Source organism: Amblyomma mixtum, chromosome 7 (assembly GCF_055824585.1).
Source record: "Amblyomma mixtum isolate Tamu chromosome 7, ASM5582458v1, whole genome shotgun sequence".
In the NCBI taxonomy this organism is placed as follows: domain Eukaryota; kingdom Metazoa; phylum Arthropoda; class Arachnida; order Ixodida; family Ixodidae; genus Amblyomma; species Amblyomma mixtum.
The window spans coordinates 25,843,258-25,984,073 of record NC_143018.1 but is presented as its reverse complement, the minus strand read 5'-3'; the positions used below and the strand labels follow the sequence as shown (position 1 = coordinate 25,984,073).

The window sequence follows — 140,816 nt, the reverse complement described above, 5'->3', positions numbered from 1 at the left end:
CATATACGCCGTATATACGTGTATACTTGTATACGCCATATAAGAAGCATCGCCACAACGTTTTGTCTCATTGGGAACAAGGCTCCCGTGTGGGAGCCGAAACGTCCTTCCATCATTATTTTTGGTCGGTGCGACTTACTAACATCAAGAAAATTTCAAGTAGGGCATCACAATGGTATAAAAGGTCCATCATTTATTGACGAAACTGCAACACTCACCGCAAAAACAATTACGGTGGCTCAGTTTCGCAGAGTCATGAGTAACTTGAAACCACCGGCGTCAGAAAAGCGCGGGCAAGAAAACTGGAATGCGAAAGCATTCCGGCGGCAGCCTCGTGTTGCGGCAGCAAGGTGCTGCGGGAAAGCACAACTGTGAGTAATAAACATACTATAGTACGGGAAAGTGGCGTGGCGAGGAAAAGATAAAGTACTGTAGATGCGAGAAAATAATGCGTGAACTGCCCCGCAGTAAGAAGTTCTCATTTGCTATGGTTAACGAATGCTCAAGGGCTTTCATTAGCTACAAGGCCGATTTCCTGCTTTATTTCATTCGGATATATACTGTCTTATTCTTGGCAAATTCGGAAATATATTCTGTTTTCTTACGTTAATAATAAGGTAATACAATAATTTGTCCACGTCATTTTTGCTCGCGATTGGGAATTAAAAAAAAAGAACTTTGACCAAGCCTTGATCTTGTAAGCCTAATCACCAGGCGTGAACATGGATGATCGCCAGGTAATTTTATATATGCAGTCACACACACCTGGCGTGGCCGTCCATTTATTCGCTGTGTCCTGGTGTTTGGAGGACCATTAAGAGACAGTACCTATTACTGGCCTTCTCAAATAACTTGAGACATCCGCGGCAGCGCTTTCTACCCCCTTCTCCCCCCCCCCCCCCCCCCCCCAACCGCTTCCCCTATCTCTGCGTTTCACCTCCACCCTTGCACTCTAATCTGCGCGAGTAGAGCGCTCCTTTTCTTGCCCATACTGCGTAGACGACGATTGGGCTAAATGGCTAAACCAAAACCATTGCAGCTATGGCTGGTTAACGTGCTACGCTCGTATGCTTAGACCTAAAATATTTTTCCTCAGCGAGAACATTTTAAGGTGCAGCGTCAAAACAGTGCTTTAAAAGTCTGTTCACAGTCCACAGTGAGTCCTGTAATGTGCGACGAGAACATGTGCTAAAATCAACTGCCTTGCTTTTGCCCAATGTTTATCTAGCCCTACATAGATTAACGCTGTCACATTCAGTTCCGCTTTGTATAGCAAATGCGACCTGTACCTTCAGTGCAGCTTGCCAACCGTTCGTACATATATTCTCTCAATTCTCTTGACAGGAGACCGAGAACAAGATACCGTTCATGAGTATGTTGTTGATACTCTACGAAAGGAAACCGGAAAGAAGACGAAAATGACCCCGGACTCCACCAGACTAGTGCTGCTAGTGCTATACAGGAGAGATTGGAGAACAATAGAGCTGTTCTCTATTTCCCGCGTGGTAGCAATGCAAACTCACGACTCCAGATATTATTCAAGGACTGAAGGTGCACAAACAACTTCCTCCCTCTGATGTCATGTGTACGAATAAGATAAAGGGGACCAAGCGAGCAGAATTTGGTCATGGTTGCCACAGCGTTTGTAAGATAGAATCGATAACGCGTGTCCTTTAGCTTTTTCCTTGTCCATATATAGCGCTGCTGCAACCATGCTAGGATAAGGAGTTGTCAAAAGCTTGAGTCCTTAGTTGTTTAGCTCAGAGCTCACTCTTCGAAAAGACCCAGTGCATCAGGAGCCTGGCGTTCGTTGGATTTTTGGAGGAAGGACAGACCTAAAAGACAACTCGAGAAAACTGCCAAGGAAACAAGCTGAAAACGTCTGGAGTGTTCTTCCCGAAGCATACCTGCGAGACTCTGCCAACTCTTCACCTGAAGTCCAGTTCTTGGTGGCATTCGTGATCATCCAAGCTCACGACAAGGGTGAGAAGTCGAAGACGCAAAAGACCAGTCTCCGTGAAGGAAAGCTAAACACACTCTGCCCCTGTAAAGAAGAGCTGCTTGCATACCGCTGTTCTTGACTAACAAGACAAACAACAGCAGGGCCAGTTACGGAAGCCTTTATTCGGCTTAGTGCACTCGTATTTTTCTTTTTCCGGTAATCATCACGAAGGCGAAAATCGAAAAAGAGTCACCGCGAGCACTGGAAGGAGCAAGCAGCTGGCAGTTCTTAAAGGTGAATAAAAGCTAACTGCCTCAACTGTTTTCCAGCCACTTATCCGAAGAATACTCCAAACACATTGCTACAGTTCAGTACAGGAATAGTCTTGAGAGAGCAGCCCTTCCTACAACATGCGGCTCGGAGGACTCTTCTTCGGATACCTTCTTCTATGCGCAGCAGATCTGTTGAACTTTGTTAGGGGAGCGCCGGTTGGAAAATCCTCTGCGGAGCACACTTGTCGACCGCCGCAGAATGCCGACGCTTTGGGGTTACGTTCCATCTGTCCCTTTACAAGTAAGGTGAATATCGTCCCCAACAGACTTCCACAAGTGATACGGAAAGTGAAGTGCCACTGCACGGAAAGCCTCTGCGGTTCTGCTGGTGACTACAGGTGTAAAGAAGTGAAAAGCACATTTGATGTATGGTATTGCAACAGAACTGACTGGTCCATTCGTTTAGACAAAGTTACTTTCACCTCGGCATGCGTGTGTGCGGCCGATACTCGAGGTAAGGGACATTGGGAGCCCGGAGTACCCGGGCCTATGAGGCCCCAGACTCGATTACCGAGCGTAAATGCAACGAGCAAAGAGCCATTGCCTCCTGTGGAATTTCTTATTACCTGCACAGAGAAAAAGAAAAAGAGCTAAGTTTTTCTCTCTACTTTGTGTTAGCCAACGAGGGAAGAAAATTTAGAGCTGAGTCCACTGCAAGCCCTGCTATGCCAGTGCGGCTAGTTTTGGAACCACAACAGCCGAATTTATTTTTATGTGCAGCCATCTTCGCTTCACGTTTTTGTAAAATGCAGCGTTTTATTCTTTTTGCTTGGTCTTCCCTTCTGTGCTTGTGTTTGTAGTGGTGGTGGTGTGACACATTTATTAAAGCAGCCTTTCTGTTAGGCGTTCAATAGGTCCTGGGCCAAGGGTGCTTGTGTTTGTATCCCATTCTTCTAGTTTCCAATGTTTTCTGAAGTTACTCTTTCGATATGTCAGAAATATATTAGGTAGTGCACCTTAAAGGGTTACTAGAGACAAACCAAGCTTGAGTTATGACTGTATAATACAGGGTTATAAAGATGAAAACGATACTGTCCCTGAAACAATGAGCTTTTGTTACTAAGGAAATGCAAAAAAAAAATAAATGTGGGTGTCGTCACCTCCGGGCCATTTGTCAGGCAAGCGGCGTTGCATCAACACATTTTTAGGGTGCAGGTCCAGCGGACTAAGCAGCGGACTGCCCAAGCCCGTTTGATCCTCTTGATTTTGACTAAAGTGCCATTAACACGCGTTTGTTCCCTCACCCAATCTCCGTTTGCATGCGCTGAACTAAATGTGCGGATGTGATACCTAATGAGACGAGTGAAAGCTTCTCCCAATGGCTCCGACGGAAGCGAGCGTGGAGAGACACTCAATATACGGCTAATCACGTGGTCAAGTCACGTGGTACGGTGGAGGCTCGGCGCAGCGGTGAGGCGGTGGTGGTAGAAACATTTATTGCCTAGCAATGCGGCTAGGCGAGCGGCGCGGCGCAGGCGGAGCTCGGCTCCAGCTGTGGACAATCATGTGGTATGACATCAGGCGTGTGAAACCTGGCTTAAGGTCAGAGTGAAACCTTCTTGACCTTGAAAGTTTCACCTCGGAGAGTGGAGCTCTCGCTCCAAAAGATGTACCCAGGGGTGACAATGTCATGCCACTCGCCTTCCGCACACGTACCCCCTTTGCCAAATGTAACCGAGCAACAGGTTCTTGCTTCTCAAACGTATAACGGAGCATTTACAGCAGCCTTAAAGACCGAACGGTGCCATAATGTAAGGACAAGGTCTCACCTTTCTTTACACAGTATCAGAGCTTAAGGGCTGCCATGAGTGCTTCGCTACGCGGCTAATTAACAAACCACCTGGGCAGGGTTACTTTTGGTTAAGGCTGTACTTATGCGACGAGCATGGTTCTCGAAACAGGAGAAAGAGCCGAGCATTGTGTGAAACATGATGTGGTCAGTACTTAGTGCCACTTGTGCTTTTCTTAGCAGCTCCCGAATACAAAATGCGAGGTGTCCATCGCCGCCTCATTCCAAGCAAGTCCCTCCGAGCCCGTGCGCCCTTGTTTGGCAACATGTTGGAAACATCGCGTTGGCATTTCCAGCATTTTATAGCCACCTTCATAAGAGTGAGCAGATCCCTCCCACTCCTTTAGTTGTTTTAGCACTCTCCTCTGGAGGTCAGTTACAAGGAGACCAGAGAGCAAAGCGCATTCTCGGCTTACAGCGTTTACAGAGAGGTTGAATGAAAATAACGCAATATTTTTGTTATCATTGCAGCAGCGAGGGCAGTTTGTGACCGAAATTACCTGAAGGTAAAACAACCCACTCCACCTTATCTCTTCAATATAAGTGAGACAAGCCGCCCGTCACTTAGGCTGTAAATCAGACCGAAGGACGAGACGTCTCGTTGTCGGACGAGAGACGAGAGAGAGAGAAAGACTTGCTTTAGCGCAAGTCATACCTTAGCTGGGGAACTTGGTGTGTCGGAGCCTGCCGATCACTCCGCCAAAGCCGAAAATCGAACACAACAGGGAATAAGGACAGGGATGGACAAGTTATTTACATTTGTCCCATATATATAAGAAGTTTGCTATATCTGAATCATCTCTGCCTGCTTCTAATACCTCAAGTTCTGGCAGTGCTAACTCGGTTCCCCACACCATGACCTTCGCTGAATTTTGCGTTCGATCCGAGAAAAATGAATGATCTCAGTCCCCGCGGGTATCCATCGATGATACAAAGGATAAAAGCTTTTTCCAGAACTGGTCCTTAGCTGCTCGTGGGTTAATAATGAGTCTTTGAGTCCACCTTATGTAAAGAAAAATAGCTTGCGGCATGGCACTATTTTAACAAAATCTATCCTTACACCATTAAAATTCAATATCACCGTCATCATGTTCATCTTGCACCTATTGTGTCCACCGAATAAGTTGAACATGGCGAAGCAATTATAGAGTTTGCCCTCCCCACATGTTTTCGATGGCCTAATTCCGACGTCCGGAACGGCCGTCTTGTGCATGCCAGCCGGTGACGGTAGGCTCCAGGAAGCGAGGAGCAAATTGGCATCGCAGCGGTACATAAGATCGAGCACTAATTGTCCAAACTGCGGCACTCACCATGAAGGCAGTCATGGTGGACCAATTTCAAACAGTCATGGATAAGTTGAAACCACCGATGTAAGAAGAGCGTGGAAAAGAAAACAGGCCGATGGCAGACCTGAGTTGAGGTAAGAAGGCGCTGCAGAGAAAGCAGAACTCTGTTCGATAAACACACAAGCATGTTATGAACTGGTGCGGCGAAGAAAGGAGAAAAGTACGCTAAATAGGAGAAAATAATGCGTTACCTGCTCTGCAGTAATGAGTAGCTTTCTCATTTATTGTAGTTCGCAAAATCGGAGGAACTTATTTAGCTGCTAGGTCAACTTTCTGGTTTGTTTTCCTGTATATACTATCATGTTTCTGATATGCTAGGAAATGTAGTTTGCTTTCTTACGTAAGCAATCAAAAATGCAATGAAATATCCACATCGTTTTGGCGCGGGATGGAAAATTCACAAAAAAAAGCTCTTCACAAGCCTTCTTCAGAGAAATTTATCACCTGAAGCTCGGAGGATCGTCTAGCCACAAAACACCTGCAGTGTCGCGCACCTGACTGAGCCGAAAATTCATTAGTTGTTTCCTTGTATTTCTTAAAGGGGCTGCGAAACACTGCCTGGGGGAATACCGGCTATACTTCAGGTGGGTTCTTTATGTCACACAGATGCTGACTTAAAAAGAATTACAGGAATCGATGCACAGGAACGGGAGTTATTCAGTGAAGAAATTTGAAAATACAAGCAAACAAAACGCTGCCCTCAACTCGATTTTGGCGGGGCTTCCCACTCCTATTTCGCTCTCCCAATGACGGCACGTGGCGCAACCAATCAAAACAGCCAGCCAGAGCACGTCGCGGAAGTTTGTACTCCATGGTTGCCTGCTCTCTGTGAGACTGGCAGCGTTGTTTTCATGCCAGAGCGACCCTGGTGGTGTATTTTTATTTTACTTGCCTTGCAGGGCTTTTATCTAAGACAAACAAATTGTCTTTGTTGATATAATATAAAACGCAGACAGGTGACAAAATGTTTCTCTATTTATTCACACAATTTGCAGTATATTTACTGTTTGTCTGGTCATCAAGCTCGCGCCAGGTGATGTCATATCCGCTGCTAAGAACCCGCGACTGTGTGACGACACCATCAGAGCCATGAAGTTGTTTTGGGGGGGACATTAAAATATTAAAAAACGGAATATACGCGGTGTTACCGACGCTAATAGCACCATTATAACTCACTGTATGCAATCAACAGGCAAAACAGTTAACTAAGATTGTGTTTCTGGGCCCCTTTAAGGGCTAAGCCTCTGGTTTTAAAACCATAAATTTTACTCGTTCCTCTTCCGAAAGAACTTGCAGCGTCCGCGGTGGTGCTTTTGTCCCCTACATCCCCAATCCCCCCTCCTCCGACCCTCTTTCAACTTTATCATTTTCACTTTCCCTTTTTTGTCCACGCTGCGTAGCGACAATTCGGCTTAATGCCTAAGCCAAAGTTATAACATCTTTCGCTAATCAATGCGTTAAGCCACTAAGCTCAGGCCCGCAATTACGCTCTAGAATGATCTTCCTGACAACATAATCTCTCTCACAGATCCTGGAGAGCTTAAGAAACATCTATGTATATATTTATCGCCCTAGTATTGTTCGAAATGCACCACAGTTTCATTTGCCCTCAACGTTGTTTTCTGATGTACGACTGCTTCTGTTGCCCCTGGTTACCTCTTTTTCGCATATTCATGTTTCGCTCTTTTTTTGTTTTCTTTTTTCCTGGTTAATGTTATTTTAACTCCCTTTTGTATCAACTTCGTGTTCCTTTCGTGTATTTACCTTGTACCGCGTCCGTTGTACCGTTATTGTCGTTTATTATTTCGGCATATTCCTTTTTTTGATGTGCTCCCCTCACCCAATGCTCTTCGGGGCCTGTGAGGTAAAATAAATAAATAAATAAATAAATAAATAAATAAATAAATAAATAAATAAATAAATAAACAACTTAAGCGTGCAATGTCAAAATATTCATTGAAAAACCTGCTCAAAGCTAGTAGTGAATCCTCTAATGTGCAACAAGAACTCGGGCTAAAATCAAGTGCCTGGGTTTTGCCCGCTGCTTATCTAGCCCTCTATCGCCGTTTTCACATGACTTTCGCGTTGCATAGCAAAACAAATGTGATCTGGCTCTTCGATGCACCTTGCGGACCGTTCATGGGTATCTTGTTTATACTCTCACGAAAGGAGACCGGGAAGAAGACAAAAAAAAAGCTGTACTCGACCAGAATACTCCGATAACGGAGAAATTGGAGAACAATGGATCTCTCCTATTTATGTAAAGACTGTAGCAATGCAAACTCACGACTCCAAACAATAATGAAGGTCCGAACAGGCAGCGGCGACTACCTCTCTCAGTTGTCCTGATTGCGAACAAGATAAGGAGTACGGAATGAGGGCATGGTTGCAACAGCCCGAAGTACAAAGGATCTGGTCCAGTCAATAATGATGTTGGCTCCACCTTTTCCCCACCCGTTTTCTGTGCTTGTTACAGCCATGCTAAGATAAAGGGGTCTACAAAAGCCTGAGTCTTTCGTTGTTTAGGTCACTGCTCACTCCGTGACGAGACCTGGTGTGTCAGGAGCCTGGTGTTGGTTGGCTTTCGGGGCAAAGGACGAACCCAGAAGTCAACGCGACAAGACTACCCTGACGAACAAGTTGCAAAAGGTTCTCTTGGTGTGAAGGACATCATCTTTTTTCCGAACTGTACCTGTTTGCCTCTGCTAAGCCAACAACCTCACGTCCACTTCTTGAAACCAGTCGTGATCTGCGAAACCCATGACGAGGGTGAGGAGTCGAAGACACTAGAGACCCGTCACCGCAAAAAAAAAAAAAAAAACACCATCGTGCAGCGCAAGAGAGAGAGCTACGTGCTTACTCTGCTATTCGCCATCAAAACAAATAACAGCAGGACCAGTTACTGTAGTCTTTTTTTAGGCCCGGTGAACTCGTGTTCGATCTGTTTCCGGCGTTCATAACCAAGGGGCAAGTCGAAGAAGAGGCGCTGCGGGAAAAGAACAACCCGCTGCGAGTTCCCAGTAGTGAAGAAAAGTCAGGTGCCTCAACAGTTGCAGCGCTGATGATTAGTCAAGAACCTACAATTTAGTTTTACTCCGCAGTACAGCAATAATACCGAGACACAATACCTTTATTGCCCTTCCTACAGCATGCTGCTCCGGGTACTCTTCTTTAGATACCTTCTATGCGTAGCAGATCCGTTTAATTTTGCTACAGGAGCGCCAGCTGGCAAATCCTCTATGCAGCAGATTTGTCGGCCGCAACGAAATGCCAAAGACATCGGACAGCGCTCGATCTGCCCGTATACAAGGAAGACGACCATCATGAGCAACAGATTTCCCCGCAAAATAGACAGACTGGAGTGCCACTGCACGGAAAGCCTCTGCGGCTCCACCGATGACTTCAGGTGTAAAGAAGTGAGAAGCACATTTCAAGTCTGGTATTGCAACAGAAGTGACTGGTCCGTTCGTTTAGACAATGTTACGGTCACCACGGCATGCGTGTGAACTATCAGCGAAGCATATAATGGATATTTTGGGGAACCACAAACGAATGTAAACGCAACAAAGAAAGCTCCTCGTAAGTCGAAATTGCCGCCTGTCGAATTTCTCGTTTCCTGTAAAGAGAAAAAGAATCGGAATTAACCGTTTGCCGGTCCGAACTGCCGGATTTATCTTTATGTGTGCTCTTCCACGATTCTCGGTTTTCTGAACTGCAATGTTTTATTATTTTTGTTTTGGTCTTCGCTTCTTTCATTATATTTGCGTTCCGTGCTTTTCGTTTACAATGTTTTGAGAAGTGTTTTCGAGATGTCGGAAATACTATATTACTCTAACTTAAGGCACACTTCGGACAAAGTGAACTTGAATTATGTCGATATAATACTGCATTAGAATCATAAAAACGCTACTGTGACTGAAAAAGGAGCTTTTATAGCGAATAAAATGCAAAAGATTCAATTCGACGTTGGACTGATTTTGCCACTAAACTGCGTTGAGTCGACAAAATTTTTCGACGAGGATCGAGCAGACAAAGCAACTCAGCAAATCACTTTAAAACGAGCATAACTGAGTCGCTCACGTTGTCGACGTCAGGAGTTTGAATCGGGCTGCATTAAAATTTTTGTATTTAATGTTCTCATGAATAAATCTCTCGTTTGGTGCCGAATAAAAAATATTGGATCAGAAAAGAGCCAAAAATAGATTGTTACGAATAAAATAAAGTCGATGCTGTGGCCCCAGCGTATGTTCGAAGATGTATACATTTAACTCTCTAGAGGCGTTTAAGATATCCTTTGGTATGCGCCAGCGAATGTGGCCTAGTTAGCTAGGTATCACTATAGAGGAGGTCTCTACACCTGAGTGAATGGCGATGTGGCTGTCTTATGGAGGCAGAGCACGTTCTTTTCAGCGATGCTCCATTCTGAACATTTCGCCTTTCTCACAGAATCTGAGGCGGAAAAATTTTGCGAAAGCGGCATTTTTACCGAGTGTAAGAGAATTTCAGAGCATAAATTGCTTCACCTTTTACAAATCGCCGGCGTTTTCAAGCTGCTGTAGGTAAAACAGGCGTGAAATAGGGATTTCCGGACCTAGTTTAGGGAATTTTCGGTTAAGGAATGGACGATCACAGGCTCCTTGTGCAAAAATATTGATGCAGTGTAACGTGCAGTATTCTTTTCTCTTGCTATCCGCATTGTAACTTCTGACCGTGGCGTTCTTTTGCATTCGGATTGATTTTTCAGCCTTTTCAGATGTATTAGTAACAGCAAGTGCACCAAATGAAAGGCTTATTTTAGAAACTGCGGGGTTTTTATGTCTTGTCCACTGCAATTGAAAAGATTATAACAACAGTCCTCACACAACGAACACCCCAGGTGGATCAAGTGTGCTCTGTCTCGGAGATTCCGGCTGCACACGAGTCAAGTAAGTTTGTCATTGTAAATGCTGCGAATTTTAAAGCTAAGGGATGTCCGGGTTGATTACACGATCATTACATTGAAGCTGTAGACTATAGGTGCTACTACAGCCTTCTGCAGTACTACCATGAACTGCTCCATCGTAGGGGCTTATGCTTAGATAACAGCCTAGGTCGATCATTACTGGAAGCATTCTTCGTCTCCTAGCAGTCATGTGCCATCACTTGCATAAGAACACAGAAAAGCCTACCGCTGAGGCCAGCCCCATGTGTATAATCTAGTTAAATGTCCTGAAGGTTGTTTAGAAGCAGCCGTAAAGCCCCCAACGGATCTAGTTTACCGGCAAGAAAGACTGTCTTGCAGAGAAATACATAGCACTCCTGCCACCCTTCTTAGTGAAGCGATCAGAAGCTCCGTTATAGGCAGTACATAAGGTAATGTGGTACATCACTGTGAACACCATATAAGGAACACAGCGCAGATTTCAATCCTGTTGTATGCCTCTGCGATGGAGTCCGAGCAGAACCCGTGCGAATGCTGTTTAGTTCTGCTAGAATGTAAGAAACGTATTTTGGAAGAATTAAACAAGAAGCTAGTCCTTCTTGGTTTGTTTCAGCTGGAAACGCATGGTCATCCATCTTGTCTTGAGCAACATTGTTATGCGGGAAAGTGCACTTGCGGAATTCTGAATATCCCCTATTCCGCCACAGTTGTAACAGTGCAACACATTTCGTTAGAATGCTCAGCTCACGCATACGAGCGAGCATCCCACAAGATCAACATGGAGACGGCAAGAAAGGGACAAATGGAAATAAGGAAAACTTTGAGGTCACTGCAGCGACCCGCATTGGAGCAATGCGAAGGCAAAACGTCCACATACTATATCGACGTCCGTGGCTGTTCTAGCGTCCATGGGCTATATCGACGTCAATGGATTTTTTTATGTCTAAGCGTATTTTTTTCGCGTCTTTCGCGTTTAATTAGCTAATCAGACCTAATCAACCAAATTGTTCGCGCGGCAACATTTTATCACAAACTATCAGTCGCAGTCACACTTTCACACGTTTGCCCCGCCGCGGTGGCTCAGTGGTTACGGCGCTCGGCTGCTGACCCGAAAGACGCGGGTTCGATCCCGGCCGTGGCGGCTGAATTTCAATGGAGGCGAAATTCTAGAGGCCCGTCTTCTGTACGATGTCAGTGCACGTTAAAGAACCCCAGGTGGTCGAAATTTCCGGAACCCTTCATTACGGCGTCTCTCATAGCCTGAGTTCCTTTGGGACGTTAAACCCCAATAAACCAAACCAAACCAAACTTTCAGACGTTTATCTTCAGAGAACGACGTAATCGTGCGCACAAAATTGCTGACATTTTTTGCTGACGTGACTTCTTCTTCTTGTCCCTGTCTTTTTATTGCGCTTTTCTAAGTTCAACATGTATTACCAACTCGCCCAACTTTCTGCATTGCTTAATATACTAACCAGAGCGCCCATTTCTCGATGAAAGTCTTCCAAAGAGTTTTTGTGACTCACCCAGTGGTAGAGATTGGCTGGGACTGAGGCAGTACTAGACTGACAGCGCATGCCAAGAAGCAAAGGGCTGATTTCTGGATTGTTGCTTTGCTGCGATTTTATTTTAAGATCTTGTTTATCTTTTGTATGATTTGTCAACACACTGCCGGCGATGGCCTCGTGTGTGGGTTGCAGTACCTGTAAAGGCTACCGCATGCCTTCAAAACTGATAGCAAGAAAGCTGATACAGTTTCAGCCGCCAGACAGTAATTAGAAAGGGTGCTCAGAGACCATGCACAATTCTTGTTGTTGTTGTTGTTAGAACTCCCACCTGCGCAGGCCAGGAACAAGCTGCTTGGGTAAAGTTTTCAACTTCCATGGCTTACGTACTTTTAAGACTCACTGTCGGAAATTATAGGGTTTGTCACAGATTTTCTTTAGTGGTCCGTTTAACTGGTTTATCATACGCAATTCTGATTATTCCATACTAACCGTGGTGACGCAGTGCTTTAAGAGTTTTACAGATGATCCTGCTAGTTTGTTAAGGCTGGGATGATTTACAGCCAGTGATGTGAAGACACAATAATCCCTAATTGTGAGTGACTATTTCAGGCCTCGATGATGCCAATGCATAGCGAAAAATTGCGAAAATGTACAGCAATATGGCACGCAGGGAGTCAAACAACACACGTCATGGAGAGCAGCACAATCTAAGTGCGTGCATTTTTTGCGCGTAATGCTGCTTGTAACACATTTATTTCTGACATTGCTTTCGCGCTGCCTTTGATAGCAATGGCGGTCTCGACCCGCCGTTTCTTTACCGACCGCTCATTTGTACTTTGTTCCGGCTTTGAGTTGTGGCGACCAGGAGCAACGCAAGGACAAAGTCGGACGCAGCTACGCATCTCTGTGATAAAGAAGAGGTCACGAAACAACAGCGACATGTTCTTGTTTCCAACGTGCGATCAGAACAAACTCACGACGTCCTATAATAGAAGGCAAAACCTGCTGCAGTTCCTTCCTCCCTCGACTGTCCTGATTACGAATAAGATAACGACGTGGCAAAAAGCGTTGCATATTGTCATCCACTTCAATAATCCTTCTGCTATGAAATGTGGTGTGCCTGTAGCCTGGTGTCGGCCTTGAGTTCGCGGCAAAAGCGGAAACCTGAAGACAACACGAGAAAAAGACCTTGAGGAACGAGATCCAGAAGCTCTTCTGCAGTGAAGATCTTCTTTGGTTTTGCAGGCAGTCTCTGTTTCTCTCTGACAAACCTTCACCCAAGGTCAACTTTTAGGTGCTATTTGGAAGTTTTTAGGCGTTGTGATTCGATATCTGTGGGTGTCCACGACAGTGCTGGGAAGGAACTATGACCTCGAAGAACAAGTTACGTTCATTCCTATTGTTCTTAGGAAAGACGAGGTGCAAACCCCCGCTATTAACCACCAAGATGTCAGCAAGCCCAGTTGCCGCAGCCTTTCCCTTGGGGCATCGCTCTGCACTGCTTGTTGCTCATCAAGAAAGGCGGCGGTGAAGAAAAGACTGAACATAGCCTGAAGGATCAAGATCCCTAATTGAGGTGAAGAAGAGCCATTCGGCTTATTGATTCTACATACGGTAATCTAAAGAAAAATCTAAATTTCATTTCCTCCCCGAGTGTAAATACTAGACCCCTCCATCAGTTCTCGACAGCCCCTACTGCAACATGCTGCACTTCCGACTGTTCTTCGCGTACCTTCTTCTCTGCCCAGCGGATACGACGATCACTGGTCGACTATATTAGTTGTGCATATTGTTTCCGGGGCCACAATGTGAAACATTGGGACAGCGTTCGACTTGCCCGTATGAAAAATTGTGAACACTGGCTCGCGCAGATTTCCGGCCCGGATAACAGGAGTGAAGTGCCTCAGCACGGAAAGTCTCTGCAGTTACACTGGTGGTGGCAGGTGCAAAGAACGTAGAACTGATTATTTAGTGTGGTATTGCAACGGAACCGAAATCCGGTCTGCTGTTTCACGCATTGTAACGATTACAACGTCGTGTGTCTGCGCTGATAGTAAATTAGCTCCGGCATATCATGGGTACATGCGGAGCGTAATCGGCCACTGGAAGCCAGAGCTTATTAAAGCTCCATCTCCCCAATGTGATACGTTGTCGTAAAGCATAGGAAGATCATGCACCCGCACACACATAAAAAAAAAGTTCTAAACGCGCTGCCGCCAAGAAATCGGATAGCGGTGTGTAGTGAAGGTATTTCTTTCTGTAGAAACGGTACCGTGAGAAAAGAAAATTATGCGATCCTGTGAAAATTACACCACCTGTACAGCTTTTACAGTGCGGTTACATTCGCTGCCGGAACGGGCTGCTCTACCACTATATGTAAGCTTCTAGGCTCATCATTGCACCTGAATGCCACGTTTGAGTTTCAGTTCGCTTGGATGTTTGTTTGATTTGTAACATGTTCATTTTTTTTTTCTCCCGTTGCACTGTACTGCAAACTGTACATGGAAGCTCAGGCCTCGTCAGGCACTACAGCCTTTTGCCTCAGCTCCCTCTTTCTTGATAAGGAAGAAATAAAGAAATCTTGAAATCTTATTCCTTTCTTTTTGGCAAGAGCTTCTCTTTCTATGCTTTATTCTGAGTACCATGCCTATGGCTCCAAAAGTATTGAAAACTAATTATTGTGTTTCTATGATAACTGCAGCATTATAGCCATGAAAGACCGGTTAATCAGGGTGCCATTGATATTGTGAAGATTATCGTGTGCGCTGCCAGGAAGGTACTACGTGTGCTGCTTCCGGTTGCCGACAAACGGACCAAGAGGGTCGGTACGAGAGGCCATTTTTATACCATGAATTACGTCGCCACAGGGCACTTAGGGCAGAGGAAAACCGGCAAAGAGAGTGGACAGTGCTCCTTAGCCGTTGTGTGAAACAATAACAGGCTTGCAAGAATACTACATATGTGTACCCCTGTTTGGCTTCCTTTTCAGCGAAGCGTAGTGTTTTTATTCAGCTTCTCTACTTACTTTGTAGTTGTGTGATTCCCTTTTATGTAATTCAAATGAAAACAACTTATTTTCAGAGGTGTAAATAAACCTCGTGTGCCCATAGAATCACTTATTCAGACTGCCATTACAGGCGAAGAAGTCACGGCTGACGATCATGGCTGACGCAGGGCGCCGAAGCTCTAGGACTAGGATGCCGATGATTACCCAGCACCTCACAACATATGTTTTACGAGGCGGCCAGCCGAAGAATGAGACGCGATGGACAATGGGCAAGAGATGATGTAATGACCGCTGGACTAGAATGAGCGCCCCGTCCCGCGCCACATGCCAGCTTCGTCTTCTTCAGTAAAATGGCAGTTTGGGCGAGTTGGTTAAGCATCTTGTAATAAAACAGCGCAAGGACACAGGACGAGAACGGAGAGAAGACACACAATATCACAATATCCTCAATATCCTCTGTGATGGCTCTGAAGTCTCGCATGCGCTCTTTTGAGACGATGACTGTTCGCGAAACAGGTGAAGAGCGACAGCCTTTTCTGAAGCACGATCAGGCGAGCACCCAGTACCACTTGTGCTCCCTTTCACTGCACCCGATTAGAAAAGGCGAGCTATTCATCGCCGCCCAACAAGCCACTGTCAGCCCGTGCGCCTTTGCTGTGCTAGAAGTAAAGAGTGAAACAATGAATTGAAAGGTCCACACCGTTTATGCGAGGGATGGGGTATTAAAAAAAGAACGTTGCATAAGCCCTGTTTTAGTAAGCCTAATCACCTGACCTAAGCTTGAAATATTGGTCACATGAAACCAACAATGACGCCCATGTGACTTAGCAGACAATTTATTTATTTCCTAGCCTGTCTTAAAAGGTGAGTTTGTGCTTTTCAGACAATACCTGCTACAAGTTCGCCAAAAGAACTTATGTGATCTGCTGTCGTACTTTTTGACACCCCCATCCGTTCCACCTTGATCCGTGTAATCTCATCTGCTTTAGTCAGGTTCCCCCTTTTATTGTACACGCTGCGTAGACGCCGATTTCGCTGAATAGCTAAGCTAGAACTATCACAGCTTTCGCTGATTAATGCCCTAAGCCCTTCAGAATAGGTCTCCGGGTATCTTCCTTTGCGACGACATCTCAAAAGGTGCAGCGTCCAAACAGTGCTCGAAAATTCTATTCAGGGCTCGCAATGGGTCCATGGCAACTGGAGGCCAAGTCAAGTGCGTGGCTATTGCCCGGTGCTTATCTAGCCCTCCATCTCGTATTGCCGTTTTTACATCACTTTCGCGTTGTGTTGCAAAGAATATGCAACCTGGCCTTTCAGTGGACCTTGCCGATCGTTCGTAGCTATCTTGTTTCACCTTTCACGATGGGAGACCAGGAAGAAGATGACCAAAAAACCACGCACTTCCCCGCATTGTTGCAAAAAGGGACAGATTGGAGAACAATGCAGTTACCCTCTTTCTGCGAGCACGGCAGCTATGCAAACTAACGAATCCAAATAATATCGAAGGACTGGACAGAGAGGGACTACTTCTTCTCTCAATAGCTCTGACAGAGATCAAGATAAGAGGAACAGAGGTTGCGGCAGTTGGTCATTGTTCCTAGAGCGTCATTGACAACGGATAAGATCCAATCGATAACGCTGTGTGCTCTGGCCATTTCCGTGCCCGTATTTAGAGCTTCTGCAGCCATGCTAAGATAAACCAAGCTACAAAAGCGTGGGTACTCCGTTATTTAATTCAGTGCTCACTCTACGGCGAGACCTGGTGCTTCAGGAGCCTGGTGTTTGTTGGCTTTCGAGACAGAGGACCACCTAGAAGACAACACGTGAAGACTACCCTGTGGAACAAGCTGCAAAAGTGTCTCTGGTGTGAAGAACGCCATCCCTTTTAAGAACTATACCTGCACGGCACTGACAAGACTTCACGTGACGTAGTTTTTGGAGCCATTCGTGATCATCGAAGCTTACTACAAGGGTGAGAACTTGGATTCTAGACACCAGTTGCTCAAAAAAAAATTGCGCCCAGTCGCACCGTGTAAAGAAGAGTTTCGTGTATACATCTGCTTCTGACCAAAAAGACGACAGCGGTGCCAGTTACGGCAGTCTTTTTCGGCCTTGTGCACTCGTATTTCTCTGTGTCCGTAACGAAGGCTCAAGTCGGAGCGAAGAGACTGCAAGCACTGAAAGGAGGAGCCTACAGGCGTTTCTTAAAAGTTAAGAAAAGCCAAGTTCCTCAACAGTTCTACCCCTGCTAATTGGTCGAGGTCCTACAACGTTTCAGGTGCCTTCGTTGGACTGTTAACTGCAACAGCAACAACGCCGAGATACAAGCCCTTTAGACACCTTCCTACAACATGCTGCTCAGGGGACTATTCCTCGCATACTTCCTTCTATGCGTAGCAGATCCGTTGAATTTTGTTAGGGGAGTGCCAGCCAGGCAATTCTCCATGGAGAGCAGCTGTCGGCCGCAACAAAATGCCGATGACATGGGGATGCGCTCGACCTGCCCCTATATAAGGAAGTTTACCTTCATCCGGAACAGATTCCCGCGTGTGATACCGAGAGTGAAGTGCCTCTGCACGGAGAGCCTCTGCGCTTCCACCGGTGACTTCAGGTGTAAAGAAGTGAAGAGCAAATTTGATGTGTGGCTTTGCGAGGGAAAAGATTTGTCCGTTCGTTTAGACACAGTTGAGGTTACCACGGCATGCGTGTGCGCTAGCAACAAACTAAGTATTGCAAATGAATATACGAAACGACCGAACGTAAATATAACGGAAAAAGCTACTGTTAAGCCGTCATCGCCGCCTGTCGAATTCCTCGTTTCGTGCAAAGAGAAAAATGACCCAAGAAACGTGTTACCATCTAGGTTAGCCCCCAAGGGAGGAAAAGTTAAACGTAAGGCCACCGCAAAGCCACCAGTGCCGAAGTGGCTGGGTTAGGAACCAGCACTACTGGATTTATTTTTATGCGTGTCCTTACTTGCTACTCCTTTTGCTGAAATGCACTGCGCTATTCTTTTTGTTCTGGTCTTCTTTTGTTATATTTGTAACCCATGATTCTCGTGTCTATTGTTTCGAGAAGTTTCTCTCTTGAGTTAATATATTACTTCACCTTAAACGGACAAAGCCGGCAAACTGGACTTGAATTATATCTATTTAATATGGCATTAACGTGATAAAAACTGTAGTGTCTCTGAAAAAGGAGCTTTTGTAATGAATAAGTTACCATCTCAGCAACGTTAACATCTGGGATGTAATTACATTTTCCTCCGGATATGCCACCAGGCAAAGGCATCAACTAACTGTGACACCATTCCATGTGAAAAAATAACAGTTGTAAATATTCTTTTTTTTTTCCAGGATTCTAACTGACTGGAATAACTTAAATAATACCACAGTGACTCAACCTTTACTTTCTTTGTTTGCCGCCATTCTGTGCTGACAGCGCAAAAGCTCAGATGTGCCTACTGTGCTTTTTTTTTCAGGGCATTAATTGTTTTGCCTATTTTGCAGTGCATTGTTTTGAAAAAGGGTGCTTGTTGTGTATAGTATCATGACAGTGTGTTTTGTCTTCACTTTGTTCTGCGGCCTACAGTTATTTTTGTGCTGTTACACTCCCACCCTGCTAAAATACCTTGTGGATTGAAGTATCTGTAAATAAATAAATAAATAGAAAATTCCAAAAAATGAAATGCCATCATTGGCCGATTTCGCAAGCAAGTGACCTTGCATTGAGGCAGTTCTTTTTTTTTTTTTTTTTGCGCGCGGATCCAGCAGATGATGCAACATCGCCATTCACTTGAAAACAGGCATTACGGAGTCGGTTTCGTTGTCGACGTCTCGAGTTTGAATCATGTGGCATAAAAATTTTTGTAATCAATGTTCTCAAGGATAAATCTGTCTTTTGCTGCCGGAAAAAAGATTAATATATCCAAAAGAACCAGAAACTCAACTTTTATAAAGAATATAAAGTCGATTCAGTGGGCCCGGGTGTCATTATGATGGTGGATACATTTACGTAACTCTGTAGAGGCGTTTAAGATGTAATTTGGTATGTGCCGGCGAGTGCGGCCTAGCGTATACCTGCCGGCGAGTGCTAAGCGTATACCTAGTCGGGTATCACTAAAGGAGGCCTCTGCACCTGGGTGAATGGCGATGTGGCTGTATTTTGCAGGCAGAGCATTTTCCTTGCAGCGATGCTCCCTTCAGAAAATTTTGCCTTTCTCACAGAATCTGAGCCGGTAAGTTTTGCGAAAACGGAATTTTTGTGGAGTTCTAGACAATTTAAGTGCAGAAATTGCCTAAGGTTTTTTTTTTTTTTCATATCGCCGGCGTTTTCAAGCGGCTGTAGGCAAAACAGGCGTGAAATAGGGTTTCCGGACCCAGTTTAGGGAATTTTTGGTTACCTAATGGAAGATCACAGGCTCCCTGCGCATAAATACTGATGCAGTGTAGCGTGTAGTATTCCTCTTTCTCACTCTCCGCATTTCTATATGTCACTTATGACTGTAGCGTTCTGTTGCATTCGGGTTGATTTTTGCGCCTTTTGAGATGTATTAGTGAAAGCAAGTGCACAAACTAAAAGGCTACTGTTAGAAACTGCGGGGGGTTTTTATGTGTCGTCTATTTAAATTAATAAAAAAATTGGCCTTGGCTTCGCTCTGCTATGCCAGGATATACGTAGCGTGAGGTGAGGGCGAGGTGTCCACATCTCGGCGACGCCGCTTTGCTAGGCGTTCCTCTCGTTGCTATGGCGTCTCCGCTGCGCGCCTGGCCTTAGCCTGTTCGTTCTGCCTGTGGTTAACCGCTAAATGGCAGGCAACCATTTCGGGATATGGAAAATTAAACTTTTCCGCTCAGCAGCGGCTTTGCTTTCCTTCTACATGGCTGTAGGCTGGCTGTCGTTCCTCACCATCCTCCTCTTCTTGTCGGCTCCGGCCGCACCAGCTGCGCGTAGTGACGTCACTTGCTCCTCGCGCATGCGCAGTATGGTCGTGCAAGAGAGCACGCGAAACTGCTCAACCTCGGCCAGTGCAGCTCAGGCTACAAAAATCACCAAAACGCTGAAGCACCGTACGAGTATCGAGCGTTAGCAATATCGACTGAATGTTGAGTCATTAGCCATTTTCACTTTATCCGGTACAAATTTTTCGTTACATTCGGATATCTACTGTTTTGATGCCAGCGTATACAGCGCAAGAAGGCAACCAGTTTGACACCACTTCGGATGTCCTGCGTGGATTAGTTTGGTCGTAAGGACATTTTCCCACAGCCAAATTTTATCACACACTATCTGTCGCGGTCACACTTCAAACATTTATCTTCAGGGAACGACGTAATCATGCGTAAACATTTGCGGTCTCTTTACTGTCGCGACAGAGCCATTAATGCTTTGCAATAGTAAACAAACCTGAGCGCTCCATTTTTGTCGAAAGTCTTGCAAAGAGTTTTTGTGACTCAGGCAGTGGTAGGCTGACAGCGCACACCAAGAAGCAAAGGGCTGATTCCTGGATTATTGTCGATTTTATTTTAAGATCTTGTTTATCTCTTGTACGCTTCGTCCATGCACTGCCGCCTAAGAGCTTGCGTGTGGGTGGCCATACCTACAAAAAAGATAGCGAGCGCGAAAGCTACCGCATGCCGTCAAAACTGATGGCGAAAAAACTGATAGCTGCAGCCGCCAGACAGCAATTAGATAAAGGGTGTTCCGGCACCATGCCCTATTTTTGGTTGCTGTTGTTGTTAGAACACGCACCTGCTCAGACCAGGAACAAGACGAGGAAGTGGGACTCATTCCCGTGTTGCTGTTATAATAAACCCATTGCACAAAAGCAGCGGACTCGGGAGCCAGCAGGACAATGCTCAGCGCAAAATCACGAAAGCAATTATTTGCGTGATAGCCAGGAGACCACTGTTGTGTGCAAACTTACGAAAACAACGTGAAGCGTTCATAACACCACGACTGCGGAACTGCCCATTTCTCCGTCGCATGTGTTCAGTGCAAAGGAGATAAGACCCCCAATAAGCAGGGCAAGGGTCACGCCTAGGCTGCCTGGCATCGTGAGTCAGTTTTCGCCTCAGAAACTTGGTTCACAGAAAAAAGTTTACAGGAAAGAGTAAACAGTTAGCTTAAAAATGTGAGCCCTGAAAAACTATAAACATTCGAAATTCATCCCGTAAACTTCGGTCAGCGCGGCGCTAAAATTCATTGTCCTCTGTGCGCACATTATTATCACTTGTTCAAAGAGATCTCACAAATGATTCAGAGTATGAGCTTAAATGAATGTCTTGGCCTGAAGGATAGCAACATCTATAGGCAGCCTATATATGGATCAAGGAAGGTTTTGTTCATCATTGAGCGGATGTGCTCCGATGTGCTCTCGGTCCCATCACAGACAAGAACGTCAAGTGTGCGGAGGGTAGGTGGCGTTCGCAGTGCTGCAGTTATGGTTTTCACCGCAGGCGAGAACGTGGGAGCGAAATCCCTTGAGCAGGTAGAGGAGCACCACGAGGAACAGCGAGCCTGTTCCAACGGCGGCGGTGAACCCGATGACGTCGCAGCCCCTGTCCAGAGGTACAGGCCTCGCGGCCGGCGGTCCAAAAGCTCGGACCTCTCGCTTCGCCACTGGAGGCACTAGCGGCGCTGGTGGCACCGCTGAAACAAAAAAACAGAATAAGTGCCCCTACCTGCTTTTCACTTGATGAAAACGGTGCCTATTGCCTTCTGCGGACGGCAAATTCTAAAGTTTTATGGGGAGCATACAGTGGGGAGCATCTCGGTTCACAGCCAGACTTGAAGACCCATACAATGAGCTCACCAAAGCTTGCTTTCGGGCGGCTCAGGAAGAAATAAAAAGAAATGAAAACGATGCGCGATCACAGGTTTCATAACGGGTACAACAACTATTTCTCGGTGTAACCACATTAAGCAAAACTAGTTTGGGCGAGTTGGTTCATGCTGAAAGAAAAAACTGGTAATGGCGCAAGAAACGGGGACACAGAAGGCACACAAAAGGCAGGACTGACGCCAACTCGAGACTGGCACGTTGAGACGGCAATCAGGTTGAGACACGTAATGGCAGGTTCGGTGCGGAAGCTTCGAAAGAGGAAAGGGCCCATTGTAGGAGAAATATGGTCAAGTAAAACTAGTTTGGGCGAGTTGGTTCATGTTGTTTCATGTTGTTTCCTCTTTCGAAGCTTCCGCACCGAACCTGCCATTACGTGTCTCAACCTGATTGCCGTCTCAATGTGCCAGTCTCGAGTTGGCGTCAGTCCTGTCTTTTGTGTGCCTTCTGTGTCCCCGTTTCTTGCGTCATTACCAGTTTTTTCTTGTAACCACATTGTCGTTCACGGGGCGTAAGCGAGCAACCAGATCAGGAAAGTTTGGGACATAACAAGTCGTTTGACAGCTAAGCGATCGCCCCTCTGCCTTATGCGTGACAAGGATTTCGATAGTAACCATTTGAGATAGGGTGAACTAAGGCAGCGACAATAGGAATACACATAAGGAGCGCCGTTGTGTGTATTCTTTTTTTCCCTATCTAAGCTCATGGTGTTTATCTTAAATGGCATAGCAACTCGTCCAAGCTTCTGCTATACTCTAATAGTAAGCATCCGTGGCAAAGTCCATTCCAGGCCAACACTTCCCCATTCACCTCCAGTTGGCCCTGTCCCACCTCAGCTGCGGCCACCGTATCCCTGCATTGATAATGTGATCTCCCCACCCTACTCTAACCTCTACCTACTTTTTTCATATCTTCAAATCTACTGTGCTACACGACCGTTCCATTGATTACCTGTGTCCCCTGCATTTCATTGCATTCAGTACAGTAGCATGCTGCAACATACTGTTCTAATACGGTGTAAAATCTTCCGCACAGGACGTAAACTGGCCGCCCTTACCACTTCTGGCGGAGGAGCTGAAGGGCAGCCTCACGACGGCGCTGTCTTCGACCGAAGAGCCTGCGCCCCCTCCCTTGCTCTGGTCAGAGGTTATGTCTCGCATACTCCCCACCAGGACGTCCAGGAGACGCGAGGCATCCACGTCGGAACCCTTCCGAGGCCCCAGCTTTGGGGTCCTAGAGCAGGAAGGTACGCTGGACTTTCTGCGCGACCCTTCGGAGGATGTCCCCGCGGGAGTCTTGAACGACTTCGTCGTCGATCGGGTGACTTCAGCTGAAGACAGACCCGACTGCCTCGCGTCCTGCTTATCCCGTGGGACGGTGGAAGAGCTCCACGTTTGCTCCGGTGATGGCGGCGCGGTGTCCTGCTTGCTTTTGCTGGCCGAGTTCGTCGGCTGATCGAGGGCGCTGGGACGTTTCGACGAGCCGGAGAGCAGGCCGCGCTTCTTGTTCAAAGGCGACAGCGGCTCGTCGGTGCTCCCGGTGTCCCTGGAGATCGTCACCAGGGACTCACTCGTCGCGCCCGGTGACACTGGGTGCGCTGCCTGATCCTGTGTACATTTAACAACGGCAAGCAGAGATTAGTGCACCCAATGAACGCTTGTACCTGTATAGCACGGTTCTTTTCTTTTTCTTCATTCTCTCTCATTTTAATTCTCTCTCATTATCTCATTCCTTTTCTCTCTCTCGTCATTGCCCACCACTCCTATTCGCATTTGGTGATGATTGTTACAATGATGTACAAAAATTTTCCGACAGGCTGACCGACTGATTTATTGTACTGTATTGTATTGTATTCTATTGTGTTGTATTATATTGTATTGTGCTGCATTGTATTGTATTGTATTGCATTGTATTGTATTGTATTGTATTGTATTGTATTGTATTCTATTGTGTTGTATTATATTGTATTGTGCTGCATTGTATTGTATTGTATTGCATTGTATTGCATTGTATTGTATTGTATTGTATTGTATTGTATTGTATTGTATTGTATTGTATTGTATTGTATTGTATTGTATTGTATTGTATTGTATTGGGTTTTATGGCGCATAAGCAACTCAGACCATCATGCGCCAAACACATGATATGATTTCTTTCAAAAATTGGTCGTCCTCAGTCACAGTCCTTGTCCGGACAAGGACTCCGAAGAGCCCAACAAATCAAGTAATGACCTCAGCCTTCTTCTATGGCCTCAGAAAAGGATGAGGACCATCACGAAATGTGTCAAAGCCCAAGGTAAGAACTTTTAGAGTTCATAGTTTTTGCGATAATATAGTTTGCTTTCATGAAACTACAAACAGATGGAATATCTACAAGAGAATTATCTCCTAAAAGTAAATTGTCATGGAAGGGAAGGTGTTCACTGTAATATACAGTAAAATATTTTTTCCTTAGTTGTTCGAGTTCTCTGAACGAAAATAAATGTGATTTACTGTGAGCTCACCTCCACATTTATCACGTAGAGGTTGGTCTTGTTTTTTCAGGGGAAAGTTAGGTGTTAGGTGTGCGTTTCCGATGCGTATGCGGCATAAAATTACCTTATAGCACGTTCCTGATGCCTGCATGATCTCCATTCTCCTAGAATGGGTTTTACTAAATGTAGTTTGTTATTTTCTTCACTATTCCACGTAGACTGCCATTTTTCTTCTAGTTTATCTTTTACTAACTTTATGCAATCTGCATACTTTGGTTGATTCAGTTTTACGTGAGAATTTCGCGGAACCGAGATTCGAACCCCGGTCGTCTTGCACGCGACGCGCATATTACACCTCTACGCCACCGCCAAGAGAAGGCAAGTGTATCAGGAGGCGGCAGGAGGTTCAGTGGGCGGATGAGATAAACAAATTTGCGAGGACAGGGTGGCCGCAGCTGGCGAAGGACAGGGTCAATTGGAGAGACATGGGAGAGGCCTTGCCCTGCAGTGGGCGCAGTCAGGCTGCTGCTCATGATGATGATGATGATGACGACAGCTCTTTTACTGTCCCCAGCCTCAACTCATATCAGAAAGAACAAAAGAGCCTAAGCCATAGATGTGCGTCTGTTGCTGTATCAAAGCTGCGGGACCGGTGGCAGATTTGGATGAGCGTATAGTCATATTAGAACAAAATAAGAAAGCGACCGTGTGCTTCAGTTTTTAGTGTGTGTTAAACAGATCTAGGCAACAAATTATTTTGTACCGAGACAACACAGCAGCTATCGGAAGGAGGAATTCACTAATGCAAAGGGGAATGTCAGAAAAGAAAACGAAGTTCTTGCTGTTAATTTCCACACCTACACTGTGACTGCGGCAGCAGTACATCGCCTATCGGACATAGATTCCCAGAGTATGTATATCTTAGCAAATGATGCTGGTCTGCAGATCCAGCATAAACAGTTTCATATAGTTTTCAGCAAGGTTGAAACACGGCCTGTATTGTCTAAAAGCCTCAACCTGAAGCTACGGACGGAGTCAAAAGATTCGAATTCTGAACACTGCGTTAAAGGCTCAATATTGGCGACCTCTGCGTATCGAGCGCCGAGCTATCTCGACTGTTTAAAATACAGGCGCAAGCCAGAGGAACCATTTTTGTAGAGGAAATGCGTCACGTGTATTGCCTGGTCCATGATCTTCTCGAGGCGGTTGTTCTACTTGATTGTGGAGAAATGCGAAATTCCTGCAAATAAAACAGATCATTCCACCACGTGCAGAGTGACTGATAAGGGTCTGCATGTTGTTTCGAAGATTTTGCCCAGTCTCAGAGCGAGGACCCAAGGATGTCAAAGACCGCGATGCTGGCCTGGTGCGCCCCGCCCGGGTGCATCGATAGCTTTGACGTTAAGCTACTCAGCCTAAAGTCGCGGTGATCCCGAAAGCGGTGATCACACTTCGATGTAGGCGAAATCCAAAGACGAGTGTGTACTCCGCAATTTAAACGCCGGTTGGAGGAACCCTGTAGTAAGCATAACACAATGAGTCAGCCTATGTTTACAGCCTTCCTGGTTTTATATCTTGTACGTGGGCTTCGCGGAGTGTTTTTAGCAAACTCTCGAGGACAAATTATTTCCGTGTGGGTACTTTCTTTCACTAGGCTGATTAACTGGTTACCCGTGGGCAGGGATTGGCTCTCGCGCTTTTAGGAGAGGTTACACGAAGTTAAGAATTAAGAGAATTGCGCGGTAGCTAACACTGAATCTACACCTTGGCTGGTATAATTTAACACTCATTTTCATTCCACCCTATTCCTTATTTTACGCTCTTCGTAAGTGGCTCAAGCAGGCTGATGACCCTACCATTGCAGGGAGTAATCCGATCATTCACAGGAAAATGCACAATGACACGGAGTTCATATTAAGAAGCCACTGGGTGTCCTGCCCGAAAGCGAATGGGGGAAAACTGGGGAATGGAAAGGCAAAAAAATTGGAGACGACACTTAAGCTTCGCCTTATGGGTATGAAGCGATAGCGTAGTGGGTTAGGCTTTCAATTGTGAGCAGTTTGACACCTTTTAACGCATTTCACTTTTTAAATTGTTTCAATTATGTATTGATGAATTAAACACTACATTTTCGTAATTAGTATCATCAAGCATTGGCTTCTCGTTCTGAATATTTTGACACCTCTGAAACCCCTTTTTCCAGTATTTTTCATTTATTTAATTAGAACGACTTCATTAACTCGTCATTGCCTATCGCACACAATCATCAATAACTAGAACCAAAAAATACCAAGGTGCGATTTGTTTTTTACGCAGCCCCCGATTATTTTCGTCACGCGGTGCCGACTACGCCGACGGCTTCTCGACCGAACGAGCTGTATACGCTTTCGCATAAAACATACTGCGCACTGTCTACGGAGCGTGTGTTCGCAGGTCCAACCTCCGTGACCTCGAGACCATTCTGTCACACCCAACAACGCAATTTTCAGAAGCCGCAACAGGCACCGCGCTGAGGCCGTGGGAGCGGCTAATAGGATGCAACAAATCAGCCACGGGGTCAAATTTTTGGATGTTTCGTTTTGTTGGTTCATTGGTTTATAGGAGTTTAACGTCCCAAAGCGACTCAGACTATAGGGACGTCGTAGTGAATGGTTCTGGAAATATCGACCACCTGACACGTGTACTGACATCGCACAGTACACGTGCCTCTATTATTTCGCCTCCATCGACATTCGACCGCCGCGGCCGGGATCGAACCCGCGTCTTTCGGGTCAGCAGCCGAGCGCCATAACCACAGAGCCACCGCGGCGGCGTTTCGTTTTGTGTTCACTTTCCACCCTTATAATTGGCATCAACAGCCACTGCCTTAATCGCCTTGAAGCCACCACCTCGGACAAAACTAAAGGAAAATGGAAACAAAAGGCACACAACTCAGCCCATGGCTGCCCTCTTCAAATTACCTGTTCCACTCTCCAAGGCTCGGTGGAAGAAGCCTCTAGAAGGAATGCAGAAGGCTTGTCCTTCTTCTTAGCGTCGACGCTTCTGGAGCCGCTGACCTTGGATACGCTGCTCCGCCTGCTCCTCTTGACCTTGGACTCGCTGCTCCTCCGCTGCTCCTTCGAGGTCGGCTTCTTTTTCTTGCTTGCCTTGCTGTCCTTGGGCGCGGAGGAGGAGGAGGGACGTGAGCGCAGGGGCGGCGTGCGGCCCGCCGTGGCCTGCACCGTTCCCGGGCTGCCAGCCGGGTTGCAGTCGCTGGACTGATGCGTGTCTTCGTGCGCGCTGCCGACTGTCCCCGTGACCGTGTCGGTCATCGCGGTCTCCGTGTTCTGAGGCTTGGACGTCATGGCTGCGGCTGCTTCGACTTGTGGTCAGAGTTGGTTGTTTGACCGAGGAGCTCTTCGACCGTCCTCTCGACTCGGATGCCTTGTTCTTCTTCTTCTTGTCTTCTGCGCGTGCTTCCTCGTGCCCCCACGAATTTTTTTTTTGTTTCTGTTTCACACCCTCCGCATTGGTGGCTATCATGTGTGCATAATTATTGTACTTTACACGGAGTTCGCATCAAATATGGGCCTCAAACGCTCTTGTCTGTAATGGCCTCCTCCTTGCGCTTCTAGTCAAGAACCCATTCTTCTGTCTTCTGCTCTAGCTGGTTTCAAGCCACCACCCGGCGAAGTTCCTTTGCTTCATCGCCTTCATTACCATAACTATTATCGGGACCGGAGACTCCCCCGGTGTTGCTCTCCCGTGTGCTTTTCTTTTGGCTTTAGTATTGTAGGGTCTGCTCGCGGGCAAGTCAAATCTCGCGCCGCTCACCGTGGGTAGTCTCGGACCCTTCTTCCCGAGTGGTGGGGCGGGGGGAGAGAGGCAGAGAGGCGGGGAGAAAGCCTTTATAAGGCGAGACCGGAGAGGCTCGCGGTCTCTTGCTCTCGGACCAGCCCTGCGGACGGACCACCTGACCCAGCTGCCACGACGACGACCGGCCCCCTCATGTGAGAATAAACCGTTTGTACGAAGTCCTGCCTCGAGTGACTGCCTGTGCGTCCCCGCGCAGAGGAATTGCCCACAAATAATGGCGCCCAGCGTGTGGCTTTAATTAACACCTTGTGGACGATTTCTCTGCCGATTTTGGGACGTGCAGCCAGACTCGCGGCAGGCCCTCTTTGTTCAGGGCCACGCCGGACCGATAGGGTTAAGGAGCGGGTCAGGCGGAATGTTCGCGGGGTAGCGACTTGTGTAGTGTTGTAAATTTGTTAGGGGTTTTGTGTTATTTATGTAGTTTTCGGGCGTTTTGTGTTGTGTATTTCCGCGTGTTTGTAGATAGATTGTTGTGTAGGTGAATGTTCTTGTTGCCATGAGCAGTTAGCCGGTGCGGCCGGACAGTTAGCGCGAACTATGCCTCCCAGAAAGGATGTTTCAGCCACGGCTTTGGATGGCGGGGCAGCCGGTAGTGAGATGGCCGACGCGGCGGCCGTAATAGGGGAGGTGACTGAGATGTTTGCCGCATTAGCCCGTCAGCTCGGTTCGGTGGCTGGCGCCAACCAGGCCGCAGCATCGGTAGCATCGGCGACAGCTTCGCGCCCGAGGATAAATATGGAGGTCCCCTCCTTTTCCGGGTACACGGACGCGAAATCAGTCCACGAGTTTTTGCAGCAACTCGAGGACTACCAGACGGCTCTGGGCGCCCCAGATGACGTAATGCTAGGGCAGGTCCTGCCTGTAGCACTCGTCGAGAGCGCGGCGCGATGGAGGCGCTGCCAGCCGACTTTCCAGTCGCTGGCGGACTTCAAAGACCGTTTCCGCGCCGAGTTCTTGCCGCCTGATTATGAGCGCCGGATGCTGGATGAGCTCGCGTTGCGCACCCAACACCCAGAGGAAAGCCTCCTCGAGTACGTACGCGCAATGCAGGAGCTGTACAAGAGGGCAGATCCGATGGCAACCGACCGAGATCAGGTTGCGCGTGTGATCAGGCAGTGCCATCCACGCTTCAAGCCGTATCTGCGGGGCCGCAGTTTTACAAACCTCGAGGCCCTAGCGCAGGAGGCCAAGACCGTGCAGGCGGATTTACTCGCCGAACTGCGCTACCGGCCGCCCCCCAGGCCGGCCGAATCACTAGAACCGGGATGCGCATGGGATGGAGGCCGAGAATGCGAGTTGAGGGCTCGGCGCGCCGAGGTAATGGCCGTGGAAAATCAGGCGGAACCCCCTGTTGTCCCTCGCGCGCTTGACCCGTACGCATTCGAGCAGCGGCGTCGTGCCGGTCTCACAGGCCACGCGCGGAGCGAGCGTCAGGAATGCGCGGAGAAAGGGGAGAGTCGTCCCCAACCGCTTCGTGGAACGAGGGGTCCTCCGTCCACGCGGCGGGTCAACGACCGGCTTTGCTGGAATTGCAACCAGCCCGGCCACGTGGCACGCGAATGCCAAGCTAGGCGTATGCAGGGAAACGCCAGGCGCTGGCGGTGATGTCTGGTGGCAGCGGCCTTTCACCGTCAGCGGGAGAATTTCATGGTTGTCAAGGCGCTAGTCAGGAAAAGAACTCCCGCGCCGGCGACGGGGAGGCCTTTGTCCCGCTCGCCTGTAGAACTCAGGGAGTCGTTCCGCGCTCAAGCCCTTTTATGCTAGTGCAGTTAGCGGGTCGATGCTACTCCGCACTCGTAGACACGGGCTCAACGCTGTCACTGGTCGGTGACGAGGTGTACGAGGCCTGCCGGATAGGTAACATCCGTGTCAGACCGGCCGAAACCCCGTTAAGCTTAGCAGCTGGGGCGGCAAGGGCAAAGGGAGCAGTGCGTCTTACGATGCGTTTTGACGGCAGAAAGCGGAGACATCGCTTCGTCTATCTGCCTGGCTTGTCGATACCAGTAATTCTGGGAAGGGATTTTCTCTCGAGCGAAGGCATTGTGCTCGACATGGGGGAGAATGGCTATCGTTACAGCCAGCTCGCCCCCCTCATTCCCTTCGAAAGCGCATCCTTGCCCGGCTGTCCTGCACAAAAGGTGGTTGTCCACACCTGTGCGACAGAAAGGCAGGTGAGCTCCCTCGAGACGCTGAGAGACGGTGGCCCGTTAGAAGCGATTATTGCGTCTTTCTCAGGACCCAGTAGTCAGCGCCGAAGGCTCGCGGAAACTTTACTCCCGTTTTCGGATTGCTTCACGGAGAAACCGGGCAGAACCGACCTGCTTCAGCACGAGATTCAGACGGGTGATACGCGCCCTTTCAGGTGTAACCCGAGGCCGTTAAGTGCGCATAAGAGGCAGCTTCTCGACTGTGCCCTTGACGAGATGATTAATACCGGTGCGGTGAGACCCTCACAAAGTCCCTGGGCGTCACCAGTGGTTCTAGCACCGAAGAAAGATGGATCGGTCAGGCTGTGTGTTGATTATCGTAAGCTCAACTCACTGACGCCTACGGTTGCGTACCCTTTTCAGTCGATCGAGGCTGTGATGTACGCGTTAGGGAACGCGAGGTTCTTCACAGTCCTAGATGCAAGCAGAGGGTACCTGCAGATTGAGGTGGCCGAAGGTGACATTGAGAAAACCGCATTCACCTGCCACCGCGGGCTCTTCGAATTTACTCGACTCCCGTTTGGTTTGTCTAACGCCCCGAGCACGTTCATGCGACTGATGGACATCGTGCTGGGCGATGCAAGGTTCAACTACGCCATGGCGTACCTCGACGACGTTGTGATATTCTCACAGTCGTTCGAGGAGCACCTCATTCACCTGAATTCCATTCTCGATAGAATGAGACGTGCCGGTCTAACCATAAATCCAAAGAAAGTGCAGTTGGCATCGAAGAGAGTGAACCTCTTGGGCTTTGTCGTGGATGATGGCACACTGAGACCGAATGATGACAAACTGCAGGCAATTCTGAACCACCCCTGCCCCATGGATGTGAAAAGCTTGCAGAGGTTTTTGGGGATGGTTGCGTTCTACAGGCAATTCATCCCGCGCTGTTCGGAGCTTGCAAGGCCGCTGAACCTGCTGTTGCGTAAAGGCTCGAAGTGGGTCTGGGGCAGGGAACAGAGTGACGCATTTGTTGCCTTGGCTCGCGCGATAGCGAATACCGCTAGTCTGCGCCTTCCCGACCTGAACAAGCAGTTTGTCTTGCAGACAGACGCTAGTGACTACGGTGTTGGAGCTGTTTTGTTACAGGAACACGAGGGCAAACTGCGCCCTGTCGCGTTCGCTAGTCGCACGCTCACATCGGCGGAGCGGAATTACTCCGTGACCGAAAAAGAATGCCTGGCGATCATGTTCGCATTGTCGAAGTTCGACATGTACCTAGACGGAGCGGTCTTCACCGTGCAGACAGATCATCAGGCATTGTCTTGGTTAAAGAGGCTAAAGAACCCCGCAGGCAGACTCGCGAGATGGGCGCTAACGTTACAACGTTACGCGTACGCCATCGAGTACCGCCGGGGCAGCTTGAACAAGGTGGCCGATGCTTTATCGCGCGCACCATGGAATGCTGGCGGAAGCGCTTCAGAGGCGCAGCCCAGCTTTGTAAAAAGCGGCGTCACCGCTGTTGGAGAGGAAGAGAGGGCGGACAGGAGTGTCGCGCCCTGTTTGGAGAGAGAGGAGACGGACAAAGGTCCCGCACGGTGCTGTGACGGAAGGGAAACACAGCAGCTCGTGGCGGCGACCGCTCGCCTGCCTAGGAGCGAGGCAGAAAGAAATCTGTCTTGGGGAGTAGCGGTCAGTAGAGAAGAGCTGATCGAGGCCCAGAAAGCAGACGGTCTTTGCCAGCGGGTGCTGAAGGAGCTTGCGAGCAGCGCAGCTTGCACCGGGAACGCTGAGGGCAAGTACGACGCGTATCTGCTGGGCGATGATGGCTTGCTGCTCCGCTACATCCCCCAACTTGACGAGGAAGCGGCGATAGCATCCCCTTTCCGAGTCGTGGTCCCGAGAAGGTTGCGGAAGCGGTTCCTGCAGTACTTCCATGACTCAGCGCTGGCAGGCCATGGCAGCGGCAGTAAGACTTACGACAAGTTATGCCGTGTCGCGACCTGGCCAGGCATGAGAAAGGATGTGCTGGGATACGCCCGTACCTGCCCGGTATGCCAGGTAGCCAAGCCTCGGGCGGGCAAGCCCGCTGGCATGATGAAGGCGGTAGTTAGCAACTACCCTTGGCAAGTGGTCGCGTGCGATATCATGGGACCCCTCCCTCGGTCCGCACGCGGAAACCAATTCATCCTGGTAATAACGGACCACTATTCCAAGTGGGTTGAGGTTTTCCCCCTTAGGAAGCTTGTGTCGGAACGAATTTGGGAAAAACTGTTGGAGACTTTCACTCGTTTCGGTTTCCCTTCCGACCTGATTACAGACAATGCTTCGTATTTCACAAGCAAAGTCTTTGTGGACTCCTGTCGGGCGCTTCAAATCCGCCACAGGAGAACGAGTCCCTACCACGCTCAGAGCAACATAACCGAGCGGGTGAATCGAAATCTGAAGAGCATGCTGGTCGCGACGACCGAGCAGCACAGAGATTGGGACGCGCGGCTGTCCGAACTGGCGTTCGCTACAAGGATAACCGTGAACAGGTCAGTGGGTATTACACCCGCTTACTTGAATTTTGGGAGAGAGATCGCTTTTCCGCTAGAGAATGCCCTACTCGACGCGGCGGGGCCTGCGCCCCCTCCGCTTTCGCAGTACGCGGCAAGGCTCCGGGAGCGCCTGGAGGCAGCGCAGCGAGCAGCCCGCGAAAACCTCGATGTGGCGCGCATGGAGCAGGCGGATCAGTACAACAAAGGTCGCCGTCACGTCGTTTTCAACACGGGCGACCTAGTACTCAAGAGAACGCACCCACTTAGTAACGCAGCGCGCGGTTTCGCCGCGTCGCTAGCGCACAAGTGGGCTGGGCCGTACGAAGTTACGGCACGGACTACGCCGCTCACCTACCAGTTGCGGTTGTTGACAAACGGCGAAACCGCCGGTCCGGTGCATGTCGCTGATTTGAAGGCTTTCCACCTTCGCAAGGACGATGGCTGCGAAGCGGTGGAAAATCAGCGCGATGCGGCGATCTCACCCCCGGGAGGACGAGCAGGTAGCGGTGCGGTTTGCAACCGACGCTACAACCTGAGGACCAGGTAGCACCCGTGTCTCTCGATCAATTATCACTCGCAGTGCTCTCGCCCTCTCAGTATGTCTTCTAGGAAGCTCCAGCGGACCGACGCCCGTGGCTCGGACTCCAGAAGGCAAGGCAGACCACCGTCGAACGGTGGCCGCCATCAAGGCGCGCCACCCGGCTGGCGGCAGGAGCCGCGCGAGTGGCGCAGGTTCCACGGCCGCGGTGGCCCCCACCGCCCGCCAAACCACATGCCTAACCACTGGAGAGCACCTCCCAGTGGTGCAGGCCAACGCAAGAGGGCCAGTGACGACCAGGCGCAGGGCCCCCCTCAGCACCCAGCCGGCGCTTCGGCCGCCGAGCAGCCGCAACCCAAGCGGCCCAGGGTCCTGCGGCACGTGGCCACCTGGACCACGGTCGCCAACGGAGCGGCCATCTCGTACTGCGCGCGGTCCAGGTGGCGGGACCGGGCGCAGCCCCTTCGCGGCGGAAAGGCGCTTGGCGGCTGCAGCGCCTTCCCCCGTTGCGCCACTGCAGAGGGGCAGCCCGGAGGAGGCGGCCCTCCGCATCCTCCAGTCCAGCCGCCCAGACCTGCTGTCCACGGCGGCCGAGGAGCTTTGGAGGGCGCTGCCGGCAGGGCCCCCAGCGGAGCCAGGCGCCTCGCTCCCCCAGGCGGCTCGTGAGGAGCCCGTCCAGCCAGCGGTGAGCGGCCCCCCGGCGAGCACCCCTCCCCCCTGCGACGACTCTATGGACCCGGACCCGGAGGTCGTCGAACGCCTACTGGCGGACCCCGGGACGGACGTTTGAGGGGGGGGGGAGATGTAGGGTCTGCTCGCGGGCAAGTCAAATCTCGCGCCGCTCACCGTGGGTAGTCTCGGACCCTTCTTCCCGAGTGGTGGGGCGGGGGGAGAGAGGCAGAGAGGCGGGGAGAAAGCCTTTATAAGGCGAGACCGGAGAGGCTCGCGGTCTCTTGCTCTCGGACCAGCCCTGCGGACGGACCACCTGACCCAGCTGCCACGACGACGACCGGCCCCCTCATGTGAGAATAAACCGTTTGTACGAAGTCCTGCCTCGAGTGACTGCCTGTGCGTCCCCGCGCAGAGGAATTGCCCACAGTATGTACAGGTGAATAGCAACCTTCGCCTTCCGATTCTTGGCCGATCCCCCAGTGTGGGTATGTGCCATGTTTTCAAAGGCTAACAACAACAACGACCGGAGGAGTCTCGGTTTCCGTGTACGCAGGATGTTCTCCCAGCGACCTTTCAGTAATGTACAACCGCCCCGATTAGCATGCGGCTGAGAGATCTATGCGCAACCATGGCAGCCATGGTTTTATTTGTGCCAGCATATAAACGTTGGCTCGACCACTGGATGGTCCGCAGCACAGCTTTCGGACATGATCGCCGCTATAGGGTTGGTAAACACGACTGCAGAATGAAGGCCTCTCTCGCTGACTTTATGGGCTCCTTTCTAGACTAGACTAGAATCTAGACTGCACAGAATCTAGAATCTAAACTACACACTCTCATTATCTTCGGTGATAGATGACCGAAACCGACGCAGGACTGGGAGAATTTGAGTGGTCTGTAGCGTGATGCCACAATGACGGTACAGCACTAGAGCAGCCGCACTGTGTCGCGGTGTAGTAGTAGCTCCGAGCCCAAGTACAACGAGAAATTCACCGCCCTTTCAAAGCATCTCAGCAGCTGCTATTCGACTACCCGGGAAACTAAACGCTTCAAGACTGCCTGCCTTCTGGCCTAGGCAATAACGCTAAACCACTGTCATCTTTAAACTTGTCGCAGGACTTAAGCACAAGCACATGTTGCACAACCATGATCAAACGCCCTTGAAAGAAACGCAAACGTTGCAATTGGAAATCCAATTTTTATTCTCTGCCTAAACATGTGACCGGACGTTCATCATGTCCGTGGCGAAAAAAATAGCTATACATACCAGGTAGTATGTATGGTACCACCTTGCATGTGGTACATACCACATGCCTGAGTAACATACCACCTGGCTTCTACTCCCCGTTCTTTGCTGCACCAAAAAGAAGCATATGACTAGGATCGCGTCTCTTGCGGCAATACCTAGTGGGTTATCTAGGCACTAGATGTCGCAACCAGTGTCTCAGGTATACATGGTAAATGTTGTAACACTATGACATCACGACTGTGGCGTGTTTGTTCAAAGAACCCGCCACCACATTGCACCATCCTGTTTACGCATCAGGACTTCCTTGTCAGCGCTGCTATGTACACCCATACGGCAAGGACGCTGGACGGGTACGGGTGGATGTGGACAGCGAGGGCAAACTCGACGTTCTTGGACTCCGTCAGGTGGACACCTGTGGATAGGACTGTCTCTATGACCGTTCCCACATCTGTGAAGCTCATAGACAGCGGGAAGCCACTCATCTGCAAGTAAACAAAAAGATAAACATTTCTTAAGGCACAGGGACTCCACTTAACACTGACCGTTAATTACTGACTTTCTTTTGCTCCTGAGACTGCTTGTTACACAGAGCTATACGCGGATTTCTTCCAATGACGAAGCAGGATTAACACTTAATGCGCTTTCTATAGCACTTACAAAAATTAGGCGACTGGAAAAAAAATCTAAGAAAGAACAACTTTAAAGTAATATAAACACCCTGTCTCCGAAGAAAACCGTGCAGACGACCGCCATTACCTTCCGCACTGCAACAAGTCCAGGTAGCTTTCTACAGTACGAACGCAAGAGACACGTTTCTCCAAAGCTGACCGTTGATTTCAGAGTTTAAAAAGACTTCGAAAGTAAGCATGCAAAATGATAATAAAGAACCTCGATGCGCTAGCTGCGATCAGATCTTTGGTGGCAGAATACAGCTACGCGTCAGCGACAATTATCCTTCAGAAGTGCATAAATTGAGGAGGCTTTGAATAACAGAGACTGTGACACGAATGCTAATTAGTCGAAATAGGAACGAACCGTCTCATCAGCATGGCACCCGTTACAGCGGGTTGCTCAAACTTTGTACCGCGCAAATGGTAATGCAAACCAAGTTCCTTGGAAAAAAAGAAAAGGCTGCAGACCGTAATGCTTAAGTGAGGCTTGAAGCTGGAGTAACTCGGAAAGGGTAGCGGGAATTCTAAGATAAGCCATTTGCCTGACTATCATGTTCCTTCTACCAAAGAACACGATATGCAATATCTGCTTCTCCGCAGAGCTTGAATAGGTGTTATAGAAATCCTTCCTGTGAAAAAGTACGAAGAAAATAAAAATAAAAAATGTGCTTCTCGCTCACATTTCGGGAGTAATCGTAAGTTGTATGCTCCCAATCTTATTTGCCCTTCTCACCTGCTCATCTTTTGTGGGTATTATCATTCTCTGTCACGCAATAAAGTATAGGCAGCGCTGAGATTGATCGGCCTGTGACTGCAACGTTGCGATGAAGAAAAGCCAGAAAAAAAAATACGGGCTGCCACTACTATTCAGCACAGTTTGAATAACCGGCAGGCATAAGGGCAAAGAAGGACTACATTCTAAGGGCATGTTGTCACCTTGTAAGAAGTGAGTATTTCGGAGAGCTCCTGGATATCGTCCGTGTTGGAAGATGTCGATGCCATGGACTCGAGCCTGGAAGGGAGCGAAAATTGGAAAGCAATCGCTTGATCAGCGCGAGCTCACTCATGGTGATGTCATTTTGTGACAGCGATATATGTGCAAATGAAGATTAAACCACGTGTTACCCGTTCCACAAAGCCCATCAGTTGATGCGCCTCCGCAGCTCATGATGGGCATCATCACATTTTATTTTCGTCGTGAGATACATGTTCGAGCATAGAATTATCAGTATTGCATGAGGGGGTCCCGAAGTATACACTATTTGATGGACGTCTCATGAAGGACAATAAATTTGATGGTTAATTTACAAGGCAGCTAAATAACAGAGCAGCATACAGGAGTGGAAAACTTGAAACTTAAATTACAAAACGCTAACGAGGAAAAATAAAACAGATTAAAAATTCTAAATATACAAACAACGCCAAAACAAAAAACCTATTGAAGAAATTTATGCTTGCAAATTACTGAAAAACCAATGGATTAATACACACAAGGAAAGTAAGAGGCGAAAAAAATGCGCTAGTCGTTGGCTCGAAACATAGCGGAAAATGAAGTCTTTAATGACTCCTTAATTGAGTGCGGATTATAAAGCAGTTTGATATGTGATGACAATCAATTCCATACAGATGCGTGGCAACTGCGCTGTTTGCTTTCTGTTCCGTAATTTGTTTCCGTAATCTCACATCACCACTGTATGATGTGACGCACTGTCACTCGTGACGTCAGTGTGCATGGACTGTGTTGCATGTTGCCATGGCACAATATTCATTGAGTTATGCGTGACGTCACTGCATACTGACCAATCATCGCGGTGCGTTGTAGTGACGTCGTTCGTGACGTCGCCGCGTGCTGACCAGTAAGCGTGGTGAGGTGTTATGCTAAGTACACCGATGCCGCAGGAAAATCGACCGTGCTCTTAACAACTATCTTAACAAAACAAAAATATTCGTCAACAAGCCCACTTACCTCGGAAGTATCTTCCGGAGCACTTGGCTAGCATATCGGTTCCAAGAGGTGCGGAACCGCTTCCGCCACTTCATGACGCTGTCCTTGAGGGCGTACTCTATCTTCTGCTGGAGCTTGGTGACGTAGGTGGGGTCCGTCGGCTCGTACGACAGCTCGCTTGGCTGGGCATGATAAAGAGAATACACCGCTGAAAACGGATTACGTGATGCCTACGGCCAGTCGAAGAGTTACAGTTGCTGACAGCACACACCCATGTTCAATAAAGAACACTGCCTCTATATCTCAAGTGAAGTGGCTCCACTAGCTCTGAGGCATGCATCATTAGTAGCGGGTCAGCCATCGGCGCCTGCATGCTAAGGGAGTTGCTCTGTCCTTATGCCTTTTAAGTTAAAGAAACATTCCTTGGAATCTTTAAATTATTTCTGGTATTAAAGCACCGCAGCTGGAACCAAAGCGTCTTCCTCGTACCGTCATTGCCAAAACTAACAAAGTAACGGGGTTTGCCTCTCAGGCGTGCATTTAGTGACATCCCAGTCGAAATCAAGAGGAAGAAATGGCCTCGGACAGGGCATGTAATGCGAATTCAAGATAGCCGCTGGTCCTTAAGGGTAACGGAGTGGATTCGAAGCGCATACAAGCGTAGCAGGGTGCGGCAGAAAGTTAGGTGGGCGGATGAGATTAAGAAGCTTGCTAGGATACAGTGGCCGCAGCTGGCAAAGGACAGAGTTAATTGGAGGGACATGGGCGAGACCTTTGCCCTACAGTGGGCATAGTCAGGCTGATGATGATGATGACGACGACGACAACGACGATGATGATGATGGAGGTCTTACGGTATCCCTTATGCTCTAAATGTGTGCAAGGTAAAAAAATTCTTGTCCTGTTCTTCCTAAGTTGTGGTTTACAGCGGTGCTGTAAATACTTCGCTGTACGGCTGAGAAGCAAGCCGTTGCTTGGTTGCTTTCGGCAAATACGGTACATACGTTCGCGCCAACGCACCTGGACGGAGTCTAGAGTCGGCGGCACTTTGCCCTTGGCGAAGAACGGCTTCCATTGGCTCGTCTTGCTCAGGTTGTAGGACAGCCTCGATGGGTGCTCGTGCTTCTGGATGTTGGCCCAAATCTTGAAGGACGAAAGATAATGCTCAATGAGGGTTGGAACTGTTTGTTTCTGGCCAGCCTCCGCGGCGAGCGAACACTGCGACATAGAAGGACTGGAGCTGTCTTGCATTCAAGTGACGAAAGTGCTAAAGGCTTCTGTTTATTCGATAGGCAGCCGTAACTGGCACTCAATTGCGCTCATTCAAATACATGCGGTGCTGAAATACCTTATAGCTAGCAGCATGGAATGAATTTAGATGGCATTGGTTGCACTATGAAGAAGGTAAGAAAGCAATTACTTTTAATGAAATTTCATTTCCTCAAGGCTGTGTGGAAAATATTCAGAGGTTATTCATTTCTGACTACCTTATTTGAAAGTTTTTTTTTCGACTGTCTTTAGCAAGAAAATATAATTTTTTTTAATCCTACTAGTTGTTTCTTAATCTTTTGCTTGGATTGGTCCTTTCACTGAGAGTTGTTTCTGAAACCGAACTTTGCTCTACTCACCTCTGCCCTCTCCTTCCATCATTGCAGTTTATCTGTTAATAAATGTTGGATGTAAAAAAATGAGTAAATTTTGGACCGTTAAAATTTTGCTTTTACAGCCATACACGTTGAGAGAAATAAGGTATATAACCTCTCGGCACTATATGAACGCAGCTCCAAGCAAACGACCGACATCGTAAATTACACTGTATGTAATCTCGTTATTGTAAGAGAATTATTTTTTAATAACGCCGCTACGTTAAGCCGAAACAGATGTAAAATAACCACTATTTCGACTTTAGACGCTCTAGGAGGTGTTTCCTACGGAATTTAAATGCCTATTCTCATTAGAGAGGAAATTCATTCTTTCTATATAAAGCCTCAGGGCCCTCTTAAGAGCGGTAGCGGCGAAGCCGTTACTTCGCCCCTGCTAAGCCTAAAGCCGCTGCTAAGCCTAAAAGCGGCTAAGCCTATCACTCACGTTGTCGGTGCCCACAAGGCATCCGACGGTCTGCAGCGGCCCGTAGCTGTCGGTGGCGCTGTACGACCGCCCGGTGACTGCGTTCCAGATGCGTACGTCGTCGCGGTCACCCGCACGGTGCTCCCGGGTGAGAACATACGCCGTCTGACCCTCGGGAATCCCCGTTCCCAGCAGCAAGTAGGCCTCGCGACCCAGGTGCAGGAAGTAGTTGCACAACAGCAGAGCATGTTCCTCCTCGTCACCCGTAAGCACGCGGAGGAATTGCTGCGGGTGAGAGGAGGAAACGTGTGCAACGAGAGCATCGAGCACGTCTCGTAGCCGCCAGGGGCGGTCGCCGCATCCGCCAGATGGCAGATGCGTCTACCGCAACCTCCAATCACTTAACCGAAAGTTAGAGTGACCGGAGCAGTTTTCTACTGACTACACTGTTAGTCCCATAAGGAGCCTAGATTCAATAGGCGTGCAGTTCAGGAGAGCAAGCTGCCGGGATAGTTGGCGATGCGTGCTGTGAAGAAGTCAAAAGATGGGCTGGCTTTCTACAGAGGAAACAGCGCACTCCCTAGATGTTTTAAGCTCGAAAGTTCCTTAATGCAGGCTTGAAAGGAATTCCTTCCCTGCAGCCATGCATGTTTTCATGGAGCTTTTTAAAAAAGCACGTCTCTTCGACTGCTTGACGAGTACAGCATCCAGTAGAGGAGAACTGGGATGGCAATGTTGAGAATGTCCGTAAATACCTGCATTCTGTTTGCTCCTCCTAAACATTTATCAGAACACCCATGGAAGAGAGCCTTTTCGGTTCTAGGCGCAGAGGCCACAGAATGCCTGTTCCCAGGTATCGAAGCCTCGTTAAACGTAAAGTTCAGAAACGTATGTCCCTAGTCAGCATTTAAGACTTCTTGGGCATCAAGGCACCCTGCAACAAGTGATGTCCCCGTAGTAGCTCTGCTCACATCGCAGGTGCTCCAGATGTCGCACAAGCCGGGAAACAGCACGCTGTCCGACATCGTAGGTATCAGGGAAACAAAGCGAGCGGCCAGGGCCTGCAAGGACAGAGCAGCCGTGTGAGCATATATCCGATAGACAGATGACAAACTGCATGTGCACCGAGCAAAGTTCAGGCCAAAACTATAGTGCATAGCGTATGCCTCTCCCAGAATTAGCATGGCTAGGTGTCCGCGACGTTGTCGAGCTTTCAGTTGTGCAGACGGTGAGGAATCAGTTCTTGGGGCAGCGAGTAAAGATTAAATCGACAACTTTTATGTCACTGTGTCCAACCGATGATGCCGGAGTGAAAGTAGCACAGCTTTGAACAGAATTGTTCTTCCTTCAAGTGGTTTGCAGTGATATGCAAGTCGGCCTCGTTAGTAATGTTTTAAGGTAATTGAGTCTCGACGGGGGAAGAATAACAATGCTTTTACGCTGTGACATGCGATTTGCGCGTTAAATAATTAATAATTTATATGCTCCTGTTGTCATTGTGCACAATTTTTTCCTATTGTTTTTTATGTAGCTGGAAATCTCCGCATTCCTCCGCAAACTAGAATTTAAAATTTTCCTCACAAGGACCGCGGGTCTTCAAAGCTATCGGCCGCAAATCGCTTCCGCTAAGCAGAGCACATATTTGCAGAAATGCAAACGCCGTGAGGAAGTCTGTGCAAGAAAGCACCCGTTACCGTAGCAACCATACGGAGGTCCAAGCACTCATTGTGAACAGCTTCGTCGCATGCGAAGGGCGCGCGTGCTTAAAGGGGTTCATCTGCTGGTTGGTTCATTTCCTTTGTAATCTCTGTAGTTAAATTGCCTCGCATTCTAACGGGTCTGTGTTTCGTTATTTCAAACTACTGATTCGTTGCATTGTGCTTCGTTATATCGTTAACCTGCAGCACACAGCTTCGATGTAACAGTTAAGGTCTTAAATATTGGTTTGTTATAAGGATCGGTTGAAATATGAGTCTTAGACGCATTTCAAACGACGTGTCATGCGACTAAGGAGAAAATAAAGTGTCCGACGAGGCAATCATTATTTTTTTTTCCTTTTCAGTGCGCAATTGAACACGCACCATGATGTCCCTTGCAGGAGCAGAGATGTCCTCGACGAAGCTTGCGCGCCTTGCGGCATCAACAAGCTGCTGAGGGGGCGCTAGTGGACGCAGGAAACGGGGCACGAACACCCACTTGCCCGAGGCGTCCATGGCGAGAGCCTTGACGAAGCGCCGAGGATATCGAGACTCGAGAGAGCTCTGCCATTCCTCCGCCTGCTGAAGCATCTGCGGCGACTCATCGCTGTCGCACTGCGCACGTGAACGCCACAGGACCCAAGGAGGGTTTTGTCGTTTTGCTTTGAATACATCCAGTCAGGAGTGGCGACACCAATGATTTCGCCGCTTTCGCCGTATTCATGTCCTTTTTTTCTACTTAGAGATCTATTTAGTCGCACATCACGAAAAAGGACGTCTGCAACCCACAGTGCATCGTGATTTTTTTTCCTTTCTACCATCATGTTGTTCTTTGTTGCGGCTATCTAAGTGTTTACGCTTCTGTTTTTTTTAGCTGGTTACCGCCTACATTGCAATTACATTTCTCTTGTGACTTTTTTTCGGGTTACACGCCTACATCGCAATTATATTTCTCTTCTGACCTCTTTTAAGCTATCGTGATCATTAGCCCCGTGCAATAGGGATCGCAACTTCGGCGAGAAGGAGCACCAGGGGTGAACAATCAGCGCCCTATTTGGGTGAAATACCATCACTGTTTTTATATTTTCATTCATTTATCTTAAAGACCCGCACGGGAGTACAACAGTGGTTTACCATACACAGAACACTTAAAAAACAGGAAAAAATTGTACATAAAATAAAGGGCGCATTGAAGGCGACCTGTGCTGCTCGCACAACATTCCTAACTTTAGGAAACATTTTAAGCTATCAACAAATGCAATATATCGTCGGTGATAGATGCCCGGTTTTCCGGAAGATGATTCCAGCAGCGAATGGCGAGAAGAAGCGGTGAGTTATAGAAAAGGTTTTTTTTTTTACATGCAAACATTTGCTGTACTTTGTTCCGGTGATCTAATCACCGATATGCTTGATGAGCTAGTGCAGTGTGCAGTGCAGAGAATGATGAATGACTATGATAAAGCCCGTGAAAGAAGGACAAGAGTTAAAGCAACCTGCGTTTCTCGACAATTGCCAATCTAAGACGCCTCTTTATCCGAACACCGGAATTGAAGTGAAAACCGATGTGTTAGCGCACCTAATACGCACTTGGCTTAACTACGGAAATCGGCTGTCAATTTTTTTCATTTTGGAGCGGAAATATGCACGTTTGCCATCTTTGAAATGTAATCCATCCATCTGAAATAAATTAATAATGGCGTGAATACGCCCCTTTCAATACCGGTGTCACATGAACCTTGCAAACAGAGAGAGTGCTCTCTGAAATAACTGCTATAGAGGTGGTACGAAGAGAGGGGTTAGAAATACTCGAAATGTGACGAGGAGTCAGCCCTCACCCGTGCCCGAAGCACCTCCGGCGACTGCAGCCCCGGCTCCACTGTCAGGTAGAAGGACACGTAGGTGCTCGAGGCGGGCGCGTCCTGCACCGGGGACCACGGCTTCACCTCGTGCGCGTAGCCCAGCAGCACAACGGGCACGTCCACACGAAAAGTGCCTTCGATCTGCACCAAAACACCGCGGTCACCTTCGAGAACAAAATGCAGACGAAGGCAAAGAACACCCCATTTGAGTTCACAGTCCCTGCGAAGACCGTTCCGCGCATTCTGTCTGAAGTGGCATGCATTTTAGTGCAGACAGAACTGCTAAATTATATAAGCACTACCGAAATATCAAACAGACGAAATTAATTCAGACATCCATGTTTGAACTACAGTCTGACGACTGCTACTCTCACTGAGACAAGCTCAGGCGTACAGTGAGCGTGGTAGCGATGAGGCAGAGTGCCAGAGCTTCGTCTCAAAGCCTTTCGTTGCTCTTTCCCTCCTCCTCTTTTCTTTCAACCGAAGTTAACTGCAACCAACTAGCCTCACAGCAAGGGCCGTCGCCAGTACTACAACGTAGATGTGTTGCGCATCAGCGTACGTTTCATCTATTTTTTTTTTTCTGTGACGGAAGTTTAACTTGGGCAAAGCAAAGGCTCTTAAGACGCGTGTGTTGGATAATTTAAAACATAGCAACATACAGGGAGCATACAGGACATTTCAGAAACATGTGGCGAGGTATTTGCGTTGTAAGCGGCACTCGCCTTGGAGTTGATGTAGAGCGTGGAGAAGGGTATCCTCAGGCTCCCCAGCCAGCGCCGCTCCAGCCTCTGGTGCACCGTGCTCTGGCGCTCGCGGTCGTCTTCGAGGAGGTCGAGCACCACTTCGTCGAACAGGTTCAGGTAGATCACGTCCTTCACCACGCCCGCCTCGGGGCTGTTACGGGGAAGGGATCGCATGAAGGCGAGAGTAGACGCGCGATGTGTAGTTACTAGGCAAAGGAAAGTTATCGGATGCCCTGATGCAAAAATTACTCCAATGTACTACAATGTATCTCAACAAGGGAAGCATTAGAGACGCCAGCATCTGATGAGCGTGGCCTTACATACAAAGAAAAAAAACGGCGTCGGTTTTACAAAGACATATGTAGTAAGTTTTAAGCAGACCCCTCTTTTGAAGTAATTGGTGAGAACAAGGAATGGAGACGTAGAGACAATCATTGACGATTTACCCACGACCCATGCAGGCCAAGCTGTAAGGTGCTGTTATGAAATGATGCGGAGGTGCTGTATAGTTACTCTGATCACTTATTGTCACTCGGAGCGGAAAAAATGGCACAGAAACTTAATTTTAAGTTATCTTTAAAGTCAAATAAAAATTCGTCCGGATAGTTCAATTATCGAACCCATGTCTATCGCCATGCTATATGGCATGGGCTGCAGTGAAGTTGGGAGACTCAGAATAGCTAGCAGATGGCATGGTGAGGCCGGTGTGCCAAACAAAATCAAATCAATCTCCGGCTGACAAGGCTGCCTCTGCCTTCACTACGCTCTACCAGTTTTGCTCACTTCACGGGTTCAATCTCAGTTCTAGAACGAAGTTTCTTTTAGCCAGCGCGAAAATCAAAGTTTTATGTGCTTCACTCGTAGCGGTTGGCTGCACCGAGGTCGGAGGTAATTGTTTTGATTGACTAGTTAGCAGTTAGTTTGTAAAGATAAGCGAATGAGGAACTTAGCAGACACCGAGAAGGGGATAGCCCTTCGAGGTGTAATCTCTTCAAACAGAGCGAAAGTTCAGGTTTCTAAGCTTTGCGCAAGAATTAAGTCTGAAACCCCTTGAAGGTATGCAAACATTTTTGCAGCCGTGACCTTTCTCCCTTCTCTCTGCTATTGGTCTCTGTGCCTTCAAAAACATGCAAGAGCCACCCTACGGTTGCGCGTTACCCCGCTTTCGCCATACCCTAGCTCCGGCTTCCATGGTTACGATAGTTCCCGTGATGAACATCTTCCGGTTACTCGCCATACTCTCCTTCCGCAGTAACCCTTTTCTTTCAAAGGCAACCAGCCTCCGGGTGGTTACAAAGTAACCATTTTTTACCTTATTCTACGGTAACCAAGCTCCTGGTTCCTCCCAAGCAACTACCCTCCGGTTGTGCTTTCCTCCGCTATCACCATATCCTCCTCCTGCCAGGGTAACCCTGCTCCCTCTCCTTCCCCGTGATTCCCACCCTCCCATTACGGACTGCTACTACGTCACCAAAGAAGCGAACGGGTCTATAACAGCTCTCGCTGTAAAACAGATGTGCCTTGTCGCGTACGTGGAGTTGGGCGAGGTTATATCTCTCACGGCGACAGCAACAAAGTCTCGGAAATAGGCACCATACGCACACGGCAGAATACTAACAGCTATCGTTAGATATCAAATGAGGCAGAGTGCATGGGCGACATGCTGGTGCAGAAACCAGGTGGCATCCTTGCCGCAGTGATGAAGCACGTGTGCTCACGTGATGGGCAAGCGCAACTCCTGGTTCCACGTAGGGTGCGGTCCGTCGGCGACGAAGGTCCTCGCCGTGCGTTGCTGGAACATCACTTCGACAAAGGGGCGCACCTGGAACTCCACCACGTTGTCCAGGGCACCCGAATAGGCTGCACGTAGCGCGCGTCACAAAAGTCAATGGCATGGAGGACCGATATCTGATGGAGAGGTAGTCTCTTGCGGGCTTATATCTCAAAACAAATTCCTTAGCAATGTTACTGGTCCCATAACGTTGTAAGCTGTGGGGTAACCTTTTCTTTTTTTTGATGCTCTGTACAGCTACGCCATCTGCAGCGACAAGACCAAAAACGCCTACGAATGTCAGGCTTCTGTGAAGTGATCGGAGCGATGGCTTGGAGCTAAATAACTGCTTAATGCTGGAGGAGGCTTGTTTTATCAGTAGCCCATCTACGTTAGTTCATTGCTTTCTTTCATACTACATTTTCATCTCGGTAGTTTTAGAATAGAACTTGCGAAAATGAAAACTATTCTTGATTGAACTAACCTTGGCTAGTGAATGGAGAAACTTTTTTATTTCTAGAATGTAGCATGTTTATTACTAGAATGTTTTATTAGTAGAATGCTGAATGTAAGAATAATACAGTCTTTACCACCTACACCATCACGACCACCGCTAGACTTTCACACGCGCATTTTTAAGGTGTTTCTCACCCCTTAGATTAGCTGCAAAGTTCACAACCAAAATAAGAGGTATAATGATGGGTAGCAGTATTAGTGCTTTATTAAATTAAGTAATAAATATACAGGTACGGGCATAGCCAAGCAATTTGTTGTCTTTTGTGGCAACAGCCAGGAGCTCCGGCATGATTTAATCAGCGCCGGGACTAACACAAAGGCTCTTCATCATGACTGTGCTCAAGCATGTATAGGAGATCATTGCAAGTTGAATAATCAGGAAATATAACATACACGTCGTCCTCTCATGCATCATTGAGATAAGAAAGATAAAAAGTACAAGAACCTCAGCATGGATTATTAGCAGCTACACAATGCCTGGCAATCCCGACCTCAATGCAAAGGTAAAGCAGCGTTAGCGAGTCGCTAGCATGCAGCGATGAAGTAAAATCTTCTACCGCTGTTCTTGGGGGCAGTCCTGTGTCCGCCGTCGGGATCCCTCCGGACAGGCACGTTGGACGCCCTGAGCACGGTCACCAATATCTCGGCGTCGGCAGCCGCTGCGCTCTGTCCGGTGACCCGGCGCCGCTCGCGACGGCTGGGCCGCAGAGGGCGGCGCCTCCTGACCAGCTTCAGCAGGCCGAAACCCAGGGAACTGCCGCAGGGATGAGGAGCACAGAGATTGTCTTATGTGCGAGTCTTATCTCGAAAGATTTCTTGCTTCGTTGAACTACGTTGGAGAGGGGCATTTTGCGACAGCGTGTACCGTACGTTTTTCACATGACAAATGCTAAGGCAATGGAACGGTAACGAGAGCTCATACATTTCGTTCGTTATAGTAATAGCAATATAATCGGTTATTATAAAAAACTAAACACTAACTGCCTCACCCAGGGTGAATAACCGAACCGCGCCGTGAGGGAAGGAATGAAGGAAGGGGTGAAAGAAGGGAGCGATAAACTAAGAAAGTGCAGAATACATTTTAGTGCTGCCCCCTCAGGTAGTGAATTACCCATAGTGCAACAGCGCAAAAGGAGCGAGGACACAAGGAGCACGACACATGTAGCGCTGAACTAGAAATGAACTTCAGCAAAGCTCACCAATGAGGCAGGTGGTAGACTGGCTAGTACACATTGCCGAATAATGGATCTTGGTTTGTATCCACGTTCCTTTTGCGCTATTGCGCTATGGCTAGCAACTGGCAGCAACTCCCCCAATTATCAGCTCTGCCATAGTTCAGCCCACCGATTTCTTGTCAACAAGTATCGACAAGAAAAATTTCTACTTTGAACTATCATAATTCAGAAGGGTGAATTGCTGAGCCAATTGGTTTATTTCTACTGCGGCGGCTGTGTGTGCGCGTGTGCGTGTGTGTGTGTGCGCGCGTGTGCGCGTGTGTGTGCGTGTGTGCGCGTGTGTGCGCGTGTGCGCGTGTGTGCGCGTGTGCGCGTGTGTGCGCGTGTGCGCGTGTGTACGCGTGTGTGCGCGCGTGTGTGTGTGTTTCCTCGAGTCTTCCGTCTTTTTTTCGCTGGTTCCTTTTCCTAGTGATCTATCATAAAAAGTAGAAGTAATGCACCCACGGAAACGCAATTCGTATCTCCGTAAAGGTCAACCTTACCATTATTTATTAATGCAGTTTGTAAATCGCTAATGTTTTTAATATTTCATGAGACTAATTAATAAATGTTGGTATGATGTGGTATGGTATGTATGGTATAGCAAGGTATGCTATAATATGGTATGGTATGGTATGGTATGGTACGGTACGGCACAGCACGGCACGGCACGGCACGGCACGGCACGGCACGGCACGGCACGGCACAGCACGTCAACCTGAACCTACGGAAAACTTATGGAACTTATGGCAGACATGTAACTGCACTAATGCATTCTACAGTATGGTACAGTGCGGTACGGTACGCTATGCAAGGAACTAAGGCGCCTCACGCAGTATGTTTTGAACACCATCCTTCTAAATTACTGAGTGACAGACATTAGGCGTATGCGCTGCGTCAAAGAAGGCCAAAGCAATCCGTATTACTGTGGAGTGTCCTGCACACATGGAACATGTTGCGTCTTCAAATATAAATCTATAAATTTCAGAACAGTATTTCTCTAAAAAAAAAAAAAACTCGAGCTTCTGAAAACCGGATACTGACAGGCGCTCATCTGGGGTCATATTTTACAAGCCGCCCATTTCCCGTTATCCATTTCGCGTCGATTCGGTCCTTTGTCGGTGGTCACTCAGATATACTCGCGGCATTCAAGCATGTGCGGCATGGGACCCGACCATTGAGGGAAGGGGGGGGGGGGGGGGTGCGTTGGCGACCGGACCTCAACATTGGCTGAAAATGGATGCAATATACATCAAATGGTGAGGTGCACTGCTTCGCTCTGCCAACAGCAGGCGAGAGGACCTGACCACTGGCTCCCATTGGTTGCGATATGCACCCAATAGTGAGGCGGGGTCGACAATCACCCAATCGCAGGTCGCTTGCCATAGACGCTTGAAAGGCGCGGGTATATCTGAGTGACCACTCACAGAGGACTGAATGGACGCGAAATGGACAATGGAAAAAGGACAGCTTGGTCTGATGCGATGAACTGCGCAGGCAATATGCACTTGTTGGATGACGCTCTTTCATTCGGTGCTCTTCTATTTGATGCCTTTTCCCACTTGCCGCATCCCGTTGCCTGAAAGTTAAGCCAATTAATTTCGCTCTAATTGGGTGGATTTATAGCTCCCTAATTGTTTTTTTATGCTATTGCATTTATTGCATTGTACACAGGTCGCCTTGACGCGCGTCTTTCGATCAGCCCATGGCCCGCGTTTGCTGATGTGATTCGCTGACGAGCGCTCGCTTTCGGTGTCGTTTTCCCTCTCTCCGCACTCGCCACTCTTTGGGGGCATCCCTGTGCCTGCCGCTGCGCCGATAAAGATTCTCCCCCTCACCTTTTGTCAGGGGGGCAGTTCTCGCGCTGGGCTCGCTGCACGCGCCGGGGTCTTCACTTGGAGGCCACGCAGAGACACACGCCGCCATTTAGGCCTAATGTCACCCATACTCCTTAACAGTAAAAAAAAAATATATTAAAGCGTGTGGGCCCATGGCCTCCGTATGGCTAGGCACATAAGGCTACGCAGGACGAGTGAGCTTCATAGGCATGGTTTGGATGCGAGCCAGGTCACCCGTGCTATACCACTGCGCCTATCTAGCAAGTTATTTGCCTGGAGCGCAGTAAGAATAGATGACTGGCGAGTAGACGGCGCAACGAGGGGATTTTAGGCGCCGAGGCTCTGCCCGTGCACATCATGTGGTAGGAGTCACGGCCCAGCCGCCGAGGCGTTCCTGGACCATGCGTGGGGATCAATGTCCTACCACGCTTTGCAGCAGTGGTCTATCGGCGATGTAGTAGCGGTACATTGCGTTAGAGGATGCGAAGACCGTAGCCCCGTGATTAGCACTGCGCTGTGCTAGCATAGCGCCTTGTTGTCTTGTGCGAACATGCTAGTACTATGTTGTCTTTTTGGGAGAACCGCGGCGTAATTATTGTGCGTTGCAACGCGTGTGTGTTGGTGTAGGCACATCTATGGCCTTAGGCACAGCTAAGATTAGCATAGCATTGTTGAAACCTCCGTGATGGTTTCTCAGTTGTAGCATCGAGTAGCTGATCTTTCTGCGGCCTTCCCAAGGCCGATATAGCCCATATATTATACGAACGCCCTAGGGACCTAGCTCCCATGGGCCTCTCTAACCAAGCAGAGTGGGAGGATACGGTGACCTTCAAACCCTAAAGTGTTGCCATGCACCGGGTTTCAGAAGTCGCAACATGCATCTTGATGGATTCTCAAGGTCAAGGAGAAGAGGAAATGTGACACCACTCGAAGATCTGACAACAAACTGATAGTTGACGAAATACAATTTCATCATAATTATCATCACTTTGGCACGGTGCTGCGCTAGTGCGAGTGCTGCATTTTGTTCGAGCTGCAGGAATTTGTTTTGTTGAACGTTTATGTTGTTTTTTTAGCCGGTAATAGACTGTTTTCTGTTTGCTGCTTGCGTGGTACTACTCGTCAGGAGATAGCACGGCTCAGAGGCCCCTTTAAACGAGGGAGGATAACTCAAGCATTACAACAAATAAATGAACATCGTTGGGTAGTTGGTACCACTCACCCGATTATCGGCATCTTCTCTTCGATCACCATGTCTTCTAAGATTTTGTGTGCCTGGGACTCGTACACTTGTCTCAGTACCTGCTCTCGCATCTGGATGGAAACGCACACAAGACCGTGTAATACCCGCAACCAGTAAACTCCACTTCTTTACACTTTCTTCTGCTTCGCGAGTTCTTTACAAAAATTTCTTTAGTCAGTCTATACACTGTCCACACACTTTTTTCTGTGATGTCTGCAGACTTTTTATAGACAAATCCTATAGACTTTTTTATAGGCAATACAAATCTTATATGCAGTCTATAGACAATCTATAGATATATGGCCATACACTTTTTGCAGATTTTTTTATTGACAGTCTATAAACTATGACTTTTCCGAAAAAAATATCTATAGGAAGGCAATAGAGTCCATAAGAAGTCTATAGACACTCTATATACCATTTCAGGGTTCGATCCCGGCCGCGGCGGCCGAATTTCGATGAGTAGAAATTCTAGAGGCCCGTGTGCTGTGCGATGTCGGTGCACGTTAAAGAACCCCAGCAAATTTCCGGGGCCCTTCACTACGGTGTCCCTCATAGACTCAGCATCACATCAGCGTAACTTTGATCAATGCTCTGAACCTGGGTTTCATAGTCGCTAGACGTGCCGAGGACCCAGCAAAGCAAAACTATGAGCCAGTCAGGCTAACATAAGCTTGCGCACGACTACTCGGTTTAGCTACGTTAAAACCCTATCGTTTCCTTTTAGTGCTTTATGCGCATGTGCTTCGGAACTTAGAGAGAGACACCTTTAATGTAAAGCAACCATTTTAGCCGGCATGAACAATTCGCTGCAGTGCGGCGGTACTTGCCTCCTTGATGGCTTGCGACGTCCGTGCGTGCCGGGCTTCGATCGGATCGTGGTGGCCTGAGAAGCTTTCCCTTCGGGCCTCCCTCGCGTAGATTTTCTGGTCAGGAGGCGAAACAGAGTTCGCGGCCATTAACACGATTACCACAGTCAGGCACCTCAAGAAAACATTACCACTGTGTCGGCGGCTGACAGCACCAAACTAGCGCCAGACTAGAGCAGATCGCTTTTTCGCAACGCGGTTAGTTGCTTCGTGATCTGCACTGTCTTCTCTATAGGGTTCTGCTCCTTCAGATTTTATGAAAGGAAGCTATTCTAAAAGCGATGAATAAGGTAGCCGGATAGATTCTCCCCTTTTGTAACTTGCTCAAAACGTGTTTGTTCACACCCACTGATAAGCCAACCAGGAAGTAAAAGAACGACCCCAAAAGAAACAAAAAATGGCCAAATTTTTCAAGTTAAACACACAACTATACGAAATTTCGCGCACCTGCGGGCCGAGACCTCAACCTCTATGAAAGCCGATTGTTGATGCCACAGTGGAACACGCTAAAGTATTTGTTGTCCGGTGCGGTTAGAAAGTCCGCTAGCTTCAGAACTGATGGCAAGGCGTTCCCGGATCTCGGAGCACAGTTCCGCAAAGGCCCCGATAGCACTGTTCTCGGGTTTGACCGATACTTTACACAACCTCATGATTTCGCCGGTATGCATCGTTTAGCATAGTCCGGACCCCCTCGACGCTCACCTCCATTAGCGTGACGGTGTACTCGTTGGTCAGGAGGGGCACCATGGCGAAATCTCGGAACTCAGCGACACCCGCGCTGCGCAGCAGAAGCAGGGAGAACCTCGGGTTCCTCTCCAGGTCCGCCTTGTCGCAGAACTCCAGGCCGGCGTCCCTCTCTCTCGGCGACAGCGTCTGCGGACGAACAGCGCAGGGGAAACTGCTCGCACCAGGCGCTGTTCCAGGACCACGGATAACACAGCCTCATCTCTGCTCACACACTCTCATATTTCTTTTTTATTAGCTCTTTCCATTTGTCAATTTTCATTATCCTTCCTGAAGATATTTATTTCTTCATGGGTGGATTCAGCGGTTGATTAGTTGTTTGAATAACTGTTTGAAATATTTACTGATTGGTTTATTGACTGACAGAGTGACTTAAAGATTAATTGATTGATTGACTGGCATACAGACTACGTGATTGATTGACTGATTGATTGATTGATTTATTGATTGATTGACTCATTGATTGATTGATCGATTGATTGATTGATTGATTGACTCATTGACTGACCACCCCACAGAGCGAGCGCAAAGCCAGCTGTGAATTGGCATGATGTAGTGTTTATTTTAGGAATCTAAGCCCCTTACAACTTTATTACAACGTAATCCAATGATTCAAAGTAGTTCGTCAACGACTAATAATTGTAACCCTGCTACAATCAGGTAGCGAGGTAAAACTGCAATCGTACAACTGGAGCAGCTTATTGTTTGGCCGCAATTTCAGGTACAATATTATATCTCGCACAAGCACTGCAAGGTTTCCATTGCAACACTGGGGCGACCAAAATTACCTTGCTTCGTTAATTCTGTTGGGAGAGAAGGCTTCGCGGAAGCTGGTTGAGGAAATGAGGAGAAACGTTAGCTGCAACAATGTGCGAGGCCGGCCAGATTTCGGTGGGGCGGGTTCAGAGTGTGAAAGCTCCGGCCAGCTTTGCTACTCGCCCAACAACCTGGCTGCTAATCAACCAATCGAGTGAACCGTATAAATGCTTCGTTGCTAATGAAGTCAGCTGCCAGAGCCCTTCCTTTTTTTTTCGCTTTGGTTGCACCACCAGAGTGCTGCGTCAGTTGGGCAATCAGAAAGTGCATACACAGCGCGTGGTCAGCAGAGTGAAGAATGCACCCCGTACCGCGCTGCCCTTGGCGCTCCCCTGGGGCTGCTGGGCCAGCGCTCTCAGCTTGGAGCGGTTGAGGATGCTGCCCAGTCTTGCTTTGCCCACTCTCTTGTGTGTCACGCGGGCACTGCGTTTGAGAGGGAGAAGGTACGTGACTGAGGAACAGGCAGGAGACAAAGCACGATATCGACACACTACACACTCTGGCGATTCCTGTACGTAGTCGTGGTGAATCTAACCCTTCCTGGGCGCAGAGACCTCGCAACACTGATCACCGCCTTCCTCGCTTTCGGAACAGGTCGGTAGCTTTCACGGCTGTACGTGACAAGTACAGAGCTTCAGTCTTGGCTCCGACTCACACTTTTTGGTATTTTTTTTTTCTGGAAAAAGTTTGATGTAAAGCCGGTGTCAAACGGTTTCGCAATAAATCTTCATGCAAAAGCGCTCAGGAGGGGGGTGTCTTATGCATGACTGTAATTTTTTTTTTATGTTGCTTGCTTTGAGAACTCTATAGCTGCCAGTGGCTTGACATCTCGAAAACGAATCATACTGGCCAGAGTGAATTTTACACTTATACTAATTGTACAGAGCCATATTCCCGATATGAAATCCGGTTTTTTGTCAGTTGCCAGCAAATTCCTCTTTCGGCGAAAAGCCAGTGACTGTAAGGCGTTTTGTTTTTCTCCTGTGCCGTTTTGTCGTCGCCGGAGGGGCTCCTCACCGGGCGTTGGGGGCGGTGTCGGTGCGTATGACGACCTTCTGCCCCGCCATGCTGTCCGCCCAGGCGAGGCTGCAGACGACCGTGCCGCTGAGGCTCAGCCAGAGGGGACCGCAACGGCCCACTTCCAAGCGGACGCCTTTGGAGGCGAGATATGGAACAAAAGTATTCGATATGATGCAAAAGTAAACAACCTCTATATCTCGCTTTGTTTTTTTTTTCTTTTCGTCTTGTTCACACCAAAAGGGCAATAAAGTCATCAGCGGATTCGATGGCAACAAGAACGGAGTTTGCAGAGCTTTACACCGGTGAATTTGTTGACGAATTAAGCCGTTCGATTGATAATTTCGCTGTGCAAAGCTGTGTCCTCATTGTAGGCTATGAGAATTAAGGTAAAAAGGTGTAACAGCAATCAACATTTCATCCAAGTGGTTCCATGTTACTATACATACTGCCGAGAGTTGTAACTGAGGCCACCGTCATACTGGGGAAGTTGTATTACATTATCTAGTAGGACGTAACGGTGGGGACTGATAAACCAGAGCGCATTGAATTCAGAGCTACGCTGAACGCAAAACATGCATAAGACGATAGTCGACCATGTAGTGTTCAGTGATCGTCTCCTATATACATCCCAATAAACCTTGTTCGCTGCTGACCGTAAGCACGGTTCTCAGATGACGGCCTCAGCGATCATTAACCCTGATGGCCAGCTATGCACTGCTCCATATCATGAGGATGCAGCATTACTGCTACAAGTTCTGACTGTGTCACAGGCTTCCCAAGTTCGTCATTTACGTATTTTGTCCTTTACTTCACGCTTTCACTTCTTTTCTCTTCTACGGCAGCCTCCAGCGCAACATAACAAACTGCAATCCTCCTTCACTTAACCTGCCACCCTTTTCTTTCTATTTATTTTTGTATGCGTTAGATGGCGCCACGTGCTGCCTTACTCCATCGCGTATCATCATCATCGTTCTTGTGGCATTTATTGAAGAAGATTAAGTTTTCTTTCTTTTTTTTGGGGGGGGGGGGGGGGGGTGTACGAGTCTATTCTCCACGTCGTCTCTGTCACGCGGTCCGACGTCGACGTGAAGCAACACTTTTCACGCTCCTTTTTCTCTAAGCCCTGACTTTTCGGCTACTGGCCAGTTATGCATTGCTTCGTTCGTGTAACACGAAAGCACAGTTAGCGTAAAGGAGGGGCGACACCTACCGCAGCCCACGCCAGCGTGCGACGCCGGCACGGTCCTGTCGCTCGCGAAGTGCAGGGCTGTCAGGTGCGCGCTCGACGCTGTCAGTTCGGAGTCCGGAATAGGCACGGGCACATCCGCCAGCTTCTGCGACAGCACGCCCCTCGTCTCGTACACCTGCCGAACCCGAAGGAGAATTAACCACTGTGAGGACAAACATCTGCGTAATCATGCATCTAAACGTAATAAGTATTATTCAACTGGATATCTGATTAGCATGCATCGAAAAGTTACAAACGAACTCGAATATGCCGAGTTATTGCAAGTTGATTACAAGTCAGATTTCTTGAGCATGTCATTCTGTGGCTCTAGCAGCACCAGATGCGGGCTTATTGCGCAGCTGGCGTACATTCACGGTGTTTTGGGCCTCTCTCACTGCATGGGTACTGTTGTAACTGAAGGTAGCAGAATCCTACCGCTGCCACCAGTTGTTGTGGGGCACAGGAAAGCTCGAACCCGGGCTCCATTTGGTAGCGTGTTGAGTCTTCGGGCTGAGGAAAGTCTGAAGCTTCGAAGTTGGAGATATGAAAACAAGCAGATTTAATGGCAAGAAACTAAGACACTTATTTACATAAATTTACAAAAGAAGAACAAGGAATCAGAATTTAAGAGTTCATGACGTCGAATGACTGGATGAGCCTTTTACCCAGGGCCCAGAGCCAATGGATGAACCTATTACCCAAGGTTCAGAGCCACACTGGATGAACCTATTGCCCGAGGTTCAGAGCCATACTGGATGAACCTAATACCCAAGGTACAGAGCGTTCGTGCTCACTTTGGGCGCAGGTTAAATAGCCCAAGGCTCCGCCCTTTCACCAGGCGGCAATTCATCGTGACACAAAAGATCGGCACCACACGTCACAGCCAACGAAGACCTGTTGAGCCCTTTCACCAAGCGGCAATTCATCGTGACACAAAAGATCGGCACCACACGTCACAGCCAACTAAGACACCTGTTGAGAGCCCGCACGTGGGAACTGGCGAGGAGGAAGCGTAGTCCGCATCACTGTAGCACTGAGTTGGCAGCTCGCGTCCATCGAACACCGGTGTGGCATGTTGACGTCGCAGACGCAGCTGCGCCGGCTTCCTCTGATTCGTTTCGGGCCTCTTTCAGTCGAGGGGCAACCTATCTTCCCCGGTCGTCGGTCCTTCTAGAAGGTCGTTGGCACCGAGCCGTGGGGCCATCTTGGGGGTCAAACGACCCGTCGAAATATCCGCTGTTGAATCCACCACCGTTTCATCGCGGGTCTCAAGATGGGTCGTAACAGTACAGAGTCTATAAGACGCAGCCGCCGCTGGCGCTGTGAGATTCTGAAACCTATGCGCACAAGTGCTCACGCTAAGTGTGATACATACTGTACGCTACGAATGATACACGGAAATACCGACGAATATGGAAACCACGATCTTTCTCACCTCTAGGTTGATTGCCCTGGGGAGCTGCAAAATCTTCAGCGCGAATATCTGGCCCCAAACGATCGTGAAGTCTTCGCCGAGAGGCCTGAAAGCATGGAAATTGCACAGTTAGAGTGGTTTTAAGCGTAACATCGTAACGTGTGTACATACCTGCTGTCCGTCTTGCAGATTTCCTTCTCGTTGAGGATGACCCTCAGGTGAATGCTTGTTTTCGCGACGTCCAGCCTTCTCCGCTGTTCCCCGCTGCAATAAAAAGTAGCAAGAGTTGTTGGTCGGCCGCGCAAAACTTCACTGTCAGCCTCTTTCTTTTATAATCACCATAAACTTATGCAATACCTCTTAAAAGCGGGCTTATAATGAAACAAACGTAAATTAAATGATGTGGTAGGTTCCCGGCGTAAAGTCAACACGCCTGAAAAAAATTACTGAACTGCTAATTGCTGAATTGCTAAACTAAGCATTCAATGCGCGGCAAAATGCATTGTTTAATAAGGATGAAACAATTTCAAGTGATAAAGTATTCCATTCACAATTCGTTTTAATAAAAAACGACTGGCAAAAAGTATCACTCCTAAATGAAAGTTAGTGGACTTGTGAAAGACTTTTTTTTATTCGAGCTGTTTGACTTTCAATGTAGTGCCATGTACTGTCAAATATTGTGGCGATAATAGCCGGATTTTGTGCGTCCCAAATGAACTCTACACTAAGAGGGCCACCATCATGCCCGTCTTAAAAATAGTAAATTAAATTACATTTGTCGCTGTAGGTTTCAATCTGCATGTGTCACTGATTATGTGTCAATATTTTATATTTCATTCGAGTACATCCTTTATTCCAGCTACGCACACACATGCACACTTCGCGGAAGACAGGAAGAATTACGACAACGTTATTATTTTGTGAACATAGAAATTTGAACTTCGGCGAATACACGCGCACTAAAACCATACATTAAAAACAAAAAGTTCTTCGTTCTGGTTTCGAACCGTGGCTTCAAAAATTCAAAGGGCCGAATACCTATGAAATGCTGGCTAACGCTGTTGTTCATGGACGAAAAGAAACTAAGAAAAAATTCAGGGGGCACTTTGACTGTCTAAAGTGCGTAGAGGCGAAAGCGTTTTACGCACCACTTTGACTGCTTCTGTGGCACTGGTGGCGTCACATGTAATTTAGTACTAATTACTAAGTGATGAAAAATCACTAATTATTGGTTAATTACTGATTAATGCCTGAATACTAATTAACTGCTAATTAAGTTTAAGCTTAAGCTTCGCCTTTAGGAGTGGAACGCGACAGCGTGTTGTAGCGCTGCCAGGGAGTCCACGGAACTGGAACGCCACCACCCGTTCGGCGCGATGCCTAGCCGTTTCAACGCAACGGTTTTTGAGGAAAGGAAATGGCGCAGTAAATCTGTCATCTCGGTGGACACCTGAATAGTACCATAGAGGAACGGAGGAAGTGGGAGTGAAAGAAGAAAGACGAATATGGCCCGTAATGAAGAAAATGAAAAGTGTATTTGAGGAAAGAAAATTACGCAGTAACTGTCTCACATATCTCGGTGGACACCCGTCAAAATTCGGGGGGGGGGGGGGGGGGTGCACTTTTTTGACCTAAAGTGTGGTCACTGATGTGTGGTTAAGATGTTAAGCTTCGCCTCTAAGAGTGGAACGCGAGAGCGTGTTGCAACGCTGCCGGGGAGTCCATAGAACGCCATCGCCCATTCGGTTCTACGCCTCGCTCGTCGGTAAATTGGTTTTTGAAGAAAGGAAATGTATCTGTCTCTCGTACCTCGGTGGACACCTAAACCTCGCCAGGAGGAAAGGGAGGAGGATGGAAGTGAGCGAAGACACCGTATTCACTAGACGCGCCTTTGTTCATTCCAAACCATCCAGCTGGCATGGCGGAGTGGATAGCATACTCGTCTCGCACGCAGAAGACCGGGGTTCGATTCTCGAGCTGGACTAATTTCCTACTCGGCTTTATTTATTTATATGGCCTGACTAGAAAATTTAATTACCGTAATTGGGCAATTAAGCAATTAATTAAGCTCAGTCCCACTTATAGCATCACTATACGATCCTTTCAATTGGTTGCATGGTTACTAGCCAAAGTACAATTGGCCCCGTTTGAAATTGGCGCACTGTGACGTCACGACCGTTTCGACCAACTGAAAAGCGTGACATTCTGTGTCGACAACTGCTGGTTACAACGATGAGACATTAAAGGCTTTCGCCTTAAAATGTAGTTTCAACAAGTTACCACAAATCTGGCTGACCCACCTGGAACACTGCTGTGCTGGAGTGACGTCATCACGGCTCAGGTACGCAACGGCATCTGAAAACGCCGAGCAATTGCGTCACAAGTACGTCACCGAATGCTTCACGAATGAGGAGGGACAACGACTGGTAACTCATTGCGCATAACAATATAATTTAAAAAAAAACAACCTTGATTTTTTTAACGTAACAAAACAAACGTAGCACAAGGACGCACTCATAATTATTCGTTTTCCTGCTTTCTTCCTCTCTTTTAGAAGCAACCAGGTATGCCACAGCCCGGCAGGTTCAGTGCCACTGCTGCTGAGGATTGAACATTACATCAGATTACACCGTCCTGTAAGATTATCCACTTCATAGACACTCCCGCAGCTAGCAGAGAGTCTTCGCCAACTTTTTAATGCAATCGGTCTCGTGTTACTATTGAGAGTTTTTAACTAATTTTCGCCAAAATCTGCTGACCGCTTGTTGAATAAAGCTTCTTAAGAAGCGCGCTATCTACCAGTAGACTTAGACTCGAAAAAGATGTCATGGAATTGTCATGTTTCAGACAATTCAAGAGGCCATATATTTGCAGTTTCGACTTTTGGGCCTCCTGATGTATATATACCCCGTAACCATGTACTGTAGTGTAACTATGAAATAAACTTGATTTGATTTGATTTGAAAAAAAAAAATGCCTAGCCCACTGTGATTCCTAGTTTGAGTGCAAAAGCACCACTTCACGCGGTTCCAACCAAAAAAAACTGCGCGCAGCCTCGGAGTAACTCGGGTAAACTCGGTTTAGTTCGGAGGAGCGTCGCGCAAACTGCAGCCAATGGGAAGACGCTCTAATAAGTTGGGTGGAGCTACGCGCTAGCTGTAGCCAATGGGAAGGCGACCTTATGGATGACCTTGGCCAACCTGGAGAAATGAAATAAATATTGCCGCTACTGGGTTTCGAAGACGCGAGGGCGCGAACTGATTAGCTTCGCTGGCCACTGCACGAGAGCACTATGCTATCGCTGCAGACGATCACCCGTCGTGTTAAACTGTACCTCACTCTTGCGCTGCGCATTGCAGATCGCCATCGTCATCAACTTCCATCTGCGGCGCGAACAGATCAGATCAGCTTAAACTCGATCAGAGCTTAACCTGAGTCTAAAAAAAATTGGCAGTGGCTTAGCTCTGGTTAAGCCTGGATATACAAGCGAAAAGCCGCAGTTATGCTTTGTTTGATGTCATGGCTGTCGCAGTTCGCGCACAGTGCACTGGGAGCACCACGATAACGCTGTAGGCAAGCGCGTTATATAGCCCTCCTTCCGCATGCGTAGTAACTGTGGTAAACGCGCGGCTGCAACGAAAGGTCAAACGGTGGAGAGGAGGCGAGCGCGCAGTAGTAGCGGCGGTGAGGAGGCGGCGAACATGCACAGTAGCGCGCGGCTGCGCCGAAAGATCAGGCGGCGGAGTCGCCGGCGGCGACGGCTGCGGCCACCTGCGCCGTGCGTGACGTCACTCGGTTTCGCGCATGCGCAGAACTCGCCATTCGGTTTCACGGCATATGCGAAGCCCGCGTCCGACTCTTGTAGTGAAGCTTTTCGCTTCAATATCGTCCCCAGGTATGTCGACGAAGCAAAACCATGAACCAGCCAGGTTAAACACATGCTGCAAAGCGGAAAGTTGGGCAAGTTGGATAACGTTCATGATGTAAAACGTTCATGGTAACGTTCATGATGATAGCGCTTGTCTGCGTCGTTTACTTTCCGTCCCTTGTGCTCCCTGTGCGCTATTTTTTACATCATAAACACATGCTTTCGTACGTCTGCTCGGTTTAATTACGGTAAAACTTTATGATTTTTTTCGGAACCGATTTGATTTTAAAATTTTAAACAGAGGTCGGTAACATCATACCTATCGCCTCCCTCTGCTTCTTTGCCCTTTGACGGACGAGTTCGACGATGTCGGCTTCGACGATGTCTGGCGGGGGATGCGGCTTCTCCAGTTCCTTGTCCTCACCACTAGCGCCACCGTTCTGTTCCTGGTACAAGCAGCGTAATAATCATGAAGCGATCACACGGCAGATAAAGTTCATTTGTAACGTCATTTCGTCTGCCGAAGGTGCCGTTTCTTCAGTCAAAAATAAGCAAAAAAAAAACACTGGTGTAAAAACATGCGTGCGAGAAATGCTACTTCGAACACGGACGTCACATTTAACAAGCCGCGGAAGGTGCATGCATAAAAGTGCAGCCACGTGAGGCCTTAGAAGAGTGGCAGACACTAACGAAAGCTGGGATGGGAAAATTATTGATTTAGGGCAAAACTAATCGCATAATGAAGGATCTTAGGATAGCTGAAAAGAACGCATGAATCTACTGCATAAAACGGGAAAATCATTTAGCAACTCCATGCTCTGGTCTTAGTTCCTGTCCGAGAAAAGATGACTCAAGGGTGGACTCCGCGTGCAAAAAAAAAGTATTTTTGAAATATTACAGTTGTGACCTCAGACGAAAAACAACGAAATAGGCCCATCGTTATGTTTCGAATGAGTGACTCAGTTAATAAGTCAGTATAAAAGCATGAACCTGTGAGGTCGGATGAGTGAATGGGTCAAAATGAGAATGTCAGTAAACTTAGGCAAGTGAGCGAGTAAGCACTTGAGTGTGTGAGCGAATATTGAATGAGTAGTGAGTGAGGGAGTAGTCAGCAAATGAGTGAGCAGTGAGTGATCAAGCAAGCGAGCGAGCGAGTGGGTGCTCTTGCTTGTGCATGTGACTCAAAGTTACCAGTTATCAGCATCCTCCGCTGGGAATTGGGATGTTATTGAACTCATTGAGTTGTATTTATGCGACCTACCCTCTGTTACGAGATAGGCTCTATTTTGAAAACTCACACACCTTACCGAGTTCGTTCGCACCTTCAGTCGCTTCTCCTGATGCCATAGGTGCAACTTCCTCTCGTAGTCCATCCAGTCCAGCTGCTGGAGCAACCTTCTCAGTTCCAGCTCCTCCGTAAAGAGTTCCTCATCGGTGGGCTGTTCGTCGGGTGGAACATCCTCAGTCTGCTTGTCGCTGCTTTTTCTGCGAAAGAGAAACGGGCGCATTCTCGATCAATGTCATGGCCTATCGGCTCGCACGAACACGACAGTTTAAAAGGAATTGAATGGCAAATAGAAGTTGGCCTGTGTCGATAATGTACCGCGTTCTAATCACAAAGAGACCACTGTTGCCGAAAACGGAGCTTTCATAACCTAGAAAAGACCACGAAACGAAATACTGGTGGCGCCATCAACGGCCGATTTCGCAAGTAAAATGCATGCGTCGACGCAGACTTTCTGGTTTGGTTTGGTTTATAGGGTTTAACGTCCCAAAGCGTCTAAGGCTATGAGAGACGCCGTAGTGGAGGGCTCCGGAAATTTTGACCACCTGGGGTTCTTTAACGTGCACTGACATCGCACAGTACACGAGCCTGGAGCGGATCTCATATTCTACACTGCACCACCATTTACTTCAAAACTGTAACAACTCGTCCTTTTCGTTATGGACGTCACAACTTTGGATCAAGTGGCGGAGAGATTTTTTAATCTGTTTTTTTTTTCGCAATAAATTCATAATTCTCCGAGTGGACAAATGTCAGCATAGCTAGAAAGAAAAATAAAAAGTACGAAAAATGTTTACTGAGAGCAATATCTGTGCGTAGTTTTCCTCGCGGCCTCTTTAAATTTAATTACTTCACAAGACAGCAGGTGGCCCTAAAACAACAACACAACGCGGTGGTAGAAGTGAAAGCAATCAGCTCGTGCGAGATAATAAGTGGGCATATTGCAATACGCCAAAGTTCTGCTTACCTCCGAAACTTCAGCTTCGTGGGGGCGCTGGTGTAGCCTTGTGTTCTCCTCAACTCCTCAATGTCTTCCGAGATGCGTTTCATTTTGGTCAAAACTATTTTCAGGGAGTCGATTTGTGCGTCCGCCTTCTGACGTTGTTCTCTGAAAAAAAAAAAAAAAGAAAGTTGATAACCTTTCAAATCCCACGCCGTGCCTTCTTGAAGCCTCAATTGTTTTTGTCGTTGTTGTTGTTGTTGGCTTGCTTATTGCGGAAGAAGCCTAGAGGGGCGGTATGTGCGTCAGCACCACTTCCATCTCCCTACGAGGAAGTGAGCACAGATTGTTAAAAATACGCGATTATGAGTAGTTATCGTCCGTGTGTGTGTGGGTGTAATTTTGCCATGTAAGAAATGCGCATGCGTTCCCCTTCTTCGGGCTATATATGCAACATATGGCTTTCAATAAACTTAGTTGGAGTCAGCGCCCGTCCTGTCCGTCTTTCTGTGTGGTTTGTGTAGAATTTAGCGCTGTTTTTACTTTCCTGAACACAATGTCACACCAACTAGCCCAGCAAAAGGTACTATTAATGTTTACGAGCTTTACGCGAAATTTTTCACCAACTTTCACATTTTACGGCACAATTTTGCGTCCGCACTGCAGGGCTCACTTGGATAACAAAAATGGTGTAACCTCGCCTGGATAATAGCTGAGACCTGCCATGTTTTCAAAAAGTGTAGCCTGTGTGTAAAACTCTTCAGTTAGTAACATCAAGTCAGCGTCCACCAGACGGTCATTCCATTTTCTCAAAATTACCTAGAGTGAAAACTAGCGTAATCATTTATGCGAGTTTCTTATGAAGCGCTTCATTCACAAAAGGCATGACGGGAAGATTAGGTTTCGAATTTAATCTGGCTAGTGTTGGGCTGAAAACGTGGATTCAGCGGTGGAATCACGGCTCCGGCGGCGATGCTCTCCGCCTTCCGGAGAGTAAATTCTTTTTATAGAGCGTTTTCTACTTTATTTAACAAACTTACTAGTGTAAGGTGGGATTTGTTCGGTGAAGCTTCTCAGCGGGCGCAGGGCTAACCGCAGTCCGAGGTCAGCTAGTTGAGACAGGAGCGGGCACCAGGCGATGGCCATGCGGCTCGCGCGTAGGCCCGTCGTCTTCCTTACACTAGGAACAAACCTTCGATATTATGCTCGTATGGAAATTAGCAAAGCATTCCTCTGATATTTTTCCACGAAAAAAGTGACATTTTTACGACTGAATCCACGTGTCAGCCCAACTCAAGCCAAGCCAAGTACGAAACCTTAACTTCCCGCCAACAGTATTCCCTCTAGTTACGTATGAAAAACTCTATGCATTGTTACTTGCAGCGTCGCGTGCTCGTATATTCTGCTGACCAGACTCAACACCCATTGCTCGTCCGCTTGAGCATGCAATCAGCAGGGATTGTGTAGCATCAATAGAACGGCCACAGCGTCAGCAGAACGACAGAAGAGCTTACATGATGTCCAAGATTTTGCTTCTTATGAGGGCGAAGTCTTCATCGCTGGCCTCTTCGTTGATCTTATCCAGGTCCTCTCGCAGAGAGTCCATCTGGAACGGTGTACCGGACAATCTTTTGCATTCGGTACCGGTAGCGCCGTTTCGCACGAGTGCATTCGATACCGTGGCCCTTCCGCGCACCATTTACCTCCCCGGTTAGCCCACAGCATTACAAAAACCTCAACTATTAATCTCTAATTAGCCCTGTCTATAGCCACGCCCAGTCGGAAATAAACGTCAGAATTGTGCCCAAAATACGACAAAATGTTTTGTTTCTCCCAACAACAGATTTTTCTATCGTACCGTAGTATTTTTTGTAGTGCTGTGGTGTTTTCTAACTATTTTACTGCAGCTGTATTGTTATGACAAGTGACAACACAATAAAACAGCAAATTCTGTTATTACGACAAGCACTTCTGTAGCTGCAAAAAGTTTTTGGTCGTAAGCGCAACGGAAAGCCTGTTGTAACGACAGAAAATTGTCTGTTCTTCCATTTTTTTTTAAACCCCACTGCGCTGTCTTCATTTAATTTCAAGCCTTTTCATCAGCGTCCAAGTTCCTGCTTCCCAGGTAAGTCCTGTCAGGACACAAATATTACTTGCTTTCCTCTTGAGCAGTGTTGATAAACTATTTCTTATCTATATTTGCTTGCAAAGTTCACTCCAACCCGTTCTTAGCCTCCTTGTAACGTCTTTCTCCAGCGGCTTTCATGCTTTCTCATAGTGCTCATCGTTTTCCTAATTTACAATGTGTGGAGCGCACAACCCATTCGTCAAAAAATTCACACAGACACATAATTAGTTTAACAATAAGGGAGTAATTACTCATTGACATCCACCCGAGCGCAGCCATACAGCCACAAAGGAAAGCTATGCAGCTTTCTCAGAAACTTCGTAGTTAAAGAAAAATTCGTCCTGGTCCGGGGATCGAACCCGGGACCACCGCTTCACCGGAGCAGTCGCTCTACCAATTGAGCCAACCGGGACGGCAAGGTTATGGTAGTAACTCGAAGTGGGAACTGTGTTGGTCAAATGTTTAGGGGAATCCCCCAAGGTGGAGTAGATTTGCAATAAGGGAGTAATTTAATGTCAGGGAGTAGTTTAATGAAGTAAGGGAGTAGTTTAATGTCGGCAGTGTGATAGCATTAGAAGCTGTTGATGCCTTTACGGGAAATGACGCCAGTTCTTTCCATCCAATAGAAATTAACCGCTATGGTGACGTCACTTCTCTCCATCCAATGGGAATTATTCGGTCTGTAGACGTCACTTCTCTCCAACCAATCAGCAAATTTTACGACCGACGACGAATTTTTTCCCCGACGAGACTTTTAATGCTGTCGCATTAAAAACTAACAAGCGACGTGGCTCGCCTTGTCCTTGCAGGAGAGCGGGGCGTAGTCTCCGGAGAGCGCGAGAGCGGCGTACGCCTCGTACAGGCCGGTCAGCTGCGCAACAAGCACGTGTTCGGCGCTGAACAGCGGGTGGTGGTCGAAGCGGAGCGAGGAGACGTCCAGCTCCAGCTCCAGCTCCTGCTCCGCGTCGCAGTGGTACGGCACGCAGGTCAGCGCCTGCCGGGGAGCCGGAGAGAAGGTTCAGCGTATGTCAGGGGACACTATATCCGCGGACGCGTCGGTTACACTCGGGTGAAGGGTGTGATGCAGTAAAAGTAAAAAATAAAGTTAGGCTACTGAGATTTCGCAAGAGTTTAAAGGTACACTGACGGACGAATTCAAGTTAATCTGTATCGATTTAGAAGAGGCTACGTTCACAGAAAATGAAGCTTTTACAGGGTAGAAAGTGCCAGACAATGAATTACAGGCATCCTTAACACCGACCATTTTAGCTCCTCAACTGCGATGAGATCAATGCTTTCTCGTCGAGGATCTTTTAGGCCTGCCCACATTACCATCAAATTTCAGATGTGATCACGGAGTACATGATAGTCTGAACTTCTCAACGCCAGAAGTTTGAATCGAGTGGCTTGGAAAAATACTTTATCTTTAGCTCATTATTTATCTGCATTAATACGTATTTTGCTGCCCAACGAGCTTTGGGCAGCCACAAAAAGTGAAGCCCCCGGCGCGGTGGCTCAGTGGTTATGGTACTCGGCTGCTGACCCGAAATATGCGGGTTCGATCCCGGCCGCGGCGGCCGCATTTCTATGGAGGCGAAATTCTAGAGGTCCGTGTGCTCTGCGACGTCAGTGCACGCTAAAGAACCCCAGGTGGTAGAAATTATTCCAGAGCCTTTCATTACGACGTCCTTCACAGCCTGAGTTGCTTTGGGACGTTAAACCCCAATAAACCAAACAAAAAGTCAAGCAAGTGAATTTTACTAAAACTAAAAATTGGATGGAGTAGTTTTCAGCGTCCTTGTAAAGAGCCGTTAACAGCACTAGTAACTGGTCGCAGCTGGTGCAGGCGCTGAATGAAAAGGGGCATACATTAATGCTAACACGGTCCAGTTGACCAGAGTGTTTTCCATCCAGCGCTTGACTCCGTGAAAACAAAATTGCCGGTTGTTACCCTGCGTTTTCCCGTATGAAATAATGCATCACGTGCTCTGCCATAGTTCGACGAATATTTCGTTCACGAAGCAACGACGCTTTAACTACCCTTATATGCAATTCTGTCATCGACGCCAGCGCAACAGTCTATAAATAGAACTCTTTCTAAAAATAACTATAAAAAAGAACGTCCGGACATATCCGTTCCTCCCGGGCGATGAGGTAAAAAGGGTAGCTATGCGGCACCTTATCTCCTTTCTCACTTGAGTACAACCTCTCCCAAGCCCGCCTAGAGCACGTGACACACTACAACGCTTGTGCACGTGACAAAGTCTCTCATACACATACCATTGCAAGCTCTTACTTTCATATACTTTGGTTTGAAGGCCTCACTCTCGTCGTCGTAATCCCAGAGGCGACACGGCTTATCGGTGATTACGCACGGTGACGAAGCCACGGTTCCTTCATTGTCGAACCACTGCAGCTCCTGAAATCATCGAAAGGGGGACTCAGAATTCGGAATCACAACAAATTACAGTGCCCCATCTGGGTCGCACAAATAGCTAGCTAGCATGACATCCTAATGAAAAGATACATGCGACAACGCTTTCTCTCACCCTTTGATTTATCAGTCGGTGTTCCATCTGGTTTATCGCAAAGCACGAAAGTTTGTCCGACGCCGATGCTCTCTGCCTGGTCCGACTGTCAGTGCCATCTTCGTTATCTCCAGCGTCCTTCAGTTTCGAAGATAACGGCGCTGTAAGCAGTGTAAAACATGTTAAGCCATGCTGGCCGCTACACTCTGAACAGAGAGGAGTACAAAGGGGGTAGGTTGTCCTCTAGCGCATTTTCTTTTATAAAAGGGGGTGAGCTAGAGGACAAACTTACTCTCTCTTTTTACTCCCATACAGGCATATTCGTGTTTAGAGTGTAGCATCGTTCTTAGTACCCGCCCTGATTCTCTTGACAAGGTAAGTTGCTGGGCGAGTTGGTTCCGATATTCCATGACTACAGCGCAACGAACGGGACAAGAAGAAGGGCACAGGCAGAGACACAACACAGCGCTGACTTACAACTGAAATCTTAATTATCTGCCAGCCGGAATAAGTACCTAGCAGGCGGTGAAAAATGAAAAGTAATAGACACAAGTCATACAGCGGAAACAAAAAAATTCAAAAAAATAAAAAAACAGACTAAAGCACACGCGTGTCAACATTCACATTCAAGGTAGCGTTTTTCTTTTCCTGACAGCAGTATAGATGGTGCGCTTATGCAATCTTCAGGGAGCCTTGCTATACCTTGCTATAGCCTTGCTTACCTCCCACATGAGTACGCGGATTATGGTAATTGAAATTATATCTAAAGAACGGAGCAAAACTGTCTTTCCCCAGTGTCAGTAAAACAAAAATGGCTGTGGCTTAGCTTGGTTAAGCCCGGTAATTGCGAAAGCAATATCCGTAGCTACGCCATGGTTCAGCTGGTAGTGTAGCTGGTGGTGGTGCTTGTGGTTAGACTTGTGGTTTGCACTTGTGTGTGACTTGTGGATGGCATCGGTTATACAATCCAATCAAATCTAATCAAATCTAATCAAATCTAATCCAATATGCTAATCCAATCCAAACCCCCAATCCAAATTAATCCTCAATCCATTTAATCCAAACCCCTCAATCCAATCCAATCCAATGCAATCCAATGTAATCCAATATGCTAATTTGGTAGCTACCGGCCTCGCTACATGACGGGCTGAAAGTGCAACTAGTATTGCTTTCGCAATAAAAAGCGCAGGTATCCGGAGGTAACTGGCAGAGGTCCTGTATCCTGCGGTGGGCTTGAGAGAGTTGATGATGATGATTACGGTTATGCTGGCGGTAATGACAATGATCAATTAGCAGAGTTGTATGAACTGATAAGGTATAACGGAAAATACGCAAAACAAATCGATAAAAGTCAGTGATGCAGAGTGGTGCCGTCGAGAAATCAAAGCAGCCACAAGGCGTAAAAAGAGACAGAAAACAGTGCTGCCTGTCTCTTCTTGAACCACGTGCCCCAATTATTTTCTCAACGTAACCCAAAAACCACTAGCCCAACAATAAACTGTTGTAGAGAGAGTAATTAAAGGAAAGGCGAGAAAAATGACCTCTTTCAAGTCCAAAGAGCTGTCATTTCGATGGGGAAGAGGAACAAATAAAGACGAAAGAGCGTTTCCAGAAGACGGATATAACCCGTGAAAAAACAAGGTGCACGCACGCAGGCTATAACTGGTCTCTGACTTGTATATTTCAAGTGCAACCGCAGAGTTCGGAAAGTTTTCTGATACAAAGCAGTAAAAAAGGACGGAGACCTAGAAAACGTTCATATTGTCCTTATAGTGGTTGAAGGAATCAGCGCTGTGTTCACACTGCATTTCACCAAAAAAGCATGCTCGCTCGAACGAAACGAAGAAAGTATGGCTTTCATTTCAGCGATGCGACACTGCCCCGTCTTCCTGTGACATTGTCACGTTTGCAAAATCGCATCACTATTTTGTGTTCACGGACCTTTGGATGACGAAGGAAAGTGCAGGTTGGTGTCGACCTGGGGTTTGTGTTCCGCCCTCAGCATCTTGCAGGCGAGCTGCTCGTCGGGAACGCAGTCTTCGGACGTCAGCAGGTTCTCGTCTAAAGAAAGAGAGAGTAAAATAATTTCTAGAAGCGCAAAACAGCGTGTCTCTCATTCACATTTGGTTTAAAATAACGGCAAACCAATATCCGCATTTTCGGACAGAATCTATACTTATTCACGCGTCGAATCAAGCTAGAAAGGGAAGGGAAGAGAAAACTTTATTTTACTCTAGTCCTTTTTCCTGCGGTTTGGGGGCATCTATCATGGGCGTCCGGAGGGGGGGGGGCAAGGGGGGGCGGCTGCACCCCCCTGGAAAATCACTCACTCGAACCGTGAGTGATGGCCGCACGTCAGGGGCGGCGGTGCGCTCAGCCAAAAGAGTAAAAGCGGCCCTGCTTCCACGCTTTGGGTCACATCTGCAAAGTGCCGCGTCCGGGGACGCGTCGTTGCAGACATACAGCGGCACCGGCGAGCATGTGTTTCGAGCCGTCTTGAGATGTGTGCCTGTTTCTTTGATCTCTAGAGAGATAGCGACACGGAGGCAGACAGTGCACACCCCGGCCACCGATGAATTCTTCAGGAGGGAGGGACAAATCAGCCGTGTCCATCCCCGCTTTGTCGGACTGCTCAGGGGCAAGCGGGCGATGAGTTGGCGCCGCCGCCGCTCGCTGTCTCCTCCGATCCACGGGAGAGCGCAGTTCGGTACAAGCGCCGCTTTCAGAATTTTCGGCAAAGGGGATTAGCTGCTTTTGTTCACGGCGACGCAGTCTCCAGAGGCGCCCCCACACCAGCGTTCCTTGCGTCTTCTCCGGAAACCAGCGCCTTTGGTCAAGGCAGCCCGATGGCGCCTGCCTGGCTCGCCTGTCACCTCTGGCTGGGCCTCAAATCCCAACAGCGCCCATGTACTGTGCGATGTCAGTGCATGGTAAAGAGACCGTCCGTCCCTCATAGCCTGAGTCGTTTTGGGGCTCTGAACCTCATAAAAACACACAAAATAAATTTTCCGACCGGAGTGGCGAGTGTCCCTTCCCCTCGGAAGTCGCGCGGCGTTCCTTGCGTGTGCGCGCCTCTTTGTTTGTGCTTCGGTGTTTTTAGTGGCCGGTTGTCAACGAAGCTGAGAACAACCAAGACAGCGGACGAGAAAACGACGAGCGGCGAGTAGTGTGTGTGCAAACACTCGACTGTGCGGTTGCGCGAGCAAGATGGAGCGAGGTGTATGAAGCTGCGAGCGTGCATTTATCTTGTAAATAAGTTTTCGCTGCATACATAGTCATTTTTTGTTTTCAACGTACGCATTCAACCGTTTTTTCAATCAATGTGTATATATTTTTAACACTACCAACCCCGAAGAACTCCATAGCCAGCTTTGTCTCGCGCGGTTCCGAATGATGGACATTCGGCGCTTCTTCAAGCGTCAGCGGTTGTCTGACGAAGCGTTATCCAAATGCGCCCCTGCAGATTCTGGTGTGATATGTGACAACGGTGTAGCATTTGAACAGAGTGATGCAAGCTTTTATCACCGGACAGTAGCTGATGTCGTCGACTCCATGGAAGGGACTCTGTCAACAGTGAGTTCAGGTAATGCAGCAGGCCGAGATGATTCCATTTCTCCTTTCCTGGGATTTAAGTCCGGATTTGACCAGAGCGATGCAACCTTTCATCACCGGACAGTAGCCGACGTCGTCGTCTCTATGGAAGGAACTTCACCAGCGAGCTCCGGTCACGCAGTAAGCCGAGACGATTCCCTTTCTCCTTGCTTGGGATCGAAGTCCGGAGACAACATCAAGAAAACAAATAACTTGCCTCAAGAATATGACTTAGGAGAGTTTCTAGGCAAAGCTAAACTCACTGGCATACCGGACTTTTTGAAGTTACGTCTTCTTACTAAGCCATGGTCGCCAAATGTCACATATGATTTTAAGAAGGATGTAACACCTGGAAAGAGGCCTTTTCGACATCAGTGGCTGGGAGATTACGCCCCCTGGCTTGCGTACTCAGCGACAGCGAAAGGCGCCTTTTGTCGTTTTTGCGTAATTTTTCCTCCGCGTGTTCACCGGGGTACTCAAGGTAGTTTTATCGTGCGCGCTTTCAGTAACTACAGAAAAATGCACGAGGCGTGCAGGGATCACGTAAAATCCCAATGGCACCAGGAGGCAATGACGGCCTCACAGAACTTTATGGATGTGATGAAAGGCAAGCAGCTACCCGTTGTACAGCAGCTGAACAGAGCACTGCACGCGCAAGTTGAAAGGAACCGTGAGAAACTATTTCCAATAGTTTCCACCATTGTCTTTTGCGCGACGCATGACTTGCCGATTCGCGGCAAGCAGTCCGATAGTGGAGTCTTCAATGATCTGCTTGACTTTCGTGTAGAAGCTGGAGATACTCTACTTCAGGAGCACTTCGCTTCTTCTGCTGGCAATGTCAAGTACACTTCTGTCCGCGTCCAGAACGAGATCATCACAATCTGTGGCGACATCCTGAGAGAGCAGATAGTTACCGAAACTAACAAAGCGTTTGCTTTTTCCATTCTTGCTGACGAAACTGCAGATATTTCAGGAAAAGAGCAGATGTCTATAGGCGTTCGCTTTATTGACAAGGCGGAAGTCGAAGTGTGCGTTCGAGAGCAGTTTTTGGGATTTGTAGAGCTGGAGCAATTAAACTCCGCTTGCATCGCCGCGGCAATCTTGAAGCTTTTGACGAATGTCGGACTGATTCTTTCGAACCTCGTTGGACAGGGGTACGATGGATGCTCTACAATGGCTGGAAAAGAAGCTGGAGTGAACAAAATTATACAAAAACAGTTCCCGAAGGCACTATTTTTCCACTGTGCAAGTCACAAACTAAATCTCGTCATCAACGATTTGAACGACGTCTCTGAAATTCGAAACACAATTGGGATAATCAAACAAACCATAAACTTCTTCCGCGAGAGCGTGCTCCGGAGAAAATTGGCGCCCAACATTCCGATGCTGTGTGAGACAAGATGGTCTGCAAAGTACAAGTCTATTAGGATCTTCTCTCAGCATTACGTGGCCATAGTCGAAGCACTCGAGCAGCTCGCGTCCACGGAATCATGCTCGAACGCTGCAACTAGACAACGAGCTCACATCCTCTACTGCGCAACAACAAGCTCATCTTCGCTTCTAGCCTCGCTTTAATTTGCTGTTTGTAATTTTTCTTTCATGTGTGTATTTTACTTATTTATTTTATTTGTATATAAATAAATAAATTTACTCCGCAAATAGTGCCTTTTTGCTACGAACATACCCCCCCCCCTCCCCCTCCGGCGCCAACAACCAATGGGGCCCCCCCCAGCAAAAAATTCTGCGGACGCCCTTGGGCATCTTCAGAGACGTTTTCTCCTTGATTCTATCCCCAGGAGTCTTCTCTGTCGAAGTCGTCCGCCTCTAATCAGCGGTCGGTTGCCCTCAGTCCAGGGCTCCGCTGGCCACTGCCGCCCGTTGAGCTCGCTGTACCAGACCTTGTTGGTCTTCACAGCGGTCGCTGGACAGCAGAGTTTCCCATTGCTCCGCACTCGGGTTTTGTAATCAAGCTAAAAAGGCTTTTAGTGCGTTAGCATTACTGCCATTGGTTGGTAAAAATCAGTACATCTGGCGTTGTGTGACCCCGCCACCATTCAGAGGGCCTCCTTCCACTACCCATCACCTTTGATTTCCGCCCACCTCCAACATCCAGAATTGTCCACCAAAAATCAAACAACCCACGCTCATTCGCCGGAACATTCTCCCACCCCCATCCTCAGAAAGCTTCCACTTATTGCCAATCAACCTACACCGTCTAGAGGCCATCATCATCCGCCACCAACCAGTCTACCTTCACCTTACTTAAGCTTTACCGTCATTATCATCATCATCAGCCTGACTACGTTCACTGCAGTACAAAGGCCTCTCCCATGTCTCTCCAATTAACCCTGTCCATTGCCAGTTGCGCCGACTGTATCCCTGCAAACTTCTCAATCGCATCCGCCCACCTAACTTTCTGCTGCCCCCTGCTACGTTTGCCTTCTCTTTGAATCCAGTTCGCTACCCTTAACGACCATTGGCTATCTTGGGGAACAAACGTGGGTCAAGGAAATCCTACTCGAAACCGAACGTTCAAATAGCACCAAAAACCCATCTCCACTTTTAGAAGGCCATACCCGTCACACAATTACTCACGTCACCTCCATACATCTCCACCCACGAGAGGCATACGCAAAACTGGAACGTCAGAGCGACGGCGAAATACAATTCAAAGCAGCAACAGGGACGAGATCATTGCAGCAGCGAATGCACCACCAATGCCGCTAAAGCAGATTTGTCGCATTACCTCGCGTGATTGCCTGTGCATATTTTCTTTCTAGGTACCAGCTTAGCATGTGTCGAAAAATGTACAAACTCATTATGTCGAGCTCCTGCTGGTTGAATTTCGGTCAAATATTCCGCCACCCTCTGTAAAGCTGTCGATTCAATCATATCGCCAAAACCGCTAGCATTATTAAAAAAATTGATCAACTGCACGACGACCATTTCTTAACTTTATTATTGAAGTAAAGTCCAATTACTCAAAGGTTGCGCTTTGTTTTCGTCCTTGTCTTCGATCCCAAGACACCCACCCAGCCAAAAGCCAGCACACGAATTTGGGCATGTAAATTCTAGAGTGCATTTGAAAGCAATAGGAAGAGCCTGATCAAGTAAGTTGTCATGTACGGTGGCTATTTGCATTGTAGCTGCAAAGTTGTCATGCCCTGACCGCCATCGAATGGATTTGAAGAAGTGTGTGTCATAATCATCCGCCAAAAGCGCTCACTCCCTACACGTTGCTTTACACCTTCCCTGTTTCTGCCTGAGATTTTTGCTATTGATTATGCAACACCGCTTGGACCAGACGGTGTTGGGTTCTGTTAGCGCGTTCCTGTGCCAAAAAAAGAAAGGCAAAGGAAGTTAATTTCCCAAATAATGATGATCCTGTTCGCTAGCCTCTACTGAAGTTGTCTTTCACCCATTGCTTCTACGTAAAACGTGGTGCACGCTTTACAGGAGAAAAAAAAACAATATTTATTTTGTCGAATATTTTTTGTAGATACCTTCCTCGTCAGGCTCATGGGTGAGCTCGTTGGCGTCGGGGGGCGCGTCTGGCACAATATCTCCACCATCCACAGCAGCAGACGAAGGACGAACTTCCTCAGCTTCCCGTTGTTTCGTTTCGGCCGCGCCTGTCACTTCCTTCGTCCACTTTCGAGTGAAAAATGCTTCCGCTTCTTGTACCAGTGTCTTCTCGGCTAGTTCTGCAGACTGGCGGGAACAGGATGCCGTAATGTTCGCATTCAAAATAGCCACAAAGGCTCAAAAACAATTCCTCATCGAACCGCTTCTTGCTTCCCTACATCGACCGCATCGGGCAGTTAAAGGACTATAGACACCAAATTTTTGCTTGCTTGTTTTCTTCTTTCATATGATGCATTAGACTATATTACACATTTACCACCCTGTAGTGTTCGCCTACGACCAATAAATAATTTATAATAGAATTTTTTCTCAATGCTGTTTCTGTTTCGATTTAATGAACTGAACGCTGTGAAGTGCAGTTGGTCTTCAGGTCACATGAGGCACCAACAAAACGGCAATATATTGGCTAATACGTCATTCGTTGTCATTCTAGCTCTTGAAACAGGCAGTTCAAGCGTTGTAGTAATTTAAACCAAGGTTTATAATGCAGTTTTTTTCGTTCATGCCTCACGTGACCACAGCCATTGTTCCGTTAATGAAACCGAAACAGCGCGAGAGAAAAAATTCAAGTATAATTTTTTTAGCGATCGTAGGCAAATACGACGCGGTGATCCACGTATTGCAATGTCAAACACATCATTTGAAAGAAGAAAACACGCAACTAAAATTAGGTGTCTGTAGCCACTTAATACCTCTTTTAGCAGCTCAACGACTACTTGCTGCGAATAACTTAGTGAACGTTTTGTTTCTGTTGGGCCGTCTCGACATGCAAGATGTGTTATTTTAAGGCAACCTTTTCCTTCATACTGGCAAGCACTGCCCGTTCGTACTTCTTTCGCTCTTGCTGAAAGAAAGTGAAAGAAATGCGGTCTGAATTTCGTTAGTTTCAGTAATTTCAGTCATCTTATGACAAGGTTATCAACTGCAGTCACTATAGTTTAGCCACCGAGCGCACACATGAGAATCTTCTCAATAACGTATGCAAACTTATAGCGACGTCAAGTGAAATATCCCCTGATATGACGTGAGCTCAGTTTTGGTTTTGGTTTCCTGTTTTAGAATGATTTAATTCCATGTTCTAGTAATGATTTATTCCACTACGGAATATAAACTCTCAGAAACACGTGCGATAAATGAATTGGAGTGTCAGAAGAAAAAAAAAAAGATGTCGCGTATTAATTTTGTTCGGGGTCGTGTACCTGACGCACAGCCGATGTGGCGCTGGACTTCCACCTCGCCAGTGCTTCTCGGCGCTTCTTGAGAGCTTTTTCGATGGCTTCTTCCCCGATTTCGACCTGCATGAGTGACAGCAGCCGAAGCTAAAATAAGATAAAAGATATAGTAGGAAAGGAACAGTGGATAATGTTAACACTGAAAGAAAAATGCGAATGTTCTTCCCATAGCTATTTTACCCTGCCATTATCCCTTTTTCCTTAGAGCGTAGCGGTGATGCAATGGTAGCAAAAAGGCGTATACTTCCAGTGCCTAGATACATTACAAGCTTCAGAGCAGTGATTCTTGGTAAAAGTTTTAAGCAAAAGATGGGCATGGAGGGAAAGTGCGGAAGTCTCCGTAAAGCAGCCATCTCTCGCCCTTTACACTCGAAGAAATTCTCAGCATTCAGCCATGAATTTGTAATACATCAACAGAGGTGAATCGAGTTGATGTTGTTGCAGGTTGAGGTGGAGTTTGCCTTACGGTAAATCAGCCGTCAATAGCTCCACTGTAGCGATGCATTAAGTAATAATTAAAGACAAGAGTCTTGTCGCACAGCTCTGACACCTAGCCAAGCGCACAAGCACCCACAATAGCCATTGTCACAGTCAGCATCTTCAGTTCAGTATCCTGAACATATTAGAGAAGAAGGCGGGATGCTTCCTTGACTCTCTTGTTCACTGAGACTAGAATGTAGACGGAAGTTTTAGAATAGAACGAAGACGATGAGATACAGAAGACACCCCAACGATGGACTTTTGCTTACTACTTTTCATCTAAAATGGCTTTCTCCGTTCCCTTGAATTCCTGGCAGCACCCACCTGTTGAACGCGCCCTTTTCGAGGGAGAGGCGTCGGCGGCAGCAGTCTCGAAGGCGTCATCCTGGGCGGCGCCAATGGCGTCCGACCCTAGAGGGGGAAAAAAAATCGACACGGATGAACTGTTTAAGAAAAAAGCTTAGCTTGTCTTAAAACTAGGCTTTAAGACAGGTTTGGTACGGCCAGAGTATCAAGCGTTCCCAAAAGATTTAAATGAGCCATCCCAGCCACCAAATGCCCGAATTACTAACAATGAAGTCTTGCTACAATCGTTACCCGCAAGACCTCAGTGGTCATTAATGACATCACTTACTAGTTTTGATTTTATATCGTTTTTGGACTTTTTAATGAACTTGTTCTTGATTGCTAACTTGGTACCGCTTTCTTTTCTGCATTGTGCACTGCTTTTAGGGAAAATTCGATGCCTATTTTGGTCCTCCATTCACCACTCCCACTTGCGAAAACCCCTTTTCGGAAATGTGGAGCCAATAAATAACAATAAAAATGCGAAGACAGCGCCGTTTCTTGGTGATTATAGAGGAAACTAGAGAAGAAACTCTATTACTTCTATATATATTCTTGTCCGCACGTAGCTTTCATAGTCGAGAGGGAGACTTTAATGAATAAAGGAGAGGTCTGCCTGGTTATGGGCCTAACATGCTACTACAGAGGTTTCATAGTCCAGGAGCCTACAATATTTGCTATCGAACTTAAGCCGCGGTTCTGTAGCATTCATCCGAGTAAGAAAATGTACAATAGGCAATGTAAACAAAAGCATGCAATAGCAGCGATCCGTGATGAGATGCACGAACCTCGGACGTCCTCCGGCGAGTGCGATCTCTGCTCGCAGCGGTAACCTTCGAGCTGGCGACGGAACTGGGCGTTTGGCTGCCGGAGCTCAGGTCGGCGTCTACAGAAGAGCACAAATAATTATTTATTTTGAACTTATCATGATCTCAAACCTCACTATGATATCGAGATTTCATCCCCAAGACGGCGAAAGCTAAAAGTGGTAATTCTACATCGATGGTCATGAGGCACAGGTTAAAAAAATTGCTGGTGGTTTAGCTCCGGTTAAACAGACGCGATAGCTTCACTTGTTAAGCTTGGTAAATCTCTTTATTCAGCAAAACTGAAAACTGAAACTGAAAGCACGGCGACCTTGGCTTTACATGGCCTATCGCTTCAAAATACGTAAAAGAGAACAAGAAACTAAGCCTTTATCGGTGCAAAGCATACGACAAGGACGAAAAGAGACACAGACACAACACTGATTTTTAATAATTCAATTGCTGCCACGCCTGCTGTTCGCACACCCTTAAATGATATTTTAGAACTAAGAGGCATCGAACATTACATTACATTCAGTCACAAAGGTGGTTTCAAATCTTCGGACATCGCAAATGAAAATTGATTGAGCAGATATGTGGAACGCTTCACGATTTTGCGTGTCATCCTTGCGCAGGGGCCATGCTAATCTTCTCTGTATCGCTCAAATTTTAGTATATGTACTTTGGAACCAACATGCCCAAGCGTCTGCCTTGTCTGCAAGAAACTAAGCACACAATATGCTCTCATTGATGTTTCGGGTTTTAATTGACATAGTAGCCGTTCTCCTCGTTAGTATAGTGGTCAGTATCCCCGCCTGTCACGCGGGAGACCGGGGTTCGATTCCCCGACGGGGAGCTTATTTTTTTTTTTTTCGCTTAATCAAGGTAAAAACTGCAAGAACGGCGACCTTGGCTTTTCATGGCCTAGTGAAGCTATCGCTTCAAAATGCTTGTATTTCATGACGGCTCAATAGTAAAGTATGCAAGATGCACAAGTACAAGCGCGGCTTTCATGTCTCTTCTTTTTTATTTCATGAGAAAAATAATTGGAATTTCATCTCCCACACTTGCACCAATAAGAGCTTGGCAAGAACATTAACAGCTACTCTATTCGTCGTAAACAGCAAAAAAAAGAACAACTAAAGTTCACCCTCATTATTCTGTTTCCCGCTATGGCGGCGATGAACTGTCACCGACAGCTGTACCAACTCACCCCTGACCCACTCCTTCACCCACGTGTTGGATCACGTCAAGAGAGGTTTCAAATTCTCATTGGTCAGGAGAATATGACCGACTGCTGTACCGCCTCCCTTATTCCCACATCCACAAGTTTGGTCACGTGCCCGGATGCTGCCATTGGGTGCGATACAGCGGCGCCGAACGAGCGGATGAACGATGAACACAACTTCCAACAAGTTGCGGTTAAGCTGCCTTCTTTGCGCCACCGTTGCTTACAATCCAGCTCATGGTCAATGTTATGCTGAAGTTTTTGTGATGCCATTCTGAGAGAAAAGTTCGCAAGTTCTGGGACAAGTCCGTCCTCTAGCTCGGCTTCAGGATCGCCGCGCTTTACGGCCGATGTTCAGGTCGGCTTACCAAGAATGGGCGCTAATATTATTCCATGCTTAAAAGGAGTGATAGTGCCGGGGTGGGCCCCAACAGCAGCACCTGAGGTTGTGACCTTCCTGGGAAGAGGTGGAAGCCGCGGTGAAGGCCTTGCCGAAGTCGGAGACAGGGACGGAGACATGGCCGAAACCACTTCGCTCCTGTCGTCGTCAGTGAAGGCTTCGTTGTCGTACTGCAGAACGCTCTGTTAACAAAAACCGATTAGGTCGTGGTTACAGAACGGATAATAAAAACGTTAGGGGTCTCGCTGGGCAGAGCTAAACTATGAGAGCGCCAGTCACAACCCTTCAAACAACGACTCCAGAGTGCTGCTTTTTTCGCCTCCTATTAGGCACAAGATTGGATCTAACAATAATGTACTTACTGTTTGCTGTTTTGCGTCTTTCAGCAAACACTCGCTGCATTTAAATCTGCTTTATACCTTTCTACCTGCCCCATGCAGCGCATAGAGGAGGAAAGAGAGTTGTCTCCATTGGGCGATGCGAGCCTCCCCGGCCGGCGCCACCCGGTATTTTTTAATTATGTTGCATGCTTTTTTTTTGTGATAAAAAAGTATGCATTACAGCTACCTGGTTGCAAGCACTTCATTCGGGCATTACGCTCATAAGTATCAAAGGAATCGAACTTTCAACGTAATCATCGAGGGTAAATCCAACTGGCTACTTTCGCATAATTGTCGCATCGGATGTCTGCTCGTTCAGTAACTTGTTTGCCTTCATTTTTCTTAATCTTGGTGCAATGTTAGCTGGAGCGCTCCGTAGATTGTCATGACCGAACTACTTGCACTATGCTTCCCAAGAACACAGACAGGTACGATGATTACGCTACAGGTGAGCCTGCGTCCAGTCACTCGTCGTTCTGAACCTGAAAAGCTGAAGGTAGGACCTCATTGTGGACAGCCGAGGTCACCAACAGCGCCAGAAATCACGGATTATTAAATGTATTCGCTCCTTTCACTCACCTCTTTGGGCTCGTCATCTTCGGCCTCTTCCTTCCTAGATGCAAACGCCTTCCTCCGCCGTCTGAATCTCTCCTGCAGCTCCCTGCCGGGCAGCGTTGACGAATAAACGTCTAAAGTGTAAGCTTTCTGTATTTTACTGAATATACTGGAGCCCCCGTAGCAGTGATTGAATAAAATGAGCTCAAGTGTAATGAAAGTATAACTGATGCTTACAGCATCATTGCCCTCAGTGCCCCAGGTCGAGAGCTATTTCTTCCGTGCTTCGTTGTTCACGCAAGGAAGGAATCAGATTACAGTTTGGGAACAACGGATGAACACAATTTTTGGAACAAACGTCATGTCGATCCTTTTGCAGCACGCTCCTTAAAAACTGTGCAGGCTGTAAGCGGCTATGTATTTTGCTTCGGGAAACATTTGCATTCCGAATAGAATCTACACAGTCGTTTTCAAATTTTCCACGCTTGTGAGTGTCTTAAGAACGGCCTACTATTTTAATGATGGGCGGAAGTGAGGATTTCGCAGCTTAGCAAGGACTTCTTCGCGACGTATAGCCAATTAAGCTTGACAAGTACTATGCAGACTGTTTTGCCCATCAAAATGAAAAGGGCATGATAAACGGAAAAGTTGCAGTTAACGGCTTTTAACGCACGCATTTAAAACGGCTAGAGCACTTACATGTTAGGAGCGTCTACTGATACCTCGGTGCACGCCTCCGGCGCGAAGCGAGCTCAAACGTCGTTGGTGGGCGTGTTGGGCACGCCGCAGTCGGTTACCATAGCAACCACAACACAGCGGCCAGACCGCTTGGAGCGCTGCCAAAGGCGCCGCGAATTTGAACTGGATGAAAATTTTCAGAGATGGTGTTTAACAAGTAAGAAGAGAGAAATTTCGGCTTGGCGATCCTCCCGCCTTGCCCTGCTCAGCGGCGATTCTCCGTTTTGCTACTCCGGACGCATTCATTTCATTCATTAGGTTCGGTAGCCGTTCACATTACAGAGCGGCTCGCAGCACTAAGAATGCCGTTTAGACGTCGCAACGCGGTTACCTCCGGACAAGAGGGCACCTGGGAAGTCGTGGTTTGAAGTGCTGCGCTGAGGACATCCAGGACACGTAGTAAAGTCCTTGCTGTTCGAGTGTCTATAATTATTCTGTCAGTGCACAAATGACGAGCTGATCTGGAGGACCTGGAGAGCATGAGCTCGAGGTTACGAGGTGACGCAGAGGTTCCGTTGTGGTGCATGTTTGTGTAATGCCGGCCATGCTTCAGCGCATAATGACTTGCACTTGCTCTTCCTGGTGCTCAAATGGAGCATGAACCGACGAGGAAGAGGCGCCACGTGGGACAACCCCCGTGCTTGGCGAACTCTTACTCCCAGCGGTCACGTGATGTATATATACGTTAAAACTTACACCCACCTACAAGTTTACACCCACCTCCATTTCAGCTTTTGCCATTTCAGGTTAGCCCACTACTAAAGGTAACAAGGGAGCGTGCAGCTTACCCATGTTGGAGCTCCGTAAGATCAACTGGCGACAAATCTGCAAATTCTAGAGCATGTGCCGAGCACGCACGTGCGCGTTTGCTCAAGGAACGTGCAGGTATATCCGACAGCTGCAAGGGTTCTTTGTGGTTGCCATATTCTTATGAAACTTATGATGTGGGGTTTTTACGCGATATCGCGAGGAGCCCGTTGGGGCGTTTTCCCGGCGTTTTGGCGCTGTCACATTCGGTGAGGCGGCGGTTTCTGAGGCAAAAATTATGGAGCTCCAAATTGTCGCAAGTGCGGGACTGTCTACGTACGAATTTGCGTGAGATGTAGTGCAGAATTGCTAATCGCAAATCGCGCCAGCCACCGGTCGAAAGTCGAGCCGTCAACCAGCACATGCAAGGGTGTATGTGGGAGCAGGACACACAATGGGCGTCTACATATCATGGTTGTCTATGGGGAGCGGCTATGCTATGCTATTTTTTAATGCTTTTATTTTTCTTTCGTTCCCGATTTCTTCGCACAAGTTTGGTAGCAGTGTATGATTTCATTCGGGCGCAAATCGATTTTGAAGTTCGCCGTTACTGTGGCGTCGACATGGCGTAACAGGGGGAGGAACACGCGAGCCACTTCCGCTGAAGCCATCATTGTGGCCCTGCCCGCTATGAACTTAACTGAAGGGGGAACTGGCTCTAGCGTCTGTGGTGAACAAGATCCAAGCACAATAAGATTCTGGAAGGAGAAAACATGGGAGGAAAGATCTCTCTCTGACCCATGCGGCCGTTCTAACCGCCGCGCTTCCTCCGCGTATTTCGTGAACTCAGTCAGTCGCGTTATCTCGGGCGATACAGCCTGGTTTCCGGTGCTGGCCACAGCCTTTGGCGTCGTGCTCCTTCGTGCTTTAATGATGTCGGAGCAGCGATAGCTACTGTGGTGAGGTTTTGTGCTCTTGACCCTCCTAGTTGCGAATAGTGCAGCGAGACCCACAGGGATACGACTGACAGCGCTATCTGCGTACACTTTCTCACGAGCCACCGCTCCATCCGACGCCGTGGATCATGAAGCACGATTTAGTTACTACCGTAGTCAGCAACCGTAGCGCTTGGTCCGCTAAAGAGTCTGCACATCGTGGAACAGATTACGCAACTGTACATGAAACGATTTCTATTGGTGTTGCATATACAGGCACCCACAGCGAAAGTCATCTCGTTACCACTGTTTTTCACGTTTACAGAACACTAAAATTTTTATGCGCAATTATTGGAGATTGTAAGGTACCTCGTGCATGCATTAAATTGCGCACACTCACTGCGCACAGAATCTTTCTGCATTGTGTGAACTCAGTATGCACGGAATGATCATGCATGAATTGCTTGAAATGATGTTCTGAAAATGTCAGATAAACTTTCCTTTGGTGCACTGACACACTATTGTACAGAATTCTGCAACACAAGAGTATTTAGAGAATTCCTCTTCTCACCTGAGAGTAACGGGAAGGATGTTTCTATGAGAACATGCAAAATCTTTTCCCTGTTCTACAGACACAAACCAAGCAAGAACAGCACAAGTGTGATATCAAATTTGAAGAATAAAAAACAGCGGCATACCTCAGCTAAGCCAGGATATACACAGTGAAAGCAGTTTCGTCTGCAGACATTTCGGTAGAGACACGCAGTTGTCGTTACGCAGCTTGGTGGAGATTCTTCGAGAGATGGTCCTCTCGTTCGTCAGGAGTCTCGGCTGCCCTCTTATAAACTTTCTCGCCTCGTTTTCACGCTGTCGGCCGGCCTTGTACCATGCAACTACTACTGGATCGGGAGACTACCGTATTTTCTGGTGTATAAGACGCGGTTTTTGTCAAAAATCATCCCGGTGCGTCCTATACAAGGGTGCGTCTTATATGCGAATTTTTCGTTTTTTTTTTTTGCGAGTTCAGAAATTACTCAGGTTCATGCTCAAGCTTTTTTCACCGAAAAAATATCACTACCAATGATGCGGTAGTAACACGGTTAATACTTCAATACGGGGACCGCCGTGCGCCACTTTTTTTAGGTGAACTTTATCATGAAACGGCGGGGATGACGACTTCCAGAATCGCAAACACGCGGTTGTTTCGGAGGCGCAAGCAAAAGTAATGTGAAATTCCAAAAGATGGCGACAGTCGCGCTTCTCGCCATTGTCAAAACAAGCCAAGCCGGCGTTCTTTTTTAGTCATTCTTTGCAACTTCGCAACCGTGTATGCATTACGTTTATGTTGGTGACTTCGGCGTGTGTTTTCCGCTACCTACACCTGTCGTGCTCGGTCTTACTACAGTATGCCACCGAAGTTGCGCAGGAGCTACACCGCGAAGTTCAAATTATCTGCGGTCGAGTATGCTACCGAAAACGGAAATCGGGCTGCGGGCCTACGGAGCTTTTATGCGATCAGATGAGTCCATCCATGGTTCATTTCGCGATGGTCGAACAAGCGTGTTTAATTAACCCTCACTAGACTAAGTGGGCAAACTGGGGTGCGTCTTATACACGGGCGCGTCTTATATACCAACTTTTTCAATGAGAGCCTTCATATATGGCGGGTGCGTCTTATACACCGGAAAATACGGTAAACTTCATGCAGCCTGTATTGCTGCCCTGACCACTCTCCTTCCATGGTGTGCTTCAGCGCCATGGTTGCCATGGTAGCCGTAATACTGGTTGCCTTTGTAACGGCGCATGCGCAATAGTGGCCCTTGGTATGCGAAATGCGCTTCTGCTAGCATAGTGTAGCTTTCGCTACGAAAACAAATGGGGCAGCACACATGGGAGGTAAATTTGTTTTATTGACAACTTTGCACTGCGAATAGAAGGCCAATGTTGTGCACAATCACGGCGCTTTCTGCTTTCGCACTGCACACTTGCCATTAGTGTAGACAGCAAGAAAAAGCATGTCAGTGTACAGCGCTGATCAGCACATTAGTTTAAAAGTAGCCAAAGGTGTAGGAAACTGCCGTAAAACACAGGAGACAAAAAAAAAAGGAAGTTCTTTGCTGCATATAATTCAAAACAGGTGCACAGTGGAACACCAACAGGCCTACGAGTCCATATGTACAAGGTGCATCCGGGTTTAAACAGGAAAAAAAAAAGAAAAGAACCGTTCGTAAGAATATGTAAGGGTGAAGCTGCTCCGCTAATACTGAACCTGCACGTGCCGTTTGGACCGTAATCTATAGCCTCGATGACTGTACAAGAGTTTACGCAAAACGCACGCTTTGGCAATCATCAGTTTTAAAAATGCACCTCATCAGTCAACAACACCCACCCTCGTAGACCCCCGCAATATTTCCTACTTTGTCTATCTGGACGAAACGACAAGCAATTCAACTGCCTCTAGCAAAGCAGCGGTACGACCTACTATGAAGAGCGACGCACCAAACTTGCTCGCGCACGTGCTATTGCATCCTCTGCCTCTGGCCCCAGCAGAAACAGGCAGCAGTTGTGTTCAGTATTAGCGCAGTTGCATGGTTGTAGAACCTTCTAGTGGGCTACTGCATGCATAACAAACAGGCCGAAAGGTAAGAAGAGGGCATTCACCTATGTAACTCTTGTAACCAGGGGGCACCGACATATTGCAGATTAATAAACAAAGGCTCTCGTCGTACCACAGGCAAAAAAAGTCGTGCCCACAATTTCACAAAAAAAGTAAACAGCAGCCACACTTGCATCCAACCAACCATGGCCATAAATATTAGATTAAACCGAGCAAGTCTCAGTAGGTAGAAGAAAATTACACTCCTCCGCCACAGCTACATTTACACAGGCAAATCATGTGGGCTGCACACATGAGATCATAAAGCAATCTCGACAAGACAAATAATATAAAAACAAAGCCAGACAGCACAAACTCTGTCGAAGAAGAAGATTAAAATTTACATGAAATTAACTGCCAGAGACCTTTAGAACAAATAACCGGCCGGTCTAAGTCAACGAGAGCATATTGCTTCGGTCTCACCAATGCCTCTAGTGTCAACAGTTTGCTCACGTACAGCTGAGCACGATTCCAAGCCCCCAAATCCCCAGAAACAGTAAAGGTAGAAAAAAAAAAAGCTATAAAAATGTCTACAGAAAAAAATGGAGAAGAAAAGGGGGCAGGAGGAGATACTCTGGGGAAGGGGCAGAATGATCTTCAACTCAATGCATATTTCCCAGGAAGCATTTCTTTCGCAGTGCCCCATTTGGATCATCCTTGAACAGAGACCAAAAACTTGCAGCAGGCAAAAAAAAAAAAAAGCATCAGCTGGTTCAGTACTCTTCCTCTTCGCCTGCGGCCACAGGCCCACCGTCCTCGACGTAGTCTTCGGGAACAGAGAAACCCTCCTGCACAAAGACAAAAATAAATTACAATTCAGGCATGGAACTAAGCGAAGAGCACAAGGAGCTGAACAAAGAGCACAGCACTGTTGATGACCTTTTGGCTGAGAGTCTGCAGTGCCATGAAGCACTTGAAGGGATTACCATGTATTGCTGAGTATCAGAAGCCCCACCCCCAATTTCACTGATCTCGCTAGCCAAGAAAAAACTAAATATAGCAAGTCTACTCCTGTCCCCCCAACCCGGCCACCGAACTCTCAATGTAGTTATTCGCAGGATGGCATTACCCACATGCTTAGCTCAAAGCAGGAAAACGATGCAATTGCAAGGCTAGCAGCCAGAGGTAAATGGTGACCAAACGACACCCCAACCTGCCTTCTATACCCGACAGCCCAGCTGACGAGCTGGTGAACCGTTGCGTGTATTCCAGAGTGACATATGCCCTTGGCGTTACCGGAAGATTGCTCTCGCTCGACTACACCTTGTTTCAAAAAAAGAGCAGGCAACGCTACCAAACCTAGCGTGCCTGTTCCCACAAGCTAAGTCTGCGCCGAAAAAGTAGTTTGCCATACAACCAAAGTTAGCAGAGGCACATTTCGTTGTGACAAATCTCTAGCACCTTAACTGGCAACCTCCTGGACTTCGTCTTACTTCTTGCCACACTTTCAGCCTTTGGCTAGACTTCGAGAAGAATGACATGTGGTGGCATGACATGTGGCTAGTGGGGCCAATCATCCGCAGCTAAAAAGGAGCTTACACTGAGAAAATATTACTGCCAGAGGGTGCAAGCACCGAGCGCCTCACAGTTTAGACAGTGATCTTGAGTACTGCCAGAGAGTGCGAGCACCGAGCGCCTCACAGTTTAGACAGTGATCTTGAGTACTGCCAGAGGGTGCGAGCACCGAACGCCTCACAGTTTAGACAGTGATCTTGAGTACTGCCAGAGGGTGCGAGCACCGAGCGCCTCACAGTTTAGACAGTGATCTTGAGTACTGCCAGAGGGTGCGAGCACCGAGCGCCTCACAGTTTAGACAGTGATCTTGAGTACTGCCAGAGGGTGCAAGCACCGAGCGCCTCAGTTTAGACTGATTTTGAGTACTGCCAGAGGGTGCGAGCACCGAGCGCCTCACAGTTTAGACAGTGATTTTGAGTACTGCCAGAGGGTGCGAGCACCGAGCGCCTCACAGTTTAGACAGTGATTTTGAGTACTGCCAGAGGGTGTGAGCACCGAGCGCCTCACAGTTTAGACAGTGATTTTGAGTACTGCCAGAGGGTGCGGGCACCGAGCGCCTCACAGTTTAGACAGTGATTTTGAGTACTGCCAGAGGGTGCGAGCGCCTCACAGTTTAGACAGTGATTTTGAGTACTGCCAGAGGGTGCGAGCACCGAGTGCCTCACAGTTTAGACTGATTTTGAGTACTGCCAGAGGGTGCGAGCACCGAGCGCCTCACAGTTTAGACTGATTTTGAGTACTGCCAGAGGGTGCGAGCACCGAGTGCCTCAGTTTAGACAGTGATTTTGAGTACTGCCAGAGGGTGCGAGCACCGAGCGCCTCACAGTTTACACAGTGATTTTGAGTACTGCCAGAGGGTGCGAGCGCCTCACAGTTTAGACAGTGATTTTGAGTACTGCCAGAGGGTGCGAGCACCGAGCGCCTCAGTTTAGACAGTGATTTTGAGTACTGCCAGAGGGTGCGAGCACCGAGCGCCTCAGAGTTTAGACAGTGATTTTGAGTACTGCGAGAGGGTGCGAGCGCCTCACAGTTTAGACAGTGATTTTGAGTACTGCCAGAGGGTGCGAGCACCGAGCGCCTCACAGTTTAGACAGTGATTTTGAGTACTGCCAGAGGGTGCGAGCACCGAGCGCCTCACAGTTTAGACAGTGATTTTGAGTACTGCCAGAGGGTGCGAGCACCGAGCGCCTCACAGTTTAGACAGTGATTTTGAGTACTGCCAGAGGGTGCGGGCACCGAGCGCCTCACAGTTTAGACAGTGATTTTGAGTACTGCCAGAGGGTGCGAGCACCGAGTGCCTCACAGTTTAGACAGTGATTTTGAGTACTGCCAGAGGGTGCAAGCACCGAGCGCCTCACAGTTTAGACAGTGATTTTGAGTGCTAGCACTTTTTTATACCGCTCTGTTTTCTTCCAAACACTCACCAAGAGTTTGAGAACGCCACATGATAGTATGTGGTGGGGTAATATGGTGTTGAGAGTGAACTATTCCTGCAGCTTCCGTAGCACTGCCTGCTATGTAACGAACTGAGTATACGCCTGACGTCCGCGAAAGCAATTGCCAGCTCTAGTGAGAGGGGTAAACAGCATGAAATTCGAATTCTCTTTTGTGCACTGATATGCACATGGAGCTCCACGAATCCTGTTGGAAATGGGCACAAGCCATGCTTTTCCCGCGCCTCGACCAAAAATAGCTTCGATCTCACAAAAAGGACCTTTGCCTATTGGTGATTTTCAGCTTCAAGAGGGGGGCAGCCTCAGTTTATCCATCTTGGCAGCGCTACTACAGGGGATTCCTGCACACAGCCAATACAGAATCGTACTTGTATTAAAATTTCACCATAAAGTCGCCCTTGTTTGTCGACGATGACAACCTCGTGAGCCATTGCTCGAAGGAGTAACAAAAAAAAAAGACATTGCAGAGTAATGGGAGTGGACGCACACTTAGACAATATATTTGGAATCAATAACAATGTTAGAAACTTGAACAACAGGTGAAAAAGAAGTCAACAACAGATTTTTCAGACCCTACAGGACCCAAACAATAGTCTGAATGATCTAACAGTCTGAAATATCTCTGAACTTCAAGAAAATCACTTTGCTGTGAGAAGCCAGCTTCACTCACATCACTGCTATCATAATGAGCGGCCTGGCCATGAGTCACGCCATCCACGTGCCACAATGCACACCACAACGCCACGAAGCGAAGCGAGAACAGTGCTTCCTAGGGCAACAATGATCACGGCAGACTTTGCCTCTATACCGTTCTTAACATGACAGCGCACTCTTTAGCTAGGCCAACTCTACGGCAACGATGCCATTAACTATAGCAGCAACAATGAGGATCACATAGCCAATCCAATCCAGTGTGCCTTATCTCCAATTCAATCCAAGATGGCGCCTTTCACGGCAGCGAGGGCCTGACGCAAGTTATGGACTCCTCAGGGCCTGAAATATCATTTGTGACGATGTAAAGTGTGTACAAGTCCCTATAAGTAGCTTGATGGTTCCTCAGTGAGGTCCGAAAATATCGTGCAAGCCAGTTATTGGTCCAATAAAGAACTGACAAAGCTGCCTTTCCATTGTTTCTTTCGTGCTTATAGATTTTGATGACCACGAGCTACTTTATGCACGAATATATTTTAAGTGGCTATACAGGTGGAAAGCGAGAACAATATGAGACTGCCTTCCCCGTGCACTATTTTCCCAGAACAATTGTGCCTTGCACTCCCCATTTGTTTGGCGATAATGAATGGAAGAGAAGTAATGAATGTAAGGCCAATAAGACAATCTTTTCGTCCAATTTTGTCCAGTTCTTACCGTCCGCCCCTCTGGGTGCATGTTTCCAGTCTCATCGAAGGCATGGAGCTATAACGAAGTACAAAAAAAAAATTATAACAAAATAGAACTCGGGGAACTCAATATATCAACACCCCCCTCCCTTCGCGCTCTACATGCTGTAATAAGGCTTGCCATTACAGAGACAGTCCTGTACACAACTCCTCGCTCTTCCATTATTCATTTGCCTAGCGATGGTTAACAAACAGCATAGCTTCAAGCAAACAATCTCTTTACAAATAGAAGTAACAACTGTGCCATCACGGTCCTGCAAGTTCCCAAACCACACGTCGTGTGTGCTCTGTGTTACTAGCACCAACAGAGTTGAGCAATGACACCACCTCTTCCATTTCAATGCACAAACATTTATGTAACGGAGCTCCAAACTCTGAAAACAACGTCTCAGCATGCCTACAAGCACACACACACAATAAAGCAAACAGTGCAGTTTTGAGCACAGATCCTTCTTTGACTAGTTTGCGGCATCGCCGCCCAGACTGGTTTTGATTTCCTGAAAATCTCCGATGGGTCGACCTCCCTAATTCAGAGGGTAGTTATTTTAAGAAACAAAAAGGTGAAGTAATGCGCGGCAATATACGGCACACTTCTCACCTCCAACGCTTCCTTGAATTTTTTTTTTTGCGTCGTTCATGAAAGATACTGACAAACTCTGATGTACATTTCTCCATACATGTGGAGCGTACAGAAAGTTGCTACAAGTGCTTAAGGGGGGACCCTGGTCTTCAGAAAAAATTTCTATTAATCTAGACATCGTAATGAAATTTTCAGGCCACATGTATTTTTGTGTGCTGATTTTAGATATATCATTTAATTTCATGTAAAACAATTCCTTGAGCACTTGTGCAATTTTTATGCAAGTATTTTGGGAAAAGTTTTGCAGTAAATTTGCTGCAGGAAACTCGCTGAAATGCATGCCACTGGGTTCTCTTGACACCAAGGAATGCAATAAGGGTAAAATTATCATCCTGGCTATCACAGAACATGAGTTATAGGGCAGGCACTGAAGCTGCCACTTCAGAAACAGGAATACACACTTTTCTTCTCATTTCTGAAGCGACAACTTCAAAACTCTATAACTCAAGTTCTATGATAGCCAGGATGATAATTTTACCCTTATTGCATTTCTTGGTGTCAAGAGAACCGAACGACATGCATTACAGAGAGTTTCCTGCAGCAAATTTTCTGCAAAACTTTTCCCAAAATACTTGCATTAAAATTGCACCAGTGCTCAAGAAATTGCTTTACACGAAATTAAATGACATATCTAGAATCAGCGCACAAAAATACATGTCGCCTGAAAATTTTATAACTGACTTCATTAATAGAAATTTTTTTTTAAAAGACCAGTGTCCCCCCTTAACATGCATGTTATTTTCTCTTGCTGGAGCGACCTTTTCGTTCAATGCCTGCACAGTAGGATCTCGATGATACGATCAGGAGTCGATACAAATTTGCGAAATGCCCTGGCCAGAATGCATTGAGTACTATACGCAGAATTTCGGCTGCTCTAGCCGCAACACTACGAATGATACAACCGTGTGAGCCGCGACGTCCGCCTTGAGCACCACAGTGCTGCCAGCATGACGCCCACGTCTCAGTCACTAGCTGCACGGTATGCTAAGCACACAGTAAGCAATGGCCGCAAATAAATCGTGCCAGCGGTGAGCAGATCTGCGTAAATGCATTTCTAGTGCTCCTGCATACGGATTTTGCTAGCTTTGGGCGACACGAATTTCGGATAACGCGAAAAATTTTAAGGGGGGACAAGGGTCTTAGACCCGTTGTTCTTATTTTTAGTCCAATCCTAGTGAAACTGTACCACCTTGCTCAGTTTTTTGTACTGATTTCAACAGTGAAACTACCTTTCTCATAAATTGGTCACTTTCGGAAATAATTAATTTTAATTAGTCTTTCATAAGTACATCGGTGCCAAAAAAAACTGCTCAATAAAAAATCGTCTTTAATCCATGGCTACATAGTACAGTGAGTGAAGAGTGCAACAATCAAAACCATTTTTTTATTTTACCCTCATTAGTAATATTATAGCACTTGGGATATGAATATTCAAGGTGTGAATGTAATGCATCGATAAACATTGACAAATTATAAATTTTTGAAGTGCGATTGAACAAATCTGCTTCGATTATTGCACACACTGTGCCTTCAGCTTCCATTAGCAAACAGTATGACATCTCTAGCTGTCCTAGATGTTGAGATATCGACATAATGAGACAGCCAGAGGTCCAAAATTTTCATGCCATTAAATTCTCTGCTCCTGCTTAAATTCAGCCCACACGATGATCTGAATTTAATATTATGGTCAAAATGCTGATTTCTTGAAGGAAAAAATTGGTACAGATGGAAAATGATAGCTGCAAATTCCACACATGCCACTTTTTGAAAACTGATGTTTTGGTCATTCTTTGGTCTCAAAGACCAGTGTCCCCCCTTAATGGCCCCACGAGATTCGCATCATCGAGCTTCTCCTGTATAAAATCTTCCTTGAAAGTCAACCTATCTACCGTTTTGAGCTATTGGACAAAACAATCATCAGCTCAGCATGGCTGTGAAATCTGAGGCCCGCCTGTTTCATTTTAACAAGCACAAGCAGCTATACAAACACCCTTTAGGAGTGGCCCACTAACACTGCACTGGGAGTATGGAGTTTCTCCAAGCATGCATGGTCCTACTTACGCTCAACACATCCTCCGTCTGAAGTAGTAAAAGCAAATGTCAATTGCATGACATGCCATAGCGGCCAATAAAGGGTATGCTTCTCGAAGCATGCAAAATACTACTTACAGGTGTCTCATCTTCCGTCTGAAGATGAGAAAGTAGGCATGAGTTGTAGAACACTAGCATTTAACAATACAGTGCTTGCATTTTGTAGCCCCTCGGACATAGTGGAGACTCCACCTAACTTTGATTTTCAAGTCTAATGGCAAAGCTACCGCTAGAGCAAAGGCCACAAGGAACGGAAAACTACTGCAATGACAGCCTGGCATCCCATCTCATGATTTATATAAGGCAATGCATCTGCTTGGACTTAGCAAAGGAAAAATGACTGAACAAAAAAGCTTAGCACTTCAGTTGGGGGGCACAATGCCCGCAACTGGGAGACTGCCATTCCACTTTGAATCCGGACAAGCCAGCTTCTTCGTGACACTAATGTTGCAAGACTGCTCTGCTGTTCAACAAACGCAGAGCTAGATTTCAGTACCACTTCCAAACAGTGCAGTGCTGCCTTACCTCAGTAGCATAGAGGATCTCCAGGATCTGGTCGACCACTTGAGATTTTCCATGCTTCTGCTCACACTCCTGGCACAGCACCTCGATGTCGCGCAGCTTGCCGTAGTAGAAGTCCCGCTCCTTCTCCAAGCCATCCACAGTCGTCTTGAGCTCCGCAATCTGCACAACCCACACAGGTGCAAGCAATCAGCAACAAGAGAACAGTCCAGCAGACAGCATGGCAGACAGCAGCGGTCGGGACAGCCAGCGGGAGAGCTTGAAAAGACAGCAACCACATCCAAATCCATCACGGGCTTTTTCTTGTCTCAAATTTTGCGTGCATCACGCTTATATTTACGACTACCAATCAAAAGCATGATCTGTAGGGCTGGCGTGTACTAGCCAGAAATACAACAGACAATTCATTAAAAGTTCCTTTAAATGCCATAAACTTGCCAAATTGCAAGCTTCACTATTTCAAGCTATGGTATACGGTACTAAAGTAGAACCCCAATATAGTACACTCGCACATAGTAAAAACCCAGGAAACTGAAATCTCATTTTGCCTTCCATACAAGACTGTACTTTTTTTTTTTTTACTTATAGTAAAAACATCTTTAAAAACGAACTGTTACAGTAAAGAGCCTTTGGCTATCGCGGCATGCACGCACTTTAGGATGGCTCAGAACAACAGGCAAGCAAAGGCATAACTGCCAGGCCAACCATCGGAGGCAAATTGATACTGAAGACTATAAAATGGCACTCATTGAGAGAGCCTTGACATCACGCTCATGAGCTGTGAGGAGAAGCCAACTTGTTGAAGGCCTTGGGGCAAAGCACAGGGCAAGCATGGGAAAAAAAAAAAGCTGGCTATGACCATGAAAAGAAGGCTGTGCAGGCCACTGAGAAATGGGAGTAAAACAACAGTACGGAATGGAGAAGGCAAAAAAATGGTGAAATGTCACAGTACTAGGCGGCACAAAGCACGAAGCAGTGGCAGCAAAAAATGAAGGCACAGCAGAAATGCACCATGGGTTTTGCTATACTTGATTATGCCGCGCACGTTTCTGAATGACTGGCTTTCAAATGACACCAAGGCCATGAAAAGACTACATGTTCACACAACGTTTTCGTGTTCATTTTGGAATGAAGCTCCGTAGTACTTTATATTCAGGGCCGCGTCATATTTGTGCATCAAGTACTGATGAAACACTGACAAAACTGCAAACACGATAATATAAAAATGCCACAACTGAATATAATAATTAGCACGTAATGGGATGAACTCAGCAGGATGGAAGGCATTTCTTTGTATTTTAAGGGGGGAAGCTGGTCTTAAATTTATAAGTCATAACTCCACTATATTCAGGGAAAATTTTGCATGCAGGTGACAAAGGCATTTGCGTAGATTTAGGAAGTGCGGTGGGCACTAAGCAAATGTCTGCATGTTCCTAAATAGTTTTTTTTTTTAGAAATTACCATAGGAAGTACCACTCGACTAGCAATCGCAACACAGGCAATGTGTGGGCAGAGCTTAGTGCTCGAGTATGTGTTCGTGGCTTGTACGATCATTTCATTCGTAGTGTTCCAAAAGCCCAAGATCCTGAGCATTGTGCGCAATTCACTCTGGCCTGGGAATTTTACAAATTATAGTTAATAGTTTATGGGTGTTTAACGTCACAAAGTGAATTAGGCTATGAGGGACGCTGTAGAGAAGGGCTTCGAAAATTTAGAGCACCTGCAGTTCTTAACGTGCACTGGCATCGCATAGTACGCGGGCCTCTATGAACTATAATTGACTATAATTTTACAAATTACAGTACCGCTGAAATTAATATCAGCCGTCAATGTATCATCGAGATTCTGCTATACTTAATTCAACAAGACATCAGGAGCAGTGCCCACCTGGTTTGAGAGCTCCTCCAGCCTGTGAGAGTCGCCAGCACCTGTGCTGCCTGTTATCCGTGTCGCTGCTCCGATAGGCTTGGATACTGGAGTGTTGCGCGTCATGGGTTTGGTGGCGTGCACTGCACAGATACACAATGGCAGTGTGTGTCAGACAACCACATTTGCTGTGGAAAGAATGAGAGAAGTCAGCGGCAGACCTCTTCTGGAATACTGAGGGCAGAGCAAAATTCAGAACTGCCAATGCAACCATCTTGGTTACAGAAAATGTGCACTAGGATAAAACTGCGGACTTCACCTTCAGATTTGGGGTTGCGTGCAATGAATGCAAGAAAAAAAAAAGTTGTTCCATTAACTCTGCTCTTGTGTTCTGAGAATATCTGCCAAGTTGCCAACAAAGATGCCCAAGAGCCAGATGGATGTGCTCACATGCGCAAACTGTTCCGGAAGTTGGCCTTGGCGTCCATCGGCACATTTTCGCTGAACGATCAGTGATGGCAGTTTAGTCTTATGTTGCAATGAACTGCGCTACATTTAGCCTTGCCTAATGATCAATATCAATCAGGGCTGAACACCAGGAATGAGCGCATACCCCGCATAAATGTCTATACCGCTTCCGTTGAATAGTTGCGTGCTGCGGCATTGATGTCGCCAGTGAATTGTCGACAGTTTGCGAGGAGATTCAAGAAACATTTTAATTAACATCTATAAGGGAACATACATTTCTGTATCCCCACTGGCACTGATCTCTGGGCTCCAGCACCTGTTTCCCTAATCAATCAGGACAAGCGAAGCACGAACCTTGATCCGACACCACCAAAAATAGAATGCCCAGGGTTAACTGGCGAAGTCTCAAAACGCTAAAAAAAAAAAAAGGCAAACGAAGCTTGCCCACTCCAGAAATGATGGCATATTGCTGTCCATTCCAGCTAAAGTTGACTTTTCTCGGCAGATCGAGAGTGCTCTGCAGTGAAGACAGTAGCTCCAAAACGACCAATGGAACTCTCAAAGCTGGTCCAGACTGACCAGTCGAAATTGCCAGTAGAGTTCATCTTAGAGAGCGCCTGCTGTAGTAGAACACCTGCTTAATTAAATTGGATGCGTCATAATTTTTCCTTGAATTTTAAATCAGCTACAGGAGCAAGAATTTAGGATGCAATTAGCAATTTCTGCTCTGCACAGACAAACTGAGAAGCAACACTTGAGACTGCTGCTCAGTTTAAGGGGGGACCCTGGTCTTGGAAAAAAAAATTTTATTTATGAAGTCACAGTTATGAAATTTTCAGGCCACATGTATTTTTGTGCGCTGATTCTAGATATGTCATTTAATTTCCTGTAAAACAATTCCTTGAGCACTTATGCGATTTTTATACAAGTATTTTGGGAAAAGTTTTGCAGACAATTTGCTGCAGGAAACGCGCTGAAATTGGGTTCTCTTGATACCAAGGAATGCAATAAGGGTAAAATTATCATCCTGGCTATCATAGAACTTGAGTTATAGAGTTTTGAAGTTGTCGCTTCAGAAATGAGAAGAAAAGTGTGTATTCCTGTTTCTGAAGTGGCAGCTTCAGTACCCTATTACTCAAGTTCTATGAGAGCCAGGATGATAATTTTACCCTTATTGCATTCCTTGGTGTCAAGAGAACCCAATGGCATGCATTTCAGCGAGTTTCCTGCAGCAAATCTTCTGCAAAACTTCTCCCAAAATACTTGCATAAAAATTGCACAAGTGTTCAAGGAATTGCTTTACACGAAATTAAATGACATATCTAAAATCAGCACACAAAAATACATGTGGCCTGAAAATTTAATTACTATATCTAGATTAATAAAATTTTCTTTTAAAGACGAGGGTCCCCCCTTAAGCTGAAGAGTTTCATTGCTACAATTTCCATCCACCAAGAAGATTCGACTGCATCAGCCCTCAGGGGCCATCCTCACCTGGCCTTGAGGCGGCAACTTTGTGGTTGTTGGCTATGCGTGAGGTGGAACCAGATGTGGCCGTGCCGATGACTGATGTGTTGCCTCGTGCTTCGACGGGGTCATACTGCCGCCCATCGTAGTTGGCGTCGAAGAACTTCTTAAACCACTGCACAAACTCAAAGTTGTCCTGGAAGCGTCCCTTGATCAGGCGGTCCACCGGGATGTTCTACAGAGATGTCGCAAGACAACAGAGCGGAGTGCCTCAGATTCCTGTGGGTCTCCTACACCAGCTGTTTGCAATGATCGCAAATGTCATCACGGCCACTGACACAAACCGTTCATTGTAAACATTTAACGCTTTCAGGCACTTTATACGCAGTTGTGTAAGCAGCACACTTACAGCTTTTTCTGAGAAACTGGAGCATTTCACATTGATTCCATTATTTCAGTCAAATTGAGCACCCTTCTTGCAAATAAGTTGCTTTTTTTGTACCATGTAGCAAATGCAGTAAATAATATTTCACAAAAGAGTGAGCTAGGTAGCACTTTGTCTGCCATTTTTGTGCACACAGCTTTCGCCGCGAGTGAAAACATCGATGGTTTTTGCTCAATTTCGAGCGTAATGTAAATCTTCGAAACACAAAGCGATTCCCCAATCCCTAGGGTGTTTACCTGACACATCAGAACATTTCGATGTTATTATTTCTAACAAATCTGAGACTTTGTACGGAATTCTCCACATCGTTCTAAAAATTTACCTGCAGGTCTTTCACGCTCGAAAACTAACAAATTCCCTTTCTTGAGGCCTGAATATACTACTTAGGTGAAAAAATTTATTTCAGTCAAAACAAAAAATGGCGCCTGAAAGGGTTAAAGGCACCAAAAAACAGTTGTTTTCTCGTGCATGCGTTTATTGGCAGCAATATACAATACCATATCTAAACTTTCTACCTGTTCTTTATGCTTCAGTACACCCTGTAGCGATCTGAAGGTGATCGCTTCAGAATTAACCCACTTTAATTAAGAAGAACAACAACTTGATTACTGCAATGCTGAATGAAGCAGATGAGCCTTGCTGGGCCCTTCGTACCACTGTCCCCTACTGCCACATCTGACAAAGTAAGTGACCATCATACCAGAAAGATTCTTCATCCCATCTGGATGGTATGAGAGGTGGAAAACATACAGACTGCGCCAGACTATCCCTCTGCATTGCCATAAAACATTGTGAACCACCGAGCAAGACAGTATAGCATATATAAACAGACTAGTTAAGCACTGCCACAACTGTTTTTAACCACAGCAACTACTACTCGCTTTTGGTTTCACTAAGTTTCCTCCTTGTACCAAGACGGACATTTACCAAATAAAGAAGTCACTTCCTATTTCCTTCACTTGGCACACAGCAAACCTGCATCTCAGCCCTTATCTAGATGCAGCAGGCAAGGCAGCAAAATACTCTCAACTCAGGAGCAAATACCTTTAACCCCACGGACCACCACAGCTAGCATCAACCCTTGAGGTACACTAATCAATGCACGCAAGGCAGACGACCACTACCGGGGGGACATAAAACGTGTTCACTCAACTCTGAGCAGCACTTCAAGAGACTAACATACCTTGTCAACACCCACTTTCTTGAAAGATGCTTGAAGAAGTTTGAAGTTCTGGATGTATTCATGTTCAAGGTTTGTCTTGAACTTCACTTTCCTCAAGCTCACCGAACCTGCCCATGCATGAAAGAAGCGATCCATTAGTGATGCGGCGTAAAACTGGTTTGCAATAAAAAAATCTGACGAAAGAACACGACAAATGCGTAAGCTGGTAGCAGACTGACTACACCACCCAATGTATTTGCAGATGCAAAACAGCCAGAGCTGATAATTTATGCCTCTGCATATCAGACTTTCACCAGACTACATTGGACATTTATCTGAACATACCCTGATATCCACATAGCACAAGAAACGAAGTCCCACTGTTGGCTTTGACATGTGCCCAACAACTCAGCAGCCAAAGACTTGGTAGGTAAGCATCAGAATGTGGCTTTACTTTGTGGGGATCTGTTATAGGCACATTTTCGAAGAGAACTCAAACACAACTTTGCACATGCGTCCAGACTGGCAACATGCAACCTTGGTACACACCTAGCAGAGAGTTTTTGCAGATGGCACAGTACATGAATTTCCATTCAATTTATGGGGTTTAACATCCCAAAGCACCTCAGGCTATGAGGGACTCTGTAGTTGGAGGGTTCCAGATATTTGACAACCCGGGGTTCTTTAATGTGCATTGACATCGCACAGTATACGGGCCTCCAGCATTTCACCTCCATCTAAATGCAACTGCCACAGCTGAGATCGAGCCCGCATCTTTTGAGTCAGCTGCTGAGCACTAATTACTCAGCCACCACGGCGCCTCTACAAGTGTACGAGTTTAGTGCTTGCTTGTTCGTGTTTCTTTTAAGGCACCAATGAAAAACCTTTTGTTTGTGTTTGTGGCAGGACAACCTATGCATTTGTGCTCTATACTCGAACACGTCCCATTTTGGAGGTTTCTACCAGAGTGCCAAGTGCCATGATATCTGTGCACCTCTTAAAAGTTGGCTAGACCAAGCAACCCTTAGAATGATAAAAAGAGTCTGCACATACACATGACAGCTAAATCACAGGGGCACACGAAGGATTCAAAATTTAAAGTCAGGGTTCCGTAGACTGCCTTCATCTATAATGCTAACAGACAGTATACTTACCAGGGAAGAGCATATCCATGAACTGGCAGTATGCAGCACCTGTCGACCGTAAAAACAAAGGCATCAGCCAAGTTTACACACTCAAACAGGCTTAAGCAGCCTTAAAGGTCTAAACACAATCTCAACTCCATAGAAAACTGCTGCCACAAAAACAGCTATAAAGAAGAAAGGACTAACAGAGGCATGCGGACTGCTATTCAACACAGTTAAATGCTCTCACAGCATTTGCTCGTAACAGCTTGTGATGCATACTTTGCGCTCGTGCGATTGTGTGCAGCCCGTACACACGAAGAGGTGTGAAAAGAAGTCTAGAATAGTTAATGTATATGGGAGTTTAACGTCCCAAAGCGACTCAGGCGATGAGGGACGCCATAGTGAAGGGACTCCAGACAAGCAGTTACTGTGTGCGGACCATATGGGATCTGAACAATACACTTACATCTTTAGGCAAAAACTCAACAACACAGGAGGTGCACAGGAGAGTCAGGGCTCAAGGAAGCCCACCTACACCAGTGAAATCGAACAAGGAGAAAACACTGCTTGTAAGCCCTCTAACTACACATCCTACGCTATGTTATTAATTTAAGCTTGAATAGAGCTTTGCTCTTAAGTAGTACCAACCAGATTCCAAGGTGCAAACTTCCAGCAAAACCATACTAATTGCCACAGTGAAACTAAAAATGTGTACCTCGTTGATGCTATAAACACACAGCTTTAGAGGAAAAAAACTTACCATAGGATGCACCACACTTACAGCTAGCAAGCTTAAGGGGGGACCCTGGTCTTGAAAAAAAATTTTTATTAATCTAGATATAGTAATGAAATTTTCAGGCCACATGTATTTTTGTATGCTGATTTTAGATATGTCATTTAATTTTGTGTAAAACAATTCCTTGAGCACTTGTGCAATTTTTATGCAAGTCTTTTGGAGAGAGCATATAAGAAAATTTGCTGCAGGAAACTCGCTGAAATGCATGCCATTGGGCTCTCTGGACACCAAGGAATGCAATAAGAGTAAAATTATCATCCTGGCTGTCATAGAACTTGAGTTACAGGGTACTAAAGCTGCCACTTCACAAACAGGAGTACACACTTTTCTTCTCATTTCTGAAGCGACAACTTCAATACTCTATAACTCAAGTTCTATGATAGCCAGGATGATAATTTTACCCTTATTGCATTCCTTGGTGTCAAGAGAATCCAATGGCATGCATTTGAGCGAGTTTCCTGCAGCACATTTTCTGCAAAACTTTTCCCAAAATACTTGCATAAAAATTGCACAAGTGCTCAAGGAATTGTTTTACACGAAATTAAATGACATATCCAGAATCAGTGCACAAAACTACATGTGGCCTGGAAATTTCATAACTGACTTCATTAATAAAAATATTTTTTCAAAGACCAGGGTCCCCCCTTAAATTCTGCGTGTTACACACTTGAAAGGTTCAGTAGCAAGGCTGGCGCTTTAAAGCACGGCAATGCTGCAGACATTGCAGTTGGGTTTCTCGGCATGACACCATGCGGCGCTAAGCTACGAACTGAAAATATCTCGAACATATTTTGTGCTTGCACTTCTAGCGCCCTCACCTGAACAGAGTTCTTCGATCTTGGTGTAGTTGGTGCGCAGACAGTCGTTGACCCAATGAAGCATGTCATGGCGGCTCAGGTTCTCTGTGGTGGCATTGGTGGCATGGACGTTGACACACAGGGGCCCCTGCTCTCCCATGGTGGCGGCGTGTTCAGCTCGTTCCCAAAAACCGGCAAGGCCCCAGACGGAAACAATGTAGTCAAGTCCACTGCAACCAGATGTAAGAAGCTTTTTATACTTTCAATTTCAATGCGGTGCCTAGACAAGCAAAATATTAACACAGCGGCAAACAAAGAAAAGCTGCTGCATTCTTGCAGGTAAATGCTGCACCTCAACTGCGAAAGATATGGCAGCAAAGGGTCCTGAATTGCCAATTACAGTGGGGTCACTGCTTGTGCACTAAAGTCTTAAGTGTTTTTATAAATTTCACCCCCCCCCCTGCAATGCGGCCTCTGTGACAAAAATCAAAAGAAATAGAAAGATTACAGCCACAATCCTGCACCCAGTAGCAAAGATGCCACAGTTGAGCCACAGCAGTGGGTGGCATAGAAGAAGCAGCATTAAAATGAAAGGAAAAAATTTTTCAAAAATCATTATACCAGCACAGCACTTTCAGTGATCCCTCAGTCATAATAGGAAAAGCAAAAATGTAAAAACTCGTTGAAGCCAAGTCGCAAAGCGAACAAGAGGAAGTTATAAGGTTCACGGCTTCAATGTTCAACTGCCACAACCCGAAAATAAAGAGACAAACAAGGTTATTCACTAGCTGCTTCCCCTACTCCCATATATATAATCTGATGGCTGCAGTCTCAATAAATCAGATGCATGAGCAGGCCTAGACAGGATATGTTGTAGTTAAATACAGTAGTGTGTCACCCGGCCTTTCCATATGACAATGACACATCTGACTCATCCCTGTGTTTCCCACTACAATGCCCTACTAAAAAACCACATGCACAGAGATGCTGCACAGAACTAAGTGTTCTGAAAGTACCGTGCACTGCCAGCAGTCATAAATGTACGACAGTTACACGCAAGGGTCAAGAGACTTGCATGCTGCAAAACTAGCGGAACAGCAGAAAGCTCAAAAGCACGTGAATAAATGTGCAATAGAAGCTCCGAAGTGTTTGGCATAGAAGAGGGATATGCTTTTACTGCCCTTTCCGTTCAACCTACTTTTACATAAAAACATAGAACACAGCTGAAGCAAGAGTGACACACCAAGACTTGGTTGCGGCCCAACTAAACGCACAAAATGCTAAATGCTGATTTTACGAGGCTTGAAAAAGAGACCTATCAGTGTGTGCAAAGGCTTTAGGCTCTCTAGTGCAAGGGCATCCTGATCCGAAGATTGTGGCCTCTAGAGATAGCGCACCCCATTCATTCGCTTTTTCCTATGCGCATGTGCTGTTCAAAGGACCTAAACTTATTAAGCTGAACTGTAAGTCGAAAGAAGTACAACTCATCTTAAACAGCAGAGCCATGACATATATCAGGACCAGACAGAAATCGTATAATTAGTCTTGTTCCTTGTGAAAAGTCAATATTTTATTCTGGGATGGGATCGTAATTCCTGACTGACTGGGATAGAGTGAAGTATTAAAATGCTGATGCTTCTGTCTACGATTGATGAGTGGACCAAGACTATGGTCCATGGCCATGGGCTGCTTCCAACTGCTGTTTTTTTTTAAAGGCGAAAGCCTTTAATGCCTCACTGTTGTCGACAGAAAGTTGTCAGCAGAGGTGTCGGCACTTTTCTAGTCTCAGACCAGAAAAAAAATCTTAGTGCACGATGGGATTCGAACCACCATCCTTCCGTTCTGCAGCCGAGCGTGCTAATGGCTACGCTACTTCCTACCAATGCATATGTAGTTCTCCTTGTCTAGGACGCTGGAGTGTGTTTGCAGAAAGGTGTCAAATCAGACGGATGCCTCCCAGACGCCCTCCAGAGTCTCCAGCATTTAAGATACACAAACAATTGTGTACTTAAATTCTTAACCCCACATCAGTCACAAGCAGCAACACCACGCTAAAGGCTTTCGCCTCACCGCACTTTAGGTCAACAAAGAGCCCCCCTGAATTTTTTTGTTGTGTTTGGCATAGAGGGATAAGCTTTTACTGCCCTTTCCGTTTAACCTACTTTTACACAAAAACATAGAACACAGCTGAAGCAAGAAGAGAGAGTGATACACCAAGACTTGGTTGCGGCCCAATTAAACGCCGATTTTACGAGGCTTGAAAAAGAGACCTATCAGTGTGTGCAAAGGCATTAGACTCTAGTGCAAGGGCATCCTGATCCAAAGATTGTGGCCTCTATAAAGATAGCGCACCCTTTTTTTTATGCGCATGTGCTTTTCAAAAGTCCTAAATTTATTAAGCTGAACTGTATAAGTCGAAAGAAGTACAGCTCAACTTAAACAGTAGAGCCATGACATATATCAGGACCAGACAGAAATCGTATATTTAGTCTTGTTCGTTGTGAAAAGTCAATATTTTCTTCTGGGATGGGATGGGATTCCAATGAAAATGATCTTGAGAAGCCACGCAACGCCTGACAAAATTCAACTAACCCCATGCAGGACACGCATTTCACTTTCCCCATCCAGAGGCACACACACACACCCTCAATAAACAGCAACGACCTCGAGGGGGCGCAGACAAGCCACAGCCACTTCCCACACGCCATCATCCCTTCCCCCCTTCCCCCGTACGACCCGGAAAGGGGGTGCCAGGAGACCGTAGAGATCGGAGACTCGACGGCGCCCACAGCGGACACCCACACAATCCAGCTCTGAAAGTAGTGCACGCTCTACACTATGCGTGCTCTTTCTCTCCACGCATTACGCAGGCTTGTTTTGGGCACTTAACTAATCTGCAAGGCCACACCTCCCATTGCTCGGGCAACACTTCACTCATTGAAAGAAAAATAAAGAGAAAGAAAAGAATTCTTTCTGAAGATAAAAAAAAACTCTTAAAGAGGCACCAACTTCCTCCAATGAAAATGATCTTGAGAAGCCACGCAATGCGCTGTAAAAAAACATTTTCGACTGAAACCACGCACTACTAAATGTATTATTTAATGCCCTCAACAGAACTGAAAAGAGCAAGAAGTGTAAATTATGCAATTTTTGCCACTGTTAATATGCTAGCACCAAAAATAATCGGGTAAGCATTATAATAAGGCTATCTCTTCTGGCATTACACATTAAGCAGCTATCTGACTATCGGGGCCCGTCTGTAAATAGAGCAAGCGATCACCTAGCAACAGATGCAACAGACAACCCGACAAACAACTCATGAATGCTGTGGCAAGGAATACACACACAAGCCCGATACGCTCAAGCCTTGATAACAATGACAAATAACAGCCCAAAGCTCACGATTACCACACCATGCAAGTGCCTCTACCTCTATGTGACCTTCGATATGGTTATCATGGACACTGAGTGAGTGGACCAGAAAAACACGACGGACGTGAGCAGAACTGAGTACCCTGAATAGAGCAGGGAATATTCCAGACTCAAACTACATCAGCACTGAACTAAAGCTTTAACAAACAGATCAGAAGACAATGTGCACGTGCTGCGAACACCACGGAGTGACATTTGCTGCCTCAATGAAGAGCACCAAAAAGAAAGTTCTACCCCTGTTAACCAATAATTCAACCTAACTGCTTGAAAATGAAAATAAGCTGCCAATACCAAGTACTAACACAAGAGAACTTCTGCAACCATTGTATCCTGCTACTTAAAAAGTAATTGCTGAAAACTGCACAGCAAAGGTCACTAACCTCACAGTTGCTTGTGACAGCATACTAGTTCAACAATGTTCATACTCGGCAAGTGTGATTCATAATATCAGACAAAAATGCCGAGCTACAGAGCTGGTGACACATTGAAAAGCAGATTCAGCAGCTTCCGTAAGGGTACAGGCTACGAACCCAAACCAGGCTGCTCTTACCAAGCCCCAAACAGCTTCACAATAAATTCTGCCAATGCTACAGTCATTCCGAAAGTGAAAAATCCACACTACACCGATTTTCTTTCCATCGGGCCTGCTCAAAGCTAGGCTGTTCGGAATAGAAAGTTTAGCTCACTGAATGAGCACAACCACGGCCCGGGCAATAACCATAAGGGGAAAAAAACAAAAAAACTGTTGAACATCACGCACACGCAAGCAGATGTTTTTCCAATGACTGCGCTCTCAACCTTCCAGCACCAGTCGGGCGGGCTCCGAAGCGTTACGACACAGTTCCACTATCGACGTTCACAAGGCGTCGGCGCTCGCAAGAAAAACGGCGTCAGCTGCCTCGCATCACTTAGCGCTGCGCCGTCCGCGGACACGACTCCTCTGGTTTCATAACCGGCGGTATGGAAACGAATGAACTCGACAGGTGCAGCGCAGCGCCACTACAGCGCGCCGCAAAACGCAAGTAAAACTGTCGGCGAAACGAAGTGTCCTCTTCCGTCGTACACGCCAGAGAAAACGCAGAGCCGGCAAGGCGGCCGGAAATCAAAATAAAAAAAAAAATGTAATAACGCAGGGGTACTACGAGCGTGAAATGAGACCGCTAGCCAACGCAACTCTTCGTGGGCACGGAGCCAAGCAGACGGCGGCGAGCGCGCGCTGACGCGTGTAAGAATATGCAAATCTCACAACGGGATCGACCCGCCTTATATAGCGATAGGGTCCATTACCCGTTAACTACGCGCTACGCAGTCCGCACTACGGCCGAAAAGGTATACCTTTACAAAGATCGCGGAGCGCGGCACCACAATTAAGGAGCGATATTTTTATAAGATGGCCGGGAGAGCCCTTTAACGGTCTTACGTCCGTCGCCATGACGTCACGGGAAGCACTCGTTTAAATGGACCAACAACGAGGCGCGTTTGAACACCTGAGCAGTGCAGTGTGCGTCACCGCTACGCCGACACTATGCACGCAGTGATGAGCAACGGCGAGAGGGATAAGGAAGCTCCTTTTTCACGGCCACTTCAGGAACCGGCGATGGATATTGCCGGACAGAGCCCAGGCCCTTTGAGCAAGCAAGCCCACCCACCCAAACTGACGTTAGCGCTTAGAATAGGAAGTTTCTGACGGCGTGTAAAACCATTACGCTATGCTCCTGTGGTTTTTCACAGCAAGACGGGGAGAAGCAAAAGCAGCCGAATGCCCGCCCGCAGCACAGGATGCTTGTTTTGTTTCTGACAGCACAGACAGGTCGTACCGGAAGTCGACCGAGGTACGAACGGGAGCGGGCCGCGAACGGCACGCCGGTGCGAGGGACGTTGTCGAAGTGTCAACACTTCAGACACGCGCCGGCTATTGCAGTAAGTAAACGCACACAACATGGAACGTGGTTAGCGTTCCGCCGCCGAGAAGCCCCGACCTGCGAAAACAGTGAACTTCGCCACCCCTCCAGGCATTTGATATTACGGCGCAGGTCAGCCCGACTTGACAGGCGTGGAAGTTTGCTCCACCTGTCTGTCGTGAAGGGCAAGCTGCATGGGAAAGTCAGATAATGCGTGCACCAAGTCACGCTACTGAGAGTTCGTAACGGAACGCATCCAAAAAGTCAACCTCAAGGCAACGTTGGACACGAACCGAAGGCAGAAGCAATGACAGCTCTCAGGGGGTTGGCACTGTCCCACCACCTAAGCCTACACGCCGGTCTGCGAAAGCCAATCGCTACAGCGTCTTTTGAGAAAACGACAAGCTGTCACGAATGACAAACACGGGAAGACATAAGCTGCATATTCGGCAATAAAGGAAAACTCACAGTCTCGGCCAAGGAACGACACGCAATGCAGTGCACAGCCCACTGATGCTCGCCCGTTAGCACTTGCTACGAAGGAGGCGCACAAGTCCCGGAGCACTGCCCGGAGTTATCTAGCCGCTTCTGGTGTAAATAATTAAAAATATTATTAGCAACAAATATATTTGGAATAATTTTTAAGACGCCCTAGCTGCCACGTGCGATGTTTTACTTTAGGTTAATTTTATTTACTATCTGTGAAATGCGGTACAGTACAAGAACATGGCGGCGCCCTTATGTTGAGCGAGTAGAGAAAGGTAGATGACGATCTGCAAACTTTTACCGCCTCTGTTTATGTAAGTTAATAAGCAGTTCTACACTGCGAGCGCTAAAATGTCTAAAAAGGACAAAAACCGTTCAGTGCAAAGGACGAATGACAGCAGCATTGTCAGTAAGTGCTCCATGGCTTCTAGAGGATACGTGACAGACGACCTCACGAAGCTGTTCGTCGCCAAGTGCGCTCGAAGATCGCCCCTCATCAACCGCGGTTACTACGTTCGAGCCAAGTGCATGTCGCTGCTGTTCGAGAGCTACTGCGATTTCTTCAAGGGTGAAACGCCGTGCCAAGTCCTGTGCCTCGGCGCCGGATATGATGCCAACTTCTTCAGACTGAAGGCGGCCTGCGGGCTACCGGTCCGCTGCCGCTATTTCGAAGTTGACCTACCGGCGGTCGCCGCCAACAAGAAAGAAATCATTGAAAGCTCTACCGACCTTACTTCACTGGTGAACGAGTCAGTGACTTCGGGGCCTCAGGCGCAGTACTGCCTCTTGGGGCAAGACATCTGTGATCTGAACAGACTGGAGACAGCGCTTCGCGACCGTGGTTTAGATTTCGACGCGCCAACCCTCGTGTTTGCGGAGTGCGTGCTCTCGTACTTGGATACGAAGCATTCCGACAGGCTCATCGAGTGGATATCGAACAAGTTCGACGACGTGGCCCTTGCTGTTTACGAACAAGTGGAAGCGCGCGACGCATTCGCGATCGTCATGCTAGGACACTTCGAGTCTCTCGGTTCGCCGCTGAAATCTCTGCACAAGTACCCAGACGTAAGGTCGCTGAGAAGCAGGTATCTGACGCTCGGCTTCGAAGCGTGCGTCTGCGTAAGCATGGACGAGTTTGTCCGTCGCCTGGACGCTAAGGAAGCGCTGCGCTTCCAAGGTCTCGAACCTTTCGACGAGTTCGAAGAGTGGCACGAGAAATGCTCCCACTACGCGTTCTCTTTGTCCAGGAAAGGAAAAACGTTCGGTGCCTTTCGAACGAGCCTCACACAACGTGATGTCGCCTGTGTGCCCAGAGACGTAGACCAGCAGGCGCAGGTGGACTGGACGTTGCACACTGTAGGCTCTTGCCTGTGGAGGTTTGGTCACTCGTCAGTACTGACTGGAGACGGCAAAGTAATTACAGTCGGTGGGTTCGCGGAGAACGGTGGAAAACATTCCAGAGTCTTCGCACCTGTTCTGACGGATCCAGAAACTTTCTTGTCGGAACCGGTCCCTGCGTGCTTGGAAGGCAGACAGCACTTTGCAATGTTGTGCCTCGACAACGGCTCCGTCCTTTTAAATGGGGGCCGGACGTCGCCCCTCCGAGCGTGCGATAGTGATGTCGTCTTGTACTGTTCGAACGGCTCTTGCATGGCCAGGCCATCGCATTTTGAATTCACACCGCCGCCAAGATGGAGACATACCTTGACAAAGCTCAGAAGTGCAGGAGGCGGCCAGAAAGTCGTCCTGTTTGGTGGACGAACACCACATGATGCAGCGCTGAGTGACTGTTATGTCTTGGATGTCCCAACAAGTTCCTGGAGCTTGGTCACAGACAACGCAGCGTCACCTCTACCACGACACAGTCATGCTGCAGTTGCGACTCATGACGAGTCCTCAATGATCATTACTTGTGGGCTGTCGGGTAATGAGCAACCTCTGAACTGCGTTTACAGCTTTGATATCAATACACTGAGGTGGCAAGAACTGCCTGTCGATGGACTTCTGCCTAGGTAGGACCCTTGCTTTGTCGAGACAGCTTTATGATGTGCCTATTGCTGGCTTTTGTTTCACAAATGCTGTCATATGAAGCTCACTTTACAAGTTCACTAAAAACAAAAGTGAAGAGCAAATTTTTCCAAAACAAAAAAAAAAGCTTTGGAAAAGTAAATTGGATTTCCCACAAGATGGACCTTTTGTGATCGTAACCACCTACTCGGACTATTGAGATCACACATGCTTTAAAACGTTGAGCATGTTCATCAACATCGTTTTCTTTTTGCTGTTTAATTCTCCTTAGGTGTGCAGCAGTATTGCTAAAATGTTGAGCTAGTTAGTGCACTTCAAAAATATAAAGAGGTCGTTGGCTTATCTAAACACTGTGCCCTGTTCCAGCCCATCGGAATTTAACCTGTGTTATAATGGTTCGAACACAACCTCACTACTATTGGAGACAACTGAAATGCAAACAGAAGATTGAGAAGATTCAAGTTTGGGAAATTAGCGATTTCTATGATTAACTATCACTTTGCAGGTACAATCACTGCTTTTTAAAAAGCTGTAATGAGCCTTGTTTGTATACCTTTTTCAGTTCTTCACCTTTGCATTTGTGTGTACGAATTTCATTTGTTGTTGAGGGTACATATCATAGTGTGTGTAGGTGGGTGCTATTGTGTGTTGGCCACTCTTGGTTGTCACTGACATACCGTTACTTATCCATTAACTCTTGCAGGTTTAGCCACACAGCACACCTGGCTGACTCAAACACTGTGGTACTTGTTGGAGGAGTCAGTGGCAGGTGTGGCAAAGCCTGTGGACTGGCAGTTATAAACCTGGCATCCATGTCCTGCAGAGAAGTGCAACTGCCAGGACAGGACCCAGCACGCCCCATCATGACCTTCGGCCACAGTAGTGTGCTCATCAGGGACTCCAACGAGATCTCAAAAATTCTCCTGATCGGTGGAGGTGGCAACTGCTTCTCATTTGGGACTCATTTCAACCATCACATTGCAGTGATTGAGCTGGGAAGACTTTCTGAATATATTTCGTGAAGTGAACGTGGCTTTATTTTTACATATGCACAGAACATATTGTGACGGACTAGAAGATGATGAAGCGGGCAGTAGCATGAGCAGGAGCGCTCGTGTGCTAGGCCCACAGCCATTAAATCATATCATCGCCATCTGTTATCAACTCTAGTTCTTCAGCTTGCCATCATGTAAACAATATGTTGTGAGAATGACATTCAGTTTCTGTTGCAACTCTTCTTTAACACTGCTCGCCGCTACTGTGCTCGTGCCTTGCAATCCAAGAGAACCAGCGCTGCTCAAACATCGCCGTCACCTCTCCTGCTGCCATACTCTGAAATGAAATTGCAAGTGTGAGCTAGAAATGCAGTTTAGTTCACATAAATGCTCTAGATGCTAGGAAACAGGTTTGGTTATGCCTAATCCTATATTCAAACACAAATTTAAAGAAGTCTTACCAACAATAAAAGTGAGTCGCCTTCCTCATCATTCTCTGCCGCATTCACAACTTCACTTTCTTTCTCAAACTCCTAAAAAGAGATAACTGGCGTTGAGTATATCTTTCATGTACAATTCAAAAAGCATGCAACGACTGGCTTGGGGGTCATTTTACAGCACTTCATGCTGCTGCTAACTACGCATGGAAGTTCAATGATTCTTCTTTGACCACGAAAAGCTATTTCTATCTCAAGCAGATGGTGGAACATACGTTCAGTGCTTGTTCTATGAATTCTTCAGGGAGTTCCAGGTTTTTGACCAGCTCCTCAACCTGAAATGAAGACGTCAGTGTCATCGAGGCCGTCTTGTAACGCTGCCTTGGAATTCGATACCTCAGCTAGCGCCTTGAGATTTTGTGCTTTTGCAAAAGACTGATTGCCTGACAGAGCTCCTTGGTACAGCAATCTGTAAAGAAGGTGTTTCTTTATGTACTCGACTCGCAGACTTAAAGGTGCACTGAAGAGGAATCTGAACTTGTCTTTTTGCCGCGGGAACTCGATCTACACGTTCCTAGCATTCTTAGCAACTGCGACTTATTGCCCTGTATGGCCGATTTCCCAAATTAAATCGAATTAACGGCCGGCTCCCGCCCTTTTCTTTGAATTCTGCCTCGTACGGTGGGCGGAGTCGACCAACGCGTGGAGTTCCTTTCACCCAGTCCCGTGGCGGCTTGCCGCTCTGCCATCGGCGGAGTAATACGTAGTAGTCCGTAGTAGCAAATAGTCCACGCGTATTTTTATTTCTTCGGGCTTATTTTGCAGCTATATTATCTGCGAATGAAACTATTTATTCATGGAAACCTAAAAAACAAAATAAAGCGAAAGCAAAGCCTCCACGGAGCTGGCTGAAAGGAACTTCACGCGTTGGTCGACTCCGCCCATCGTACGAGGCAGAATTAAAAAAGAAGGGCGGCAGCCGGACGTTAATTCGATTTAATTAGGGAAATCGGCCATACAGGGCAATAAGTTGCAGTTTCTAAGAATGCTAGGAACGTGTAGATCGAGTTCCCGCGGCAAAAAGACAAGTTCAGAATCCTCTTCAGTGCACCTTTAATGAGCTAGACACTTTACCTCGTTTTTAACAGGCATGCTCCTGCCTTAAATGCCAGGCTACTGGAGTCACTTGTATTTCCCATCAGCTCTAAGTAGCACTTTGAAAGCCTGTGCCAAAGATTAGATGTCCATGGACGAACCAGTAGGCACCTGCAAAGTGCCGCACTTTCTTCTGAAATGCAGAGATCACACTCTCGTCAGTGAATTACAGTATGTCAATAATTCCAAAGGCATTCATGACGATAACTCGAGCCAGTTGGCAAATAAACATCAATTTACAATCAGTGCTCGTGGTGCTTAATGTCTGTGTTCCCATCATTAGGCTCGCAGCCAATATACAGTATTTGTCAAAAATATACAGCCCAAGGGCTTTGCTGTAGCGCTCAGAGGGAGACCCCTTGGGCTGTATACTTTCGGCAAAGACTGTACATGCACAGCACCACCTATGAGACGTGCGCGCATGCGCACTGGCGCCGAGCGCATTGTGAACGCCGCAATTTCGTACCGCGTGTCCCGCTACTACGAATCAAAGTTGACGCAAAGTTGGTTGTAAGGAAATGAAAGGTAACACGCCGTTCATACCGGTCGCATTTTCCGTCCGGTTGTATATCTCGGAGCGTAGCATCCACACCGCAACCCTGTGATCACAGTTCGTCGACAACGTCTCCTGTAGAATTCGAGAAAGAAAGAAACGGTGATTCGACTGGCAATGCTCACGCTTGAGTGGGAAAGGTCGCTTACATACCAACATCTCGGCGTGCTTTAAGGCTTCGTCGTATTTGCCAAGGTTCAAGCAACACCTCGACATTCCTTCCATGCAGTCCCGCTGCACAGAGGTGGCCGACTTTGGCGCCAGATTCAAGCAGCGGCCGTAATCCTCCAATGCGCGGCGAAAGTCGCTCTTCATGTAATGATAGTCTCCCTGGTACTTTTGCAGCATCATCTTTTCCTCCGGATCATCAGAGGTGGTGTTGATAAACCACTGAAAGGATACGCATGTGTTTATCTCTCTCTCTCTTTTTATGGGGGAGGGAGTGATTAGAGAACAGTTACGTTGCACTTCCCAAGAGCTTGAATACTACTCACTTCGCTTTCACAGATCTTGGCGTTGTACGAAGTTTCCGCCTGCTGATTCCTGACCCTAGGCGAATCGAATACGTCGTCCTCAAACGCAAATTCCATCTCGAACTACTAACCCGACCGGTAGTGTCGAATGAATGAAGGAAGCCTTTATTGCACGATTTGCTAAATTTGACTATCGCAGGCACATCGCAACCCGCATGGCTAGTACTAAAGATTACCGCCAACCCAATCAAGGCATGTCACGTGACATCTCTTCATGTAAAGTATACCAACTTGATAGTGGCATATTAATGCTGTAAAATGTAACTGGTTAGCGCTACTGGCCATTATATATTACTTTAATGGCAGGAAAGGCTTGAAAAAATTAGGTGTGTTGGTTAGCGGTGCAATGCAATGCAGCCAAGCAGTTGCCGGAAGTTTGTGTCACGTGCTCATACGCTTGCTCATGCGCTTTCTGGCTTCCGCTTTCCTTCAGTCGTGTTGTGGTGGGCCTTCGGCGCAGCGATCGTTTGTGAACAACAGTTTTTTGTTACTGCTAGTGTGATTTCGGCAGTTTAAGCAAGATGGGATGCGACGGCGGTACAATCCCACGTCGCGATGAACTCGTTAGAACCAAACAGAAGCCCGAACAAGTAAGTAGCTGTCGGTCCGAACTTGTTTCTTCACTCATGTCATTGTATTTCATGGGATTTCAGAAAGATAAAGATGCTGAAGCCGTGGCCAAGTGGAAACACTGCGCGATCACTCAGGAAGAGCTCAGACAACCCATCGTGTCCTGCGAACTCGGCAGGTAACCGCATTCGTTGATCGTGTTTTCGATTACTTATGTGCTTCGTTCGTTCGCCTGGAATCCATGTAAACCATGTTCAGTCCTCTCAGTGCGTGACATTTGTGACCGCATGGTTGCGTTCCGCTTTTCAGATTGTACAACAAGGAGGCCGTCATCGAGTATCTCCTCAACAAAGACTCCTCCTGCGAGGCCGCTAAGCACATACGTTCACTGAAGGTTAGTTTTGTTTGCGAATCAACAACGTTCTCCGTAGCAGTGGCCAAAGCATCCGCCGCCCATGCGATTGAGTTTGAGTTCACGTGTCGACCTCGACTCATCGGATCTTCTAATTTATGACACGCATACTTCTGTTTGGTGCTCGGCCTTTCTAGGCAGAAAAGGATGCTTGAACGCGTGGTGTTTGCGACCAAGTGGCCTGCTTACTTGTTAGTGTACGGTTATATATTGCCATGGATGTCAGTCATATCTACCTGCTCTTTTGCAGAAGTACTTACACCAGTTTGAGAATACTGCAACGTCTTGTTCACTCCGAGTTCTCGACCAGTTTGAAATGATTTTATCATAATGCCTAGCCATCCTGGTCAAGAACCTGTGGTGACTACGGGTTCAGTGCCTAAATCAAGAATAAGTTCTTAGGCAATAAAGATGTCAATGTGGGACATATTGTGGTTAGGTTAATGTTTCATGTAATCATTCCCTCTTTAGGACATAGTGGAGCTGAAGCCCACTGAAAACCCTGGCTACAAGAAGCGGGATGCAGACAAGGGGGACGAGTACGTTGACCTTAGAGCCTCCAGGTTCATCTGCCCCGTAGTTGGCCTCGAAATGAATGGAAAGTACAGGTGAGTGTTCCGCAGTTTGTTCTTCTTTGCCTTTTCTGTGCTTGCTTATGACATGAAGGGATTTGGGAGTGTTCCTTTTTGTGAAGCAACTGATTTACCTCATCTTTCACTCGCGTCCTCTTGAGATCTGTAGCATTTTTTGCAGAAAAGCATTTCTTGCTAACATTTGGAGCACTTCAATTATCCACGAGACTTTTGTCTAGAATTAATGGGTACTCGAATGAGTCAGAAATAAGGGAATTGCAGATTATTGAAGGCATTTTTTCTTCATTGACAAGCTTAAGGCGTAGGTCTTGCCGGTGTTATGAAGTTCCCTCTACACACTTCAAAATTTATTCAGGAAAAAAGAACATATGCTCTTTTCAAAGAAAATAGTATGAGCACTCTTATGCTAATCGTAGGTTATACATTTTGTTTAAGATTCTTAGGAGTACTTTATTTACTTCCAGTTATAGTGTACTTCCTGCTTTTGCATAACTGTATCATGTTTTTGAAAGCTGTCAAAATTTTGCTTAGTTATGTTGTAGGGCCCAGTATTTTCACTGTGAAATATTTGAAGGAAACGAGTCTTAGGTGGTACGTGTTTGTGTGGCAGTGCTTAGCATTCATCATTTCTCTCCATGATCTTTGTGTTTGAGCATCTGTGGAAAGATTTCTGTACCTTTTGCAGGTTCTGTTACCTCAGGCAGTGTGGATGTGTGCTGTCGGAGCGTGCCCTGAAGGAGGTGAAGTCAGAAGTTTGTCACAAGGTATGGCACTGGAGTCTGGTTTCTTTTGTTCGTAAATTTTTCAACTTGCTAGCCCTCAGAGGAGTGTATGGTTCTGCTAATAATTTCCTTGTAGAGGTTTTCAGAAATACTCATGTTTCATGCCCCATATCGTATAAGCTGTGCAAAAATTGCTGCTCATATAATTCACCAGAAAATATTGTTTGACTGTCATTCAATGGCTGAAAGAAAAGTGAAGATTTCACTTGCCTGCCTTGGTTTCTTTTTCTGTGCAGTGTGGAAAGCCTTTTGAAGATGATGACATTGTTGTCCTGAACGGCTCAGACGATGACCTTGCCGTCTTGTCAGCACGAATGGAGCTGCGCCGAGCTAAAGCGAAATCTCAGAAGGTACGGCACTTGATACATTAATAGTTCATTACAGGCATGTTGGTGCCACTTGGAATTCCTTTCTCATGTTCAGCACTTAGAAGAGCACTTGAAAGTCTAGGTTAGTGTAACTGGTTGTTCTTGGTTTGATTTGTTTTTATTTGTTGTTGTTCATCACTTTTGTCTTCTTTTTCAAGAAGTTTAAGCTTAAAACCGGTGACAGACATAAAGTGAAAAATTGTATTGCTGTTACCACTTCTGAAGCGTGGACAATTATTCGAGCACTTGTCAAGAAGCAAAGTTTACATTAAGGAAAATATTATTTCACTTGCCTTTGCTTTGCAGAAGTCAAAGAAACGAGCATCAGACAGTGTGGAAGATGGGAAGAAGAAAGTCAAGATAGAGAACGGAGTCGGTGCAAAGAACTCTGCAGTTGTGAATGGTATGAAGTTGTCCATATGCCATATTTGTCATATGCACCCAATTAGTATATGGTGCAATTTTGGCTCATAAAACTATATCTTGGAGAAAAAATAAGAGAGAAAAACATTAATGATTGTCAGATTGCATGTACGTTATGTTAATTCAAAAATGCAAACAGTGTTTACACTTCGCTGCTCTTTTTTTGTGTGTTATAAAATTAGGTACATAGAATGGAGTTAAAATAACTACATTATGTGCAGTGCTTGTTTTTTTTTCACTTGTGCATAGTGCTTAGGAGTGTACAGAAATTTACTATTTATTCCACTTTTCTCTTCCTTGCCCCCAAAATGAAGGAGCTGCATTAGAGCCAGGTAATAAATGTGGTTACGTACTGATGCACATTTTTCTTTGCTGCGCTTTTTTCAGCTCACCATTGAGCTCTTAACATGTCTGAGGTCTGCTTCACTAGACATTATCACCGATTCTAATGCATTGAATTTTTGAACCATGCAGTAAATACTATTTGTGAACCCTCACACAGTAGTTTTCTTGTAGCTGTTGCAACTCATTGTGCAAAAGTTGTCTTTCAGAAATACTAATTCATGACAAGGGGTGATCACTTGGGTCTTGAGTGCTTTGCGCATGTTATTTAGTTTTTCTTGTGTGTCCATCTTCAGGTGGAGCATCCACGAGTGGCGTCGCAAAGAATTCCGAAGTCGGTGCTGCGACCAAGATGATTCTTCCTGAAAAGGCACGCCAAAGTTACAGCATAGCCAAGGACCCAAACACTAGCGAAGCTTTCAAGTCGCTGTTCACATCCCACCCCGAAGCTATCAACCAGCCCAAGCCTCACTGGATTACACACAATCCCTTGTTCTACTGATCATTGGCTCCAACTGTACAATTTTTGCATTTGATAGGTGGCTAACCTACATGTGAGAAACCTTATGTTTTCAGAGGCAATGTAAAAAGTCTGAATAATAAAAAACTTTTACTTCTCCCCTGCTGTCTTCAATGCATAGAGAGAGAGAGAAACATTGTTGTGTTCTATTCAGCATGACATTGATGACATTGGGGAGAAAGCCATTCCATGCAGAACAAGCCTGTTTATGAATCATCTGTGTTGGCAATGTTAGAGACAGGAGTTATTAGTTCGGTTGAATGACCCATAAGCTAAAACAGGCAACAAAACGGCGGGGCATCGTCAAAACTAAATTCGCAAGGCTGGCTGCTTTTCATGTTCATTTTGTGCACTAAATTCGCAAACTCTAGCACAGGCTTAATGGCTATTAGTTCTAACTGTTTATTTTCAGGCCAGTTTTATTGGGGAAAGTGGTGAGAATCTCCAGTTGTCACGGAGTTTGCAAGAACGAACAAGTAGCCATATTACCGACATGTTTGAAACCGAAACTAGACAGAACCAAATTTTATTTTAACGGTAAATTTATATATGCTATACAACCAATAAACAACCTAACCACAAAAAATTAAGAAGTTTTTGAAGGTTTTTAAATAAGCAACGAAGTCCCAGCACCCCCGCTCATAAAACAGTCACGTGCTTCCGCCGAAGGCAACTTTCCTTCTGCACTTCCGTCGGCGAGAGCAAGGTGGAGGTCGACATTTTGTCCGGCGAGTAACTTTTCCCCCCGACTCGATATGTTCTCCGCCTTGCAAAAAGTCGGCGCGTTTGCGCCCGTATGCGTCCAGGCCCGTAACATGGCCACCCTCAAAGACATCCGCGTGCGTCTAAAGTCCGTCAAGAACATCCAGAAGATCACCCAGAGTATGAAGATGGTGTCGGCCGCCAAGTACGCCCGTGCCGAGCGTGACCTCAAGCAGGCACGACCCTACGGCGAAGGGGCCCAGGCCTTCTACGATGTGGCCGAGATCAAGCCACCCGAAGGCAAGCAGAAGACACTCATTATTGCCATCTCGTCGGACCGTGGCCTCTGTGGTGCGATCCACTCGAGCGTCGCCAAGCGCATCCGAACCATGATGCAGGAGGACCCGCAGCTCCTAGAGAATGCTCGCATCATTTGTGTCGGCGATAAGGTGAGGTTTTGCAGGCTTCGGCATGTTAGTGTGTGTTAAATTCGCACTTGTCTACTTGGAGAGGACCCTCTTCTGTACGGTGCACTTTGAGCGAAAGCGCATTCTGCGTACCGAAGTGCTTGCTTCGGGGCAGTTGTGGGGTCACACTTTGGGGGGTAGCCAAGGGAAAATTGGAAGCGTTTAATTTTTGGCATTCTGACTACGCCGGTGTAGTGGTGCATTAGGTTGCACTCAGCTTACAGGTAACTATAACTTTTAGCTGTGCACCACCTTCGATACAGGCGTGCACCTTGTGCACCTTGTAGACTGTGTAGTACCAGCATGACTGGCAAGTGACAGCTGCTTTGCTCAAAGAATTTCGACTGAGACTGCCAGATGAAGCCATTAGCTCAAATTCTTGAAATGTTCATTCTATCTTACCGTGATCTCTTATTTTCTACTAGCATACTTTCACCCGTTTCTAACGTGGATAACGTTGCCCTGGTTTCTATCAGTCTGAACTGGCGAATAAAGTCAGGTCATATTTTGGTAAATGTTTTGATAAGTAAGCGCACCTTATCTGGTTGAAAACCTTACTGTAACAGTGGTATTTTGTTTTCTGTGGTTTTTGTGTTGCAGTATTTGCTAAAAGACACGGTAAGACATGTCCCAACGTTGGGGAACAGGATACCATGATGCTCACACATTTAGGGACAGAATGACATCAATACAGTCAGATACCCCATTGCTAAAGCACCAGATATTTGTGAGCCATTTGCGTTTCAGAGTTCTTTAATTGAATATCTGCAGTTTATTTCTTGCTAATTACCTATCATGTCAGCTCAGCAACTGTGCCATTTTGCTGTCCAGCGCAAGCTCTGAAATACCAATTCAAGCCACGGAAGCTGCAATGGAATGAACATAAATAATGGAAACGCTTTTGTATTGAAATTTCAGTGTGCAATAATGAGCCCCAGGTGGTCAAAATTCATTCGAAGTTGTCCTGTGGAGCATACCTCTTAGCATGAGCGTATTTTTGGCACAACATGTTCATTAATCCTTTTTATTGTTGTTGTTACCCAGGTACGTGGCATCCTTCAACGCCTCTACGGCAAGAACATCATCCTGAGTTTCTCTGACTTCGGCAAGAAGCCGCCCATCTTCGATGATGCTGTCCAAGTGGCCAACGCCGTCCTCAATTGCGACTATGAGTTCGACAAAGGAATCATGCTGTACAACCGGTTCAAGTCGGTCGTCTCATATGCAACCAGCGACCTGCCCGTCTTCAGTCTGGAGACCGTGAGCGGCAGCGAAAAGATCACCCTGTACGACAGTCTGGATGCCGAAGTTCTGAGGAGCTACCAGGAGTATACGCTGGCCAGTCTCATCTACTACGCGATGAAGGAGAACTCGTGCAGCGAACAGAGTTCGCGGATGACAGCCATGGACAGCGCATCCAAGAATGCGGGCGAGATGATTGACAAGCTGACGCTGACCTTCAACAGGACCAGGCAGGCGGTCATCACCAAGGAGCTGATTGAAATCATCTCTGGTGCAGCCGCCTTGTAGAAGCTACCTCACTGCCAGCCTCGCCTCCTGTCATCGGAGAGACTGCCAATATACGCTTGGAGAGGAAGCCTTCGAAAACGCACTACTGCCGCCATCTTGTTTTTTGAGGAGGGGCTGTAATCTTGTCCGGTACAGAATAGGAAAATACAGAAATGAAACCAGCACATTGCCTCGTGTTGCTGTTCTTGGAAATACTATGCTCGGGAGTAAATTCCAGAGGGTTGCATTCTGAAATGGGTGGCAATTATGCGAAAATGCTCGTGTGCTATGTGATGTCAGTGCATGTTAGAGAGCCCAAAGTGATCAAAACTGATCCATGGTCCTCTTCTACAGTGTTTTTCATAGCCCATTTATATATATATAGTTTTTAGATGTTCAATCATACCATGCATACTGCATTTTTACACCTTTACTAGTTGGAGGCTTTATTAATTTTAAATTTTTTCACACTTCATCCCCTTTCAGGCTGTCTTCTCTTGTTTAAAAGTCAATTGTAAGAGGTTTTTTTCTCATGTAAATTCTTCCTCATTTCAAAACTAATACAATCAGGTTCTGTGATCAGGGTGTAAATTAGTGTGCTGATAGAGCCAGCCCAACTTCGTAATAACCACACAGTGGGTTTCTTTCCACAAAAGTGGCTGTTTGGGCTTGTTGGTCAGTGATCATGGTTAAAGAATGAAGCGCGAAAAGACACGGACAAACGAAGAAGTGGACAGGACTGGCGCCAACTTCAAACGGTACAATTTTCCTTTTGAGAAAGAAGGAGAGGATCCTGGCCTTGCAAGTAGAGATCGCGATAAGATTCACGCAGGTTATGGCGGCATCTTGCTTGCTCGAGGTAGATAGAAAAGAGCCCAATGTAGAAGAAATCTGATGAACTAAAGTGGCTGTTTGCAGCTAATTTGCCCCAAACAGCCGCTTTAGTTCATCAGATTTCTTCTGCATTGGGCTCTTTTCTATCTACCTCGAGCAAGCAAGATACCGCAATAACCTGCGTGAATCTTATCGCGATCTCTACTTGCAAGGCCAGGATCCTCTCCTTTCTCAAAAGGAAAATTGTACCGTTTGAAGTCAGCGCCAGTCCTGTTCACTCCGTGTCTTTTTGCGCTGCATTCTTTAACCATGTTCTTTCCACAGTTCTGCACTTCAAGAACACTTATGCATGGGAAATTCATGGCAGTTCTTTCAATATTTCTGCCATTAGCTCATGGCTCACAAAGGTGTCACTTGGAAAAGAAAACGCACTTAGTGAGAGCTTTATTCTGTGCCTGTAGTTTTGTCCACTGAAATCCACACACTTAAAGGTGCTCTAAAGAGGAATATGAACTCGTCTTTTTACCGTGGGAACTTGACCTACACGTTCTGAGCATTCTTAGAAACCTCGAATTGTCTTGTGCGGCCGATTTCCCTAATTTAAATCGGACTAAACGTCCCAGCTCCTGCCATTTTTTTTTTTTAACTCGCCGCTGAAGGCAGGATTAGTCAAGTAACACGTGGAGTGCCTTTCAGGCAGTCTCATGACGGCTTTGCTTTCGCTTTTATTTTGTTTTTTTAGGTTTCCGTGAATAGATAGGTCTAGTCAGAGACTACATAGCTGCAAATTGGGCCTATGGAAATAAAAATATGCATGGAATCTTTGCTTTCACCAATCGCTACGTATCGCTCCGCCGATGGCAGAGCGGCAAGCCGCCACGGGACTGGCTGAAAGGTTGGTTGACTCCTCCCGCGAGTTCAAAAAAAGGCAGGAGCCAGGACGGGTAATCCGATTTAAGTTAGTGAAATCGGCCGCACAGGGCAATAATTGGCAGTTTCTAAGAATGCTCGGAACGTGTAGATCGAGTTCAGATTCCTCTTTAGTGCACCTCAGTACCTACAAAATTCAAAAGGCTGGCGGCACCATCCACCACAAGGCACAGCTAGTTTTTCCCTGCTACAGTTAGCACATAGTTCGCTAAGTCAATGACACTCAAGAGGGGAGTAGAAAGTGCCTTTGGAGAACTGTGTTACGCTGAAAACTTTTGTTTCCTAAAGACACCTTTCTATAGCTGCCCTAATGGCTTACATGGGCTATTTGGGCATTTCATGCATAGCATGCAAAGCTGCCAATGCTAGCACGCCTCTTCTGTGCTGGCTGTATTCACGCCCAAGAAGTAGCACATTGTACATCCGAAGTACAGACAAGCCTCTTTTGTTTTATAAGTGCTGGCAGCGTACTGCACTTTGGTTTACCTCTTACCACATTTTTGTGTTGCCCTCCATCGAGACTTCGAAAGTAAAAATGGAATGTGGCAGAGTGATAGATTGCTGGCATGCTCGTTCACTGCAACTCCATCAGGGCTGAGAAAGTAGTGTACCATCTCTAAAAATTATAAACAGTAACTGAATGCTTAACAGAGTTGACCATAATTTCCAATGCTAAGCTGGCCATTTTATGTCTCCATATTTTCGTCAAAACCCTCACTGAGGCTTTGAGAAGTACGAGTGAGACGAGACGAAGTGATAGGACTTTGCGGGTGCACTCCTTGTGAAACTTCCAGAACACTACACGCCAAGTGTGAATACAAAGTATATCTGGTCAGCATTGGGTGCACCAAGCAACGCTGCAGTAGCTCAGTAGCTTTGGCATTCGGCCGCTGATTCTAAGGTCGCCAGTTTGACCCCGGGCTGTAGCATGCGCGTTTTGATGGAGGTGAAATGCAAAGATGCCTGTGTTCTCTTCAATGCTGGTGCACATTGAACTCCACACTACGGTGTCCCACACTGCCCATATGTCACTGGTGGAGGTTAAAATCCCACATACCACCACGAGCTCTGCTTTGAGTACACTGATTTGCGATGTAGGCAGCTAGTTTTTCCATCATAAAAATTTACCTACCTGATTAATTGAGCAAATTCTGAAGTTGGCAGTATGAACATGACGTACTCCTAAGCCTCCAAGACTGCCTGTACTTTGACTGAAAAGTGTGTGGTCATACAATCTGAAACCTTTCAGAAAGTATGGCTAGTCTTTTAACGTATGAAAGCAACTAAGACAAAAATTAAATGTGACTAACAGTCTGTTGTGCCTCTGTAGCAATGCTGCCCAGATGAAATCTGCAAATGGGCATTTTGAGCTTCGGTAGCCACTCAACCAAAACACTTCCTCCATACTCAACATCATGCAGCCAACACAAATTACAGGTACAGTTGACTCTTTAAAGGGGTGGAGACACCAAATTTGTGGTTCGCGCGTTCTTAGTTTCAAACGTTTCTTATGGCTTCAGGAAGCATGATACACACTCAAAGATTCATATATTCACAGTGAATAATTTATTATAGCATTTTTAGGTGAACGATTTTCGGTTTCGGTTTCGGAACGCCGAGTCGTACAGTGACGTCACAGAGGGGGAAGATCAACTGCTTCGCTTGGTCACGTGGGCCCACAGAAGTTGTGACGCACCTACTGCTGCATCGTCTGCTTTCTCACACACGTGCTGACCAGCGCATGAAAACAAAAAAACTGCATGTCTAGTCCCAGCAGCTTGGATTCTGACAGATCTGATTCCAATGAGTGAGGACATGGACTTTTTTTTGTTAGCGCGCTAATATCGCCTTCGCGGGTTCGCGTGAGGATGCAAAACACTTTGCAAAATGCCAGTAAGCATCGCTGCGCCGCTCTACCCAAGCTGCGCCCACAACCGGTGTCACACTTCGCTGCCGTGCAGCAGTACCTGAGCGCTGCTTGGGATGGTGTATAAATATCACAAGAAAAGACAAGATCGCCTTGTTATCAGAACTGCCAGCTACACTCGAGCAGCGACAAAGCATGTCTGCTTATGTTGGGAGCTTTCGGCAACGGCACCGCTCGCGGGCGCTCCGGGCGACGAGCTCTGCTGCTGCCTGGCTGCCGTGGTCGTCGCTAGGCCTATAGCCTGTTTAGCAAGCGGCCGGCGCTTCGGAAGTCACCTGCGCTATAATAAAAGGCCTACTTTTCACAAATAGCTGTAGAGTTAACAGAATCATCTCACAATAAAATAATAGTATGGTCAATCTCCTCGACGCCTTCGGCAGCGGAGCTAGCGGGCGCCAGGCGAGCCGGACCCCAACGACGCGCCAGCGGCAGCTGCTAGGCGCGGTTGTGGCAAGAAATTTGCTCATATCACAGTTGTTACCTCTACCAGCAGCTCAGTATATGGTCAGCGATCCTCAAAAATGACACTTTTTTGACATTTCTTGTCCCATGGTTTATTATTTACGTCAAGAACACTCTTTAGCTCGCTTTTATGACGTCGGCAGGCAGTATCCAGTCTGACCGACCGGCCGCAGACTCGGCGTACTTCACGTCCGCACAAGAAAATACAAAACAGCCATGCTACCAGAAAGGATGCTTTCTAGGTTCGAGATACGACAGCATGACTGTGCTAAAAGTGGATCTTTCGGCAACGGCACTGCCTGCGGCAACGCTGGCCGAGGACCTGCGCGCTGGTCCCAGACTGCCCTAGTCGTCGCTAGGCCTAGCTGCTTTCGTTTCGACTCCGCAGCTGAGGGCGCTTCGCGACTGGCCAGCGCTCAGAAACGTGCTCCGTTCGGCACCCCTTTACTGTGAACTCGTCCCATAATAAAATACATGTTCGATTTGCACGACGTCTTCAGCAACAGAGCTAGCAGACGGCATGCGAACCGCAGCAGCACAAAACCGGCTATGGGATGAAATTTGCTTGCATCGCAGTCATCACTTCCACCAGGAACTCGGTATTTGCCAACGATCGTCAGAAACGATGCATTTTTGATATTCATATATCCCAGGGTTTGCTATGAACGTGAACAAACAATATTATCACGTTCTTCAGATGCCGACGTTCGGCACGAAGACTGGCGCAGGCCGCCCGGCCAAGGGCGTCCGCAGAACTTTTTCCAGGGGGGTGCACCCGATGGCCGGTTATGGGGGAGGCGGCAGCTGTGTAGTTGTTTTCTACTAGTGCATAAATAATATCCGTAATTCCAAGGGGGGGCAACCGCCCCCCCTTGCCCCCCCCTGCCGGACGCCCATGCGCCCGGCTCCGAGGAGTGCGCCCTATGTCATCACGACGCTGCCGCTCACCGCGCTCGCATTGGCTGCCGCTTCCCTATGTTGTGGCCGCGAGCGGCCCGCTGTTGACATCTAGCAGGCCGGACGCAGGCAACGAGCTGCAATCGGACGTTGCGACGCTGTTCGCAACGGCGCGCCGCAAACCGAGCGAGTGGCGGTTAGCAGCAAACGCGCCTCGCTGGTGCGTCGACTGCGCTCACGCGGCTGTGCCGCTCATCGTACGTCACTGTATTTTGGTATGACGTCACTAAAACTTTATTTTTCTACTCCCCTTGTGACGTCATGGTTGATGGCGCTAGCGATTGGTCTAGATTGTGAGAGTGAGCATTTAGGTAATCTTTGGAACCGAATTAAAATATTTTTTAAACGTTTGTTGCGTCCAACACCTGGCTCTGAGTGCCCTTGCATACATAGGAATCCCATAGCAGGCTTTTTATAGCTTCAAAATTTGGTGTCTCCACCCCTTTAAGTAGAACGTCAAAACTGACGCTTTTTCTTATGTTTTTCTCATAAGCTTGCTTCTTGTCCTCTATTTCTGAAGATAAGCAGTCTCGATTCTAATAGACAAAAATGATGAAGGATGAAAATGGTCGCCCGGAAACAGTGAACTGCAGCGCACACAGAACACAGCTTTGCCTATTCTGCTGTCCACTGCATGCGCCGCTTGTGTGCACCGCGTCCCTTGACAGAAACGAGGATCACTGGCGCCTGTTCGCTTTAGCCACTGGTTCATTCACAGCTAATTGCTGACTGCATCATGGCACACTGCATTGACATGCCGTGTGGTGCTTGCTGTACTTTGTTTTCCAGCCCACGAACATGCAGCACATAGGTTTTATGCGAAACTGAGCATTACAGAGTGCATGATTTTGCCGTGATCTCGCTTTTGATTTTTATTAGAAAATGGCAAGTTAACTTATGTGACTAGAGTGACCGAGTTACTGTAACTAGCAAGTGCCGTTTAGATAGAGTTACTGTAACTAACGAGCGCCGTTTAGATAAGCATCAATGTTTGGCCGCGAGTTTCGGGTTGGTTTGGTTTATGGGGTTTAACGTCCCAAAGTGACTCAGGCTATGAGAGACGCCGTAGTGGAGGGCTCCGGAAATTTCGACCACCTGGGGTTCTTTAACATGCACTGACATCGCACAGTACATGGGCCTCTAGAATTTCTCCTCCAAAGAAATTCAACCACCGCGGCCGGGATCGAACCCGAGTCTTTCGGGTCAGCAGCCGAGCGCCATAACCATTGAGCCACCGTGATGGCCAAAGGGCTACAAGAACCATGATAACCTGAATATGCCAATATTCAGAAAGCTGCTCGAAAGCTGCGTGAGTTTCAAATACTTTGAATAGTAAAAATGAACCGAATTGTAAATGCTATCCGCATATCTCTATTTCGAATGGTTTTATTTGGCAACAAGACGTTGTGATAAATATGCCCTGAATCACACGGAAAAGATGCAAGTAAATGGTAGTAAACCAACAGTAGCATGATAAGAGTTTGCTTGGTTAAGAACATTAAATTACTGCTGGAAATAATCCAATATTCAAGAAGACAGCATTTTGTTCAGTGTAGTTTCATGCAAACAGTTGTTTGGGTGATGAAAAGCCAGGGCTACGATTAATTTTCTACACATCTTCGTACTTTCTGTCCTCTCATTAATGACACAACATGCACTTATGAGCTACTGTCAAGGGCTCATCTCCTCCCATTTCAAACTGCACTTTCAGCCTTTGCGACAACGCTGTTAATGCTGTTTGTTGTTACATGGGTAAGTTAGGCAGTGAATTTTATGCTGCAAATGGTAATTATCAGTCCCCTGTTTACGTGGGGAACAGATGCAGTTGGGAATGAGAGGGGGCCCTGTTTTGTTAATGAGTGTAGCATGATCGTGTTACAGAGTCTGACCAAGAGTAAGCCAACACCAGTTCGGAGCTGTAAACGCTTAGGAAAGAGATGCAGATTTCATGAGAAAAATATTTATTTCCAGATGCAACAGCCCAAACCATTACAGATGTAGAAACTGAAGTCATAAAAGTGACTAAAAGAAATCGGATGTTATACTAAGTCGGCAAGTAGTTTTTAGTAACATACAACCCTTATGATGTCCTTTCTCGGTTGATCATAGTATGTACACGGAACGAAGGTCATGCATTTCGGTCTGTAATGAGGCATTTTGGAAAATAGCCTGCTGACTAGATTTAAATGGCAAAAACCAGTGCAGTGGTCAGCAAAATAAAACTGCAAAGCGTAGGCTCAGTTCGCAATGCCTGTACTTGTACTTGGTGGTTCTAAAAATTCAGAATGAGTGTCACGTCACTGCATATTGGTGTTGGAAGGGGATGTTCATGCCACTGACACAATAGAAACTGGCCGTGGAGTCAAAACAAGCCGACAACCAGTGTCTGCAATTATTTTTTGAACTCTTTGTGTAGGTAGGCGTGATTATTTGGATGAACTGCCTTGCAGCTACCAGTGATGCATTTTTGTGATAATGGTTAGAGGTCATAAATATTTCGCTTCAGTTTATTTACAACTTCCAGGGATTTCTTTTTCTCTCATGTTGTAGGTTAGCCATTCCTCGGATGAAGAAAAAATTACCTTTGGAGTCTTAGTGCTTGCATACAGCAACCATGACAGTATATTTTCACTCAGTAATCTTTTCCTTTTTTTTCTCTTTGCATGCAATAACTGATGGTGTGACAATGCAAGGTCAAAAGAATAGAATACGGTGGATTTCAAAGCCACTGGATTTGATGCCATGCCGGAACTTGCAGAGGCAGTCCTGAGCATCACTGTTCCAGACATGGCGCTCCATCCTGGCAATCACTCGTGCCATCTTCACCAACAACCTCACTAACAGATGTAAGATGCCAGGCATCATAAGGAAACTGTGCACTTCTGAAAAAGATAAGTGTTTATGATCCTGTCATGGCTATTCCTCACGTAAGTACCAGGGTTTTCATCCAACAATTCCACACGGTGCATGGTTTTCGTCAGAGTAAAGGAACAGCAATCAGTGAAAACACAAGTCCGTGAAAACCTAAATAACATTAAAAAAAAAAGAAGCTAGGGCTTTGGTTATACGCTGACATACTCCATGCCCTCAAAAAAATTTGTTCCTGAAAGAAATCTCACAAGCCTAATCTCACAATAAAATAATCTCTCACCTAAATTGGGTAGTGCACCCTTCACAAGGCTTTTTTAATTGCTTATTATTGACAATGATTGGCGGTTAAATTTAATTTAAACATGTATATACATGCTTTGCTGAATATGCAGCCATATCTGACAGAAAAATGAGCAAGGAATGCACATTACACTGGAAGAACCAGCAGCCTTTTAAAAAGTCAATCACTGCTACCAAGCTGTCACTGCGCTTTATTTTTTTCTCATACGCTAAACATCTGCAATGAATAAAGAAATCTGAAGTCCTTGCTAAGCAAGTGTTGTACAAACTCACCTGACATTAATAGTAAGCATAAGCTGTATTGATTAGACTTATTTAACAGGCACTTTCAGCCAACAAGCAATGTCCTTTCAGTAAAACGGTGTCCTCTGTGTCGCTACAGCACAAGCTTACCAGGTGTTAGTTCATAACAAAGGCTCAGCAACCTTTTGCAGCACGCTGCTTGCAGTGGTAATCTTTGCCTTCAACATCTTTTAAACACGAAACTTCCAGTACCAATCATACACCCACACAGTACATATAAGAAAAGTTGATATGCTGGATAAACAAGTATTTTGCCAGCTATCACACGTGTAACTGCTCTTCATTAGAAATGACTGTGAGGACATGATATGATGCTCATATTGAATAATTACTCATTATTTTCAAACATGATGCTTCAGATTTCACTGCACACAAATTTCGGATCCAGCACAATGAACACTTCATTTAAAATGACAAAATACTTTACTACTGCATCAAGGTTTCACATTAAATATGCTGAAAATTTGTTCTGATTTTGTTCTATGTTGCAAAAAAAAAAACACAAGATATGCTCCGCTGTCAAGCCAGTGTGAGCAGTTAAAAATAGCTGCAAGACAGACTACAACATTTCAATACTGCATACAATGTAAACACTTCAACATTATATAAAATTAAAAATATTTGTATAAATGGCCAACAATTAAGTCTATGCCTCATGGGAATGCCTGTCATTTGCACTCTTACAGCAAATGTCACACATTTGTCGCTAATGCACGGGTGGATGCATTGCATGTTCTAAGCCTGACAGCTGTCTGCGTTAATGTATTCAAGAAGTCATTATGCAGCAGCAGGTGCAAACTGAGCGCAACCCCTCTCACCAGCCCCGTCATACCCTACTTCCCCACTTTCCATCTTAGCTTCTGCCTTCCTCTCTCCCTCCGCCTTTTCATTCCTGCACTTCCGCCTTTTCATTCCCGCACTTCAGTCCTTATCACTCTACTTTCATCCTTCGCCGTGCTCTTCGCTTTGCTACAGCTCTGCTGGTTACGCCGACAACGACAACGATGCGCAAGCCAGGCACGGGCACCTAATAGGCCTGCTCAATACACCGCTACCATACCTGTAAAGTCAGTAGGTATGGCAAGAACCCTTTTGGCTGCATCCCAACATTCATATCACCCTCTTTGGTCAACAAGTTCCATTCAGTGAGATCCTCACGTGTGCATCGAAAAAAATTAAAATGCAGGCACAGCCTGCAGGCTCCTTGGTTAAGTTAGAAATCTCTCTTTCCAACGATATGTATACAATGTGAATCACCACGAAAGTAAGAACAGTTAAAAGTCATTGCAGCCCACCCAACAGTAACTGTCAGAATAGTGGGCACAAAATACTGAACAAATGAGACAACAATGAAAAGTGTATTATGAAATAAGTTGTCTGAGCAACATACTGCAGTAGCTGCGTACCAAGTTATGTCAACTCCTGCGTGCACAATCAAAATCGGATCAAGAAACCCGCCACCAAATTGCATCACAATATACACGACTAAAATAGAGAGCACTGAAACGGTCACCATTACAAAATACACTACGATCCTAGTCCTGAAGCATGGCATACTTAAAGTATGATAAATAAAAATCCTGGCCTCCACATGCTCCTGAGAGTAAACTGAATTCTAAAAAGCATACACTAAGCCAAGAATTTCAAATAAGATCATGAGAAGAATAAACACTTTGTGCAGAAACAAGAACATAGATGGCGTGACTGTTCCAATTCAGAGCTCATAATATTTAGACTGCACATCTTTTTCTTCCCTGCTGCCATTAAGTATCTATCTTGATGGTATGATCCAACTTTGAACAAGTTCTCGATACACGAACACAACCCATTTACTCTCCGGGTGTGTTTTTCACAATGTTTTCCTTTCAAAATTTTTGTAATTTCCCTAGCTCTAACACACCTAAGATAATGTGTTGATCTGTCTCACTCCGGTGACTTCTGAGCAATCTAATGAATTCTTCAATATGTAGAAGTGTCCTTGCTTAAGAGTATCCGTCTAATTTTCAATTCTCCATGTATCTTTTATAAGCAGTGCAGTCCTAGAAAACTAAGGCATCTGACCTATAAGTTCAGTTGCACTCAAAAAGTAATGTAGTCAATGTAAGAGGCTCAAATATTACACTGCACTGTGCAACTCTGTCTTCATGGTGCTTCTTCCCTGGGACATTACGTGTTAATTGTCTTGTCTTCGCAGTTACACTAGTTTCTCTACCTAAGTATTCTTCCTCTGTGGTATTACCACATCCACCTGCTGCTCTCAAGACCGCATTACTTGAGGAACCGGATGGTGGAAATACTGAGTGCGGTAAGCGCCGTCATGACAAAGTAGGTGGGCGTCTTGCCCACAAAGTCGATGCACGGGCCGACCAGGATCGACGCGGCCAGCTTCCCCAGCACTTCCACAGTGCACAGGAATGAGAAGTGTGTGGAGCGGAAGCCCCTCTGCAGCTTCTGCGAGGAGGCCATCGCCATGGTGAAGACAACCGTGGTGATCATGCCACCAATGAGGTTGAGCATCAGCATGCCCGTGACGCCAAAATCTGCGAAAACAACGGAAACAGCACAGAAGAGAGGCAGGATTAGCACGTATCTGGTTTATGGCGTTTAGTAGGGGTGTGCGAATATTCGGAATTTTCGAATATATTTCGAATAATATATTTTTAGTATTCGAATTTGATTCGAAATCCAAGTATTCGTGTGGTTTCGAATATTCGACCCGACGCGAATATTCGTATCTAGCCGAATATTCATTGTGAGCACCGGCGTTCATTTCGGTCCGCAAGCCCTATCGACAGATATATAACAACATGGCGGCGCCTACACGGAAGGAAAATTCTTTCTTCCTCCAAGGGCCATGCTGTAGCTGACTGCGCTGGTGAGCTTTTTTGTGGCTATACCTGCGAAGCTGGTGTAGTCAGAGCTGTGCACGAAGTACCTCGCAATACGTGCCAGGTCAGTGCCAAGTGAGAGGGCATTTTCTGTGGCTGGAGGAGTAGTTTCAGTTAGAAGGGAAGTACTTCTGTCTGACCATGAGGTGCAGCTGGCTTCCCTTCACGACAACCTTTTACGTCATCCCAGCAACGCGCTTTTGTGCTGATGGCAAGCTAGCCTTAATTAATCAATGCTGTGTACTAGCCATCTTCGCTGATATTTCCACTCTTCTAAGAATAATGTTCGAGACTTTGATACTTTTTGTGCAGCCACGCACACCTTTTGTGTTCATTTAATCATCGATAGTTGAACTGTGATGTTCTTGGGTGCCCAAATAAATGTTTTGTAGTGATTAAATGCGTCTGTCCTTGATTATTCGATATTCGATTCGATATTCGGAACTAAGTATTCGTATTCGATTCGTATTCGAAAAATTTGATATTCGCACACCCCTAGCGTTTAGCATCCCAAAGCGACTCAAGCTATGAGGGACGCCGTAGTGAAGGGCTCCGGAAATTTCGATCACCTGGAGTTCTTTAACGTGCACTGACAATGCACAATACATGGGCCTCTAGAATTTCGCCTGCATCGAAATTCGACCACCGCAATTGGGATCGAACCCGCGTCTTTCGAGTCAGCAGCTGAGTGCCATAACCACTGAGCCACCATGGCAGCTGTTAGCACTTATTGATGCAGTGTCCACGGAAAGCCACTCGAGGAGACAGCTTGGCTAGGAGGATATGTCGCAGTAACATACATTTTCGTGTAATAATTTAAGGAACACTGAGAGCAAGCTGAAGTTGGCCTGTATTGACGGATTACCATGTTCTAATGACAAAGAGGTGCTATCACTGAGATTGATCTTTTTGCACGTTAGAAAAAAAAATAGAAATATGAATCGCTGCCACCAGCCACTTTCACAAACAAAATGAAATGATGTCAAGGTAAATGTCTGTACGCAGATCCCTGAGGCTAGGCTATACCCCCATTCACTTCCAAATGGTAATCACGGAGTCTTTTAGGTCTTGACGTCATGAGTTGGAATCTAATACTAGTGAGAAAGAAATGTCCCATTTTAATATACAGTTTTCTCAGCAATAAATGTGTCTTCTGTTGCTGAACAAATCACCATATATCTACAAAAGGGCAAACAATCGATTTTTACGGAGAACAACAACTTGATGGAGTTGTTGTGAGTGTTGATTAAAATGCAAAGAATTTCACTTTGTTCTGTCAGTGCGAATAGCGGGCATAAACAGAATACATTCACGATACAGGACTCAGCAAACATGAAGTATTACATCAAAGTGTGCTCTGCGGGATAAGCTATCTACTGCTACATGCAGAAGCAAGACAAAGCTATTTATGGTGTAACACTTTCCTGAAAACTTCCAACACATGGACAAATGACTGTGTAGGAGTGGAAGCCACAACAAATACTCCAGCACTACAAAACCGCAACGTTTTATTCTGCAGCTGCAGATTGCTATTTTAGCCTCCCTCGAACTACTCGCTGTTTTTCAGCCTTGTGTTAAAAATATTTCCACGTGGCAAGTTGTTACTGTAGCTTGCTTTCACTTGCTCCGCAGCCACGTGCCATTATGTAAAAAAGAGAAAGCGAAAATCACAAAGGCGCACACGTGTGACAACACGCAAGCAGTGACGGCAGAGGAAGAGAGGGCAAAGTGGGGAGGACAGTGACATTGCTGAGTGTGAGAGAGGGAGGGTGCGGATTCACACACTCTTCCCCTCCTCTCCCTCTTTTCCTGGTTTGAACGTTGAAGGGGGGTTAAAAAAAGAAGAAAGGTGGCCTCACGTCAACAGCTCAGGAAGCATGTACCTGTGCAAGTACAGCCACATTTTGTACGCTTAGCAACAATTCGCTGCGCAAACAACTGCATAGGCATGCACAGCAAGCCACTGCATTAATACCCTAGCATTACTTTACAGGTGACAGTTCAGCACAAACCTAACCATAAACATTGGTGACGAAATGAATCAGTGGACAGTGAATCCACCGCTCCTCACTGCACGGACGATTTTGATTGCACATAACTGCTATCCTCCGATTCAAGCTCCTGCACATTTTTTTCATCATAGGTCAACAGCCATAAACATTCAGCCGTTACCACATCGGTCATTAACATAACACCCACTCAGAACTATCCCCATTCTAACAAAAATGTCCAGGTATTTGAGTAACTCTGAACACCTACTATATCATTTTCTTCATTCGGCCCTAACAACTGGCAGAACATTAAATTGCCATGCATTAGATGCTTAACATAGAGCACACTTCATCCTAAACAACGCTTTATAGTAATGGAGAGATGCACAACTAAGGATATAAACCTTTTACGCATTAACAGTGATTAAAATGGAGCAAGTGTGGCCAAGAATAAGAGCCACTTTTTCCCCAAGCTACTTCAATGCAGCTTTGGGAAGCGGGGTGAACCTTTCTTGTATGTGAAAATCCATAAATTTTTACAGTAGCGGAAAATTTCTGAGACGCTGTAAAAATTTTATTCTAAAGCCACGAGGCTGCTCTGGGCGCACGACAGCCACAATTACTCTCCTGCTGAGCTTTTCAGATGAGTGCTACGATGCCTTAGAAACCGTACACACCAAGTTAAAATTAAACAGCAAAGTGACTTTTCCCATGCATTCAAAAGCTTGACGACGTTTGTTCCGGACAAACATGTTTCGCAAGTATTAAATGTGAGGAGTTCAGCCAAACAAAGTGGTATACAAAATCAGTTCTACGTGACATACAAACACGGTACAAACTCTGATGATATTGGGTCTCAGCTGCACTCCTTTGCAGTACATGCCAAACACTTGTCAGTGTGTTCCTCCGGCTTGTGCTACTGGCACTGTCACGAATCTAAAATGTGTCAATGCAGCCAACGGCTCAGTTCCCTCTATTTATGACCTCAAAAACACGCACTACTTCCATTAACACAAAAACACACGACAGCTGCAAAGCCTTTGCGCACCCTGACTGCTCTCAATCAATGGGGTGTGCTTCAATACAGAAGCAAAATGGGAACTTGTGGAGTTGGAGCTCCCGGCAAACTAAAGAAGAAAGCTAGAAACTGAATTCAATGCACTAAACAGTTCGCAAACCATGGATAAGCGCAGCTGCTGTAGCTTTTAACTAGAGCACACCTGATGTGTTACAACACATCAGAAATCTGGTACGACAACGGCCTTTCTTTTTTTGTCTCCCCTTCACACACACCACCACAAAACACGGGCTAGCATTTCATTTACTGCCGTACCTCTCTAAGCCGACCGAAAGATAGCATTCCACACGTACGAATGGCAGTTGTAACAGTCAGAGACTGTTTTCACACTTAAAAGAAATGTGAAGACTTAGCAGACACAAAATGGGCACGGAAGGCTACATATGCAGACAGTAATGAAAAACTTTGTAGGTTAACAAACACTATTCATTTTGGGACCTTGTTTTTATAGCTTCTCTGGTCAATGAAAGAACCTTATGTTCTACATTAAAGCAACTGCAAATGGCTAATTCTTTTAATTACAAAAATAACCCGAAGGTGGCCCAGTTGTGAAACATAATCAAGGAAATCCAACCCCTAAGGCCCGATTTTGAAACATAATCAAGGAAATCCAAACTCTACAGATTTTTCAAATTAAAATATCACATAAAGTTTTAACCCCCAATTACAAATACAAAATCCAGAAATGAATGGACACAGAAATACCCAAGCTATGGTTTTTTGCAGTAAAATGGAGGGAAACTAAATTTATGAGCTTTGGATCTTGCTATTTATGAATGTCAGGTCCAGCATTCTGCCAACCCAGAACTTACTGCCTAATTACCGTTACCATTACCATTAATTACTATTACCATTTATTCAAGATGAGGCTGTAGGTCAAGGTTAAAAAAAAAATAAACTCGAGTCATTAGCCCTCATTTGGAAATGTACGCAATCATCACATTTCAAAGAAGACATCCCCAGTGATAAAGATAATGAAGCAAATGACAATGATACAAAGAATGGTTCTAAACCAATCAAATCAAAGCTTTCCATACTTTTAGAATCACTCGACAACAAACATGCAGGCTCAGCTTCCTTTAGCGTTGCAAACAGTTGCCACTGGTAAATGCAGAGTACAAACCTTATTCAGTTTGAGAACAACAAAAATCACACTTACAAACATTCTTTGGCCGGCCAAACAGCCTTGTGTTGGTGATACAGATGAGAACAGCTGGCAAGATGCGGGCGACACATAGTTTCCACAGAAGATTCTTGTGGCTTCTGGAATGGTGAATGTCAAACTTAGGACTGCTGGAGCCAATTACAACAACCACTCACAAAAAGAACTACAAAACTACTTTAACCGGACCCCCTCGCAGAATTGAATGAGCCAAGCTAGTCATAAGCCAACAGCCATTTCTGGCACACTGCATACAGTTTAAGGTGAGTCCAGCTCGTCCAAAGCAGTTTGTTGGTTTGCCGAGAGATGGCAGCACAGGTACTAAATGACGATTTTGGTACCACTTTACCATTTTCGAAAATAAATGCATCTTTTAGGGGGTTAAAAAGCGAATGTATGAAAAATGGTAAAGAACACTGTTCAAAGCACATAAGTTTGCACGGTGCTTGCAGCACATAACAGCGTACTGTTTGTTTGTTTATTTGTTTGATCATTTTATTTTGACAGAACTGGTTACAATACAAGACCGAATAACACACATTGGTATAAAGCACTGCCAAGGTAGACGAGTCAAAAGGCTTTTAATGCACGCCTGACGAGGCCTCGTCTCCTAAAAACACCTAAACACCTAAAACCTACCTAAACATCAGAACCTAAACCTAAACCTAAAACCTAGACCTAGACCTAAACTTAGAAACCTAAAACCTAAACATCAGAACACCTAAAACTCAGGCATAGTTGGCTTGTTGGACCTAAGAGTATTATGAATGCCTAGCAGATTGTTAAACCTCGGCTGACACTGAACACGGAACCTAATAACCCTGTCACATCCATATTTCAACAACCTTCAAAGTGACATCCTACTTGGTGGCAGCTCCAATGGCCGTTAAGTCAGCAGTCGATCAAGTTACTACAGCACTGTTTGGAGGGACTCCAAACAGCGGTAGTATGTACTGTCGAACATGAGCGCTCACAGCTACATGCCAAGGAATAAAATTAGAGCTATAAAGCTTCTGAAACATTGCTTAACTTGGAAATGTAACTTATTTTGCAAAAATTAACAATAGCCCATTAACAAAAGTACTCCAGCAAGCGTCACATAGATGGCACCAATTACTTTAGAAGACAATTATTACTTTTTCACATTCTCCAGGTCAAACCTGAAACCTGACTGAGTGCATGCAAAGCCATTGGTAGAAATGGAGGGGCCAAGAAACCTTCATGTTAGATAATGAAACATTCTTGAGAGTGACTGAGATTGCTGTATAGCAGTGACAGAGCTCCTTCAAGTCTGAATGAGGTTGGGATTCTCGAAGACCCTCAACTCGATTTGCTTCACCACCAGATCCTACCCGCCTCAACTTATCAATTAAAGACAAATCTTCCTCTTTACCACAAAATACACTTCCACGTCTAACTGCTGCCATGCAGTTCTTGCAGTTCACAAAGACATGCCAGTCAGAACTGATACTGATTAGTAGAGCCGTAATATTGGGCTATGATAGTGACAGTAAAGCCACTGACTTCAAAGTTCAGATAGCTTGGTCTAAACTCCCTCGCATCTCGCACTGGCTTATATGAATAGCAGCACAGCAGACAATGTTCTCCACACAACGTATTTTTTGCTCCACAAGACATTTGTCTGGTGGTGCTTGGCCCAAAAAGAAAAAGGTGGTGATGGGGGGGGGGGCTATTGCTGCAGTGCAATGAATGCTTCCATAAGTACAGACACTGTGTTCCTAACTGCTCGTTCCTAAAAGAGAGAAGCGTGTGTAACTATGAGCAAGATCAACATATTGAACTATACGTCATGTCATTGATTAACTTCGTATTTTTCCATCACATCTGACAAAGTACACAAGACAGAGAAACAAGATTTGTGACACATATAAGCCACTCGGGAATTGGCAAAAGGTCACATGGCTACAACAGTTATGGCACGAGGTTTTCGTTTCATGCAATACTGCTACATTGCAGGAAGAGTACGATACATAAATCAGGTTTTTCTCTGGAAGAACGCCAATTCCCTGCTTCCGAATCTGGAAGATGCAGACAGGCTGCCGACATAACAGCTGTGCTAAACAGGGTATGACATTTAGCAGGTTTACAGAAAGAAAAGCAAGTGTACATAAGTAAGCTGCCCTCCGGCACGACAGCAGTAAAGCTGTACCACAAAAGGCAAAACCACCTAAAGAGGCACTAAGTTTCAATAAAAACAGGCGCACTGTATCAAGTGACTCAGATTATGCTGAAAAATTACACTGTATTTTCCTATGCACTGCACAGTGAGCACTTCAAGGCTGCAAGGTGAGTAATGAGTACTTCACTTCCTCTTCAGATCATATGAGAACAAAAGAAGTGTGTTAACTTCACCTTGCTCCACGTGCCATATATCCAGCTATGATGCTTCCAATGATGGACATGAACTGCCCCAGTCCACCGTTGAGGAGGCCAACAACAAAGTAGGAGTAGCCGCGATCCAGCAGGAATGATGGATACGTTGTCAAGATACCATATTCACCTGAAAAATGCAAGCAAACCATGGGCATTCAACAATGCATTGCTTTGAGGGGCACTTAACGCGGAACTGTAATTTAGGTTGCTGTAACAGAGCCTCATTAGCAGCCTGCTATGCCTAACAAGTGAACAAGTGCAATCAGCAATATTCAGCAGGACACAACCAGACTGCTACAAGGAGAAGCTTCACAGCTTCGTCAAATCTTCACAGTTAAAGGTCAGTTCATTCTAGTTCACCGAGCTATGGCGGCAGCACCGCCAGACAGAAGCAGTCACTCTACTAACTCCACCAACTTTGCTAACTAGGACAGCTAGATGATACAGCCCCACTGAAGTGATCTTCGAGTTAAAGCAGGAACTGTTAGTCTCCTCTGAAGCACAAAGCCAGAATGCTGTGTGACGATAACGGCGTGACCACTCTGCTTGTGAAACTATGAGCACAGATCCTTTCAGAACCTAAAGGAGTTTTGTATTTCTTTTTACAGCATATAATACTACACGCTTCGATGCATCTGCTAAAATTTTTCAAATACTTACCAGCCTTGTAGAACATCAAGAACAGCACGAGACCCAGAGTGCCTTCGATCGAGATGGCCCATTTCATCTTCTCCAGGAGCTGCTCCGGAGGCACATCAGTGGCGACCTCTTGAGACTTCGACTCGGCTCCGTTCTGGACTTTCTCGGACGGCACCTTTCGGCGGCGCAGACCTTCGGAAGACTGGCTATCGGCGTCGCCGGCGCTGGCACCTGACTTATTTTCGTCTTCGGGCACTTCTTCCTCGCCTTCCTCCCCAGTTTTTCTGGAGGTCCGTGCATTCGAGCCGCTTCGAAACGTCACGATTACAAGGCCCAAAGCATACATAACCGACATGCCCCGCAATATGCCTTTGACTCCGGCCAGTAGCTGCAGTAAGAAGAGAACGCCTCCGCCGAATATAGCGCCGACTTTGTAGGAACCGACCTGCACGGCGCTCCCCAGTGACAGCTGCGATCTCTGCAGGACGTCCATCGCGACCGTGTCGACGGAGACATCGAACGACGCCGACACGATGTTCAGGATGAACAGCGTCAAGACGAACGACCAGGCCCTCTCTCCGAAGTAAGACGACAACCACGTCACGGCAGTCATCACGGCGAGAAATAGCTGAATCCACCGCTTCTGGGTCCATCGCTTCTCGATGAAAGACGCGAACAGCGGCTTGCACAGCCAGGGGACGAGCAGGACTCTGGCGAGGGTAAGCTCGCTGTAGGAGAACCTCTGCGCCCTGAGGTGCTGCGGCAGGAGTTTGTCCTGGACGCCGTAAGGGATGCCCTGTAAGAAGTAGAGTACCGCGAGGTAGGCGTACGTGAAGAGGGACTCGAACATCGTGGCCATGTTCGCCGGAGGTTCGTGATGATGTGTCTCTCCGTGCTCCGGCTGCTTCGGAACTCGTCGTTCGGAGTTCCGCGTCGCCCCCGCTACTGGCTGCAGCCAAAACAGCGGCAGCTGTTGTAAATCTGCAGCGCCGCACAAGGCGTGCGTGGCATGCACTCTGCGAGGACAGCAGGTGCGATCCCCATTCGAGTGGGTCGTGCCGAGGCTCCTGCAGCGGCGCGCGCGCTTGTGCACCAGGAAGTTGGCGCTGTCGCTGCTTTGACGCCGGGTACAGTGGCCTATTTTGCGTCCTGTATCCGCACTCAACTGAAAGTCCACGTCAGCGGCTTTGGAAACAATAGGATCTTCCTCTTTAACGTTGGGTACACCGCTTCGTACAACATGCTTCCTTCGAAAACGAAAGCACAACACGAGGGGAAACCGCGGGACCGCAGCGACACCGTTCGGCAATGCAGTGAGCGAGGGAAACGCGAAAATACACGCTTGTGGGCTTGTGGCATCCTCTACAGTCTCCCGCAGGTCACATTTCGCATGTTTCGCCTTAGTAAATAGCCCCCAAGCAGCTCAAGCGCGTTTTTAACGCGTAAGCATTGTATGGCTATATTTGCGGAGCTTGTCCGCACGATTACGTCCGAACAAATGGGTTTATTCGAAAAAGAATGGTGCCATCGAATACAGCATCAAAAAATCGCATACGGGAACTCGGGGAGTTGAGATGGTTTAATTAGTTCATTAATTAGAGCCAAAAATGCCCAAAAGTGGGCGGTTTCGTGTCACCACGAGCTTGTCCGCACGATTACGTCCGAATGAATGGGTTTATGCGAAAAAGAATGGTGCCATCGGATAGAACACCAAAAAATCTCTCACAGGAAATCGGAGGGTTGAGGTGGGTTAATTAGTTAATTAATTAGAGCCACAAAAATCCAGAACGTGGGCTGGCCGGCGCAAAAGTGGCGCCAAATTTGAAAACGCCGGAAGTGTGGCACCACGTGACCGAAAGTGTGGGCGGAGACAACGCGTGCTGCGAAGTTTGAAAGCTCATGCTTATGCATTTCTCCAATGCGGGTGCCGCAGTGATCTCTGACATGTTTAATCAACATCAAGCTCAATAATTAAACGAGAAAATGTGCTCTAACGCATGATTCAAAGTGGCTCTAGTCCAGTAGAACAGTCTGCCTGCGCCAAAATACCCCCAAAGGCAACGCGCACTGCTACACTGTACGTGCTCGAGCGGTTTAGCCACAATATCTGGTTTGATTTGGTTTATGGGGTTTAACGTACCAAAGCGACTAAGGCTATGAGACTAAGGCTACGTTAAAGAACCCCAGGTGGTCGAAATTTCCGGAGCCCTCCACTACGGTGTCTCTCATAGCCTTAGTCGCTTTGGGACGTTAAGCCCCATAAACCAAACCAAACCAAGGCTACGAGAGACGCCACAATATCTTATAGTATAGTGTCCTTAAGAAGAATTCGACCCCAAAAATGTGGCGCATGCCTCGTGCTGAGGAAATTCCACAGGGTTTTTCTTGCGCCGTAGCATTCCGACAAATACAAAGCCTTTCTACAGAGGTACCAGATGTTCGAGAAAGGGACAACCAGGTATTGATTTTTTACAAAGTCTAGAATTTTCGTATGTTTTGCGCTCGGCAAACCAAAATCCCTTTTGAGAAAACTGAACAATCATAAAGTAGTTCGTCTCTCATATACAGCCTTCAAATTTCATACGAGACTTAGCAGTTGCAAAACGGCGAGCCTTTCGCACAACTGTTCAAGAAATGAATAGTTATATCGGCATCCATTTAATTTCATAAAATTCGTACGTTTTGCGTAGGTTTTTCAAAAGTAAGCATGAATTCTCTTGAAAAAGCGGGGGGCATGCAGCGTGAAACAAGGAAGATAGCAGGTACAGTATATGTAGCAAACGATCTTTTAAACGAGAACGTTAATTACTCCAGTGCTGT

General features: G+C 46.7%; 9 protein-coding genes and 2 non-coding genes across 12 annotated transcripts; 4 read left to right on the top strand and 7 right to left on the bottom strand.

Moving 5' to 3' along the window:
- Window positions 1–21,245: 21,245 nt before the first annotated feature.
- On the bottom strand, window positions 21,246–27,510 carry LOC149335391 (uncharacterized). Its single transcript, XM_089553794.1, has 3 exons — window positions 27,120–27,510; window positions 22,744–23,293; window positions 21,246–21,496 (listed from the first exon to the last, which is right to left on the bottom strand). Exons 1-3 carry the CDS (start codon window positions 27,501–27,503, stop codon window positions 21,246–21,248), a joined length of 1,185 nt encoding a protein of 394 aa, XP_089409920.1. The 5' UTR covers window positions 27,504–27,510.
- A 7,943-nt stretch (window positions 27,511–35,453) lies between these two features.
- On the bottom strand, window positions 35,454–64,536 carry Cc2d2a (Coiled-coil and C2 domain containing 2A). Its single transcript, XM_089553912.1, has 24 exons — window positions 64,426–64,536; window positions 62,939–63,079; window positions 61,994–62,171; window positions 61,006–61,132; window positions 59,119–59,173; window positions 56,990–57,082; window positions 56,840–56,924; window positions 55,387–55,540; window positions 54,174–54,309; window positions 53,429–53,579; window positions 52,299–52,469; window positions 51,558–51,653; window positions 50,707–50,798; window positions 46,990–47,186; window positions 45,864–46,005; window positions 44,125–44,296; window positions 43,376–43,540; window positions 41,925–42,155; window positions 40,758–40,904; window positions 39,865–40,128; window positions 38,797–38,919; window positions 37,798–37,958; window positions 36,768–36,843; window positions 35,454–35,642 (listed from the first exon to the last, which is right to left on the bottom strand). Exons 1-24 carry the CDS (start codon window positions 64,515–64,517, stop codon window positions 35,454–35,456), a joined length of 3,438 nt encoding a protein of 1,145 aa, XP_089410038.1. The 5' UTR covers window positions 64,518–64,536.
- Window positions 64,537–65,814: 1,278 nt separating this feature from the next.
- Window positions 65,815–81,759, bottom strand: LOC149335387 (uncharacterized). Its single transcript, XM_089553911.1, has 8 exons — window positions 81,756–81,759; window positions 80,254–80,363; window positions 79,335–79,476; window positions 76,840–76,926; window positions 69,509–69,628; window positions 67,589–67,728; window positions 67,336–67,458; window positions 65,815–66,033 (listed from the first exon to the last, which is right to left on the bottom strand). The coding sequence occupies exons 1-8, from the start codon at window positions 81,757–81,759 to the stop codon at window positions 65,815–65,817; spliced, it is 945 nt and encodes a 314-aa protein (XP_089410037.1).
- Window positions 78,257–78,362, bottom strand: LOC149335389 (U6 spliceosomal RNA). Its single transcript, XR_016284691.1, has one exon. It is a non-coding gene; the product is annotated as a U6 spliceosomal RNA (small nuclear RNA).
- On the top strand, window positions 78,451–78,522 carry TRNAD-GUC (transfer RNA aspartic acid (anticodon GUC)). The gene has a single exon. It is a non-coding gene; the product is annotated as a tRNA-Asp (tRNA).
- A 2,780-nt stretch (window positions 81,760–84,539) lies between the features above and the next one.
- Eb1 (microtubule-associated protein RP/EB family member 1) lies at window positions 84,540–106,964 on the bottom strand. Of its 2 annotated transcripts, XM_089552082.1 has the most exons (9): window positions 106,854–106,964; window positions 101,074–101,282; window positions 99,487–99,525; window positions 98,354–98,460; window positions 96,753–96,960; window positions 94,812–94,933; window positions 92,928–93,086; window positions 89,640–89,687; window positions 84,540–86,093 (listed from the first exon to the last, which is right to left on the bottom strand). In XM_089552082.1, the coding sequence occupies exons 2-9, from the start codon at window positions 101,210–101,212 to the stop codon at window positions 86,019–86,021; spliced, it is 897 nt and encodes a 298-aa protein (XP_089408208.1). In that variant the 5' UTR covers window positions 101,213–101,282; window positions 106,854–106,964; the 3' UTR covers window positions 84,540–86,018. The 2 variants fall into 2 exon arrangements, with proteins under 2 accessions (XP_089408208.1, XP_089408210.1); XM_089552084.1 differs by lacking the exon at window positions 89,640–89,687.
- A 155-nt stretch (window positions 106,965–107,119) lies between these two features.
- On the top strand, window positions 107,120–110,383 carry LOC149335385 (tRNA wybutosine-synthesizing protein 4-like). Its single transcript, XM_089552081.1, has 2 exons — window positions 107,120–108,883; window positions 109,603–110,383. The coding sequence occupies exons 1-2, from the start codon at window positions 107,223–107,225 to the stop codon at window positions 109,919–109,921; spliced, it is 1,980 nt and encodes a 659-aa protein (XP_089408207.1). The 5' UTR covers window positions 107,120–107,222; the 3' UTR covers window positions 109,922–110,383.
- LOC149335384 (uncharacterized protein C8orf76 homolog) lies at window positions 109,910–112,745 on the bottom strand. Its single transcript, XM_089552086.1, has 8 exons — window positions 112,534–112,745; window positions 112,193–112,429; window positions 112,030–112,114; window positions 111,466–111,619; window positions 110,728–110,800; window positions 110,607–110,666; window positions 110,356–110,427; window positions 109,910–110,231 (listed from the first exon to the last, which is right to left on the bottom strand). Exons 1-8 carry the CDS (start codon window positions 112,627–112,629, stop codon window positions 110,139–110,141), a joined length of 870 nt encoding a protein of 289 aa, XP_089408212.1. The 5' UTR covers window positions 112,630–112,745; the 3' UTR covers window positions 109,910–110,138.
- Window positions 112,746–112,972: 227 nt separating this feature from the next.
- Window positions 112,973–116,682, top strand: LOC149335383 (replication termination factor 2). Its single transcript, XM_089552085.1, has 8 exons — window positions 112,973–113,162; window positions 113,226–113,320; window positions 113,452–113,536; window positions 114,026–114,162; window positions 114,833–114,911; window positions 115,166–115,279; window positions 115,604–115,700; window positions 116,359–116,682. The coding sequence occupies exons 1-8, from the start codon at window positions 113,094–113,096 to the stop codon at window positions 116,562–116,564; spliced, it is 882 nt and encodes a 293-aa protein (XP_089408211.1). The 5' UTR covers window positions 112,973–113,093; the 3' UTR covers window positions 116,565–116,682.
- Window positions 116,683–117,250: 568 nt separating this feature from the next.
- ATPsyngamma (ATP synthase, gamma subunit) lies at window positions 117,251–119,445 on the top strand. Its single transcript, XM_089552080.1, has 2 exons — window positions 117,251–117,733; window positions 118,796–119,445. The coding sequence occupies exons 1-2, from the start codon at window positions 117,338–117,340 to the stop codon at window positions 119,279–119,281; spliced, it is 882 nt and encodes a 293-aa protein (XP_089408206.1). The 5' UTR covers window positions 117,251–117,337; the 3' UTR covers window positions 119,282–119,445.
- Window positions 119,446–126,106: 6,661 nt separating this feature from the next.
- LOC149335381 (solute carrier family 33 member 2-like) lies at window positions 126,107–139,287 on the bottom strand. The gene is made up of 4 exons (XM_089552079.1): window positions 138,018–139,287; window positions 137,337–137,484; window positions 134,961–135,064; window positions 126,107–130,384 (listed from the first exon to the last, which is right to left on the bottom strand). The coding sequence occupies exons 1-4, from the start codon at window positions 138,853–138,855 to the stop codon at window positions 130,113–130,115; spliced, it is 1,362 nt and encodes a 453-aa protein (XP_089408205.1). The 5' UTR covers window positions 138,856–139,287; the 3' UTR covers window positions 126,107–130,112.
- Window positions 139,288–140,816: the final 1,529 nt, after the last annotated feature.

Bases quoted from the DNA above. Each gene is read 5' to 3' on its own strand.
- LOC149335391 (XM_089553794.1), bottom strand. From the start codon at position 27,503: ATGACGTCCAAGCCTCAGAACACGGAGACCGCGATGACCGACACGGTC. The intron at 23,294-27,119 runs GTAATTTGAAGA...AAATGTACACAG, and splicing joins AGCCTTGGAGAGTGGAACAG to GATCAGGCAGCGCACCCAGT. The intron at 21,497-22,743 runs GTAAGGGCGGCC...TTTTTGTTTCAG, and splicing joins CAGCTCCTCCGCCAGAAGTG to CGGTGCCACCAGCGCCGCTA.
- Cc2d2a (XM_089553912.1), bottom strand. From the start codon at position 64,517: ATGGACTCTCTGCGAGAGGACCTGGATAAGATCAACGAAGAGGCCAGC. The intron at 62,172-62,938 runs GTAAGCAGAACT...TCTCTTTCGCAG, and splicing joins ACGAAGCTGAAGTTTCGGAG to AAAAAGCAGCGACAAGCAGA. The intron at 56,925-56,989 runs GTATGTACACAC...CCATGCTTTCAG, and splicing joins ATCTGCAAGACGGACAGCAG to GCCTCTCGGCGAAGACTTCA.
- LOC149335387 (XM_089553911.1), bottom strand. The intron at 79,477-80,253 runs GTGAGTGAAAGG...TTTTGTTAACAG, and splicing joins AAGATGACGAGCCCAAAGAG to AGCGTTCTGCAGTACGACAA. The intron at 67,459-67,588 runs GTGAGAGAAAGC...CGATGATTTCAG, and splicing joins ACCGACTGATAAATCAAAGG to GAGCTGCAGTGGTTCGACAA.
- Eb1 (XM_089552082.1), bottom strand. From the start codon at position 101,212: ATGGGAGAGCAGGGGCCCCTGTGTGTCAACGTCCATGCCACCAATGCC. The intron at 99,526-101,073 runs GTGAGGGCGCTA...TACGGTCGACAG, and splicing joins GATCGAAGAACTCTGTTCAG to GTGCTGCATACTGCCAGTTC. The intron at 89,688-92,927 runs GTAAGGCAGCAC...ACTTCGTTATAG, and splicing joins AGATCCTCTATGCTACTGAG to CTCCATGCCTTCGATGAGAC.
- LOC149335385 (XM_089552081.1), top strand. From the start codon at position 107,223: ATGTCTAAAAAGGACAAAAACCGTTCAGTGCAAAGGACGAATGACAGC. The intron at 108,884-109,602 runs GTAGGACCCTTG...TAACTCTTGCAG, and splicing joins GTCGATGGACTTCTGCCTAG to GTTTAGCCACACAGCACACC.
- LOC149335384 (XM_089552086.1), bottom strand. From the start codon at position 112,629: ATGGAATTTGCGTTTGAGGACGACGTATTCGATTCGCCTAGGGTCAGG. The intron at 112,115-112,192 runs GTATGTAAGCGA...CGAATTCTACAG, and splicing joins TAAAGCACGCCGAGATGTTG to GAGACGTTGTCGACGAACTG. The intron at 110,667-110,727 runs GTATCGAATTCC...TCTTCATTTCAG, and splicing joins ATCTCAAGGCGCTAGCTGAG to GTTGAGGAGCTGGTCAAAAA.
- LOC149335383 (XM_089552085.1), top strand. From the start codon at position 113,094: ATGGGATGCGACGGCGGTACAATCCCACGTCGCGATGAACTCGTTAGA. The intron at 113,321-113,451 runs GTAACCGCATTC...TCCGCTTTTCAG, and splicing joins GTGTCCTGCGAACTCGGCAG to ATTGTACAACAAGGAGGCCG. The intron at 115,280-115,603 runs GTACGGCACTTG...TTTGCTTTGCAG, and splicing joins CTAAAGCGAAATCTCAGAAG to AAGTCAAAGAAACGAGCATC.
- ATPsyngamma (XM_089552080.1), top strand. From the start codon at position 117,338: ATGTTCTCCGCCTTGCAAAAAGTCGGCGCGTTTGCGCCCGTATGCGTC. The intron at 117,734-118,795 runs GTGAGGTTTTGC...GTTGTTACCCAG, and splicing joins TCATTTGTGTCGGCGATAAG to GTACGTGGCATCCTTCAACG.
- LOC149335381 (XM_089552079.1), bottom strand. From the start codon at position 138,855: ATGGCCACGATGTTCGAGTCCCTCTTCACGTACGCCTACCTCGCGGTA. The intron at 137,485-138,017 runs GTAAGTATTTGA...TGCATTTTTCAG, and splicing joins CTTGATGTTCTACAAGGCTG to GTGAATATGGTATCTTGACA. The intron at 135,065-137,336 runs GTGAAGTTAACA...TCACCATTCCAG, and splicing joins TATATGGCACGTGGAGCAAG to AAGCCACAAGAATCTTCTGT.